Source organism: Hippoglossus stenolepis, chromosome 8, assembly GCF_022539355.2.
Source record: "Hippoglossus stenolepis isolate QCI-W04-F060 chromosome 8, HSTE1.2, whole genome shotgun sequence".
Lineage (NCBI taxonomy): Eukaryota > Metazoa > Chordata > Actinopteri > Pleuronectiformes > Pleuronectidae > Hippoglossus > Hippoglossus stenolepis.
The window spans coordinates 4,118,728-4,262,906 of record NC_061490.1 but is presented as its reverse complement, the minus strand read 5'-3'; the positions used below and the strand labels follow the sequence as shown (position 1 = coordinate 4,262,906).

Sequence of the window (144,179 nt, the reverse complement as noted above, 5' to 3'; positions counted from 1 at the left end):
TCACGCATATGTTAGCGGTGATCACACGCAGCCTGACATGAGCCTCGTCTTTCCATGAAAGTGCTCTCTCACCAAGTATTCTATTTTAACAGCAGTCGTGTATCATCCTCCTCCAGTCCGGTCTGCACCTTTTCACCCCCAATCAAGTTGCAAGCATCTGCAATCTGCGTTTGTCACATCTTGATCATATTTATTGTTGGTATAGCAGAGGCATCCTGACTGATTGTATTGGGTAATGTCCTCTCACGCTTGCATACTGACATGTTTTTGGCTCTGGCATCTAATTTGGTCAGATTGTCAGGTTTTCTGAATAATTTATATTTAAAAAACCACTAATTCCACAGCCTTGCTAGCAGTTCTGTGAGGCTGTTCTTATGGTGCGTTCTCACATATGGATACAAAGGAGATAGCAGTGTGGCCCCTCATGAATTTTGTTGTGTGCATAATAAGTGTTTCTTGTTTTGAATACATCAGTTTTCTTTTGCATGTCCCCTTTTATGTTTTAAAGACAGATCATGAAGCATTTTTGTTTCAAGTGAAAAACATGTTTCTTAGTGTAGTGGAGTTGAATAGTAGAAGAACCAAGGCCAAGTTCAGACCTGGTGCGTCTTGGCTGATCTGATCACCAGTGATCAAGTTCAAGTGTGAATGTGCCCGAGAGACATTGGGGGCACAATGGAGATCCGATCACATTCAGAAGTGGTCTGGGAAGAATGTGTCCGCATTCTTTGAGATGTGTGAATGCAGACGTATCTTGGACCAGATTGAAGGACCGCCCACTCATCTGATATTCTCTGACCCACTACACGTTTATAATGAACAATATCTTTCCTTTTTTTTAGTGATGACCGTACAAACTACTAACATTGACCACCACATATTGATTACCTTTTTTTTAAATCAGTGACATTTTATAGTCGAGCTGTGCACAGTGCATCAATTCACCCACACCTCCCCAGGTCCACTCTCTCTTTCTGACATCAAGACACAGACACCAACACATTGACAACAACGTCACCTGGTCTTTTTGAACAGAAATGACCTACATGTTTATTTGAGTATTGTTGTGAATGATGTGGGAGAATGTATAGATTTAACAGAAGTTGTCCCAGAATCGACCCATGAGGGACACCACAGGTCAAGGGCATGTGTACTGACTTGTAATTACCAATGGAGACAGCCTTCTAGAGGGGGACTTGAATGTCTGTATCAAAATGAATTGCTACCATCCAACAGTTGTATAGACATTTAGCTGAAATCCACAAATGTTGACCTCATTGTGGCACTAGAGGAACATTGCTCGTCCTGAAGGGCCATGAACATCTGAGCAAAATGTCCTGGCACTCCATCAGATAGCTGTGGAGATTCAGACTGGACCACAGTGGGTGAACTGACAGAAAGATGTTGTAATAGAGTCCTGATCTCTCGTTGATTTTATAGATAATATTGTCAAATTGAACCCTATAGTTCTAATACATTCTGTAATGTGGACAATGTTTTGTAAATTAATATATATAAATTACTGACACCTACTTCTTGTTTAACTGTAGATTTATCCCAAACCCTCCAAGGCTCCCTGAGAGTCCCCATACCCTTTTTTCAACACCACTGACTTCGAGAATGACCTGACATTATTGCAGTGCATCTGCAATCCACTCTCCAAGTCTTCATTTATGTAGTTCATCTCTCATTGACAGAGAACAGCTACTATTTATGGTGCTTGAGAGTCAACAACTGTCTCGGCTGCCTCTCCTTACACACACACCCATTCACTCCTCTCTATGCCTCTCTGTGTTGTCGGTGATGTTTGTGTGCTAGAGATGGATGCAGCCCTCTTTATTAGATAGCATCAGTCTTTTGTCAGACGACTAGAATTGCACAGTGGTGGCTGTCTGCGCCGCTGCACTGGCTTTCGCTTCAGCCCTCTGAGTCCGGTCGCTCAGACGCTTTTTTGTTTAACCTGTGATGGGGCCCACTTGGCCTCGTCATCCCCAGCATAAAAGGCGTCTGTGTCGGGGCCTTCTTCTCAGACCTAACGGCTGTCCAAGCCGCATTGACTTTCTGTCAGCGCCTGCCCACTTATTGTTTGTGAGTTTGATTAAAAAAGAAAAAAAAAGAGAAGAAGAAGACGGAAGACGAAAAATGCAATTACTCAAGTTGGAGGAAACCGAATGTAGACCTCATAGAGATAATCACAGACTAATGTGACATTCCTCCATCACCACAGCAACCAGAGAGAAGCCTATGAGTAGCAGAAAAGTGGTATAGAAGACAAAAAAGAGAAAACACTGCTGTGCTGTACAGGCACAGATTCCACATCTTCTGTAAAGTGTTTTTTGGATGTCCTTCGCTGTTGCAGAAGTGTAATGGCTTGTGCACAAATGGATTTTTATGAAGCATCACAGCTGCATCTGTTTCACTTTGCATCCATTAAACTAGCTGAAGCTACAATGCTACACTACATCTGGACACCGAGAAGAGCAAATGCCACATGACGGATGGTCACACAAAGAGTGCAGCTCCCCCTCCCTAATGAGAAACGCAATAAAATCTGAATCATGCAGCTTTGTTTTTGGAATATGCAAATATACGGAAGACACACCAACATGGGCATGAAGAAAGAAAAAAAGAAGACAAAAAAACCAAAACATGTGTTACTGACGCTGACATACACTCACTTACACTCCAAGTTAGTGACTGCGGGTGGTATATCTGTGCGTGGTGCGTCTCTTAATTTCTGCAGAGTAAACAGCTTCCAGATGCAAGAGTTTACTGCTGGCTCCACCCAGTCCAGATGCCCAGTCTGCCAGCGGATCCGCCTCAAATTGTGCACATTCGAGCAATCATTTAGTTCCCATCTTCCTGAAGGGGGGAACTTTTATTAATAAAGCCCTTTTCATCTCTGTATCTTTGATTAGGATGGGTGGCGCTGGGGGTGGAGGGGGTGAGAGGGGATAATGGCTTAGTCATGTGAAAAGCAGGTTGTGGGGGGATCACTGTATTAAGGGAGATGATGCGTTGGGGGGGGTTGTTGTTTTTGAACGTGTGTTACAGTGCAGCGGGAGGAAACCGGTGATAGCAAAGAAAAAGGACATCCTCTGATGTAAGTGGTTCCAGGTTATCCGACCCCCATACTTACTCGAGCATGTTGCCCTCAGCCACAAACTCAAGAAACCCCTACGATGCTTTAAATCACTCGTACACCACCGCCTCTTATCTCAGGCTGGAGCTTTCTAATTATATTTTTTGGCGGTTTTGTAAATAAGGCCGAAGGGATGAAATAGAGATGTCACACTGTGTGCGTCTGTTTCCATAATCCAACTCAAAGCCAATTACATGCTCATTAAGTCCAGTTATGTGGCAGCGATAAATTGTAAGTAAACTTAGATGTTTGGTTGTTGAACAGAAGGCGAATAACCACCAATGTGAGAAATATTGTGTCAGGAACAGCAATGATTGTCAGGTCTCCTCAGAAGATCATTTTTAAAAAAGTCAGTGCTTTGTAGTTTCAATTTGTGTTGTGGTGTCCATTCAGAAATATGCAATATTATATTTATATACATTGTCACTAATTTAAGTCTAAATGGTAAATTGACCCAAACATACAAACCAGCTCTGTATGACGGTGTATTAGGATCATGTTGGGCCAAGTCGTAATATAAGAATAAAGTTGTAATGTTACGACAAAAAAGTTTTAATTTTACAAAAACCTAAGTGGTAATATGTCGAGTATAAGTCGTAATATTATGAGACTCAAGTAGAAAAAAACAACAAAAGCTTTTTTAGGAAATAAGCAGGAAGGAGAACCCGTGTTCATCCTCTGGATCCAAAATCTTGAACCAATTTCATACAGGAACTACAAAACCCCTTTGATTATATACACAGATGTAACCAACGATAACCTCACAGTCGCCCACTGCCAAACATGTCCTGCTCCACAAAAGAGACAGTTTCCTTCAAGTCTGTGTGATTTCTGAATAGACTTTCATCTTTTCAAAGTCCTGATAAATATCAATATAGATAATGTGGCTCTGTTGTGACAAAGCATTTCACCATTTGTGAAACTTATAGGAAGGTTTAACTGAACAAGATGCTCCACATTCCTCATTTTAAAGACAGAAAACTATTATTTGGTATTTTGTGCTGAAATGGAGTACAATTTAAAAAGTAGCTCTCTCTGTTGCTCGTAGCTTTGTAATTTGAGTGAGCCAATCCTTTAATGTTACAAACCCTTTGTGAGGCTTCATCCATACCTTTGGGTTTTAGTTTGAAAACTTAACAGCGAATGTGATAGAAGGATGAAAAATCTGCAAAGGCTACGTCTTAACCAAAAACACCCTTCTGATTGTAAGTGTGTACGTCATTGTTTCCAAACAACTGATTCTGCCCGTCCAGACTAAAATGCAGCCCCAAACTGAAACGGGGCCACCAGTGTTTCCGAGCTTCTACGTTTTAGCGGCTCTCAAACCTCACAACAGTGTGGACGCCAGGCGTACCTTGATGGGTTTTCAAACTAAAACATAATTGTAAAAAGTCACTAAATGAGAGGATAGAGGTTTTTAGCTGCTTGATGTTGGATGACAGCGAATCCCAGCCCTGGCTAACTGCGGGTCAGCCACACAGATGGTCGCCTGATTCCCATTTCAGCATCTCTGTCCTCCTCCTCAGCCGCGACCTGCCGTCACTTTCCATTTGGGCCCGCCGTGAAACGCTGACATGCTCAAAGACATATAGGATTCCATTATTTTCACTCATATTAGAGTGCCACACTTGATTCTAGCAGAGCTGTCATGGCCAACCAGGAGGCCCCCGTGCACACATGTGCATACATACACAAACACACACACACTTTCCCATCAACCTGCTCACCTTGAAACCCTTTGATTCGCGACAATGAAAACGAACTAATTCTGACGTGAGCGTATGATCCCTCTCCATTTAGCCAATGAAATGTTTTATGCAATCGCAGACTTACCTCCTCGGTCTCTATAAAGCAGCCGAGAGCAAGGCGGCTCATAACGCTGCCACTGTAAATCAGAAAGGTTTCATTTCAGAGGGTTATCCATCAATAATTAAAAGGATGTGTTTATGACTTACAAAGATCATAATTAATCTGCTCCGGGGAGAGTGAGGTTTTACACAGATTATATCCATCATGTTCTGTTTTGCTCCTTACAGGCCACGGCACGGCAGAGGGGAACATTGATTAAGATGTGCTTAGTGGATTATAAGCTGCTGTTCCTCGGGCAAGTCATAAAGAATAAAAGCAATCTTTTACCTTTCTGCTAAAGCCCATACAGTTTTAACAGGCTATGATTCATAAGCAGGGTGGTGAAAATGGATGTGGGAGATTAGTTTATGATTCGCCTCACATTTAACTCATTGGATATTAGATGGACACACACACACATCTTGTGTTCTATGTGCTTCTATATTTTCCTTTCGGTTCTTTCTTTTTCTTTGACTCTATAAACCCTGATTTCCTTTTACTCATGTTAACACATTTTCTTGCAGACTGTACATAAAAAAAATCCTTTTTTTTCTCAGAAGAATGTCTTTTAGTCATTGAAACTTTAATCAAGTGGATCTGGTCAATTGTTCTTGAGCCAAACAGCAGCCAAACTTGGCAATCTTTATAAATACACTGAACTTGTTTCATGGTGAGTTGACAAGGGAAAAGCACATCAGCAGTTACCAGTCAAACAGAAAATGGAGAGTGTCAAGCAGTACACCAAATCAAGACAGATCCTTCAGCGAAATGTGTTTAGGCATTGTACCGATTTCACTTTTCCCGTCTCGCTTCTTTTCCTGCTCCCTGGGCCGGGCGGGGGGGGAGGGGGGAATTAGCCATTATGATGGCTCCTAGCCCCTGCACCTCGGCTGATGGGCAGGCAAGTCTGGCCCCGTTTTCGTCACCTGTCTCAGCTTCTGGGATTTAACATGGCTGGGTGTCTGGCGGCAGACAGGGCGAGGCGGTGCAGGGCGAGCCGGCTGCGGGTGTGTGGGCGGAGGGACACGTGTGGGGAGGCAAAAACAAACAAACCCAAAGAGAAATGCAACATGCTTGTGAACAAAAAGAATTAGATGTATGGACATGGAGAGATTGCTTTCTGTGCCGGGGTCAGTTGATTTGACAAGCAGCGTTTTGCTTGGTACATATTATATAGACGTATGTACAGGCGGCTCCTATAGCCGGTGCAACTTTAGTATGCAGGGAATAGTGAAGCAGAATGAAAAACACAGGAGGAGGTGTTGGATTGATTTTTTTCCACTCCTCGGTATGAAAAGGTCACTTTGATCAATGCTGCATAATTGGGACTGCATTAGGATCATATCGGGTCATTTTACTGTTTAATGATGAAATATTAAATATTGGGTAGGTAAGATTGCACTCATTAGAGGCCTCTTTCATTTATAGCCCTTTAATTAATTTGAACCTGACCCCGAGTCCAATACTTTGGAGTGTTCAGACTTAAAGGCACTCTCTGCTGAAACCACAAGCTCTTAGCCAATTGGATCCACTTACCTATACACATACCTCACTTTGTTAATGGACATGAGAGAATAGTATTAGCACTTTAGTAAATAATATGACTCGACTAATAGTATACTTGGAAGCCACAAAGGAAATGATGCTAACGATGTGGCGTTTAACCCCTGATTTTTAACATTCGGTACATGAACTCAAACAATATGTTGAAGCTTACGCACAAGAACTTTGGAATTTAGTCTGCAGCTCGACTGAAGCCTGATTTCCTTTCCTTATATGTGGAGGAGTCGCGAGGCATTATAATCAAATCACCGGCCGACGCAGTTCATCAAATCATAGAATAGCCCGGGTTCAACTATGAGGAAATACTTTATCACTGTCAAACTTGACTCCATATTTCCCCCCAGACTTTCATTTATTCATTTCCTTCCTTCTAAAGCTCGTCATTATTAACCATGATTGGACATAAAGACAATATGTGAGGAGTCGTGCCGCCGCGTGGATGAGTGCTCTTTCTGTAAATGACCAGCAGTGGGCTGGTGAAGCAGAGAGTGCATCGGGCCAAAGGGAGGACAGTACAGACGACTAAAAGCACTTTAATGACATGGCTGGACTCGTGTTTCCTAATGATGCAGGCCAGATTAATTATGCTCTGTGTATGGGTCATAATTATACCAGCACTGATCCTCTCCACTGGCTGTGCTCGGCCACTCTCCGTCCATGCCTTGAGTTTCAGATAATCCATCAACGCGTTCACATACTCCCTTTCATTATATGTGTGTCACTTATTTATTATGGTTATGTATTTATATCTTTGTGTTTGACGTTACGGAAATAGAAGCAGATATTAGATCCTGCGGAGTGATCGCATTTCACCCCCGACAATAAAGTCAATTTTTTTTTAAATATAACAAGCAATTTGCCAATTACTTGTTTTAATGCAGTTTTTTTTAAGCATTCTTTGTGCATTGTTTTTTATAAATAAAGTGGAGTAGTCAGCTCAGATTGTCATTGATTTGCACTGATTTTGAGAAAAACTGTCAGACTTAGTGACATTTTAAGATGACCACCTCTGTCCGTGTCGTTTGTTAATCCTTTTAAATAACTACAAATGGATTTAAAGAGATACTGCACACCCAAATCTGTTATTGAGCATACATTATATGACTCTTCGTTGATGAAATACATCAATGTTGGCTTTAATATCACATTTTTTACCAATATATAAAAGATCAATCTACATTTATGGGTTGAACGCCCCCTAATCAAAAGTGGGCGACCGCTCATGTTTCAGCCCCGCCTCCCAGCGCTGTGTTCTAAAGGCATTTTTTGAGCTTCCAGGGAGACGCACTGCAGCCAAAACTGAGGATAAAGGTTACATACACTTTGAATGATTCATTTAGTCATTTTGATCCACAGGGATGAAACTAGTCAAATAATACTGGAACAAACAGATTAAATGGATTTAAACTTGAATCTAATGACTGAAACTTGTCCAAAAGAAGAGCTGTTTTCTTAAGAAGCTGAATGATGACTTCTTGGCACCTTGATGACCATGAGCTGGGTGACAAACAGTTTTAAGCATTACTGGTAGTGACAGCTCCTCTGCATTTGCTCCAACAATCTGTCACAAGACACCAAGCAGTGACTTTGAAAGTTTTTATAAGATTTAGAAGGTTTTAGGAAGGAGAGGAGGATGCAGAACCTGTTCGAGTTGTTTAAAACTTGGCAAACAGCGACTGGACAGACGTGCAGTGGCCACATCAATGCGTCTGTAAAACCACCAAGAGTCTATTTTCAAACGTGTCCTTGTAGTTAACTTGGCAGAAAGAATAATCACCAAACAGGTGTCATTGATGACCCAGTCATGATAAATTGTATGTATAATATCAATTTCCTTTCAATCTGTAATTCCCCCAATACATCAGAGACTGCACTGACCTATTGTAACCTTCAAATCCCAACGCAAAACTAACCTCTTCCCCACTGCTTTCAATGTATAATGATGTTATGTTTTTATCTTTAGCATGTCTTTCTTTTAATGTCTATGCAAAGGGTCTTCTTCTTTTTCTTGAAAGGTACTATACACATAAAATGTATTATCATTATTATTATATACACCGTATTATTGACTTTAACATTTGCTTTTAAATTTAATTATTTTGTCTACAATGATTAGGACACATATACAAGTTATATTGGCATTTAGTGTCATTCTCTTTTAAATGCACACTGTATATGTATATGAACTGCTCTGTTCTGTGAGATTTTGTAAATATGGATGACGTGTTGTTTCGTATGAAACATATAAAGTCCTTCCAGTTATCTGGAGAAACCCTATCGATTCAGTATGTGAACATTTAATTTTTTCCTTAAATTGTTCCTTTTTTCCCCCAGGTTTTGTATCAGTAATACCAGAAGAGCATATATATATGTTTGGAAATTAGGGTTGTCTTGTAATCCCAAGTAATGTATGTATGTTTGTATGTATGTATTATTGTATGTATTATTGTATGTATATGTATACTGTCATATGAGCAATGCACTGATAAGAAACACTGGATACAGTAGGATTACAGTTTTGATATAAAACAATAGCTCTACTGTCTCTTTATTTGTATTTAGGGAATAGTGTATGTACTGTACACCAGTAGATACATTCCTAATATTGTCAGTTTTCTGTCATGTTGTTAACATTTACTAATAGTTAGTGGATTTTCTTGAAGAACACAAAAGTGATCTTCAGGCTTATGCAGAGACCTCAGAGGCCAGAGGAAGGAACAGGAGGCAATTTACTTTGAGGTAAGTAGAGGCAGTGCTTGATTTAATAAATCTCTATGAGATGCTCCCATCGAGCATCCTGAGAGAACAGAGCAGGGGGGCGGGTGTGTGTGTGTGTGTGTGTGTGTGTGTGTGTGTGTGTTGGGGAAAGGGATGATAGGGTAACAGAGATGTCTTAATTCCTTGACATAAACATACACACAGATTAATGAAGCCTTGGGAGATTGTGAAGAAGGGGAAAGATTGCTTATCGATCCATATCAAAATTTTCATGCTAATCCCGGCCAGGAGACAGGGTGTCTGGTATCAGAGTTAATAATCTGATTTCTAGGCTGTCCGGGACAATTCCAGCCAGCGTGAAGGCCTAATCACAGCGCCGTCTTCCCATCCGAGAGCAGCTGCCTTTGGCCCCGCAGCACGTCCCCCCACACCATGTACCCCCCCATCCCGCAGTCACTCCTCCCACCCCCCGACGGGCCTCTGGCCCCTGCCACTGGCTCGGACAGTGATGGAGCATATGATAGAAACATGTTGACAAATTAAATTTTTTAAATTTCAGAGGAGATTTGCGGTGGAGAAATTGGTCGGTGACGGCGGAGGCTCACTAAGTGCTGGCGGAGCAGAGCTGACCTTCCTCTGTGAGCGGGCTCGAGGGATTCCTCTGCATGCTCCCTCCTTGTGTTGTTTGACCTCCGCAGCAGTTGTTGGTGACAAATCAAGAGCTTGGAGTTTCAAGCTTGTGTGGGTGGAAAGCACTTTGAGACACTGAGCATAAAAAAAACAGAGGCCATTTCAATATAATCGATCTGATCATTTTTTATTTAAATGCAACCCTGATCATCATTGAATGCATTCTGTGTAACTGCTTCTCTCACACACCTTTTTGCTTTAGAGAACACAATGCAGCCAAAAACAGATGGCGGGAAAAAAACATATAGGTGCTTATTTTACTGAACTATTTTCACATATGTATATTACATGATCCAATTATGGTCATTTCCTTTGTTTCAGAAATTGTTCGTAAATATAATTTTACGATACATATCTTTAATGGATTTTTTTATATAGTCCTGAGCAATATGAAAGAAAGAAAGAAAGAAAGAAAGAAAGAAAAGAAAAATTGTCCCTTTAATACATGTTAGACACAAGGGATTTCTTTTTTTTCTTCTCCAGAAAATGAGTTTGCTGAAGCAACATCTGTGTTTGTGCGTCCTGGTTGTAGTGGTCTCCTGCTGCAACAGGGGGATGCAAGGAGATGGGGCGGGGCACCCTGAGGACAGCCAGCTGATGTGTCTTAGTTAGGCTAATATCCTCGCCTCACATTTTTCTCTATTAAATCTTAATCACAGACTTGTCGAGTGTCACTTGACATTTGCATTTTGCCAGGCGGAGCCGCGATGCACGCGGCGCTCGGAGGTTCGACAGCTTCCTTCCACTGAGCACTTTGTTCAGTCACCAGCTCTCGTCTTCAGCAGGGTCGTGGCAAAGCAGATTGCCGATGATCAGGTAAATACTTATCTGGGTGTCCTGGGTGGAGACAGTAGAGACTGGCGAGTGCATCAATATCAAACCAACAAACCACTAAAGGACATGAAGGAAATTTGTAAAATGCACAAGTTTAGCTTTGCATCTATACATCTAATACTGGTAATTAGAAAATAGCAAGATATAGAAATATGTTTTTGGGTTTCTTCTAAGAAAGGAGAAAATGTCTTGTGAAGCACTTCAGCAGAGAGAGAGGACAAGGACATGTGACAAAGGAGCGGTCGACACTGCCTCAACTTCTCTCAATAATCAATCGTCTCATCTTGATGTTTACAAAAAGGAGTCAATATGTGAAGAGGGAGCTTTGTGATTGGCTTTGATTTCTAGCTCAAGTCTAAATCAGACTTCATTGTCTCTGTCCCTGTCTCGTTCTCTCCCTCTTGTTATGACATTAATAATGGCAGACATAACGCTTTAATGTGAAATTCACACCAGTATGTTGGTGGAGCCAAATGGTCGCATGTGTGTTATTAAAATTGAGGATTAAGTTGTACATTTTTGGACCCAGGCCAATTTTTCCAAAGTTTTGATCCCTACATGTACAATCAGAAAGCCTGTTGTTGACAACGACACATCTTGAAGCAGTAGTAGTTGTAGTAGTAGTAGTAGTAGTAGTAGAAGTAGAAGAACAACAACTTCTTCCTCTATCTGGTCTGATATGAAGTTTATTTGTCAACTTATTTAACATATTTATCTTCAGCCATTTCTCACATTTATTTTAGTCTTTAAAAGGATATGATGTTGCTGACTTGAAACAACAGGCAACCCAACTCCTGTTGAAGGAAATGAATGAATGCACACACCAAGATTGTTCAGAAACGGGACCTCCGTAAAATTTATATTCAAAAAAACTATAATCTTGTAGCTGGTTGTTCCATCAGTTCTTCAAACTGTCCGAATGACATTCTTACATATGTCCTGAAGCTGCTTTGGTACAGTTTAAACTCCTGAACCAAGGTGTGAAACTCAAAGTTCTCCTCTCCATCAATATTTTACCCAGGTATTTCTTTTTTTTCTAACTAAAAGGAGCAGATTATCATCGCTTGACGTTGATTCCATCTCTCTTTTCCCGTGGCTTGATTTAATTGTACCCTTCTAATTTATTTGCGCGTTGTAATTCGCCTCTGAATCAATCAATCAAATTTAATTTTTGTAGCCCATATTCACAAATCACAATTTGTCTCATAGGGCTTAAATACAAAATGGACAGGGGGGAAACATAACCTCCTTGATAAAGGTTAGCGCCTTGAAGTACTTATCATTATCTTTAGACATAGGTAATTGAGCCACTGCTGGGACTTGAACCCATACAGTTTGTCACTGAAGGGCAGGGAATCATGGGACAGGTTAGACCGATGGAGCCTCAGTTGGTCAGGGGACGAAATACTGAATTGTGTCTGGCTAAGGTGTTGACTGGTGGGGATTCAAACTTTTGTGCCACTTATTTGTGTAGCTGTGAAACAAAATCTGCTCACCAGCACCTCTGAAGCTGACTAGTCAGTACATTACATTATGTTTGTTAAACTTGAAAAAATAAAGTGTATGTCGTGATCCATTTGTTAAATTGTTTAGCTTTGGTAATCCCAATCTAGTAACTAAGCCAACTGAGTCCTGGCAAGAAAGCTAATATGTGAAATGTTGATCTGTTCCTTTAAATGTCTAATTACGTACAGAGCAAAGATCTTACTGACCATAATGTGTCTATATGGTAAATGGTGTGTATTTATACAGTGCTTTTCTCGTCTATGAGGAGGGGCAATTTGGGGTTCAGTATCTTGCCCAAGGACACTTTGGCATGCGGAGTGGGAAGACCGGGATTGAACCGCCAACCTTCTGGTGAGAGAACAACCACTCTAACCCCTGAGCCACAGACGCTGTGTTTCAAAGTCCTCAGCCAGCTTCAGTAAATTTTGACTGTAGATCTGATTTTATTATGTGTGTGTACATGGATGTGTGTTTGCATAACTGTGCAGAGATTAGTGTGTGTGTGTGAGTGTGTGTGTGTCTGTGTGCCTGTGGTGTGAATAGCCTCTTGCAGTGCCTGCCAGTAACAGCAATAATTTGACAGTAATGTTGCCAATAAACAAACCAAACCCGTCCTCGCTCATAATCTGTATCTGTTTGGGAGAGCATAATGATGTGTTAGCGTGGCCTGCTTTTCCATTGTGCTGCAGCCTTGTCATGGTGGCTCAGGGGAAGACTTATCCATATGAGAGGCTTAGGGAAGCCTGTTCAGATCCGCCAGGATTAGGCCCAGGCTAATACACTGGGTCAACAGCATGGTTCTTCTAATGAGACAGGTGTACAGTACTTACGACTGTCTCTCCACGATGCAGAGGCTCAAACAAAAGCTGATATCATCCCTCACGGCTTAGCCCGACTCATATGATATCCCCCTGTAGTAAATACAGTCGCTGTATCAACCTTAATGCAGACGTCCAACAAGCTCGGAGGTGATCAGGGCTGAAAATGAGAAATCAAATATTTTGAGGGGATTGAAAATGCCTTTGTCTCCGTCTCTGTCCAAGCCAGTTTCACAGAATATCCCACAATTACAGCTGTAGGTGGAGAATCAGGTACAATAGGCCACATTGTGTGGTACTCCAATACAGTGCTTGGATGAAGCATCTTTGCTTATGGGAATTACAGACTGCACAATGTGAAAATACTTGTTTACAAAGTAAAAAGTCACATCAAGTCATATAAGTATATCAAGATATGTCAAAAATAAAAGTAAGACATAATGTGTCAACTTAAAAAATATAGACCATCAGTATTGATGTATTTATATACAATATAGACTAAGTAGCATTTTACTGTTGTAGCTGTTTTCGTCCAGTGGTTCCCAAAGTATGAGTCAAGCCCCTCTAATCACAAGGATGTGGACATTTTTGTGTTTTTTACTTTTAGGTCTCAAACTGGTCATTTAATGGAACCACTGGAAGTTTAGAGCAACAACGACTCATATGGAAGGGAGGGGCATGAGCTAGGAGAGAACCTGTGCAATTTTCGCACAAATCCGCGTAAGGGGCAGATCCGGATATTTTCACCAATTTTCCAGGGAATAATTCATGGATCTCGATGAAAAGAATCTGGTATATTTAGGGAACTGATGGTATGAGTGTGTGCAATGTGTTGCTACTTTATGGAATTTAAAGGGACTGTTGGGCCTTAGTAGAGGTTTGAGCTCAAGTGCCTTTCTATGGGAGAATAACATGAAAACAGTACTATAATACATATATTTTTTTACTATCCAGCACTGTTAGAATAACATAAATGTATTTGTTTATTGCAGATTACAAACTAAATGTATAACTGGTTTTGTCATTCACGGAAAGTAACAAAATTGTCAGTTGAGCATTTGAGCCAATACTGCCTCGATCAAAACACTGCTTATTCTAAAGTGCGTGGTTCTAATTTTGATTTGATCATTATTGATTTGGGCTAATTAATCTGCAATCATAGGATTTACTTTGTTTATGGTTGCTTAGATACAAAACAAGGCTCATCTTGTGCCCCCACCGCCGGAACGCCTCCTCCTCCACCCCCCCCCTGACGACAAATCCTCTGCCATGCTGTGATTTGTGCAGCGAACACCATGCGCATAAAACATGCAGACCCAAAACTGTTGTGGCGTGTTTCACTATACGTCCAGGTATTTGATCCCCCCTGAGCTGCATTTCCCACTTTTCTTTACCTAACCCTTTCCATGGCCCCTGTTCACAACCCATGAATCAAGAATCACCCACCCCCACCACCCCACACCCCCAGCCCCGTCAACACCCTTCCACTGCCCCCCGCCCCCTTGCATCACCCTCTGCCCCTCCTCCCGCCCGCTGCTTGTCAAAACATTTGTGAAATCCTATTTTCCTTTAATAAAGTATAGTTCTGTCCTGCAGATGTATGCTTAGATAACATGTCATACTCTGTCTTTGTTGAGAATGGCGCCCCGCTGATGTTCTTAGGCAGTGAGAAAATTGCCTTATTGAAACACGTTGCTTGGAGTGACTATAATGCCACACTGAGGGCCGGCATTATGCACATGACATATTCAAGACCTTGGAGTGGAAAAACTATGAATATAAAGTAATCACTGAAGGCACCTACATGTTTCTCTACCATGATAGCTTTTCTTTTCCTCTAACCTTTGTCAAATATGATGATTTCATGATTTTAGACGAAGCATTTGGGTTTGCAACCACAACCATTGTGCAACCACAATGAATTATTTCTTGCATCTATTTAAGTCTTTCTCCCTCTCCCCATGCCTCTCTCTCTCTCTCTCACACACACACACACACAGTATTTGTGGCCATGTGTGTAGACATGATGACAATTATCAAGATTATTTGATACACCCCTCATAAATCAATATATTCCTAATTATTAGAAACATCAACTTTCGCAAAAAAAATGTATCCCATGAAAATGGGCCAGAAAATAATGCAGAAAATAATGCAGCTACAATGCAGTCACTACAAGCACTTTGAGTTAATGGGCCAGGCTCCATGTGCGCGCGTGTGTGTGTGTGTTTGTTTTTTCTGTGCATGTGTGTGTGTGTGTGAGAGAGACAGAATGTTCTGGGGGAGCTGTGTAAACAGAAATACTAAGCTACCCCAAGAGTGCACTTTCTCTCTGAAGTTAAGAGCTGGGTACACATGTTTATTACAATTTCAAACAAAATGCAAATGCCATTAAACAAATGGGGATGAGGCAAATTAGCGAGGAATTTAATATTCGCCGGGTCTATGATATAGGACATCTTGTTACGAGACAGTGGTCTGAAGTATCAGTCGCGAGCCGAGCCTTTCATCCAGCTGGCTCTCTTGAGGATATTTGTAATTAGCATCATTTGCCTAATACTTCAGGTTAATTAGAATATTTAATTGAATAGCTCTAATCTTCGGAGATGACTATATTATAATCAAATTAGCACCACCACTAGGCTGGCTATTGAACGTGGCAGACTGCCTGGCTCCTGGTCTCTTATCTGCTCCATCTCCATAGAGCATTCTCACATACTTAATGGTCCATTTGAACTATGCTATCAACATTTGATTATTCCTGAACAACAAAGGCAGCCACACAACCAGTAGGCATAAAAAAGAAGAGATGATAAAGAAAAGTGCTATGGCTCCCATATGGCAGGTTGGGGAGAGCGCTCGCGCTGCGCGAAGCAGCCGAGCCAGGCAGCCGGGCCTGCGAGGCCATCAGGGAGAGGAGTCGACTCAACTCTTACTTTCCTCCATCCGCCCCTCATCCACCGCGCCAAGTGTTTGCCAAGATAAGCAGATGAGGAGACATATGCTTGAGAGGCTTCTGGAGAACTATTGAAAGAGTTTTAGTATGAGAGCCAGATGAAAAGAGGCCCGTAACACTATAGTGTTCACGCTGCTGCTTACAGTAACTGTGTGTTTCCTCAACGTTTACCTCTATTTGACATGGATGGGATGCAGAAGTGCATCAATTACCTTGAAATGCGTTATGGGATTCTTCGGTTTTTCGAATAATCCATCCCCACACATGACTAATGCTCTCAAAGCTCCATTATCAAATGAGATCAGTCATCCTGGGTTTATTGAACTCAAACTGTCGTGCACTCATACACAATGATCTGTCTCACTGAGAGAAAAACAAACTAATGAAAAGCTAAATATTACAGTGCGTTCAATTGCAACAAACAGATGGCAGCTAAATTAAAAGAAATTACATATACATTATCTTCGCTTTATGGCTCCGGTCTAATTGAGACGATTATAACTCCTACCTTTCTACTCTATAATGAAGTGATTTAATTCATTTAGGCTGGAACGTGTTGGAATTGTACTTGCCAGTATTTTGTGTTTAGCGTCTCAAGTGATAATTTTTGACAGTGCCATATGTTTCGCAGGCAATATTTCTTCTTGGTTGAGTTTTATTACATAATTTTATTTGTCCCTACACTGATTTCTTTATATATCTGCAAATGAACTCTTGTTGCAAATAGGTAGCCATATGCCACGAGGATGCAGAATAGAGGGAAAAAAATATTCCTTAGGCTTTGTGCTAATTTGTTTTCTCGGCTCTGTCTTGCTGTATTGCAGCTGATTGTGCATTGTGGCTATATTAAAATGATAATGAATAAATGTATCATTAATCCAACCCCACCTTCAATGGATTCATTGAACATTGCCACTAGGGGGAATGAAAACATAATTGTGTCCTCAGCCCCTTTTTAGCTCCACACGCTGTAGCGAAATGGCAAAAAAAGCAATACAGCAGGTCATCATGACACCTTTTGTATGGGAGGAATTTCAAACAAGACACCGTTGTTTCTTGGCAATCAGAGAACTAACTTCTTTAAATTTACTTTTCCAGACTTGCAACTATGTGATGATGTTTATTAGCCTTTTTATAGTTTACTTTTCTTTGTGCAGTACTCTACACCCGCCTTAAAAACATGTTTCATGGCACTTTCACTGTTGTTATTGTCATTATCAGCATTAATATTAAAATTATTGTTTTTCAAAGGGACCGATGTCCTCTTGTTTCCGTCTGCCTCTGCTCCACTGGAAAATCTCACTCAATTAATCCACACTCGCATTGTCTGTCACCCACTCGCATTGACTGTCACCCTTATTGTTGAATATGGGATAAAGACTAATTAGGTGTCATGTTGGGGGTGGGGGTAGTGTTGCTGACATCGCCCCCTGTGGTGGCAGAGGACAGCCTGATGCGTCAATGGGACCGAAAACGGTTTCAGCTCGGTAAAGAAGCGTCCAACATTTCTTTGCTGCAGCTTCTGCCTTGGACCCCCGGGGCTTTAAATTGCCATATAAACGGATGCAGCATTGAGAGGTAAATGTTGTCTAAGCGCCACTCACACATTTCAACCCATAGCGTTGTCATTTTGCAAACAATGGCACCATGACTGAGACACCTCCTCAGCCACGGAGGGGACAGCACAGCTCAGCACAGCGGTGGAAGCAGCCAGTTAAATCCCAGTGCTCCACGAAAGTGTTTGTAACAGTCAGATTTTTAGCATTCATGTTATATTTTTGTGTGTTTTTTTCCGAAAAAAGCAAACAAATCTTATTAGTAAGTGAAAAAGAGCAGCAATGCCTCTCGTGGCTCACAGTGCTGTTGGCATTGTAAAGCTCCTCGTGCACTGTCTGACAAATTTTCACAACCTTTTATTCCCCCCTCCAGGCAGAAATGAAACACACACACACACACACGCAGATGCTGAGTGTACTTCCTTAACTATACTAGATAATTAGAAGGTTCAACATGTTTGTCCAAGGCTTTCAGGGTTGTGATCATTCCCACAAAAATCCCTTTTTCTCATAAACATTTCAATTTTAGAATATATTTGGGTGATTAAAGATGATTAAAGTCAATCCAATTATATGAAATACTTAATTATGTTTAACAGTTTTATATCGGAAGTGCGGTATGGTTGAGATGCTCGGATTAAAAGCAGTTCAAAGCATGAAAATCTTGATGCCACATGTTTTGATAATAAATACTACATGGTACTACAAGTGTGGAACATTTGACTAGGTCCTTTAAAACTAAATTGCTACACCCAAAATACTTTTTAAATATTAGATAAAATGTTAAGTGCTTGTGTACAGTGAACAGATGCAAAAAAGTGCAATAAAAGGACATCATTTGTACTTTCCACATAACTCCCGTGCAACAAAAGTAAGTGCACATGCGTCAATGTATATATAAATAAATAGCTTGAGACTTCTTCGGAGAATGCATCTAAAACCCCTGAAACTCTACCAGGAGAAGCAGTGGGGTAGAAACCTCTGTGATCTATATTAGGATTGTTTAAAAAAGCCTGTGCCGGCCTACTCCATGATGTCCAAAGCAGTCAGGCCCCAGTGTATGGTCAGAGGCGGTTTGATGCTGGGTTTGATGGAGTATGTCAGTCCAATCAGCCCAGCTTCCAGAGTCTGATTGGGTCTGCCAGGCGGAGAGGCAGCCCCGATATTAGCTCTACAGCCAGCTGACAGCCGGCATAGAGAGCGGCTCATACGGCACACAACAACAGAGCCGGCACACTGCAGGGCCACACTTTGTCTGGTTGAGTGTAAAAGATAGTAGAAGAAATGTAAAAGAGGAGAATGTGGTTTTCAAGCGGAGCTGCAGCGACCAGAGAGAAACTCTTAGATTGCTCCTTTGTGCTGTGACAGTGGCCTTGTTGTACACTATATTTCCATAGCTATAACACTGTAAAACATAAAACTTCTTATTATATGAATGTCATAAATCAACTTGACTCACATGCTTGGAAGCTTGTCAGACATTATCTAAACAAATGTTGCTTTTGTGATTGTTAGAAAAGATTAACCTGTATGTTTGTTTTTCTGAGAGTGAAAAATACAAAATAAAACCCCAGTAAAAAATATTGTAAAAAAAAGCAAACAATATTCTGTTTCTGTTTCCTTTGACCTAATTAAAACCCAAAAGTATTAAAGTGGCACAATCTGGACATCAGTGACCATAAAGAATTGCATTTCTAATTTCACTTAAAAAAAAAAAAGCATAAGGTATCTACTTTGTGAAAACTCCAGAACCCTTAGTCCAAATAGATGTATCTTTGGAGGAGTAGAGCTCTGTCCACAGTACACTCAACATTAATCATGCATGTCAAGCCAAGTAAATGTATTTGTAAAGCATAAAAACTCATAAATAAAAGTCTCAACCTGTTTTAAAAGGGTTAGAAAAGGTTAAAAAGAATAAAAATGGGTTTTCAGGTGCATGAGTTTTAAAAGTGTCCAGAGCTGGTGTGAGGTGTTGATGAGCAGGGGCAGACTGCTCAAATGTTGATTGTATTCAAATTCGTTGTATTTAAACATGTTTTACAACTGTAACCATTAAAGAATGCCCATGGTCTTAATGTTCACGGATATGCATATTAAATGATGTTTCAGGGATTCTGGCTTGGCTGAAGCAGGCTAAGGCCTGAAACATGAAGCAGAGTTTGGTCTGTGTAAAGCATCTCTCACAGGCATGTGGGAGACTTAAAGGCTTTAGAAAAGTTCTGGGGGAAATTTTCTCTAAGGTTTATGAGCCATAGCAGATGGGTAGATGACCCAAGTTAATTATTATTGAATTTGTTTTCCCTGCTCCACTGATAGTTACCTCTATACTGATGCAACAATGACAGTGGGTGCTCTCGTTAAAGGGAAGGATGTAGCTTGTCCGAGAAAATCGTTGTGAAAATTTTACCGTCACTATAAACACGTTAATCTTCACTGTTTATTGTGGTTCACATAAAAATGTTATGCATCATCATCAATATTAATAATAACATTTAAAAACATGTTTAAGAGAAAAAGTAATACTGCCTTGCTTATACATGAGCCTTTCAAACTTATATTTTAATTAATCCATTAATCCAATATTAATGCACTTTTTCCCTCACATACAACTATCGAAAAAAAGTTCACGGCCATTTCAGGGGTGAATGAATATCTTTGCAGTTATTTCATAAATGTTTGACATTAAAAAAGACTTACATGTTTGCTTTTAATGGAGAGGGCTAGGTGGCCTCACCTTCCCTAATGTATTTGCATGACACAGCAATGTGCTGCTGGGCTTTGAGTTGACAACAAACAAGGTTGATGGTACTATCGCTAACTGATAGCTGGGTGGAATGATTCTTTGCTTTACTTGACAACAATGTCAAAAAGTAATAAAGTCAGTCATGAAGTGATACCAAGATGTACTTATTTATTTGATGGGACATAAAAAACACTAATCTGAACAAAGTAAAGTTTACTAATTACTTAGGTTATGTGTGATTTAAAGGAGACATATGCGTTTTCAGGTTTTTCTTTCCTTTAGTATGTTATATTTGTTTTTGTGTATGTGGAGGATCTGAAGTTGAACAGTCTGAAACACCTCATCCGGGCGTTTCGTGATGTAACATCATGACATTTACGTAGTCTCTCATGCCCCCTTATAAATCCAGGTAAAGTGCAGACCTTCAGTCAGGAGGGGGCAATAAAGAGACAGAAGCTAAAACCAAGTGTTTCAGACAGAGGCTGAAAAGAGGAGCTGCAGCAATGGACAGAATGAGGAAAGTGATGCATTTTCTGAACATTATGAGCATAATGTCTCCTTCAAGACCTTATTGAGAGACCTCAAAAGACCTTTTGTCAGATCAGGAATGTTTCAGGAAAATGCACGGAGACCACTTCCTTGTTAGTGTGACATTTGCAGAGTAATAATACAATGCAGAGAACACCTTTAGGGTTTAGGACAAAAAGGTGTAGTGTTTATTCACAGTTCAATTGATCATACAGAAGAAGTCAGAGCATCCAAGGCAACCAAACATAGGCAGGACGCAGGCAAACATCTAAAGTGCCAAAAACAAAAGCACAAGTAAAACACAGAGAAGAAGCACTTGGACAAACACTAGACACTTACACACAAGGGTCACAAGACAATCTGTCAAAGCACAATGGGAAGTTACAGGAATCAGGAACTGCAAAGACAGGAAATATTAGTGATGTACAAAATAATACAGAAAGTGGAATATGCAGAAACGTAACAGGATGTTACAGTTTGAGTCTGGCCTGTGATTTCTCTGCACATTTTCAAGACTGTAGAATTTGAAGATTTTAATGAATGTAGCACTGATTCATTATTTAATTAGGTCAGGTCAATGGATTTGATAACAATCACAACTTTTCATTTCCCATTTCAAACACAGTCAATGTAGCTTTTTTTTATCCGTGACAGTTCCACCGTCTTAGTATTTTTTACAGTAACTTTAATGACATAATCGAGCAGTTTTTATGCATAACCCTAACCAAACAGTGCCAGTTCCACAACCTTCACCGTGTGTTTATTATGGTCAGCACGACGACGAAGGTCTGCTACGTCTGATGCTTGTAAGCTGTTGTGTGAGATGGAGGAGGACCTGGTGTCATGACATGAGCTAAACATTAGTTCCTGTTGGTGACAGGGGCCCATGGCTTGTACAGCCACTCCCAGACAAAGAGTGAGAAATAACTAATATGAGCTTTTAATGTGAAGCTGCAGTTGTATCCTGTCAAGAATGGCACTCAGTATAGTATATACAGTACCTGTGTCAAAGCCCAACAGTCCCCTTTTGAAACCACATTTAAATTCACTAGATCCAGTTTTTCATGTCACTCACAACTATCCCTCCCCATATACATCCCCGTCTTTTTTCATCTAGATCCGCGAATATTCTCTTAGAAATCAGAGAAAATGTAAAAAAAATCGAAATCCTTTTAGGTTAAAGAAAGTGATTTTCCTTGATCAGCCCCTTTTTCCATTTGCCGCCGAAATTCAATGGCTTCCTTCTTGGCCAATTTCATATCCTTCTACCAAGTTTCAATAATTTCAATTCCAATTTGTTCAGTAGTTCATCTCCGCCGTGTCTCACAAATGACATAGCCTCAATGGTGGAGAATAATCTAAATAAAAATTGTGCTACTTTGACATGATTTAGTCCTATTTGTGACAAGGTGAAGAAACAGGAAATATAGCCACCCTGGCAGAAAAGGAGGACAGAGCATCATATTCACTGAGCAACAATACATCACTGCCATTAAAGTCTAAAATAAGCCCAAAGGAGTGAGTCTCAGAAGAGTTGAGACTTCATTTCACCTCGGTCATCATGGCAAAACTACATATAACGAAATGACTGAAAAAAAAGCCCAACCATCAAACCTAGTCTGGATGGGCTGGTTCTCCTGTAACATACAACACGCTTAGACATGACAAATAAACCACTGTTGGACTGGCTCAACCTAGATGAGCAAGTGAGAGCAGGAAGAGTAGAGATGTCCACAGTCTTCTCAGGAATCCATTTGAAGTTCTGTTGTTTGCTGTTGCCGGAGAAAACTGACTGTAATAGTGTAATAGTGGATGTTTTTGTTTCGCAGCCTTTGTAGAAATCAATTAGTTCATCCTGGCTAAATGTGGACAGGACGTATACACATGCAAAATTTAAACATGATAAGGTTAAAGCAAGACTGAGTAACAGATATCTCACATCCAAACATTGTTTTTCCGTACCCCGTCTTTGCTCTGAGACAATATGTAGCAGCGTTTGTCATCGGTTATCAGGGGATGATATATAGTCTAGCCTGCAGAGAAACATGTGTTGTGCTTTAATCTAGAGTGCATAGGCCAGTATTCATGGCCAGCAGCTGGAGAAAATCACAGGAGACGAAGAGTCCACCGTGGAGAGAGGAGACATACGGCCTGCCTGCCTGGCAGATGCTGGTTCTTGTTATCAGCCCTCTCTCCACCTTATTTATGTGGTGACTTACAACCCGACACCCTCTTCTTCCCCTTGTGCACTGCTACATCGCCCACACAGACACATTTTCATATGAATAAACGTGTGCTTTGTTGCGCTTGCTGCCGATGGATACAGCACGTTCTGGTGCAGACATACTCAGGTGGAACTTTCCTGAAGGTTTAGGTCATCCTGAAAGGGGCTATATGAATGTATAGGAATGTTTTGGCTGTTGATACATAGACAACAGAGCTTTAATAGTTGTTACCAATCGAGCAGAATCCTGAGTTCAGCATCACACTTCATTTCTTGAATCGCCAAGAGCTGTAGTAAGTCTTGTTTTGCTTTCATTTCTCTCACATACGCTAGTTAGCCTTAGCAAGCCAGCATGTACCGTCGCGTTCCAATAGCAAAGTGACTGTAGCAATCCAATCTCAGGGTGTCTATGTCTTTTAAACACAACAATGACCCGAAGCTCTTGGTAAATGCCCGTCGCCACCACCCTCTCCCAGCACGACACCATGTTCAGTGGCAGAGAGAACTTACATAAAGAATCTTAAAAAAGAAGGTCACCATTTAAATTTAGCCTGTTAGTAAGCTAAGATTAACACTAAGCACACACGTATCATACATGTAGGTAAACCATGTTGATACGTGCTAAAAGATGTTGGAGGAGAAGCTGCATATCCAACATAATGTTACAAAGCATAAGGTTATTTCAATGTTATTATTATTTCATTTCCTGCTGTTTCAGGTACATGGTACAATTCCAATATCTCTCAGCTCCTTATTGTCTCAGAAGCAGTGAAACACCTGCACAAGCTTTTCATCTCCTCTCTGCCTCATATCCATATATTAGTTTCTGTTTTACACCCCAGTTTCACACTGCTGCTCTCTTATTGACAAGCCCCTACTGTGATATTTATGTCACATATTTAATATGGACATGGGAATGATTATCAAATCCATAGTTGCCAAGAGAGTCCGATCGGCCTTAAATAATGGATGAGCAAGGATGCGACTCAATTTGTGAGGCCGCGCAGAAAGACAGGGCAAGTGCAGCCATCGACCCCTCCGCCCACCCCCTCCGCTTTCTCTCCTCTCCGGAACGTCATTATTCTGGTCGATCTTTTCTCCCCTCGCTTGACATCATTCAATGTAATCATCCTTCAATAAAAAACCTGCTTGTAATAAAAGGAACAACCCGGGTCAATACACAGAATATGGAGAAGGATGACCCTGTGCTAGGAGACAGCGTATAAATGGCCCTCTTTATCAAAGCGGATAGCCGCCTGGTGCCTTAACAGGAATTCGACCGTGGCCGGAGTTATCATTACTGTTACCTTTTGTATCATCAGTGTTTGTGCTCTGTGAATATGAGGAAGAATGATGGCTACATTAATGAATCAATGGGCTAATGAAGCAGCCATTGTGTTGGTTTATTGAAATACACTCAGGAAAATTGAAGACTTCCGCAGCATCTCTGTGCAGAATGTTCCGCTGTCATATCATGGATTGCCTCACTCCGGCACAACAAAAGGGAGACAGGATATCAACATAGTGGTTGGCGTCTACCACGCAACACATGCACAGAAAGCAACATCATGTGCAGGGGAAGAAGTGCTGGAGAGAAGGAAAGTGCAAAAAGAAAAACAAAGGTCACAGCATTGTGACATGCTGTGCTACCACCATGCAGCAGCCAATCTAACGGACCAAAGAGCCCTGTCTGGACCGAGGATGGTTCGAGGGTCAAATTAGCTGACAGGGTAATTTTGCAAAGACAACATGCAGAGCTGCTGATTATCCCTGTGCTTGCATCATTTTTGTTTATCAAAAAATGTTAATTGCCTGTTTTTACGAGTGGGAAAAGATTAAAAGTTAATAGGAGAGACTAAATAAACACAATGCAATTGCATGAGGGTGTAGAAGATGGTAATTAATTTGTGGCCACCCCTGAGCTAATTAGCTAATATAAAGCAGGAAAAAAGAAGTTAATGAGCCTTAATGTAACTGATACACTGAAAAGTTTAGACTAATGAATTTATGAATGCGTGAGGAAATCCACTTCATGCCCGCTTCAACTTTCATGTTGCGAGGCACCTCCTGGAGATGGAAAACTTAGTTGTTCTCTTACTTGATCACCTTCAGTGTGCAACATAAGTCTTTAGGACTATAAAAAATTTCATAGCTCTGGTAGGTTCAGCGTGTGAGGGCAGAATCAGAAGTGCCGCATCCATGCCGAGCGAGAGATGGTGGACCATGGGAGGGCCCATATACCGGCCCAGCGGTTAGTTTGTTTTGTCGCTCTTTAGGTTGGAGCCGGTCTGAGGATACAGGAGCTTTTATATCGGGAGGTCTGAGGAGGTCAGTTTGCTCGAAGGAAGGGAGGTAAAGAGAATAATAATCTGCTGTGAGCTTCCCGTGGGGCTCGTGGTGTGGATGGTCAAGGGGGCTATGTCACTATCTCAGCTGCTGCATGCCGATCCCAGCGTACACCGGCGTCTAAACTACACTTTTCATATCTTCCGCTGGGTTCTGAGTGATTGGTTTGTCACTTCTTAGCATGTTCATACCTGTAATATCTGTCTGTCTCGCTCCTTTCACCTCTGGATGTTCATTTTAAGAAACAGCTTATTATTTCAGTTACTACTGTGCTGACCGCAGAGGACATTACTTACACTCAATAGGGTCACAATGGCATTTAGTGTTGACACTGCGCACCAAGGTTCATGGGTAATTTGAATGAAATTATAGGGCCGTGATGAATCCTGCTAGTGAGTGGGAGCCAGAGCAGCGAGGTAATCAGGTAATTGCAGCTTTCATAAATGTAATTTATCAGGAAGGTATAGTCCAGCGGTGGTAGCTGAGAAGCGAGCACGATTCGCCGTCGCTTCAGATTGACCTGCCCAGCTCTGACATAGTGACATGTGTCTTTATGAGCTACAGGGATGCATACTGGGGGCTAAGGCAGAAATACCCCTATCAGAGCGTCCCCATCATATGACATGAATCAGTGCTGGAAGAGAACTTCTTCCCACACAGTTTGCTTTTCTTTTTCCGTGGTTTACAGCAGGTAATTTGTCAATCAGACAGTCACACGCTGCAGCACAGATGCTCTTGATGACATTCATATAATAGGTTTCTAAAAGAGTCAGAGACTGTACTGCAGATGGGAATGTGATGGGAGAGCTGGTGTGTCATGTAATCTGTACAGTACATAATCAGCAGTTGAAGGAAGCATATTGGGGTTTATACTTCTGATTACTAAGAAAGAAATGTGGCATCACAGTCTCCGACACCCAGATTGTACTGTTATTATGTCGATGTTGCCATGGGATAAAGTAGGTAGCTGAGGAATATATTTTCTTGCTTGCCATGAGTCCAATAAGAAAATTAAGAGCATTGTCATTTCTGTACATTAAATATGAGGGTAATTTTAGTAGCTGTTTGGCTCAGCGTAAAGACTGGACACCACTGGTCTGGCTTTGTCAAAATGTTTTATTCAAATCGATTCACCAGCACATAAAGCTCACAAGCAACACATCTCATTGTTCGTCAATTTCTACAATACTATCAAAGTACTGATTTTAATGCTGTTTTCACACCAAACCTGAATAAATAATTTTGTCTAATGAGATAACAAACAATTGTCAATGCGGGTTGTGAATAAATACATAATTCATGCGAGGAAATGCTGCGACATGATAGACGGGGAGATGCAATTTCATGTTTTTCACCGACGACAGGTGCTGACACTAGCAGGTCATCAGGTCTTGTGGGAACCAAACTAGAGCGAGTGATGCAACACACAAAACTTGCTTTGCATTCAGAGTTTCACTCTTTAGTTACAATAAAAATTATTTAAAAGAAAATCTAAATATAAAAAGTCAATTTCAATCGGCTTAGAGTCAATAAAAGTGTATAACTGTACATGCATACAGTGTGTATACTATGACATATACCATCAAGCCTTCATGCAACAGTCAGACCCATTTCAAAGGGATTCAGGTGGTGTTGTCATCGCATCTTTTGTGTTGGAAAACTGCAGCAGCATCAGAGTGCTCTTCATCACCGGCGTCACGGCTCGGCTCAGATCTATATGAAACTCCGGCACCCAACCTGTTGAGAGGCATGTCGAAAGCTCGGCCACAACAATTTGTCCCCTAATTCGAAACCCTACAGATACACTCAAGGCCGATCCACACATAGTCAGACGGAAAAGCAGGTACACATCATCATCAGAAAAAAAAGGAGGACAAAATGAAATGAGTGGAGGCTCAATGTGTTGGTGTAACGACCTCTGTAATAGTCTTTACTGGACAAGTCAGAGCATGGGAAAAAAAGCAGGGGGATGACAAAGGCTTTGTTTATGGGTCAAATACTCATTTCATAAAACCTCCTTCAGAAAACTGAAACATGATAGGTCAAGCACAGGTCTAAATGCCTTTTCCAGTTTTCCTATTTTCCAATTTCAACATATCCGTCTGGTGTCCGTGCTCTCTCGCCTCTGTAATGGAAAACTATTGCGGAGGCATTTCTCCGTCAGCCGGGGTCAAAGGGTCATCACTGATGTCACTCTCAAAGTAACCAGTGGCAAATAGGTCCTGACATGTGCTCTCCAATGAGAGAATGAGACCGGACAGCTCCTCTGGCTCTCCGACTGATAAGCCATAGAAAAGAATATGTGACGCTCGGAGCATCACGGCCGCTGCCTCTGCCTTTTTGAACGACTAACACCAGCTGCTGAATTAAGGCACAAATAACAACTGGGTGACCTGAAAGGTGATGCTTTATTCCCTCTGTCTTATCTTTTTTTTTTTCTCCCACAATGCACCATCAATTTGACAAATTCAGAATGTGGCTGTTGGTCCTTTGACTGCATTTTGTATCATGTTACTAATACTTTTTTTATCTAACTTGTGCATCTAACATCAAAGGACGTCTATGACAAGAGACATGTCATTTCACATCTCCGATTTGTGTTTCGCGACACGCAAGTGACACTCTTCCTCCCCTCCCACCTCCTTCCCATCTTTGTCTCAAGTGTTAGAGCGAAACAAATTCCTCTTGTTCCCTGTCAGATGCATGTCGTGTAGTGTGTGATTTGCTATGCACATCCCCGCAGTACAGATTCCTACGCCTGTTTGTTCGGTGCAAGCGTGCAAGTGCATCGCTATGCAGCATGACCGCTCACTCTCCCCGCTCTGGCTCCCGCATCTTCACATCTCATCTCTCAGCGGAGAATAAACGCTACAAATAACATTAAGTGCAAAAAGGAAAAAAAAAGAGGAAGAGATCAAATAAAAAGTAAATCTCTTCATATCTCACTGATATGTTGATTACAGCCTCAGTTTTCATTCCTTTTCCCCCCATCTCTCTCTCCCGTCCTCTCACTGTCTGTGTCTTGACTCTCCACTTCGCCAGTCAGGAGCGGATGACTGAATGAGCAGGAGACTGGCGTTTTCTGATAGAGTCACACCACACAAATGGAGTCAATCAAGGGGCGGCTGAAATAAAAAAAATTCATTTTCTGACAGACGTGTCAGCGAGCTCGTCGGGCCTCCATGACAACAAATCCATATCACTAAAAAGAAGGGGAAAAAAAAAAGGAGAGAGAGTTGAGGAAAAGCAGGAACCCTGACACAAAGTGTAAAACAGGAATCCTCGGAGCGGATTCTAAGTCAATCAGAGCACTTACCTTTCAGCTGTCCATAACGCTATTTCATACCAATTATTACCCCCACTGAGCAGGTGACAGGCTTGTGAGCCCGCGGCGGCACCGCGCAAACTCCCGGTAATCCCGAAAATGACGGATTGGGAGGGAAGCCTTGCAGTGATTTGTGACAAAGTAACTGAACGTAGACTTCTGTACTTAGAAACGTGAGAGCAGTTTGTCTTCATGCTTATGGTAACACTCTCCACTTTGATTTGATGCATGGCTTTTAGCTCGCCTCACCAATATACTCGGCTTATGGTGGAGGGCATCACCATTCAAGGTCTAAATTGAAAAATCACTGTAGGGTGTCCATCCGCTGTTTACTGTGTATAAATCGATGAATTAGGTGTTTTTGTGTATATGACATATCCCTTTATATCAGCAATTGATAATAGCATCACTCATTTGCCTTTGTGTCATCTTTGAATCCTTCTTTTGTTTTCTTGCACTTTTATTTTCAGGCATCAAACTCCCCCAAACGTTGCCGAGCTGAAGCAGACATATACACAGACAGACCATAAAGGTGGTCGCTTTGTTTGACTGTTACCCATAAAACCCCCAAACCCCTCTTGCTTGTAATTTTTTTTCCCCCTCTGCCAAACCCTTAAGTCTTAAAGCTTCCCTGCCTGTTATATTTCCTCCACATCAATATGTCACCTAGTTCCGCTACGGCAGGATGTCAACTTAATGCAACTCTAAGGTTAAGAAAACACCATCTTCTCCCGCTGACTGATCGCCTGTCACCGCTCAAACAAAAAAAGTTTAGAAATTTGATCCACCTGTCATCTCGCCTGGTGATTATGAATCTCTTCCTTCCAGCTGCTCCGAGGCCCATTCAGACGCAGTCTAGCTTGGCCTCGCTGTGCATTAGCTCCATGGACGAGCGAGCAGACTTCAAATCCCTCCCGAGTGGGTGAGAGAGTGAAGGAATCCAGCTCATCTTAATGTAAACACTCGGGCCCACCAAAATAGACACCACAGCAGAGGGACTGTATCTCTATTTTGAGAAAATCTTGTAATCTGATTTAACTTATAGGAGTCATACATCACGAATTGAGCCACCTGGATGATTCCTTTCATAATATCCACATTTCCTTCACATAAAAACAGAGGACAAGTTGAACAAATTAACACTAAAGTTAAGATCTTGACAATGTTAACACCGCCCCCCCCCCCCACCTTTGTGCGTTTCCCCTTCCCGTGCCCGAAGACGAGAAGGCAAACACAAAGAGAGAATTCGTGTGTGTGTCTTTATCTCTAACCTCACGCTGAACTGCAAATGACCTTCTGAGTCAACTGCATTAGCTTGGGGTGGTCAGACTAAAGAGTGTGTATGTGTGTGTGAGTGTGTTTGGGGGGGTGCGAGACAAGAGGGAAAGAGAGAGAGCGGGGATTTTTCATGCTCTCCATTACAGTTGTTTAGGTTAGAGGGGTTAACTCAATGAGGCTAAGTAAGTTTGAACTGTGAATCACATCAACAGACTTGCGCATTCACTTATGCACAACTGCAAATGTTCAACCCAGAGGTAATCACATTACCTCTGCTTTCGCCTTTATATAAATTACAGGGCTGAGGCATTCAGCAGAGGTCCCTGAAGTTATCATGCTCTTTTTGTTAACCTTTATTATGGGGTTATCTTTAGGTATCTTCAGGAACCAACAGTATTGCTAATGGATGGACTTTGAACTAGCAACCCTGCCATCTCAAATGTATCCACCCTGCTTTCTTCAACCTGCTTAGGAAAAAATTCCTTGGTTTCACTTTTCAGACAGCGATTTTCCTCGACTGAGCCCCCTTCTTCTTTTCCCAGATAGGGCCCGAGACTGATTTATTATAGATTTTCTGTGTTTTGATTGTTTTGCTGAGAAGCAAGATGGGAAGATGGGACTTCCAGCTGCTCTGGATGCTTGGGAGTCCTGGGAGTCCTGGCCCGACTGCCCTCCCGGCTGGCCCGGCCAAGTGGGCATGCGCTGTTATGGGCCACAACGGGGGGCTGATGGGGCTGCAGAGGCTGGGCCAGAGAGGCCACAGATGCCTTAAGTGACTTGGCAATGATGGGATGGCGAAGGGTTAGGAGCACGGCTTGTAAGTATATCCAAACAGTTTGTCAGTGATATGTGAAAAAAAAAACAACCAAACAAAGAAATTGTGTGAACTTTTTATTCACGGTGCCTGTCAATTTTGTAATTAACGTCAGTTGAATACAAGGTCAAGGCTTTTGAACTTAAGTATTTTCTTAAATAATGACACTGTGTATTCAATTAGTCAAAGTTTAGATTATTTTTAAATGTCACAGATATAAATTCTCCATATCCCCAATTACACTGGTGCTGAAAGCAGAATTATCCTTTGTCCTTTCTCTGCACACCTTTGAACCAGGATGATCTTGGCTGTGTCTCAAACAAAGACGCCTCAGGAAGGGCTTTCCAACCTGCACCAGAATCTCGCACCCATGATACCAGACCAACAGAAGGACCCCCCATTAGATAGTAATTCATGTGGACGCTGTGGGACCCAGATATCATTATCAAGCAACAGAACTGCCAGCTTTTTGTTTTGCCACAGTCTGGTGTGATGTGCATTCCTTGATGCTCAGGGAAACAAATGCATAATGTTAATGTTGGGAAAGGATTTTTTTTTTGTTCTTTTCAATGTTAAGTATGTTGACCAAAACAAAATACGTTCTTTGTATGAAAAAAGAGTTGCATATTATAGTCAATTCCTTTTAGGAGTCATTTACTTCCCCCATCCTTAACATCCTAATCACGTCTTTTTTGATATGCAACACTAATCCATCAAGTTTTGTGGTAATCATTTCAAACCACAATCACTCCCACTTGCTCCCATTTAGTTCTTACTGCAGCTTGCACATGTGGCATTAATATATTTTGTTCTCAACAGTGCCTTTGTATCAGTCTGCATAAGTGGGTTGACTTAACATCATTTTTATTCTCAAACATCAAACTGTAAATAGTGGTGTGTTCACGTACATTAATCAAAAAACAGATCACCTGTACATTACAGAAAAGAGATATAGACCATTTTTGACTTTCTGTACACCCCTCCAGTTTGAAACCCTCTCCTGTGACAGCACTCAAGGAAAGCTGCTCACACTGTGAAATGCAGAAAAAAATGGAGGTGATCAGGTGGGACCCGGGGAGAGAGAGAAAAAGAGAGAGAGAAGGGGGGGGAGAAAAGCCAAACTAGTCCCTTTAACTTTTTAAAGACTTTTCAGCATTTGTTCTGCACACTTACCTACGCAAACTCCAAGGGGCCACAGTGACTGGGGTCCCATTTCAGGCCCAGCGTGGAGCCGGAGAGCTCCTCAGCTGTAAAATGAGAGCGCCGGAGCGCAGTGTGAAAATGGATTAGCCTCGCTGAGATAAGGGAAGCCCTCAGCGAGCCATGCACGCCTTCAATGGGGAAAAGAACTGCTGTACAAATTGTTTTTGGTACATTAAGTACCTGTTACTTTATTTCACAGATGGAAAACAATAACACAGGCTCCGGGGTTGGAACTAGCGCTGCATTGAGGAATCTGAGAGGTTGGGTCCACCTTGCAACCACAGAGTTTGCCCTTTTTTCTTAATACGCAAAGTGATTTTCATAAAGGGCTTTCGACTGAACGAATTCAACAGACCAACGTAACATATGATGATAAATGACAAAGTGCCAGGGCGGCAGCCGACAGGAGACTGTGGGAAATCATACAGAATATCCATGTTAATATAAAAAATAAAATAAAATAGAAAAAAGGCTGAACGTTCCCACTCAGCAACCAGGGCAGGGATTTTTCATTAATAGGCCCGCTGCCGCACCAGGGCCCCCCAAATTAAATGAGTGTGTCAGATCCTGGATGATTTATACATTTGGACTGATCTAACAGCTCCGTGGAACAGCTATGACACCCTGACAAGCCAACAATGGATATGAAAAATGAGCCAATACCGCCGCACTAAATCTGAGACTTTCAAAGGCAAACGCACGCATAGAATCGAAACCTCTAACATACTCACAAGTATAATGAAAATAAAGTGGGGGAAAAAAATCCCCATAAGATTTTCTGCACAATTTTAGCTAAATCATTCAGTGTTTATATGAATGGAGTGATGGAGACAAATTGGTCCGAGTGGAGTGTGGCAGTACTTTGCCTTTCTGATGTCTTTCTGTGGCTGTGCACAGAGCACATCACTTTACAGCTAAATGAGATATCAGGCCTATTGCTGAGCTTTGACTCAATAGGAATATGTCAAATCAAGTTAGAGACAAGGTCCTTTTTCCCGAACACCTCACCTCTCCTTCTGTTCCCATCAAATTTAAAATACATATGCAATTTATTGTTTCTTTTTCTTCATGGTAACTTTACTTAAAAAAGAAAAGAATGTTTGGGTTTCAGTCGCAGCAGAAGCCAACGTCAACCTTCCTCCATGCAGTGGCAAAAGCCATGTTTATAATTACATTGTGTGGAAGGCTAGTGGCCTTACTCTCTTGTTAGATGAAGTGATAAAAACCAGCATGATGGACTAAAGCATTTTTGCTTTTCTTAGTATTGTCCTTTTACCCTCTCATTCTCTGTCTGATGAAAAACTGCACTTGGTGTTCCTCAGAGCTCAGCAGATTTAGAGGAAACAATTACCAGTCCGGTGATCTCTGCTTCTCCAGTCCCGCCGATAAACACCCAGCGCCCTGAGGTATGGTCAGAAAATGATACAGTTTTAAACGGGTTAAATTTCATTGTTTCCTTTACACACCCTCTCTCCCTCTCATTTCACTCCTCTCCTCCACTCTCTCTCCCTCTGAGGTTTTATTTCACAAAAGTGCAAACGCATTTTTTTGTCGATGGGGGCAAAAAAAAAAAAAAAACAACAGAGGAGAGAAACGATAAAGAATATGAAAAGCCCATCTTCACAGAACATTAGACATCGCAAAACAACCCAAAGCTATGATCGGATATATCAAAACTGACAAGTAAAAGTTGATTGCTGAGTGTCCATTGATTGAGCAATATTTCACTGGGAGAGCACAGCCTCATAGTTGTCTGCACCAAACCCGGCCGCAGAGCCACATTTAATGGAGACAGTCGGTGTAAATAGTCTGCACAGATAAAGGTGTTAACTTTTGTTATTACACAACACATATGATACGACAACATCAGGTGCAGGTTTTGATGCTCAAAAGGTCTTCAGTTGTATACATGTACTGTAAACCTTGTTTGCATGATGGCAGTGCAATGCAGAATCAAATGTAGCTGATGTGTGTTCATGTGTTTCCACATCAATCTGTCCATGCATTGTGTAGGAGGCCAGTGTTTGACCAAAGTGAGGTATTGAGAATGGAGTAAGTTTGTGTTATAATTCCCTCTAATAGCAGCCAGAGCATTCCGTTGTAAAGGTCTAGGATATTCAAGATTTTCATGAAAAGAAGAAAATATAGGCCTACAGTGTACTGCACTGTAAAACATAAAATACCATGTAAGTATGGAATTAATATTGAATTTAAGACACCTTTTAAACAATGTCATGCAAGCTTAATACCAAAAAGCAATCTAACCAAAAACTAGTTCTAATAGTAGTACCATATAATTACACTTTGTAGCTCTTCAAAGGAATTGTTACGGTATTTTACGTGTTTCTTTTCCTTTGACACTTATTTAAATTTTTTTTTCCAAAAGTCAGACGAGTAGATTGCCATACATAAAAATAATTAAATAAATATAGTAAACATGAAGTGATACTGCCATTAGCTGATTAGCTTATCTTAGCAACTAGTCGTAGAAATCTGCTTACAAATACCTCTAGACCTTCCCAATTAACACATGATATCTTGTTTATAGAAAAACTGAAGGATAAAAAAGGTTCAGCTTCTATTCTCACAATGACGACCGAATAATATGTGTCAATTATTGACCTTATGGAATTTGGACTGAGGCTGGCCAGCTTTTACCAGCTGCTAAGTGAACTGTCATTTAACTGTTTCATAGCACAATATTCTGCGCACTGATTTGACAGTTGTATCAATCTTCTTATCTAATTCTTACCAATAAAAAGGATGAATTTTCCAAAATGTCACAATATTGCTTTTAACATTTAGAGTTAAGGTTGTAACCTATAATAAACCTCTAATATGAAATATAAGAACATGAAGATTGAGGATTTTAGTTTTCATATTCAGGAAAGAGGGACCCACAGATAATGACTGAAGCTTCTGTGGTGGTAAAAGGTTAAAAGGTAGAGCAGTGATGATTTATGGGTAGTAAAAGCCAACTTAAGGCGAGGAGGTCATGGGAAAGGTTGTGAGACTTGGGAGGTGAGAACAGGCAGAAATACACCTTTTCCATATTCTATTTGACCGTGTCACATTTAGTTATGGCGGGCGTGCAATGATATGATCATCTGTAAATTGTGCCTTTATCCCTCCTATGCGAAAGAAAGAGACAGGGAAAAGAAGGGGATGAAAAATAGGAGAGATGCTTGACAGGGAGTGAAACACTTGAGCTGTAGAGAAGGCCAAGAGTGCCGAGCACAGAGCAGCCCAGGAGTGATTGAATGATCCCATTCTGGGCTCTTTGTTAGACACTAGGCAGCGATGTATGAAGATTGATACACAAGTGCTCGACTCGGTTTGCTGGATCATCAAACCGATTGATATTATACTCCAGCCAAGGATGAAGACAAAGTAAGTGTTATCATACTCAATACTGGGGCTTGTCAGAAGCAGGAAATCATCCCATGTCACTGGTTATGGAAGCGTTTCGCTGACTGTCATGAGAATTTATCTCGGAGATGTGGCGCTCTATGGCAGTGTGCAGCTGACGGCAGAGGCCGCACCGTAAAGATCTTAGCTAAAGATTGAATTACAGCATTGTGCTTCGGACTGCATTTATTTCACCACTATCATGTTCATCACCAAAGATACTGTAAATCCCCGGTCTTCTTATCAAGGAGCCATTTTTTGTCACTCAAATAACATTATTCATGGTGTTATCATTATTCAGATAACATACACATTACATCAGATGATTTGTTTATCTGTTGTACAGCGAGGGCGTCCCACATTACCCCTGAGGTTTCTCCAGCCTCCTCATTATTCCTCGGCCCTGGGAGCAGTCAGTGCAAAGTGAACGTAATATCTGTCTGGTGGCTCCATCGAGAGGGTGACGTGCAGTTTCTGAACTACATGAAATGATTACTCCTTTTACAAACCGAGAGCACGGCACTGCATCTGCAACATGGCTGGCTTTCCGCAGCTGCTCGAAATCGCAGGTGGTGGAATTAGTCATATAGACCTGTTGTAAAAATGTCTTCGAGAATGCTCCTTTTTAAAATATCGAGCAGAGACACCTTGTAAGAAGAAGCAAATGTGGTTTCACATTGAGAAACAAGGCAACATACACATTGCACAGAGATTTAATTTCATTATTATATTAATATAATTCAGTTCAGAGTAAGAGTTCATAAAACACATCTTTTACACTGGCATTTTCACTAATTACGTAACTGCTTCATTACATCATGTCTTAAACTCTCTCATGTTGCTGCTTAGAGAAATGCTGATCCCACACATGTTCCCTGGAGGTGCCTCTCGCTCTTCTACAGTTAAAATCATGTCTTGCCATCAGGGACAGTAATGAAAACAAAGCTTTATTTCAAGTTTCTTTCAAAAGGCTGCAGTTTTATATTCTTAATTCAAACATGCCAAAAATATCTGTTGTTAGTTACTTTATCATATTGGCTATCATAAATAAATATGTTTTATTAACATGCACTTCAATTTAATTTCGGAAAAAAATTAAAAAATATAAACAAATAAATTTATATATAATTCATTTGTATTTTGCCAATTGGGATTGTTTAAATTGGTCCAACAATTTTCTGTTTTAAGTGTAGTTATAAATTAAGCTATAGTTTCCGTGCACCTGATTAACTGGAGCACAGACTGTATGAGTGACAGTGTTGGCTCCGCACAGAAACATCCCTTCTATTTATTTGCAGAATGATTCAAAGCAGCAGTGCAACCATTTATTGTTGTCCAGTCCAGTAGCCTATTCCACCTCCTAAAACTCTTCTCTGTTCCTCAAAATTACATATTTTAAATGTTAAACATGAAAGAAATCCCCTTCTCCCTGTCTCCCCACCCTTAAAGCGCCACCTGCAGTTAAGGAGCTACTGAGCCCCACCCACAAGTTGACAGGACTGGTTTCTTGGGTTTGTGACATCACAGATCCTGGCTGTCTGAATTTTCTGATTGGCATTTGTTTACTGGTGCATTGAGGTGGAAACACTCAGCCATGGCATTGACTGCTTATTTCCCTCAAAATATGTTGTATCATACAAAAGGCACAAGAGGGACATGTTAACATGTTAAGAAAATTTCACCGGAGTGGGACCCATGAAGAGATTGCCATAGTTCGACTAAAAATGCTGTGGTATCAGGCAAAGGTCCATGCCATATATTTATCCCTGTAAAAATAAACACGAGTCGTAGCAAGACAAATAAAAGTAATAAAGAATGAAAATAAAAAATGTAGGTACCTCCAAATCCTACTCAAGTACAGTGATTGAATAATTACAGTTAGTTACTTTGCTTCACTGTTCATTTGCAACACATCAGACTATATGTCATGGTGATATTACATGAATGCTTAGGAAGACATGTTAATGTTAAAGGTAGGATGGGTAAGTTGTTTCACTTTGTCTTATTTGTTGAAATCTTCTTCACGTCCGGACAGCCATCAATCATGTGTTTTCTGTCATGAGGCTCTTGCCAGCTTTTCCAGGATTGCCAACCCTAGCTTTAAATCACAAGTTTAAAATGAAGATCACTAAATCCAAATAGAAAAACTTTTGATCTCTAACATGCTCAAATCATTGTGTAATTCGTTTTTATCAGCTATTCTGTAATGTACTGTTTCACTATGTGAGTCACTGACTGCAGTGGGCTCATACTAACACCAGAAGCTTCCTGGTGCTGTTTAAAGATCCAGAGACGCAGTCGATATAAGTACGTGCCTCCCTCTATGGAGTGGTTTTATGCACACTGTAAAGCTGTCATTTATGTCTGTGCATACAGGGCCCTCACCATGTCGACTCTGTAAAAGCCATGTATGGGAAACACTGCAGGCCGCGGCACTTACGGCTATTTCTCCTTACATTCATCATTTAAACATGTGCTCGCAGGAAGCAGAGGGCTGTCAAAAAGACTTACTGCTTTTCATCTTCATATTGAAATTTCCGAGGAGGTAGTTGTCCTGCTGCTTCTATTATATCAGTTCTATTCTTATGGGATAAAGTTGTAATACAGTCGCCCCAGCTATACACAAAGGGAGACACAGACACACATTCACACACGCCTTGTCCAAGTGGGATGCTTGAGCCAAGAGGTGCTTGCTATGATTTGGCCTTGTTAAGCTGTTGAGCCTGAAGAGAGAGAGAATTACCTCTGTTGGGAGGCAGACATATGTGTGTGTGCGGTGTGTGTGCTATATACGAATGTCTAGTGGTGATGGGAACAGGAGGGGGGGGGTGCACTAGCTTTGAGTTAAGGGCTCTATCAAGGGACAAACTTCTCTGGCACCACAAAGCCACATGATCCATCTCCCTTTTTAGCTGGTGTCAGGACCATTTTATGTGATGATGATTTGATGCTTGGGCACTGGGCCTCCTTCTCCCCCGCTCAGATTGAGCTATGATAGTCAGAGCTGGGATCACTGGGATCACTGAGCGGCTGGGCTTCAGCCATCGGGAAGCGGCGATGTGTCCCTCAGCTGTTAAACTAGAGCGGTTTGAGTCCGGTTAAAAATGAGCAGGAAGTTATAGTGAAGTTATCGAGGAAGAACTCAAAATAATGGACAAGGCCTTTTTCATGGAGGATATTTGACCTTCACAATAGAAAAAGTTTCTGATTGTGCATGTCGTCAGTATTGATGTATCAATATATAATTAGCATTTAACTGTTGGAAGTACAACTTGTTTAAGTCCAGCGGTTCCCAATGTAGGCATCGGATCCCCTCTGAAGAATCTCAAGATTAATCAAGAGATGATAAATTCTCACAAATGTTTTTCATACCTTTCTCTAATTTTTGATTTTTTTTTTAGCTTAGAGCAGAAATATCTTCAGATAAACTAACGACGAGTTGGTTTATCTGTAGATACTGCCTTATTAATTCATCATGTGATTTTTTTTATGTAAAATCTGAATCTAAAAATTTTAGATTCAGATTTTGAATGTAACTTGTAGCAATCACTGTGAAATAAATGCACTGGACAAACTGCAATATTTACTGTATCTCGGCCAAGGAGTTTAAGCTTCCATTGCTGTTTGTCAGTTTGTTTCTGGATCTGTCTTCTTAGCAGGATTACACAAATACTACTGAACCAATTTGTTTTTAAGGAGAGGACATGGGCCAAGGAAGAACTCATTGAATCTTGGCACAGATCAGGATGAAGGGGTGGGTCGAGAATTGTTTTTTATTACCTCCTTTAACAAGTCCAGATTTTTTGTTTTGTGACATTTTCACTGAAATAAAAATCTCCATCAAGTGGATTTAAATGTTTTTAAGAGGTATGTGCTCTACTGAGAGTTATTAATGATGTTTAACATGTGACACCTGCACTTTGATAAGTCAAAAGGTCTGCTGATATAAAGCCTTTAACATCAGCTTTACCTTTTAGGGGGTTAAGGCATCCGTACAGACTAATATGTATTTAAGTGAACTAATTCACAGTGTGACATTTGCATTATACTATATAGAGGAAAGCTCTAATAAGAAACCACAGTGGAATTTTTTTGAAAGTTTACTTACTTTATATACTTTCTGCTAACAATCCCACAATGCAATTCCTCGTAATTGATACATTCAAAGATAAGGATCATTCATCAATGTCTGAAATCTCAATTCCCTGCTCAGTGCAGAGTAAACTACTGTCTGTCTCTTATATAGATCAGTGAGTGATTTCATCCACAGTTCTACAGGCACCGTCCCATTGCTCTGAAAACCATGTGTCACAAAATGTAGAGGTTTTCAGGAGAAACTGAAGGACCAAGTGTTCGATAGGTTAGGAAATTTCCTCTTCATCTAAAGTAAAAAATATATGAATAAATTAAACATCCATTGAATTATCTGAAACACATGATTTGATGCAGAGCTTTTCAGCCCTGGGTGTCTTTTCTATGTGCATGAAGAATTGATGTTCTGGAGATTTTCACAGGACAGCAGAGATAAGTGAATGAGTGTCAGTGGGATACGGGTATGGTGTGACATAAAAAACCCTCCCCATAACAAACCTTATCAAAAAAGATCTAATCTTTATATAGAGCAGACGTCACAGCTGGAACAGTGTGTCACTTGATTTTTATGGGTCGCTTCCCCCAAATAACAAGCAAATTATATTTTCACTATTACCCCTGGTGGTACTCTGATCTGAGTCTAGCTATGCACATTATTCAAAGTTACATTTCAGTATATTTAGTTAAACCTTTCAATGATGTGACTATTAAAAACCAAAATTGACCAAATGGTAAATGGTCTTTATTTATATGGCGCCTTTCTAGTCTTGATGACCACTCTAAGTGCTTCACAGTACAGTTTTGCCATTCACCCGTTCACAAACACATTCATCCAGCACTATTTGAGAAGGGGCAATTTTGGGGTGACACTTTTTAAGACATATGTCTGAAGATCTGGACGGTAAAAGCAGAACTATCTGATTGACGAGATATTACATGGAGGAAAAAACAACAAAGCCAAATTTTTAGTTTTATTTATTATAATGGATTATTATATTTTTGCTGAAATGCCCCTTTAGGTACTGCAGTTTCCATCTAATGCGCATCCCCACTAGTACCACCTGCTCAGAGTACTGCCGATAAACAAACTCCTCGCTATTATGATCATAAGCGTTATAAATCCACTGTATTGTCCAATTCCGTGTAGCTTTTAAACAGTGTCAGTGTGTTGTGTTTGTGATCGGCTGCGTAATAGTGTAATAACTCTGTCCGCTGTACGACGGCCGGGGAGGCTGTGTGTAAATGAGACGGTTCTGCTACATTAGCTTCATAACACCATAATCCTCTCTCCATAAACCATTACATGGGCCGCAACATTTCTGATTTATGGGGGGTGGAGGATCAATGGGAAAAAATTAATGCTCGCAAAACGTCCCAGGGACAGTATTGAGCAGATTTTAATTGTGATTTCGTTCAAGTGGCTGTTAGGCGGATGATGAATGGGAGCTAACCTTCCACTCTGCCAAGCACTGGAGAGAGTCTTTAATATGACAATTAAGTGTCTGTCTTTTAGATTTTATTGTATCTTTCTCTCTCTATCTTAGGGGGGCACTCTGTCCTCCCTCCTCCTTTTCTTTTTTCTTGCCTCCTGCGCACTCTGCCTTCTTTCTCTTTCTCTCTCTCTTCACATCACTTCATCTGTACAGTGAAGCTCTTGCGCAGATTAAATTGAGACTCCAGTTTTCTCCATCTCGGAGCACTTACTTATGTTTTATGACACGCGCTAAATCAATTTTATGTTGTTATTGATTTTTTCCACCCTTCCTCGTCCTATTACCCTCTTGCTTAAATCGACACATTTTGCCTTTTGCTCCCTGATTCTTCCCACTCGTGTCTCGTGGTGACCTTACATGTATGACTGCGATACAGAAAAACATCCATGGGGTGGCTTGATTATGGGTGTGCCGGAGAAGAATCAGGAACTGTTGTAAAGCGTAAAGGTCAGAAGGTGGCAGGTTAAACTTGGCAGTGACAGTAATCAAACAACAGCTGTTTTCAGACATGAACTCCGGAGGATGTCCGCATGATTGGGTCCGGACATTCTCCAGAGTTCGCTTATCACACATGAACAACACAGCAGAAGATTCTGCGCTCAGACTCGTTCACAACAGCAAAGGAGCGTTCAGGTGAGGGGTGGTGCAAGATGGGACGTAACTTCGATTCTGCTGTGGATATCACGTGTTTTTGTTCACAGCCCGTCAACACCAAAAGCTTTCTTGATATCTTCGTCTGTATCCTCTACGCATGTGGCACCTTTTTTTCATCCGTGGATATTTGTATGTTTATATATTTTTTTGTCTGTTGCATATTAAAAACGCCATCAACATCCTCATTCGCTTGCAGTGATTCCTGTGGAGGATCTCCTGCGTCCTGTGTGTTCTCACATCAGCTCATTCGGACATTCTCCAGCGTTTTTACAAGGGGACTGGTCAGAGAAAGTCCAGAGCTTGTCACTCACATTTGCATTTTCACATACAGCCCCTCCAGAGATTCTCCGGAGTTCAGTGCATGTCTCAAAGCAGCTAATTTCTTGCAGTTAAAGATTTAAACTCACAGACTTTTTTCCCTCTGTGACATCATTAAAAGTGTTTTTCTCTTATTTCCAATACACCTGGAAAGATAAAGGCCATCTTGACAAAAGCCATATATTTTAGTGAAGGTGAAGCACGTCACAGCCCAATCTGAGTTCCCCCTAAAGGAAAAAATAAACCTTTCCCTTCAATCATAAGACACAGTGCCGGCTCCAACTTTCATAGAAAATAATTGTCTTTGTGAGCTGTTTTCATTAAGTTGTTCAAGTAAAATAAAACATGTTTTGGGGGGATTTTTAATTTCACCTTCATCACTAAGAGTGACAATGCCTGTGGCACAATGCGAGCAGTTATTCAGAAGTGTCTCGGTGAACTGAGCCAAAAAGACCGAAGGCCAAAAATTTCAATGATTGTGCTCGGCATTACAGGATAAAATGGGTCTGAATAGAAATGGAAAAAAGTAAAAAGGTAGGGGGAAATAATCAGTAAACAATAGAAATTTGAATTAAAATAATGACACAGAAAATATAACCGGGCCCTGTTTTTCCAAGCCTGTTTTAGCAGCTCTGTTTAGCTTTCCTTTGCAGTTTACTAATTCATTGCTTTAAGCAGAACTAACTGGTAAGTGCAGGAGGTTAAATGCAATAAGAGCTGGCTTGATCTCAGTCAATTTGTCCCTGTCTGTTGGCAGGTGCCCAGGCTTCGCTGTGTCCCAGTCCCCAGTGTTGGCTCCATCAGGACTCGCAGCAAAGAGCTAAGCGGCAGCATCAATGTGACCATTTAGAGTGTGATGTGTGCAGATGCAGGAGGAGGAAGGTCAGGCCATTGTGCGACCCTCCTCCCTCTTGCCTTTCACTTCACTCTCTAGGACGCTGTCCACATCAAAGTTGTTATTGAGGCCCCTCAATCGGAAATCCCGGTTTGGCAGGGAAGCGAGGGCTTTAAGAAAAGAATGAGGGCCTTGACCCAACATGGGCGACTAAATCAGCCGGCCGACAGCCAAGAGGAAGATTAATACTCATAGAGGCCTCTTTACTCCTGGTGTTAATGAACATCTCATATCTGTACTTATAGTCTAGATTGTGTTTACTTCTAACCTTAAATTAGCATATTGTAGCTGTAATATATATTTATTATAACTGCTTATGAATAGGATTTTGAGCCAAAGACATGTATAAAAAAATGTCATTGCAGAAAATGACATTTTATTCTTTAAAGGATGGTTTGGTTTGCATGGAGTTTGCGTGTTGGCCACGTGTATATGCAGGTTTTCTTCAGGCACTGTCTTCCTCCCACAGTCCAACAACATGCAGATCTGCACATGACTCTGTGGAAAATAAACACATGTATTTGTTCATGCATAACTCATCTACTCTAAGTATTTCCTATTCTACACATGAATAAAATTCTGAGATACTCGTTTACTTTTCCAAGAAAAAAATGTGTACTTTTTACATAATAATATATAATAATAAATAATAATAATAGTTTACTCACTGTTAAACAACAAAAAGTATATGAAGCAGGTAAAATGAGAATTTTAATCATTTTAACTGCTTTTCACAGATGAATGCACAACTTTTAACAATATTAAACTGTAATATCCACATGGAGGAGTCTGCATAATGAGCACTTTTCATTTTTATTCTCTAATTACATGTCGTTGCCATTATTTATGAACTTTACTTTACTGTACTTTACGCATTTAGAATGCAAGACTAACTTGGAGCTTTTGCAACTTTTGGTGTAAGTGTAGCATGCAACATATACAAGATGAAATATTTCCTGTTATAACTTTACTTTATTGTCAAGTCTTTTTTTTTTGGCACCTTCATCAAATGTTCAGCACCACTTTGTGGCAAAGAGAAGTGAAACACCTCCAGTATTTTTCTACATATTAGGTTTCAAAGTCATGGTAAATAAGTTAAAGTATTTTGCAATTACAGTCATTTACACAATAAGGGTCTGTGGGTCTAAACAATAAACTAAATGGCTAAAAAAGAATCAGCATTAGTGACTTTGTTGATGACATGTTTCTGAACTAGGAAAAAAAGCTCAAGTTAAAAAAGGTAACTTCTGCTCATCAACAAACTAACTAACTCTTCCTGTCTTCCCACATCCCCGGAAGTTATTACACACATATATGTCTGTACAGTATGATGAACACATCCATAAGGGGGTGATTGCATTTTCTAAATGTCTTGTGTACATTTACATTGATGCACTCTTTATCTGATTATAGTCCCATCACCAAAGTCAATTAACGCATACATGGTTTCCTATGTGAAAAAGAGGAGGATGCTACATTATCTCAGTCCTGAGCAGCAGGGAGGAGGAGAAGTGAGACGGAGGAGAGGAGGGAGATGGAAGGCAGATGGAGGAGGTTGCAGATAGTGGGATGCATGACTTCTTCCCTCCTTCTCTTTTTCGTCTGTTTCAGCTCATGTGGAAAAGCTTTTCAAATTATGATGTGGATTGACGTGGAGCAGCTGTCTCCTCTCCTGGGTCCTGTCCGTCACCTCGCCGGTCACCGCTGACAGCACTATGATGGATTAGGAATTGTCATCCAGGACGCTTGTCACTTGTTTACAAGTCGGCCATCCCTCATCTCTCACCACAGGCCTTATAATCTGGCCGACACTCCTCCGAACCCCGCCCCTCCGCTGCCAGACACGCTATACAAGACAACACCATACATTACAACAGCTTTATTTTTCTTCTTCTTCCTCTTCCCCCTAACCTTTTTTCTCTCTCTCGCTTCCTCCTACATCCCTGGGCTGAACACAGTCAACACATTTAATGCATTAATATATGTGTTGTGTTCGCCAATCTCCCAGGGACCAGGGTGATGTCTTCTCCTGTCAACCTCTACCCCTGAGAACTGACTGGGTTTTATACAAACATCCCAGTGGGGGAGGGAGGGACGCTCGGATCTAACCTGCATTCTGTTTGAACAATGGAGCGTTTAAATCTGTTGCTCAAAACTATGAACAATATGTTCTCCATCACTGAGATGGTAAATAAAAATCTGATGTAATCCACAGCCTGTAGCTGCATAATCAGGTCATTATGAACAAAGAATAGAACCAGCTCTTGGTTTCCTTTTTAGAGTTAAACAATTAATAGTTATCTGATTTTTTTAGCGTGAGAATTATTAATATATATTAAATTATTACTTATTTATCTATCAACATTTTTACAAAAAATAGCATCTTCTTAGCATTATCTTATGTAATGTGTATTCAATATGTAAATATATTTTGTGTTTTATATTTATCTTACATTAAGTCTTATGTCTGTAAAGCATGTTTTTGAAAAGTTGTATGTAAATAAAGCTAATTAATTCATTTATTTATGAATTTTATATCAAACCTAACAGCATTGAATTGACGGACAAAACAAGCAACTTTCAGATATGACCTTGCAACACTTGTTAAGGGCATTTTCAGTATTTTATGACATTCAATTAACTAAATAAATTATTCAGTAAAAATGATCTTTATTAATAAGAAATTGCGTTATAACGAAACTCTTTTTTACTCAATCAATATTGTGTTGTGTACTTGAACTAGTTTTCAGAGTTTGAAGCAAAACACGTTGAAAACAAGCTGAAAACCACTTTCCGAAAGCTTTCAGACCCAATGATCTGATGAGCCATGTGTCTCAGAAATGTCAAGGAAGAATTCCCGCCGAGTGGACTCTGATCTCTCTTTACAGCATCTCTCAGTCTGTGGCCTGCTGTGGGAATGTGTGAGTTTATGCTCCCTCTGCAGGCACAGTCCAAACTGGAAGACGAGCTAACCAGCCTTCCTCTCTCGCTCGGCCCAGCCAGCTGTGATCCTGCGGAGAGGATGAGTGGATGCCTTCCACCCTGCACTGCTGAGAGCCTCCCTGTGCTCCCAGCGTGGCCCTTGAGAGAGGTCATAATCTTCTCCTATCTGCCTTAATGGTCCCCTCTGTGGATGCCGAGATGGCAGGCCGGGGGAGTGGGGGCGGCGCGCCGAAACCTACCACGAGCATATTGTCATTAAATTAAAAATTTCTGAACACTCCCTTGCTCGTGGCATAACCGTCGCCGTGAGAGCGATCATAATTGGCTCTGAAAACATGCGTAATTGCCTTCAGCTGGCGTTCTTTTACAGTTGACATTGTTGAGGCGGCGGCGGGCCGATCGGTGAATTGAATATGCAGCTTGTTTCACAATGGCAGTCGTAATTGAAATATGGTACGAGTGAGTGGAAGATTACATTAAAGCTCCTAGATAATCACCTGACAGGGGAGTCATTGAATTGACAATCTGCTGCAGTTTTTTTGGGGAGCGGGCCAGGGAGAACAGGCCAAGGGAGGGAGGGAGTTGGGTGGGTGAGTGGGGTGGGGGGGTGGGGTAAAAGAAGGGATTGGGCAGAAGTAGAGGAAGAAAAAAAGGTCTTGGCTGGCTCACTTATTCAGAGCAGTCCTTGATTGCCAGCCTGGCATTCCTGGGTGCTTTCTATCACCACATTTACCCAGCCTCCCCCCCCCACCCTCCCTATTCTCTCTCAGACACTCACCCCTCCGCTGCTTTGAGGAGACCACTTCCCCTTTAAGAGCTAACAGATGGCCTCCACTGCTGTTGGATTTAACCTCATTTTCATTCATATTTTTATTGCTTTTCCTCTCATCGTAGCAAAATGGTACCTTTCCTAGTAAACACTGGCACTTCACACAGCCTGCGGTCTGCTGAAACGAAAAGGAAATCTTTTGTTACCAAAGAAAAGAAGCATGTGATAGTAAAATGCCATCATTCCGCTCGCATGTTAATCTTTTGATTTCTCCTAACCTCCCTCGAATATTTCACCCCACAGTCCTTTCACTTCCTCACCCAAAAGGACAGCAGGGAGGGAAGTATCGTCTCACAAATATTTCAAAACAACCCAGGGACAGTGTTTATGCCCATTACTGGAAACTGATGCATAAAAAAAGACAAGAGGGGTCACATTCATGTCGACCTCCTCCCCCATGCTGTAAAGTATCAGTGCTGTTGTTGTTGCCACTAAGGTAAAATACTAAAAAACTTGCAGGTGCCTCCTCTCTTTAATCTACTTCACCCCTCACCATTATCTTATATTTGGGTATAAACACACAGACTGTGCAACCCGATAATATGCAATTAAAAACAAAGATCATTAAAAAGTTATTGGTGTCTGCCTAATTACTATAACTTTACCCCCCTTATAATGAGCGTGCATGGGTATTGATTCGAAGCAAATCTCCCTTTCCTCCTGGAAAAAAGCAGGTAGTTACTTTGTGTTAAATCATTAATATAGTAATGATTTTTCCAGAACACTCTCAATTAAGACCAGAGCAGAAAATGACCCAGGGGAGCTGAAGCTCACGCTCTTAAAAGTGTGATGTTCCAAATATATCCTGGCCTCTCTCACCAGAGAATATGGATAGGGCCGAGCCGTGTTTCTGAATAATTTAAAGTGGGGCTTGTTGATTAGGTTGTGTGTAAATGTGTTTCTGTGTTAAAGGTCTGCACCTTTAATGTAATACAATGTGTACTAATACACTACTGCATATGTGGTATGAGTAGGAAGTACTGCAGCACTGAGGTTTGACCTCATGTAGGATCATAATGAAGAAAAATAAATCTACCAGGATGAAATAAGAATTGAAAAAACATTCATATAAAAATAATGGAAAGAAAAAACATTCTTTTTAAAATGAAGCATAATCCTAAAATTATCCTTAATTGGAAATGTCAGCATGCTAACGTGCTACTAGTGATTTGAAAAGTTTTGATTCCATTTTTCCCTTCATGATACCGAGTCTGATACCTAGACTTTGTGTATCGGCCGACACTGAGTACCGAACCAATACCAGTACAATTTAAAAATAGCAACTTATCTTGCTGTCATTAATGTACGGCCTATAGCTGAAGCATACAATACATGTTGCAGTTTTACTAATGGGACTACCAAGCATGAGTTGCCAAATTGCTGACATTTTAGCAAGTTCTGGCTCAGGCCACACACGGGAAAACAACTCTCCTTTGCCGTTCCAAAAAAGTACAGTGGAAACCACTCATAGTGATCACAGATATAGCAGTCGACCGTTTATATGGATCAAAAAGCTTGGGACAGAATCGTTCCCAAACAAATGCTGTTTAAATAATTTGGTTATAGTGATCAAGTAATCCGCCTACTGTGTTCACTTTGTCTTTTCATACATGTTTGGACCGTCAAAAAGTTATGTATTACAGTTATTACCGGCTCTGTCAGTAATTTACTGCTCCTCTCTGTGTCTCTATCATTTAAGCTGCGCACTGCCGACCGAATCCAGCCAAACCGGGCACGTCGCTATCTCCTCCGGCTCTCCATACATTGTCTAAGCTCAAATTCTGTTGTTTTTACCCAGTCTGACTTTACACAGGTGTCCGATGACACTGTTTGTGTGTGTCAGTGCGTGTGTGTCAGCACAAGAAAGAGAGAGAGGAAGAGAGCGAGCGGAACGGGCAGATGAATGCGCAGCTATGAAGTGTTTAAACTTTTGCGGATCAGCTGAGTCTGTGTGTGAGAGAGTGAGAGAGAGAGAGAGAGAGAGAGAGAAGAGAGCAGCAAAGTCAGTGTGTGTGTGTGTGTGGGGGGGTGCCAATACATTTTAAAGGGGAGCGGAGGTCATGAGAATCTGCCTCTTGGCACCATATCTATACCAAATTTCAAAGAAATCTTTATTTTTAGAATTAAAAAAAGTTCACCAAAACTCTAAAATACAACTGAGCATCGTCCAGTACGCTGCCTTCTTCACACAGTGGAGTATAAGTTGCTTGTCATCTCTGAACCTCCATCCCCACCCAATTGAACACCACCCCCACCCCCCACCCCCGCTACACTCTTCCCAAACATGCTCCAACAATTAGATCACTTGTCGGCCTATTGTCTTAACACCTGCAAGAAAATCTGTCTCAATTTTCCCCTCTGCTTCTGATCTACTCTTTCTCCCGTCTTCCCCTGTGGCCCCGCAGAGACGCTGGTCTCGGCCCCAACTAGCAGCTTCTGTCCCTGTCAGGGGGCTTCTGGTTACTGCCATCCCACCATGCATTGTGCCCTTGCCAAGAGCATGTGCCAGTTCACACCCCTATAGCACCAAATAGTTGTTGTGATCCTGCCTTTTCTTTTCCTTGCGGTCTTTTGAGGCCCCTGTGCCAAACACACACAGAGCTCAAGTAGGGACACACACACACACACACACACACACACACACACACACACACACACACACACACACACACACACACACACACACACAAAATAAAAACATCTCACTCTCCTTCCTTTCACTCAGACCCATAATATTCACTTAGTGAGGACCAAGAGGGGTCGGAACAAAGAGACCTTCAGTGTTGGCCAGTGATTTGTTAGAGTCTCCGTAACCACAGTTTACAACAGCTTTCTTTTGAAATGCTTGACATTTTGCTTCCTATTCCTTAGATATAGTCGGTGGGTACAGTGTGTCATCTTTGTTTGACTTCATCACACGTAAAGAGCTGTTTTCACTGGGTTTAATGTCATCGCCAAGGTAACCAGCAGGTTTCTGGCAACAACGCAGAAACAGCCAATTTGTCAATGGAATGTGTGTCAATATAAATCTATCAAATCCCTCTCAGAGCCATTCAGGGCTTAATTTTTCGTATCTTTTTTCTTGTTTTTTGTGGCCCATAAGCCAGGTGCAGACCTTCAACATGTAGTGAGTAGTTTGAGTGTTTCAGGTTAGTATTAGGTGTTGACTGCAGAACACACTAAGTAATTCATTGTTTCTGTTTACATGATATGTTGTCTGTATCAAGTGGAAATGAAAGAAATATGCCATCCAAAACATTCAGCTGCAGGCTACATCCAGCTAATATCTTATGAAGTCAAGAGCTGGTTTTATCACCTAAGTGTGATAATTACAATAATGCAATGTGTTTTCTTTTTACTGGTACTTATCACTATCATCCTACATATTTGCCAGCTTGCCAAATACTTAAATTAATAACATAACCTCACAATGTTTATAACAAACACAATCTGATCCCAATTATGTTTCGTACCAAACATATTTGCTGTGGCATTTAATTGCACAGAGACATAATTTTTTGACAACAGAGATTAACTTGATATATAGTTTTGAAGTAGACGTAACAACGAATATACAGGAGGACAGCATTCTTGTTTTCAGAAGCTAATTAATTGTATCGGCCTACAATGAAAGCATGAGCTCACAGTGACACCAGGAGCCTTGATCAGCCATTACAGATATTATTAAAAAGTCCAGAACATATAAATAACAGATGATTTAACTGCTGTGTGGGGATACTATGGTTCATTAAGTCCCTGGAGACATACAACTTGAGATGGAAGTATGACAGTTGTCAAAAATGCTTAATGCCAAAGTTTATTTGTATAGCAAATTTCAACAAGGCAATTCAAAGTAAATGGTAAATGGTTTGTATTTATATAGGGCTTTTCTAGTCTTGATGACCACACAAAGCGCTTTACATTACAGTTTGACATTCACCCATTCACACACACATTCATGCTGTGCATCTATTAGCAGCACTTTTTGGGGGTTCAGCATCTTGCCCAAGGACACTTCGGCATGCAGATGGGGAAGACTGGGATCGAACTGCCGACCTTCTGGTTGGAGGACGACCGCTGTACCCCACAGCCGCGTGCTTTACATAAAATAAAAAAGACATCACAACAAACTGTAAAAACACCAGAACACAAGACAAAATAGAAGCATTTAAAAAGAAATTAAACGAGTTACATGAAGAATAAAGGCAAGATGGCGGACGTCAAACTAAATCAGAGATTTAAAAAGCTATTGATAGCAAAATTATTGTGGAAGATGAACTAAACTTTTTTCATTGCTAAAATGACATTATCTTACTGGCTGTTAATCACTTCAGATTGGAATGGATTGAAAGTTCCAAAAAATGACTCTTTGAACTCTGCCCAAGCTCCAGTCAACGCTGTGGCGAACGAAGGGACACGAAAAGACGCAAATAACGTTAAAAGCAGCTTGAATCTACTTCAGGACGTTGGTGAAAATGTACCTTGCTTTGTGTCTCACTACTTGGACGAGCAAGTCGCATGTGTCTGAGCTGGTATAACTACTGTATTACCTCCAATAGAAGTCGGGTTATGTACTCGACTAAATGGCAGGACACTGTGGTATGAAGCCATGCATCTTCCGGTCCTGCAATAACAATCAAAGGTCAGTCAACAGAAACGCTGAGTGCTATTACTTTGAAACAGGTACACAAAGTCTTGCAAATAAGAATGTTTGTGACATATTCAACAGATAAACATTGAAACTGTGCTGAAAGTTAACGTGGGCGCCAAAATGAAAAGCAAGTCGTTCCGCAGTGTGGCCTGAGCGTTAGTCAGCAACAGAGCAAATCTGGTTCTGTCACTGAGCTCCAGCCAAAAAGGATCAGAAGAAAAATGTATAAATGATAATTTGCAGATATTCGTAATGAATGACAGCAGTCAGTGATTTGAATGAGCCGTCCTGTGTTTCAGTAACAATTTAAATAATAACTTAGCAGAGTTCTTTTGCGCCTGCAGGAGAGTAACCATTAACATTGAGGCTGATATCAATCATATAAAAAGATAATCAGTAACTCTGGATCACACACAATGGAATGCTATAATTACAATACAATAATTACAGAATAAAAATGCCCTAAATAGCTATATTCATGAGGATAAAGTGTAGGCAGTAAAAATCTAAACACATCCAACAACAAAGATCTTACCTCCCTGAGTCCTCGGGATAAAGTCAAATAAGGGTTCATGACCTGTAATGATTTTTTACTCTGGAGTCCGTGACATGAAAATGTTTGAGCTCCTCTGCTGTACATACGTACAATGTCTAAAGGACGGTATGTCACAGTATGGCCTTTATGTTCATGTGACATTATCAAAACGCTCATATGACAGCACACCAATTATGAATCCTGACGAGTCGACACCGGAAAACATCTCACACTTCCACTCTCATTGACATGACCTTTCACTATGATCCTGCGCTCTCTCGATAGATGTCCCCTCCTGTGATGCCCTGTCTTTTTTCCTTTTTCTATTCATAGCTTCTTCTGCATCATCCCAAGGTAAATCCTATTGGATGGATGTTTTGGTCGTGGAAGCTCGTGAATGTTTTTGCCGCAGCTGCTGTTATTTATTGGCCACTGACAGGGCCATGAATTCCGGGGCCAAAGCGAAACTCATATTGTTATCAAAAGCATAAAATTCCTATCACTTTAGGTGTCAGAGCAGAGACAAGAAAATGAAACAGGTACTCATAAAGGCAGCGGGTGTTATAAATCAGCCAAAGGGGCCAGAGCAAGGAGAAGCTTGATTAAATAAGGGGAATTAGGTATTTTTGCAAAAGCGGGATATAACATTGATCTATGCTCCTGTCAGTGGCCACGCTTGACACTATTGTGTATTGTTTATTTTTCTTGTTCATGTATACTATATCAATTTGATATGACTGAGAGAAAACCCTGCCTCCTGTGGCCGCCATGTGCTCTGTTCCTGGAAAACTGGGGACGGACTCACCCAGGATCAGTTTGCCTGCGCCAGTTCCCTCGGCGATTTAAACACCAATCATATGCTGCAGCTTTGTTTACCAGGACACATGTGAAATGACCCCATGGAATATACTGTTTTTCCTACAACGCCATGGGCCTCAAGAGGCAATTTAAGGTCAGTCAGGGGTGAGACACTTCACTAGTTTATACCAGGGTGCAATACAATTTCATTGCTTTTTAAGGAAAATTACCTTTTGCCAAATCATTTCTATTTTTCTACTCCGTGCCAGATATCTATTTAATAATAAGTTGTCCTGTTATTTGGAAAACACAATAAATCCTCACACTTTACCTGAACAATTCGGACATAACAAACAATCTTTTACTTGTGTTAACTGTTTCATTGCTATTTTGAGTAAACGCTGCCGAATCCCAAGAGTTTGAAACTCCTGCCATGAAACCAGGTAAACAAAAGTACAAGATGATTTGATAAGTACTTTGAAATCTAAAAGTAAATACTTTATGAATGATATGTATATTGCCTGTGACACGTCTCCGTGAAACCAAATTTTGCACTGTGACACATCCCTGTTCCATGTTTTCTCTTCCCCAAACATATGATTTCCGCCACGCCCCCCTCTGCTATGATTTGGGGGTGTCCGCACGGCTGATGGGATCTGTGAACTCTGAAGAGTGGGGTGACGACCTTCCACCTCATCCATCACCCGGTGATGGACATGGGAAGCCGGTGCCTGACAGGTTGGGGTGGGGGGGTGAGTGGGGGTGCGGAGGGTACAAATGGGGTTAAGGATAGGACTGAAGAGGGATCTCTGCTACCACAGCATGGTGGCTGGAAGAACAGAGCAGGGGGGGTAGAGAAGTGTGGCCAGGATTGAGGTCAGGGACGTATCAATGGGGTATTAGATGGACCACAGTTAGCCCGGCTAAATGTTTGTGTGACAGACAAAGATTATCTGACTGGTTTTGCATGTGACAAATAAACAAAAAGTGTATTATCTTGTTCTATTTGTGCCACAATGTTTCTCGCCTTCAGCGGGGGGGTTTTCAGCCGAAGTCATGAAATCACATAGCTGGCGTTCGGTACAGTTCTCCAGCTGACATTTGTGAAAGAGCAACCAGGTCCAATTCAAAGGATAAATCTGGTAGTCAGGAGCGGTGTCACTCCATTCTCCAAATCTCACCGAGGTATAATGAGCCTCTGAGGGCCACTTGTTCCTTACAGCCGCAGAAACTGGGAGCAACGTCATCAATCTTCAGAGCGCTGCTGAAGTGAAGTCGACTCCGGTTCTGAAGGTGCTCCTCTCTGTTGATTTCCTCTCAGTGGGAAAGCCCACGCTCCCATCACACGCCAAGAGAGCGTGCACACGGCTGCAAGCAGGGCGTGGTCACACACTGTGCGGACGATGAGAAGCAAACCTCCAACCGACACAACCAGTATTGAGCGACACCACGCCGTGAAGCGCACACCCACACACAGACACACACACACACACAGAAATGTTAGTGTGGAATGGGTTCAGTGACGTTTGACCCTGGCCAACCACACGCCTGTCAACACCATACACTGTTGTTTTTTTTTTCTTTGTGCATGACTGTGTGTGATCATACGTTTTCCTCTGTCTGACCTAAATGCAATCATGTCTAGACACTTCTTTCTTTCCTTCTGCTGCTGCATTGCTCATATTGTGCACATCATGTCAAAAGTTTGCTTTTTCAGGAAGTTAAAAAGACTCCTTCCCCCTCAGTGTCAGACAGGAGCTTCACGCTCGGCATAGTGAAACCAGGAACAGGCCACGGATGAGCTGCCCGCTTCACTCTCACTCGTGTATCTGTGGTTTCACTGTTTATTCTTTGTATGCTGGTTTTGATTTCATGTCATTAACGCTTGTTTTCTTGTTTTTTTCTACATATGTGTTGTTTTTCCAAGACTGATGTCTTTGCATAACATGAAGCAGGAGCCTATCTTGTCTTAGAGTGCAAATCAGATTAGATCTTATTCTGTGAATAAGGATAAGCTATTTTTACAACAGGGGGAAACAACAGGGATTGACACAGATACTGTACATTATAATCTCCAAGACGATTTACTCTGATTGATCCTGTTGTTTCTGTCTTTCTTCTGTTCATCAAAATATTTGTGCAAATGACTACATATGTCTTTATTGTGTTTGTAGGTGTTGGAGCTGTTGTTACCAGTTCTGGATGATCTCCAGTACACACACACACACACACACACACACACACAAAATACACGTGTTGTGTGTGGATCGGGTGAAACAACAAGCTGCCCTTGCTTGTCTTCTGCTGGCCGGGGCCCTCGGTGGGATGGGCAGTTTGTGAAATGACAGGACATGCCAACAAATTGCATCACTTCTGGCTCTGTGGCCGAGGACAATGGGCCACCATATGCCGAAGTGGGGGGAAATGAATGGAGCTCATTTGTGCTGGCACCCCGAGCCCCCGCTCCCCCCTTCCCGACCCTGCTGGGGCTGAGGCCGACACAGACAGACGAGCCCACCCTCTGCTGCGGTGCTGTCCGCCACACCATCTCATAAGAACAACACAGACAAACATACTATTGAATTTGTTGTGTGGAAATGAAATAAAGATAACTGAGTTAATGTGGTGACACTTCACTGAGCAGTGCTGAGAGGGCAGGTTGTATAGTTATAAACTTTAAAATAACTTGAATTACTCTGTAACTGCAGGATTATTGTTTCCAGAGGTAAGTCCGATTGTTTGGAGGACAAGTGATATTAATAACATGCAGTGCATCATATAGTCATTTACATATATACACATGTTTTTCCATACATGTGAATGTGTCATTGAGAGCAGACGTGTGTGCTAGTTTGTGTTTATCTGTCTTTATTTGTGTGTGTGTGTGTGTGTGTGTGTGTGTGAGCTTGTGTCCGCGTCGGCCTGGGATGATAGCAGATGATTAAGGAGTGGCTGCTCTGTTGACATGAGATACTAATGAGGATGAAATGAGAAGGTCAGGGCTCGTCTCCAGGAGGGGGACACCAAACCCCCCCTCCTCCTCCTCCTGCACCACCACCACCATCACCCCCCCTCTCTTCTCTCCCTGAACCCCTCTGGTTGCCTCCCTCCTCAGGATGGTGGGCTAATTCTCCTCTTAATCAGTACAGGCCAGCACACACACAAACACACACGTATACATTCGGGCCCTTTGATCAGGCACTCTGCATCCTCACAATAGATACAATTAGCAGCTCAACAAGCTCAGCATTATGATTAGCGCCTCTTTTTGGATGCACTTTAAATCTGACCTGGCCGGCCCCTGCTGTCAATCCATTCTGCTAATGCTGGCAATAAAGCTGATGTCAAAAAGTTTACACATTAGTTAACACACTCATTCCAGTGCAGACTTGAATATTCTTAAATAGAAGTTATTTTTTGTCATTTGAAGCCACTGGGGACTTTGAGGAAGAGAAAAGCACCTGAAAAACTGATGTTGACAGAAAATGAAAACACCCAAAAGCCCAATGCAAGGCCACATGCAATAATGAGTAATGGTCACATGTGTTTATACCATTCAAAAGTCTTGAGCATGTTGAAAAAGTTGGGTAACGTGTTGGAACAGGTTATTTTCCAGGATAAAACGTTAACGTGTAAAATTACTTGACACGGGTCTTTCCCACAGGAAGTATAAACATGCATGAAAGATTTTAGATGGAGAATCAAAATGACAGAAAAAATGAAACACAATCATCTCTGGACAGATATTTACAGAATAATTACACAGGTCGTGGATTCACTGTTCGACTTCTACTGGTGCAGGCCACCTACACAAACTAGAACCAGCTGTCAGTCATCACCCACCCCCTCCTAGAAGAAAAGACTGACTTATGCAGGGATGGAGGAATGCAATGATGGAACATCCAGACAAAGGTAGGAGTGATGGTCGCCCAGCGATGCAGCAAGGCGACCTGTGTGAGTGCAGGAGAGCTCTTATTAATGGAGGTGTGAGGGTCTCTATCAGCATAGTGAACTGTTGACCCTGACAAGGGGAAGGAAGTGCTCGGCCAGCTGCACGCCATTTTTCATCTCTCTGATAGACCTCTCTCCCTCAGAGAGAGGGAGGCAGAGAGAAGGGAGGGGGGGGATAAAAGAGAGGGAGAGAGGGGGCGTGTCCGATAATACGAAGAAGTTGGTCCTGTGAAGTGTGGCGAAGTGTTAGATGGAGGCCTCTTAAGCCGTGACCCCTGTGATTTTAAAGAGCACCCAGCTCACCTCGTTAATCAAAGGCTGATGCGTATCACAGTGCCCCCCCCTGCCCGCCCCCCACACTCCTCCTTACACAACCTTAAACCCCACCCCAGCCACGGCCGTGTTGCACTTTGTCATTTTTCACAGGAGGTTGATGGGAAGATAAGGATCCTCGGGTCATCCAGCCAGTTCAGGACACCATTTGTAGGGAAAGGAGTATGTTTGACTCCTGGGTGTGTGCATGTTCATGTTAATGAAAGGAGCAGACGGGGGTCAAGGTCATTGTCCATAAAAAATGGTGGTTTTGGAACCCGTTCGTGTGCAGGTATATGTCACATGAAACTCACTGATGCATTATATCAGCACCCATTAAAGAGGAACACCTTTTTTACACATCAGTCTGTTTATAGGTAATGGGAGCATTACTGCAAAAGTGTAAAAGATGGTATTCAGTCTATAAAAGTAGATGTTTAAAATCTGATAAACTGCCCTAAGTGATGTCACTTGACTTGTGTTATTTGATACTGGAGTGTAAAAAGTATGACGAAGCAGAGAAGGATTCACACAGAACAATAAAAGATTCAGTCTGGATTTCAAATGTGTATATTTCATTTATAGCAGGGCTGTACAGACAGTGAAACAAGTGCAAATGATTCGGTCCATGTTGAACTTCACTCAGTACAGAATTAACATAAAAAAGAACATGAAAAAATGAAAATATGGGATGTGGAGTGAAAAACAAAGTGATATTAACACACCTCTGTAGGCCGCTTGATGCCATATTAGCCACATGAGCAACAGCATAACACAAGCAAATCACCAACTGAACTGTTGCATTGTGGGCAATGTAGGCACCAGGTTTTGACAAAGAAAAACACACCACTTCTGGCTTGGTTGCTAAGTCTCATTTATCACATACTGTATATCTATATTGAGCTCTGCTGTAATGCATGAGTTAGCATCATGTGTCAGTATCAAGGCCTATGAGGCCCAAATATACTACAGATCTGATATGTAATAAACCATAAATCTATAAATCTGCCATGTTGCAATTTCTATGTATAAATTCCTGTGTAAATTCCCCCCCACATTTCTCAGCAACAGGAGACCTAATAATAGAACTCACGTGCAAATTGAACTTGAGGATTAATGTGTTTTTGGCATGCCACTTCTTTTCCTCCCAGGCATCCGACTTCCCCCTTCCTCCTGAAATGAACAATAGAGGCAGTTGTGGATTTGTTGTATATAGAGAAAAAGTTTTAAAAGCATTTTCAACAACTTTTGTTTTATTTAATCTAAGTGACAAATTGCTACAATTACAACATGAGGGTTTTTTTTTTTTACTTTCACACATTAAAGTGTTCCAAAGTTTTATATCTGCTTACTTCAAATAAAACTCAATTAAAACATATATTCCCACTGAATTAAATATGTTGTCAGTGTAGAATGTCATAAACCTGCTATGTATTAAGTCTAGTGTGATCGCTCTGCGCTGTTCGGCCGAGAGTAAGGGGAAGAGAGAGAGGGAAGGAGAGGAAAAATGAGCCTGCCAGTGGTTAATTGAGCATACAGATTCCTAATGTGTCAGGCGGTGGCCTCGCAGATGAGGGATGGCACTTTTTTTTTCACGACGCATCTTCCTTTGTTTCCTCTTTAAGGCTAATGAAGTCGGCCTTCCAGTCGCCACCTGGGCCGGACGCTCAGACACCAGAGAGACTCTCACATCCCCATTCGCGGAGTCTAACAGCGAGTCATCATCTTCGACACCACCCGCCCCACCCGCCCCACCCGCCCCCAATCCCTGCCAACGCTCCGCCGCCACCCTCAGCCAGCTCAAAGACAAACACACACACACACACATGCAAATGACACGACAGACTCACGCACAAGCTGAAATGCCGGCACGCTCGCACGCATACTGTACACTGAGAATACATGCACACACACACGTCGGGTTATTAGCGAGACGTTTGTGATGAACTCACACTCTGAGCCGAAGTTTACAGCATATTTATTACCAAAGCCGCAGACCTGTTTATTTTTACTATCTCAAAACAGCAAGCATCCATTATACAAAGATTTTTTTTTTTGGTTTCTCGCTTGTCTTTTTTTCCGACATGCCTTTAGGTCACCCACTAATGAGCTTAGCACTGAGGAAACGTGGAAGCGATTAGACGAGGCTTGGCTGTTTGAACAACAGGGTGATGATATTGCACCTTATGATTGCACACATTTATAACAACAGAAACAGGGGAGGAGGAGAGGCGAGCCCGAACGTCTGCGGAGGCCCACGTCTCTGTCTCGCCAGGCGACTTCACATGGCTTTACCTGTGTACGGGAAACCAGTGACTGATGATGGCCGCTGTTGGCAGCCTCACACTCCCTCCTTATCCTTGCTCTGCTTTAGCAAGGTGGCTCTGAACCTCCTTCAGTGCCCCTGTCTCTTTTGCTGTAGCAGCGCAGGCCAAGTAGTTGTGGTCACCCAAACATGTTCAAGGTGCTCCGTGACCATATGTTTGCTCATTGGGGAGCGGAGCAGGGAAGGGCTGGACTCCATGACCTTCACCCGGGTTGAGCAATGAATACTCCAGGCTCCGCTCGCTTGGGTTCATGCCAGGTGAACACAGTATTCGAGCAACCCAGACATGAAACGGGAGCGCACAGAGCATTTGACTACTGAAGGTGGAGAACGAGAGCGTGAAGGTGGGGAGTTAGTCAACTTTCTGGCAGAAAAGCTAACATGCTTTTTGGTCTGTGATGAGCAAGTTTGTTCAAACCAGAGTGTCGTGGGTGGCAGGATTTCATAAACCTGCAGAGGGCCGTCAGACATCCTCCAGTTGATGAGAGCAACTTTGGATACAACTACTATTTCTCACCTGACACACATTTACATTTCCTTTAAATCGGAATCCAACTTCCATTTTTCACTGGTTTCATTATTGTCGATTCCTTCTTTTAGAAATATTCTGCTATGACAATTTCCGACAGCAGTTCAGCAGAACTGCCCTAAATAGTAGCTGCAGTTCCTTGTTTTAGTTGTGTTAGTTGTAGGTAAAAGTGATGTGTGTTTTACGAGCGCTTACTATCAGGATTATAATTATTCACTGTTTCAGTTTCAATTTTAGCACTTAACAGGGTCAAAATATAAACATTTACATTTAAACATGGAATAATGCATTTGTTACCTAATATAATATAGTGTAATGTTAATATATTCAATATTTCTTCACAATATTTCTTGAAAATCTTAGAAACAAGATTATTGCGAGTAATATTTACAATTTTTATATTTCTAATAAAATATACTGGCTATGTATAGATAGAGTTAAATAATAGTTCTATAATTGCAGGTACGCTTATTAATTATATTTTCACTGAGAAGCTGTAAAACTGTTTTCCCTCATATTTACTTTATTTAATTGTATTATCTTTTAACTTCTTTATTTTCCTGAATGGAGTTTGATAACATGACATATATTCATTATTTAACTAAATTGATACCTTGTTTTGTCTGTTTTGTTTTCACCTCTTTTAACATTCTCCTTCTCAAATGATATCATCTGCATTGGTGCAAATTAAACTGTGGTAAAGATTAAACCTGCGCTGATAACTCAAAATGTCGGCGACGTGGAGTCAACAAGGGATCTTTATGGGGAGGGAAAGGACTGAAGGAAAATACCATTACTCTCAAGATCATTTAAACATGTGCTGGCATTTATCTTGGTGGTCCATGTCCGAACACTAATGACAAACTGTTGTTATTAGTGGACTGAATCAAAGCCAAAGGCATGCCCACCCAAAACTTGAATCCACTAATACCACCCCACCAACGCTCTTATGTGGTATTACAAAAATAATACACGAGATGCAAAAGTACAGTGGTCCTTCAAAATAGTGTAAATTAAGAGTAACACAACATGTGTGCTTTTTTTATACCTCTCTCTCTCTCTCTCTCTCTCTCTCTCTCTCTCTCTCTCTCTCTCTCCTTCCCGTTCTCCTTTTCAGTCCTCCACCATCAACTTTATTTTCGTGGGAAGATTAAATATTTCTGCTTGAGAACCCCCTTTAAACTATGAAATGACTGCTGTCACTGACACACAGACCCCCCCCTGTACACACACACATATACACACACACACCACGCTCCCCTGATTTTGGATGGATAGATGGGTCGGGAGGAGGAGGGGGAGGGATGAGGGGAGGGGGCTGAAATATATAATCTCCTGAAAAGAATGAGGCCCTCTGGGATTTTCTCAAAGTGGCCCCTCTCTGCACTGAGGCCGGGGGAAGAGTGGGCTAGTGGCTGGTGCTGGTGGTATGGTGTAGTGTGTGTGCGTGCGTGTGCATGTGTGTGTGTGCGTGGGACGAGGGGGGTAGGTGGGGGGGGGGACTAAAACACGTCCACTCCACACTGTAACCTGAGTCAGAAGGGGGCCAATCTGTCAAATAATTAGCTGTTGCCCGGCACAAAGGTTTTATTTGCAGGAATTTCATCGCGGCAGGATTGAATAATATGTCTGTGCATTGTGCGGGGTCATGGGAACATCATCTCTTACTGGTGGCCCATAAAAGACGGCTAAATGATAATGAGAAAAGGCTCCGGTAATTCAATTCCTCAAGCTTTGGTTTCCATCTTTCTCCTTCCCTACTCCCTCTGTCCCCCCCACCCCCCTCAGTCTTTCTGTCCTTTTCTCTCCGCTCAGCTAATTGCGGAACTTCATGTTGATGCTGAAGTGGCTTTATTCAGCTTGCAGAAAAACACACGCTGTAGTATGAAAAAAAAAAAAAAACGTTCACGTCTTATTTCTCTTGCTTGTTATTGGCCGGTCTGTTATGTATGTAATTCACGAATGAACAGTTACCGTCTTAAGGTGTGATGCTTTATTTTACAATGTTAAAATACCATCAAGAGATGGCAAGTAATAAATGGATGATTAAATTGAGTGTGAATGAATAAACAAGGAGACACACAAAGAGATAAATACTTAACAGATGATATCAAAGAGTTTATTTTTCATGCCTTTGATATTCTGCTGGCATAAACATAAGTGAATAGATAATCAGCAGCATGTGCCTCCCACTCCCAAACCCACCGGCTCAGTTGTCTTTTTGTACATTGACCTCTGACCTCTGAGAGCAGCCAAGCAGGAAGTGGATAGTGTTAAAAGGGATTGATTGGTTTGTGGTCTATAGATGATTGTTTATATCATTCCATACTGGAGGTTTGACCCTTGGCGACCCCTCTGTGGACCAATCCGCTGAGAGCCATGACCTGCATCCATTTGCAACAGCGCTAATTAGCTTTGACGGGCCCCGTGTTTGCGTCCGGGTTGTAAACTGAAGCCCTGCAGTGCCCTGATTGAAGAAAGACGTGGCGCGGCTACTCCTACCTCATGCCCACCATTTCCCCCCGCCGAATGTCAAACACATTAAACTTAATGTACCAGCAAATCTTACTCAATTATTTGTATGTTGTTGAGTTGCGTGCACATGTGTGTTTATGTGCGTGTCTGGTGGCCCTAAATGGCTGTTCATACGTCAGTGTATGTTCAGCTGTCTGAGCACACTCAAGCATGCTGGTGTTTACATGTAAGAGGGGCAGAGACGACCGGGAGGGAGACGGCCTGAGTTTTGCCGTTCTCACTGGCATGTCCATGTGGGATGAGGTTACACATCCTGCAACACATTGTGGAGCGATGAGGAAACTTGCTTGTAAGTAAAATAATTGGATTATTGCGTCCTGTGATCTCGCTAATTATAATGAAAGCAAGTTTACAATTTTCCAATTATTATTCTATGCCTATTCTGTTCCCCTCTAATAAAGAGGAGCACTGATGCAAAACAAAATGCTAGGACTCCATTTCCTGCCCGTGCCTTAGAGCTATTCAGAGATGAGGGATGTACACACCCTCCAAATATCAGCCCCAGTGCCCCACATAACATATTCAACTGCAGAACACACACAGATCCCACAGGGACACATAAATCGTGCCATTTACAGTATTTTTTTTTTCTCTGAATAAAATGTACATATGTTTTAAATGAGGGAAACTTTGGTTTTAAAATAAATCCTCTGATGTGAGAAATAAATAAAGGACAGTACAGTTTAGTTTATGTGATTTATTCTTCACGGTGTCCTTGGTTACCAGGCATCAAATCGACATGAGTCACTCACTATGCCTCTGACAAATCATTGTATTAAATCTCCTCCCCTCGCAATACCGTCCACTCTGTCTCTACTCCTCCTCCGAGCACACACACACACACGCACCCACGCACACACACACGCACGCACGCACGCACGCGCACGCACACACACACACTCACTTGTGTGCTCAGTATCCGTCACTCATACGTCTCTCTGCCCTGCCTGTCAGTCTTACACCAAATTCCCCGGATCACACTACATCTGACAGTATTTCATCTTGGATTTGAGGATAAGTGAGAGGATTTCAGTTCAAGCTGCAGAGCTTAGCATGAAAACGCTGCTCTCTGTGAAAAGCTGAGGGTTTACACGATGTGGGATCCCCTCACCCTCACCCCAACCTTTTTTTCCCCCTTTCTATGTCATCGCCTTGCCGTCTCTCTCTTTCTTTTTCCCTCTTTGCAGGGTTTTGTTGATTTAGCTGCCTGACACACCGACACTGGTTAACTCCTAAAGGAGCTAAACGCAGCTAACCCCACACTGCATAGTTATTCTATCACCGGACTCCGAGGGGAACACAAAAAGGATGTATTTTAATTAAGCAAAGCCCAAGGGCTTCAGTATTACTATAATCACATGGAGGTGGAGACAGTGAGATGAGGAAAAGAAAGAGCTGGGGTCAGCGTGGATGCAGAGAAATTGTAACGTTTGAAGTCATACTGCATGATGCTATTACAATAATCAAAAATAATGCATATTTGACTCACACAATTTGTTAGATTTTCATTTTTGTTTGATTATAATTATGCCAGAAAAAGGTATTTTTCCTTGTGGTGTAAAGTCTGACTCACAAAGTCCCTGAATATAAGTTATATTGTGGTCATGTCTCATTAACATCTGGTATAATCAATTAAACCAATGTGCATTATAAATATATGAGATTGGCTGCTCGTGGGACAGCCACTTGTGCATTAGCGTGCACTGTTTCATCTTGAATTTTGACATGTGACATTAAATAATACAACTAGAAAAATTATGCTACTACAACTGCCATGAAATTGCCGACACCAACAATGAACTGATCCGTAAAACATGTATTTTCAATGTGACCAAAGCCTGATTCATTATTTCTTCATTTCCAAAATCTTTACGCTCACTGACATGCTATTTGGTTAGTATGAAAATGCTTCTATAGTTCCTTTTGACTCAATCACACATGTATCATTCTGCTGCTGCAAAGTAAATACAATCAAATTTGTTTCACAATAACTCATCTTCCTCACATACTAAATCCCAGCTTGAAAACAAGGTTTTATTCAGGTTCCTCTCTCTCTCTCTCTCTCTCTCTCTCTCTCTCTCTCTCTCTCTCTCTCTCTCTCTCTCCATTTGGCATAATAAGGTTCTCCTCTAGTGACAGTGAAACAAGCTGTTTTTGCATCAAAGTTGCTTTCAGCCTTTAATTTCTGGGCCCTGTTTACTCTCCAGCGTAAAACAATCCAGTAGATTCCCTGCCAAAATCAACTCGATCTAAAATAAAACACAGCGGCTGATATAAACTGCCAATCTTCTTGGTCATAATATCATACAATTACATACAATGTAATTATAGTAATTAAACTAATGTGTTCAGATTTCTGTGGTATGATTCAGTTAGCATGGACTGATAGTGGATTGACCCCGTGTGTCTCTTTGTGTGTGTGTAGCACATTTTGCAGCGACATACGTGTCTGACAGACTCTAATAACAGGTGAAGGGTGAGAGTGAACCCCCTCATCCCCCACCTCAACAAACACACACACACACACACACACACACACACACACTCACACACTCACGCAGAAACACACGCGTACATCTGCAGCCTAGGTTAACCCTGGAAATAAAGAAATAAAGGCATTACATGGAGAACATGAGGAGAATCCTGAATGCCAGTTGCTGGTAGGAAAGATGGATTGCCTGAATTGTCCACCAATCACCAAACAACACATTGGCTGCAGCATTGATTGATGAAGTATTTAAGTCGTCAATCTCACATCACCTGCTTTTCTTCTCTCTCTTTCGGCCCAATGGCCGCAGAAAAGCTATGCTGTGTCTGCAGATCGGATGAACCCTGACCGACGGGGAAAACTTTGCAGATTTTCAGCCTTTGGGATCAAAATGAGGGTTGATGGTGGACGCTGAATCTAGTCACAAAATTTAGCCAAAGGTTGCTGACAGATTTCAACTCTTATAAGCAGGTTGGGTTTTTTAATTTGTTTCAGCCATTTCACCACAGATAGGAGAGGTTACAACCTTTTTGGGCGACACACGGCTTCAAAACACAGGTCACTGTGTGTGTCCTCTGTCAAAACAGGCATTTCACAAAACCGCCAGTCACACCTCCAACTCCACCAGCCTTGCACTATAGGCCTCGGTGTGTGTATGTATAACTCAGCCCAATATTATTGATCACAAATCATGATTAACAATGATAATACTGATGAAAATGGAACATTAGCCCTCACCTCTGACCTTATTTGCAGACCTCTTTGTACTCTATGATGTATTCAATATCATAATCATGCTTGAGTACACTTGGTTTGAGAAAGTGGGGGTTGTGGGATCAATGGGACTCATGCGCTCATAAGCAGAGAGAAAACATCACACCTGCAGATATTGTGTTGACAGTGCATCGGAGAGCAAACACAGAGCCCCTGTCTGGTCCACCCAAGCTGAAGAGGGCCATTGATCCACCAGTTAACCTATTCTCCTGCATCAGTACAGCAGCAAACCCTCGGAGGAAAGCGTCCCCCGTCCCCAAGCCTGGCCATTGTTTCCCTCCACTAATATGATACCCCCCGAAGGTTCTCCACAGACCTCATTTCTAATCAATGCATGTGGTTGGTGGGATCATCCTGTCTCTGCAAATTAATGACTTCACTTTTTTCTGTGGTTTCATTCCATCGATTTGTTTTATTAGCCCATTGATCTCCATGCACCACCCCCCCCACCTCCTAACCCCACCTTCTACCTCGCCAGGTCCGACCAATGTGCTTCCTCTTTGCTTATCAATATGAGAGCTGAGGGCATCAATGCAATCAGCTGATGCCTTGGTAAAAAGACGTGGGAGTAGTGTGTACAGATGGGTGAGACTTACTGTGGTTAAGCTGGACATGCACTGGGCAACTTTAGTGATGCTGTTGTTAAATTCCACCTCACACTGTGAGAGCAAATCGTCTGAGATGTGAAGCCAAAGCTCCCGATCTATGTGCTCACACTGTACAGAAACGTGCTGCCTTGGTTGTATGTACCATTCTGTGATAACTTTACCTCATAATAACAACTTTATTCATACAGCACATTTTGAAACAGCACTTGCAAAGTAAAAAGAGTACAAATATAAACAAGAATACTTCAAATCAATGACAAGAAGCAAAATAATACAATGTCATTTACAATCAAAGATGACAAATTATAATAGACTATACAAAATCTAAAAGGAAAGACAGCAGATACAATGATACATATTTTAAAGGTAATTCCAAAAGAAAAGGATCAAAGAAACATAAGTAATAGTAAAAACAATTATAATATGTACCGAAACATAAAAAAAACGAGGTGTCTGCATTTTGGTTTGGCTTATTTTGAAGAAAGAAAGAAAGTTACGCTGGATGCAACTATATTCTACATTGATCACTACTTGATTATTGCACTTAAAATTCACATGTCCGGACCACCTGTTGGATTGTCGGGAACATTTGACTAAAAGTCGCACATCTCAGAATTTGGGTCAAAAACGGGTTTAAATCTCATAGTGTGCGCTCAGTTTTAATGGTTTCGATTTATGTTGTTTTGTGTCTGATTTCTATTGTTAAATTTTCCTTGAAATTAGCTCCACAGTTAAAGTAAAACATAAATTTGCTTATTTGAGGAGGGTTTATACCTCAAAGATGTAACACGAACAAATGTTCATTATCTTTAATGTTCTCAGAGAGTCAAAATTATAGATATCCAGGTTAAAGGAATGTGATTTTTTACTAGTTTAATAGAACTGCCATGGTCTAAATCACTCTGACGTTCATCTGGTCAGGGCTCGCTGGTCTTATTAACAGCCATATCTAACTCTATCCCCTATAATTCCCTCTGAGATCCGAACAAAAGGATAGGAAGTGCTTTACTCCGACAAGTCAGACTTCACTTCACAGGAGGAATTACAGCTTTTCATTTTCTGTCACTGGAGCGTTTTAGTGAGGTGCCCCACCAGCATAACGACGCTCTTTCTCTCTTGTTTTATGACTTGAGCCAAGCACAAAGAGTTGATTCACAGTAATTACATATGAAAACGCAGATGCCGACGAGCATATCTGAAGTTTGAAAGCACTGAGACAGCTGCAAAAGTACACACACTAAATATTCCAATGCTGAAAGAAATATGGAGTCAGAGCCTTTACACCCTCAAGTGAAAAAAAAAAAACACACAAAAGTTCTTAAAGGGAACAAAATTCAAATGTGAGGTAGCTGAAGTGAGCCCCGTGTCCCTCAATGCTTCTGTCTGAATCCATCAGGGAAAACACAGTTTGCATTCTCTGGACAAGATTCTCCTCAGAGCCTCTGCCATGCTATAAGCAAAACAAAAAAAAGCTGACGTAATACTAAAGGCTGTAAAATGTCTCCACCCATCCTCTCTCCCTCTATCTCAGTCCTGTATCTTCCAATCTATTTGTTCTCTGTATTTTGTGATCGCTTTTCAGCCTTTACTGTGATAAGAGTATTTCATTTAAGATATTGTGTCAAACTGCAGCAACAAGCATTCTGCTGTACACACAACTTCTCAGAAATGGCAAGTCAGTTTAACATCACACCAAGCAAGTGCACAATTTATAGAAATAAATCCACAATATAAGTGCTGTGTCACATGTGGGCTGAAGAAGTTAAAATATAACAATATCAAAATACTGACATGCACACTGAAGAAAAAATGTTCTAATCTGCATCTTGTCCCACGGTGGTGGTAGGTGTACGCACGTATCCTCCTCTGCAGGACAGTGCTTTTCTGTGGTGAGAAATAACAATATCTTGAGAGTGTCCATGTTCAAAGATGAGAAAGAGACTATCAAGCGCCCCGCTCCCCCGCCAAAACTGTATGTTTATCCAGCTTGTGGGAATTCCTGTTCCTCAGGACGGATCCGGAGTTGTCCTGATTGGCGAGATTCCCGTCCCACCCTCTGCTCTGTCGGGCCCTCTCAGGGAAATCACATCCCACACAGATAGACGATTACTCACTGTCCCTCCACTAAGACGTTACTCTGCTGACCTGGCAGCCGGAGAGATGGCGATGGTGTGTTTGTAAATAACAGGGATGTGAACGCTCTTGAAAATATATGTACATGCAGATGCACACATGCAAAGGCGTAGAAACTTTAGAATTTACAGTAAGACTTACAGTGACTAAGGCCTGCACATGCACACAATTTAAGGTTTTCACTCCACTAAGGTAAGACTTAGTTAAAACAAGTCAAGATTACTTATCTGAGTAATAGCTCCCGAGTTCCCAAAATGTGAAAAAAATAACCCCAATGAGGTCGTCAGGGTCATCGCTGTTTGAGACTTTCTTTTCTTTTTTTTTAAAGCGTATTAGGGAATAGAAGTCAGGACATTCCCGGCCTTTATTCCGTTTTTTTTTATTATTGTCCTTTTTGTATCTTCTGTCTTTTATCTTTTGTATCTATCTAGTGTACAAACAAAAGAAATCACATGCAAAATAGTGAAGCGGGTTTGGATTTTGAACCTTTTCTCTGGGGATGAAAGTGACATGTTCTCCCAGCGTTTCAAAACCCTATTTTTGTTCTCCGGACTTTTTACTATTTCCTGTTGCATTTCTGTCTGTCGTCTCTCTGAACATTATTCTCCTGCTGTCGGGAACATCTGTCCTGATAAAAATGTTGAACATGAATGAATTTTGTTTTGTTCCCCTTCTCTGAAAAACAACAAACAAAATCAACTACCATGATCTTACATAATATATTTCTATATACAATCAAAGATATGCCGTCGTGTGTATGAATAAATTAATAATAGAAGTCTGTGGTCATCCCAGGCTGTATGAACAAACGATGTACTTCCTCAAACATTTCACCTTTACAGACCTGAAACCTCCGTCATCTTGATACTATTATCAGTAATTTATACCTAGGATTCAGGTCATAAAGATTTATCTGGGCAATTAAACATGGTACAGTGTTCAGCACATAAAGAGGTAGGTAACTTATGTTTTGGTGCGTTAAGTCACCACTACATGCTTACACCTCTCTCCTGTCTTTGTATAAATCCTTTCAGGGCTTCTGGCAGCGGTTTCCTGCTCTTTCATCTGGCTCCCTTGTGGTAGGACTATTAGCCCAGCCTGTATACCTGCAAGTGTTTGGGAGGCAGCTGGCTCTGGACGCTCAGTGCCTGCACGGGCCTAGGGGCTGCTGGGACCTGGGAACACTGGCACCAAATACCAATGGGTAATTAGACCTTCATTCAAGAGCGAATGTGGCAAGCATTAGACACAAGGCTCTTTCCGGTTCAATTCTTATCTCCATCCTGCCTTCTTTTCCCCTCCCAACAACCATGCTTCATCCACACTTTTTTTTTTCCTTTTCTCATGATTTTTCTTTTCCGGTGTTGGACAATCCATAATCTCAAGAAGAACATCTGGCGTGTAAGGCCCTGCCATTAACATCTGTCTCGAGGGATGGAATCACAAGTGGACAGTTCTGAGCACAGGTGTGAACGCGCCCAAGACATATTGAGGATGCATTTGAGATGTGATTGCTCAGATCCCATTCGGAAGTGGTCTGGGCTGCATGTGGCCACACTCTTTTAGATGTGTTAATGCAAATGGGTCCTGGGCCACACTGAGGGACCGCTTCTCAACTGACGAACCCCGGACCCGCTTCGGTTTCATAATGGACACAAAATATTAACCCTAATTCTCAGTGTTTAACGTTCACAGATTTATTGTGGGCCACCACTATATTAAAATTGTAACAGACCAGCCATGAAAGACATGAGCCCCACCTTTCCCTTAACTAAGTGTTGCTAAAGTGCAGTTTAACAACTTTCCCACTTAAAAAACAGGTAAGAAAAATAAGATTTATGTTTTCATATATTTCACAGTTTTGCCACAGATGCAGATACTGAAGTGTCAGATATGAAGTTAATTTATTTATGTGTCTCTCTTATGTACCACTTCTTTTTGTCAGTTGTGAGAAACATGACAGCAGTTGTTTCTCATGTAGGAGGAAATCTATGAGAGGCCCCTTTTCGCTATGTGGTGAAAGGTGACATAACCCATAATTCCACTCAAACCACAATGTTCTTTTATCAGATGTTCCTCCCTTGCACTGCGACGGGGGGTTCACGTGACACAAGCGCTCACAAATGACAGTAACAAATTGCTGTAAATAGACGGAAGCATGGAAGCACAAGGTCCACCCTCACAGCATCCAGGGCTCAGCACTGCCCAAGAGGATTTTCATTGGGTTAAAGGATAAAATACAAACCACAATATTTCCCCCTGTAACAGAACGATAGTTTGTGCAGCAAGACCAATATTTAGTGCTGACACAGCACTGTGAAGATACATATAAAGTTTCCAATTGGGAAAACTTAAAACAAATGTTAATGGGATTTTGTCAAATGTTACTTTTGGCATTTTCAATTTACATGTCCATCTCTCAACCATGCTTTTTAGCCAATGCAAATGTTTTTTTCTGATTGACATGTATGTTTTAACTGATTTACATGCTTGTTGTTATGTAAATATTGGGGAGACGTGTCAAAGTGTTGTTTAAATGCTCTAAATGAATTTAGTTTTCAACATTCCAACAAGTACAAGAACACACTGAAGTCGGAACAACGACTTCCCAACTCGGGGACTGGTACCTTCTGTGGAGCACGTGAATGCACAGTACACACACAGGGGTCCAGCAAACAGGAGCTAACACATTAGCAAGCTAGCAGTTGGTGAGCAGATGACTGGCAGAAAGGTGAAGGGTCAGAGATTGCTGACAAGTCATTGGAAAAATGTGATTTAAACAGACCTATGGAAATATTTGAATGAAATGTGGATATAAACATACAAGGAGAGAAAGTAAATTTTTAGCTCATTATAGAATTTTGATTTAAATTATTTTATATAAACTAATTTATTTATTTTGATATTGAACTTAAAGCTAAAAAAAGCTACATTCTACAGATCATAATGAGAAATAATTAATTCCCACATTTAATCCTTGTGTCACAGGTAAGGGAGGTGTGAACCGGCTGACAGACTTGGTAGCTCTGCAGTGAATTGAATCCAAGGCTGGGGAGGATGCTGCTTTTAGCGGTCAGAGGAAAACACTGGGTCCAAATTAGCATAAACAGGAACACAAAAGGAAAAAGGGGAGAGGAACGAAACAGAAAATAGTGTTGTCAACAGGACCCCCCAGTGAGGAATTTCAATTTCATATATCTAATTATCCCTGTCAGATGGAAACAAGTGCCAAAAAGCTGTCTTTGTTCTCCCTCTTTATCCCCCGCATCTCTCTCAATTAATTTCGGCACACGAATATGACTAATTGTCTCTCTGCAGCGTTGCAGCCACATAAATAATAATTGTGGCCCGTGTTGCAGGGCGGGGGCTGTGGGGGTACTCATGCATCCGTTTATGAAATTTGAACACAATGGTTTGTGCATAATTCAGGTGATCGCGTTAGCAGGCCGATGCAACCTCTCTGCAGACATCACCCTCTGCCCCACTGTCTTGTAGCTGCATAATACCTCTATACTTTCCCTCCTTTGTACAAGCAGAGCGTCATGTCTCTCATTTCTGTCATTGGGATTGTTTCTTTGTTTAGAGTGCTGATATTAGCATCATAATCAGCCAGAAAGAAAGAGGCGGCAGTGATGACTGATTTATGCGTGGTTTGTGCACAGAGGCCCGACAAAACCAGTTAGCGTCTACTCTCCATTTTCACCAGACATGTGCACTTTATTATTCACGCGCTCACACACTAAGTAACTTGAAAAATCAAATTTTCACCAACGTACAGTACTTCAGCGATGAAAACCTTTTCAGCGGGTTTGGTTTATTTTTTCTGAATCTGGTGCTTTAATAAAAGGTTCTTCTATTTCAATCTAAATGAAAGTGGCAAAGAAACACTCAAACTACTCTAAACAAGTGTTTTCAGCCTTCATACATATTGCTTTCATAGGAGTATTGCACTCCAGTTTACATTTAACTCACATTGCAAGGTTTGTGACTTTGACAATGATTGTATAATTAATTGCTGTCCTATTCACTCCGAACGACCTCGTGTTTTCCGGTGTTTCAAAAAAAGAGAAAAAAAAAGTAAAGAGGAAGGCCAAAAATATGCACTCCTGAAAAGATGTTTTATCACTTGTTGGGAATGGCATAAAAAGCCCTTGAAGGATACAACTAAAGTGATGACATTTGTTTGTTCAATCAAATCCTTCTCAAAAACAATCAGCAAAACCTAAACATAATGAGCCAAACATCCAAAACTCGTCTAAACAAAGCTGCAGTCGAGCCCCGGCACTCCAACCATAAAACATACCCACTCATTCACTCACACACAGAGAGAGGAGGGAGGGGGAGGAGTTATTGTTACATTTCATTAGACACATTCCTTCTCTGTGGACTCTTGACCAGTTGCCATGGCATTTTAGCTGACCACGTTTCATATCAACCTCTCTCACTCACTCTCTCTCTTTGTTCTCTCAGTCAGTAAACTTAAACATGACTGGGATGACATGACTGTATTTACCACACAAATTTACAACTTAGACGAAACAATGCAACAGGTAGTAAAAAGTTTTCACTCTTCATGTGTTCGCTGTTTATATTTATAGAAGCTCCACCTATAAATGTTTGTTAATTTGCTTTAATATGTTTTCTTGAAGGATTAACAGGCTATCTTGCATAAACTAGCTGCAGGCTAATAGGGCCTGATTTAAATTACTTATGGTATCTTAAAACATATATATAATATTAACAAACAACTTTACTTTACATTAACTTTTGTCCTTTTGGTTTATCATGGCCTTGATATTATTGATCTGCCATGTGTTTTTGTGTCCGTATTGTTTATTACTTTTTTCTCCTTATCTGTTCTTGCTTGTATTTATTTTGGAGGTTTTTTTTCTGTTTCTTTAGTTTCATACTATTTCATCTGTAAAACAAAACCAGTGACACATCAGATGAGGCTGGTCAGAAATGCAGATTCATAAAGTTACAGATAAATAATATTGAATGTAAACTATGGTTAGGTATTCTTACGTTTACGTAGCTAAAACAATTAATTGAGTTTAGGCCAAGATGGTGGTTATGTTTGGTAAAAAGGTAAATGTAAATTGGAGGCACATGACAGAACACAAACTCCTATCTTCATACAGAAAACTCAGAAAAGCTCTATGACTAGTCACTGCAATCACTGAGTATTAGGGTCCCTAGAATAAAAAATAAATATAGAGAATAAATTCTCTTTTTAAAATTGTTGTAAAGAAAATTATAATTTTTTGAATAAGTAAAACTTAACAAGGTGCTCCACAGTCCTTATCTTAAAGTTGTAAAATTACGACCTTATGCGCATAAATATTCCACTCTAAAGTCACGTTTTTTCTCCATTCTCATAATATTAAAATCACGACTTTATCCCTGTAATATTCACACTTTTAAATTCCAACTTTTTCTTTTTTTCAATAAGATACGCCGTTGAAGGTCACTTTTCCAAACCGCGAATATCCTTACTTTCTGCCTGCATACTGTACAGGCCAAGCTAATTCCTATATTGAAACTGAGTGTTGGCACAGTGCATAAATCATGAGATGCACAATCGTTTAATATAGACATAACTCATTGGGATATTGGATTGTGTTGTCAGCCGCAGATATGCCTATTAGGGTGATGGCACCAGCTGACACTACGCTAAACCTCTTTGGTTATACTTTGCACTGGAACACATTACAAAGACTCAAGCCTGCCTGCACATTCTGTGCTAGCATGAGAAGGAGGAACCAGTCAATAGTGTGTGTTCACACTTCACAGGAGAATGCAAGACGACAACATCTGCTTGACTTGCAGGTATCACTGTCAGCTCATTGTCTTTTGTTTGAGGAAGGACGAGGTGTTAAAGAACAAGAAGAAAATGCAAATAGCTGATTGGCCAGAAGAACAACCACTTAACTCACCTTTGTTTTCTCTTAGGCTACATCCATACTACTACATACTACTACAACTAAAAGGATCTCCATCCACTTGAGCAATTTAGCTCTGTATCAGTTTTAATCCCTGTCCATGTGAACATGCCTGAAAATGCATATCACATGACCACTCACGTACACTGGGCATGCGCATGCTGGTGTACACAGGATGCTTTTGGTTGTGAGTTGCAGACAGAGCTAGGTTACAAAATAGAAGCAGCAATGATGGAAAGTAAAATGCAGATTTAGCTGCACAAAAGCTGTTAACCAAGACAACAGGGTCAGCAACGCTTGTAATTAATTATCCATAATGTGTTCTACACGGGTAGCTGAGGCCAATGCTGGTTGTTTTCTTCCAGAAGAGGGTCATGTGATCGGAGCCCAGCGTTGCCAGATGGGAATTGTTGAAGTATCGTACCAGAAGCTTATAATTATCGTATTTTGGGGGGAATATTATCGTACGCAACCAGAGTAGGGATGGGACGCTGCTGGAACAAACTGATCTGAGCGCTGTCATCGCACTCGCAAGTCTCTGGAGTAGTGTGGATGTAGCCTTAGTCACTGCCTACACCACCACTTCAACATTGGGATTTGGCTAAATGGTCATAAGGGAAAGTCCGTACCACTGGTTACCAATGGCAACTTGGCCTTAAGTGTTATTGTAGGTTTTTTACCAGGGTTGACAGTGCTTGGTAAAGGTCATTACACGACACCTGTTGTATGAGCAGAAAATAGCATTCAGTTGCCGTTAGTGAGACTGAATGACCGCATCATATCAACAAAATGCAACCTGTCACTCAAATCCCGCTGTTTAATTCTTTCACAAAAGTTTCCCTTCTCACATTAATTTGCATTTTTCCATCAACAGTCAAGTGTGTGCAAAAAAAGACGATAACAAAAAGAGAAAAAAAATGATTTGCATTCAGTGTATAAATAGTTCCAGGGACAAGGGCTGTTAAGTTTGAAATTAACATGTAAACAGTTGGAAAGTCTCTCCCCCACCACCACCCCCCCCCATCCCCTTCTCCTTAACCCCCGCCCCTGGCTCCCTTTTAGCGCCTTGATAAATAAACATAAAGCCTCGCACAAAGACCGCCTTGTTCCTTTAAATGGGCTACTTTTTAATGGAGACATATATTTCCAGGATTATATCAGCATTCAGTTGCAAATTTTGAGTTTTAATACTCCAATCGGGGCAGTCTATGAATAAGAGTATCATTTGAATGCAGGGAACACCTGGTGCTGAGGGCTGGGCTGTGAGGGGGCTTCGAGCTGACCTGGTGTCAGTGCCAAGGCTTCCCTTGTTCCCAGCCGCTCCATTCAGATTCTCACAGCCTCAGTCCTACTGATGACTGTAGTTCATGATCTGAGTATGTGACGTGAAGAATCAGAATCAATCAAGTGCATTTCCTGATATAATGCGAGACAGATAAAAGGTCTAGAATTACACTAGAATTGTTTAAAAATTCAAAGTCATATCCTGTCACATCAGCCTGTAGTTTGTGATGGGGGAGGAACTTACATGTTAATTGAAAGAAAATCATCTTATTCTATCAGATCTTTTTTTTTTTTTACCAAGTTTACATTGTCCCGTTGAAATGGAGATGAGAGCTCCAAATTCTCTCCTGTAACAAGAATGACAATAAAATTGAATATTTTGTTTGTTTTTTTACTTACTTGGCAGCTCGAGAAGAGATGGGGGTAGGGGTTGGGTGGTACTCTTTGGAGGAGGAGAGAGGAAGGGGTTCCAGGGTCTATTCGTATGCACCCCGCATCCACTCAACACACAATCAGGCCTGTATTGCGTTTTGCAAATTTATACCCAGGATGTTGGTTGAGAGTGTTTCCCTGAAAAAGAGAGGGAGAGAGAGAGGATTTTTTTTTCAAGTAAGTGTCTGCTTTCATGAGCAAGAGTGATTGAGGCACACAAACAAACCTTTGTTTCCCAGCTCACAGATGCAAGGACCAAGCTCTGATTTATGCCCCACCCCGAGACACATTTGCACTTTTTTAATACTTTGAGACTAAGACTGTATGAAAACAGTACTAATTCTACTGAAAGCCAAATGTCTTTGGTGGTTGCCGCAACACAGATTGTCAAATAAAAGTGTTGCCCCAGTGAGAGACATATTCTACGCTGGCCTTTACATCCACTAGCTATTCAGAGCAGCCTCTCGTCTTCCTCAAAATATTTGCACAGCCTTACTTTTGCAGTGGGCTGGAGAGCTGTACTCATGACAAGCCGATCTATAACCAGACACCAACTGTCAAAGTCAAAGGCAAGAAACACTGAAGCTAACGGACATTGACCCGCCTTTGCCTTGTTTGAGATTCATTTGCATTCTGTTTTGCTGATTTTCTGAAAATTTAGTAAAAACAAAGAAAAAAAACATTGAAACTTGGCCCCTGACAATAGAAGCACAGAGGACATGTACTTTACCATAGAACAGTGGACCATTGTGTGCAGAGCATACAATTACCTCAAGGCAGTTTGTGTGATTTGTAATTACTGTACTGTACTAATGTGTGTTTGGTACGTTCCAGTCAGAAGCAGGCACAGTAGACCAGTATCGTATATTACATCAAATATCATAGGGTGCACAGACACATGTATAAAATAATTAACATTAAAAATTTTAACATTTAAGTTAATGGTATATTCATAAAGGTTTACTGTTCAATGTAGTTGAATCTGTTTCTAAGGTGGCTTCATGTTGTTTTACCTAAATAAAAGATGTGAAAGTTCCCTCAGACCGTGGCCAAAATTTTGTTTGAGGTGGTGTAGGTCCAGATCAACCAAATCACCAATCAGATTGATAGCAGTATGCAAATCAATCAGCATCAAGCATAGATAGACGCAGCCCATGTTATGACAACAGGACGTTTGTATGTCATACAAAAAGTCTTTGGTTTGCTCCCTAAATCGCAACATGAAACCAAAACTAACCAATCAAATGTGAACAATGTAGCAAAGACATCAATCTCATTTTGGACCATGACTCATCTTTTCAGGTGTGAAAACATAAAAAAAAAAACTAAAGCAGTATAGGGACGCTCCTTAACTGTTATTTCTCTCATCAGTTATCCAAAAGATTTTTTAGAAGTCCAACTTTCTGTGTGAGGTTTATTTCCTGCATTGAATCAGTTAAAGTTTATTATATAAGTATATCTAAGTGATGGGTTTGTCATACCTGCACTACATTGGGTCAGAGCGTTGCATCTGCTGAGCTGAGAGCCCAGTCAAGTTTGAAGGCTGCTGACAACTTGTTTACGTCAGTCCCAATTAATAATTAGTTTAATGATTTGAGCGCTTGACATGTGCCCCGGACAAATGCAGGCAGGAAAATGCACACACAGTGCTGTTTGCATAAATCTGCCATTTCAGCGCGGGTTGAAGGGGAAGAGAGCGAGAGCGAGAGAGGTGGGGGAATTATAGGACTCAGATGTGTGTGATTGGCGGTTCCCTTGGCTCCCGGGGTTAGAGAGTTCAGAGAGAAGCCGATTATTGTTCTCCCTCAGGTCAAGCCTTCATAAATAAACAAGGGAGAGCCTGCGGCACCGTGTTTTAGTATGATTAGCATATCATACAGCCTATCGACAAGGCACTTATCATATTACAGGACGGCCGTCCTCTGAGCACACGGAGGTTACATGTACAGGGTTGCTGAGCATACATCTCTGTTCATTAGAGGGGTCCTCGGGGGAGAGAATAAATCATATCAGCACGTGGTTATGGCAGTGCAGTCGTTTGATTTCGCCATACAGCGGATGTTAACCAGGGGCTTCAGTAATTCAGAGAGGAACAGGCAGTTAGCTCTACACTGAGGAGGGGAGATGATCCAGAGGATTCATAGAGAGAGAGTTGGTCGACTAGCAGACAGAGCTGTAGTAATTGAGACTAATTTCTGGTTAATGTTGCAGGGTTAGAAACAGCAACCATTGGAGTTCTATGATTTGATCAGGGTTGGGGTTAGAACCAGGGGGTTATGGGGTTGAAAAAAAAAGAGGGCATTTCCCTCCCAAGGGGTGAACTGTTTCTCTATTAAACATGACCATTAAACAAATGCTGTGTGCTTAAACATTAGCATACAAACCAATCACTGAGCTCATGATTATTCACTATCACAGATGGATGAGAGTGATGAAGTGATTTACAGAGTGATTTCCAAATGTACGGAAGCTTGGTGGGCTAATCTCAACCCTCTATGTAAAATTGGGTGGGTTTAATATGATGACCAAAACAGGAGCGCACCAACTGGAGGGCCACTCAGGGTTTTTCATAAACAACCAAGATGGCTACTGGATATTTAGTAGAGAGGTCTATTGAATTCACTATGGAATAAAAAAAACTGGATGGAACTTGTTTTATCTAATAGAAGAACAAATGGGGTAATATGTATCCAGCGAGTTAAAAACTGAGGCCCAGGGAAGCATCCGACATGTTGACCTTTTTTCAAGGCAAAACCAAGATGAAAACTAAATAAAAGTATTTTCTGAAAAGGAAATTGAAAATATATACATTTTGTCTTAATAAAAACAACAGAGTAAAGTGAGAAATGGATAAATTGACAAATAAACTAATCACTGTTTTAATGCAAAGTCAAAGGTGAGCTGCATTTATCTGCAGAATCACACACTCCAGTTTAGCCCTAGTATATTTAACAGTATCATCCCCACTGCCCCAAAACCTCCCTTGGTCAGGAGTTGATTTAGAGACTTCATCTGTTGTAGTACCAATAGTAAGAATGGTCTTGTATTCAGTAATGTTCTGTCTCTGTCAGTAATGTGGTGTTGTTGAAAGAAACAGATTTATGGACATATTGCTACTACAAATTTATGGACTAAATTGACCTGCAATCCACTAAAAGAAGCAGCAGCTACAAACAAACATGCCAACCAGTTTTGTGCATGTAACGTTAGCATATTTTTTTTCAATGATGTTGTTGCTGTCAGAAACTACGGAGATGATGTCATCAGACTAAATCTGTCTTCATGGGATCGCACAGAAGTATCACATCATTCTCCGAACCAGTTTCTCTTCTCAAACTAAACTCGTTCAGTCAGCAGTATTTTCGTAAACAAGTGAGAACAGTTGTTACCAGTAATGCTAAGTGACGACAGAAAGAGTGATTCTCCTCACGCAGCTAGACTGAGGACTAGTTTTAAAACTAAACCATATTCAGATGTCAAAATCAATGCTGCACTACCACCATTTTCCAATTTGACTTCTATCTTGGCCGTGACTTTTAGTTCCACTCAGAACTTGTCAGTCGAAGTCTCAGCTCCCAGCGAGGATGATCCAGTGAACAGCAAAATGGAATAAAATAAGAGGATAGGATGATGGAGTGCACCCAACAGACAAACCAATGTTTCTATGGATGATGAAATTAGCCCAGGAGGAATTATGACTGCAGCCATGATGGAGTGGAAGTCGAACCGACTCTCAGACACGCTACTCAGATTTCAATTTAGGCAAGTCTTTTCTCCTCAGCTACACAAGCTCAACTCACAGACCAGGGGCCACAATTAGCAGCTAGCTGCTCTGACCAGGGAGAAAGACCAAATGACATCCGCACCTAAGCCCTCCTAAGCCTGGGGAGCCGCGGCCACGGAGCGGCCTCACTGCTCTCCACCTTCCAGTCAAGCATGGCCTCTTTAGATGATCCACACACTGGGAAGGGATGTTATATTTTTTACTGGAATTAGCGCTCTTTAGCATCCCTCTTGAAGAGGCAGGGGTGCCGACGACGTCCAGCTGGGTGGATCTACAGTGGGCTATGAGAGGTTACAAATCAAAAGTTGAAATATTGGATGTGTGTCTTTCATGTCTAGGCTTCACGGTGGAGGCACAAAGCTGGGATCAGTCTGGGTGCCATGTTTACCTGGCTAATCACATTAACAACACTGTCATGGAGACACAGCAGACATCAGGACCAGACATTAAGTTTCAAGTCTCATATTTCCAAACAGACGTTATGAAAATGCCTAAAATATAAACCTAAACCTAATGAAAGTTTTAGTTTGATTCTCCGCAGCTGGTGGCCTATATTTTTGGGCCATAAACAAAGGGGGAGCAGTGGTCCATATTCTCAAATCACCTCAGTGCATTTCTATACACATTGAGCATGTGCGTGTACTAGTGTGTGCATGTGTGCTTAAGTTATGCCATCCCCACACGACCCACCCCTCAAATTCTCCCCCACCCATGCAAATTAGAACTTCACACACGCCGCGGCAAGCTGCCGGGTGCTCTGTGATTTCACACGACCAATTAAGGCCCTCTTGGCAGTTGTGTGAACAGTTTCATTAGAGGAGATAATATTGCAAAGTGAAATGATAAGCAATCATTATGATTAATGCCTAGACATTACATTGCTTGTTAATGAGGTGTAAATGATCTCATTATTTTTTGAAAGAGTACAGATTAGATTAAAGTGGAGTGGACAGCGCTCCTCAGTGTTCAGACAAGTTAGTGTTAATTAGGCCCAATCTCCAGGAGCAAATGAGCCGCAACCCTTTGGTAAACAATTAGGCTTCCATAGCCTCGGGCTAGATGGACAAGGATAGGCAACTGAATGGATAGATCGCTGGAGAGATGGATGTTGAGGGAGTGTTCAAATCTGAATTGGACACATTGTTATATCCGGGCGAAATTAGACAATTGTGTTGAACAGAAAAGAACGGCCAACTCAGTATTTGAGTTGATATTGGGCTTTTATGAGATTTCTGATCCGACTGTTGATTCCACTATATCATTCATTGTGTGTTTTATTGACTCAAACAACCATTTTTAGATAACAAGTTTGTAAGGCAAAAAAAACCCCAAAGGTTTTTGTTTTTAGCGTAAGTTATAAAGTTTATTCCTTCAACATTACCCAGTTATTATTGACATTATTTTTCTATACTGCATTGTTAACAGAGCAAAAGCATTTCAGAGTTATAATAATATACATATCTTCTTCTTCTTGAAATAGGAACAGAATCACTTTCACTGAGCTTAACGTCCCAAAGGTGAGAGCAGTGTCCCTGTATCTCCTCTGAAGACGGCCCAGCACCAGTCACAGAGGGAAACGTCTGCCTCTGACAACATTGATTTTACCATCCACTTCCTTTGTCTAAAAAGATATGTTTAGATTATGACAAGAAAAGCGATGCAGTAATCCCCCTGCCATAGAAGTTATGTTTTAGAGTCATCAGACCCCTTATCGCTGATTGATAACGCTTAACTCAAAAACATATAGAAGCCTTAGGAACGTCAATATTTTGCCAGCGACTGAAGGTGACCCCTGTGTTCCTGATGTTTGCAGTGTGTGCGCGGAGGGCTTTGATGGTAAATTTGTAAGGGTGGTTATGTGGGGAGGCTATTATGGATTTGCTATCTTGGCCTGAAGTGTTTGCTGCTGATTATGTGATTAAATCAATAATAATTTCTGTTTGGGCTCCTTTGCTCCTCTGCTTCATCTTCTTTTTCTTGTGTAGTTGAGCGGAACGGTGGGCGGGGGACTGGTGTACACAAGTGTGAATAGAGGAAGCACACACACACACACACACACCCATACAACCATTAACAACACACAGCAGAACAACTGTGCAGCAGATGGCATTGGGGGCACAAACCAGGGTGAAAAAAGTGTACAGGAATTCGTAAGAAGAGAAACTCACATGAAATGGAAAAAAATAAACAATTTTCCTTTGGGGAAGGCCGAAATGCAAATTTAACACAATAAGACACCCAGGAGAATATAATTTTCAGCAAAATATCAAACATTCCTAACTTTTACCTTATCTCAATGAGCTGTCATATTAATGCAAAGCTCAAATCAGACTAAAGAACCCCTCCTCCACTTGGTCACTGTTCATTCAACTACACCTCAGACCCTGGTCTGTTGGCGACTTGTGCCAGCCACTCCGTAGCAACGGCATGCGCTCCCCTCACTGGTTCTGCCAGGTTTGTTGTTATGTCTAGACTGCAGGAAATGCAAGATTACATTTGTTTACAACCAACAGGAACTAGAACCAGAAGCTGTTACGTGATTAAAGAGTGCAACCCAGAGAGTGTGTGTGTGGCTCAACCCCCTGGGTTTGGCACCGATCGCCTCGATATAGGCAAACCAAGATGGAGAAAGAGAGCAGAGCCGCTGTCCGCGTCAGTTAGATGAACAGATCGCACTCAACGCAGCGCTCTCACTAAGACTCCAGGTTCTGAAAGTAAGTTCGAAGGTGCCAAGTTTATGTGTTTGTGTCTGTTTTGTGTGTGCACTGTATTTATTTGTGCATGTGTCTACGTGTAGTATGCATTTAGTGTGTCTGTGGCTGCGTGTGTGTGTGTGATTATGTGTGGCTGAGTTCCCTCAGCACCCTCTTAAATCTATACCCAATAAAAATCAGCGCCTTCTCGAAAAAACAAAACCCAGGGAAACATCTGTAAAACATCGATTTTGCAGATTGCAAACCAACTGCATGGCTAATGAGAAAAGAAATCATTTTTGATTAATTAACGCAAAAATTGGAGAATCTAAGCTGCCACCAGGGAGATGACAAGTGCTGCAGGCCTGATCACACAGGAGGGGGGGGGTGGGACATGCAGAGGAGCTGCCTCCAGCTCAGGCTGCAGGTCGGGAAGGGAAGAAGGAGAGAGGCTATGTTGGTGAAGTTGAGGTATGGCTCCCATTACTGAGCCAAAATCACCAAGAGTCTTGGTGGTGATCAAATGGAGTGAAATACTTTCCACTCAGTCATCGTGCACGTTTATTCATGAAGGGAAAAAAGCTTGGTAGCTATCAGCATAGGTGGAGTTTACAGCTTTTACAGTACTACTTTAGTCTCTGGCATTGTATTTAAAGGATTGATTCACCCAAATTACACCAACACACACGGACACCAACATCGTTTCTCACTTCAATCTGTGGATATTTAACCTTTCAGACAGTTATAGTTTGTTTTATATGCAGAGGCTATTTCTGCTGCCACCCCACTACAAGGGAGGTGAATGGAAATTTTGTGGGAATAAAAGTATTGGAAAAACATTGACACTCTGTCGCTTCACACACTATCAGCAGTTTACTTTGTTAAACCTCCAAACACTATTTTAAATTCTGTGATGTGCTGTATGCATCATCAATAAAATTCTATTTCCCTTTAGGCTTTTGAAACTTAAGCAATGTTTATCATAATTAGTTCATAATTCTTTAGGTAAGTTAGGGCTCGCTAGAATAAAAACTAATCAATCATTATCTGAATTATTTCAGACGCTTAAAAAGGAAAAAATATAACAGTAATTGTTTTTACCTCCTATTTTCAGCCTGTTTGTTTTTTTGCGAGCAAGAATACGCATAAACTATTGGACGGACTATCACAAAACCTAGTTGAAGGATGTAGTGTGCACCGAGGAACAAAGCCAACAAATGCTGGTTTAGATCTGAAGCAGAGGGTAGATGTGTTCTTGAACATTGTGAGATAGGGTGTTTTCAACATTTCCCCTCATTTCTCAGAGAATAATTCCTGGATCTTGATGAAAAAAATCAGACACGTTAAAGGGACTGATATCTATGAGTGTGTTCAGATTTGATGCAGATCTAAATAAAGATTCAGTTCTAGAGAATTAAAATGTGGTTTCATTGGAGGCCAATTGGGCCTTGAGGCATGTGAATGCCTTTCTAGTTTCTTTCTTTTTATTCTGCTACTTTACTGTTAAATGACTGAAGACCTTCAATTTATTGCGCGACCCCTCAGGAACCAGCTGCACTACAGAGGTATATTTTGTAGTTTGGTTGAAGTGAGCTTTTAATATTGATTTTGAATAATGTTAAATTCATGATTAAACAACCTCATGGAAGAGCAGCTTCTTTCCACTCATTATCACACCCATCAATATTTACAGCTTCAACACTAAATCAGACGTAATCTATATCATTTGTATTACAGTGTCATATAAATGTGGTGTAATACCCTGTAAAATATATCATCCTAAATAGCCTCTTCACACAAAACTCAAAATATATATATATATATATATATATATATATGCAGAAGGACATATGGAAACATACAGGGTTTCTGCTTGGTCTTAAAAAGACGTAAATGTAAGAATCAGAATTTTAGGCCTAAAATCCATTAAAATATTAAATATTAAAGGTCTTAACTATGTTAACATTCGTTTAATGCTACTTCTGTCACGCTTACATTTTTTTACAAGAAATATTTCGGTGGCATGCATAGATTGTGATGGTTCTGTGTGTTGTAGTTCATTCTCAATTATGTAGATATAATTATTATTAGCATGCTATAATAAAACTAAAAAAGAGACCAACATGAATCTGTTAACTGATCTTCTACAAACACCCTGGTCAGAATTTAATACTAATACTGTACACTCAACGTCTCTGGCTGTAGTTTGAGAGATAACATTTAGAGGGTTATAACATTTAGAGGGTTATTCTCCACAAGGCTATTTCACCTTATCTTCAATTATGGGGCAGTGTGCATGATTCTGGGACTCGGACATTCTTACTTATCTATCATGCTAAATGAAATCTAATTTATTATGAGCTTAAAAAGTCTCAAATCTAACTTGTTGAAACTGGCAGGAACCCTGACATATCATTCAGTACAGTATCCAGCATTCTTCTCACTGACAGTGACTCATCACATGTGTCAGTCTCTGAAGATTTCACTCCTGGTTGGTTTAGTGACACTGTAATAATCTGGATTAATACATCAGGTCTAAGAATTCTGTGGGCAGCACAAGAAACTTTGGCTTTGATAAAGAGGTCAGGCAATAGTTGGCCTTTTCCCATCATATTGTGAGCAACTGTGATCTGAATTTAGGCTGCACATGGTGAGAGTCTCCAAACAGCAGGGCACAGTGGAAGGAGTTGCCTCGCTGAGATGTTGGAGGTGTGACTGTACCATTACTCACTGCTATATTACAAACTAATCCGCTTGTCAGACAACACCAAGAATGTCTGGATTTGCTGACACATTTTTGATGAATTATAGCAGTTAATGCAATTTCTTCTGACTAAGTCGTAATAACAGTAAACTCATGTTTTACTAGTTGAATGCTTTTAATGTGAAGCTGCAGCAGTAGGAAATGCTCCGTTTGCCTTAGGAGCAACTTAACGTAGCATTTTGACACCCTGTCTATATAATACTGCAAATATATAAATATTGCAATACTTTCAGTATTAGGCCATTAACTCAATCACCGCTGTTTTACCTCATTTCGTGATAGACATTGTCTGAACAGATATTTATGTATGTAACTGTATTGTCCTGTACGTGTGATCTCAGGGACTCTCTGCTACTCATTCACACATCACACACACACACACACAGTAGAATTGAGTGAGGGTGCAGACAGCCAAGTTGAGCTGCTGCACTCACAACACAGCTGGTTCTCCAAGGTCAATAAGAAACTTGGAGTGTTTATTTGTCCACGTGCTTTATTTGCTTTCTAATACAGCTCTGATTTGACAGATCTACTTGAAAAGAATCATAGCGCTTTAATGTCCAAAGAGCGTGGGAAATTTCCACTCACCAAACAAGTTTTTCTCTCTCTCCTCTTCCTCTTTTTTCATCCTATTAGTTTTTCATAATTCATTACCATCCCATCTATTTTCCTCTGGTGTCTTCATTTTTTCTCCCCAAAGAAAGCATAATGCTCAGTAGAGTTGCACTAACAACCTCCTACCCTTTAATGGCGAGACAGTAGGCCATTGTGAAGCTGAATCGCCATGGATTTATAGCTATAGTCCTGGGTTCCCAGAATGCAATGTCACTCTGTCACGGCGTCATCAATCTGCTGTCTCTGACCAAAGAGGGGAAAAAATCACTGCAGAAAAAGAAGCACAACAGCAAGAGCGATACTTCTTTATGCATGATGTCATTTTTATCAGCTGCCTGTCTGTCATAGGTAAAATGTGTGGGCACAAAGAGCTCTATTTACTCAATAAAAGCCTGCGAGTGGCCACGTCAGACATCATCTACTTGCTCCAGATTACACAATTAACAAGGGGCTGGTTGAGTGCCAAATGTGGCCATTGTAGCAAATGAATACACCTTTTGACGCCAAAGCTTTTCCAAGACATTTAATCTTCATTAAGCTGTAAAACCTGCAGCATGGCAGCCCTTTTCACACATTAATATCCACTCATGACACAGCATAAGCCTTTTATTATGAAAAAATATAGCCAGAATTCTACCAATGTACTTGTACAATAATCCCTTATATGCTGTGAGATTTAATTTCCAGCATTTCTCCACTTCAGATTCAAATATCTTTTTCACGGTCACAACATTGATATTTTCTACTGAAACACAAACTAAACTTTGAAAAAACAGCAGATAAAGTCCACTGACACCGACGGTATGTCCCCTCGCTCATAAACCGTTACCTTTCAGAGTCATTTCCCATGATCTACACGCACAGATATTGAACATCATAAATCAGCTTCATAAAGGTTGTCTGAGAGAGGCTGTGTCTTTTTGAAAAAAGGTGGGGGGAAGAATAAAATAAAAAGAGAAAGGATCTAAATCCTCATGATTAATGTGCTTCCCAAACCCTCTCAGAGCCATGGTAACCAGGGCAGTTTGCCACGCCATTTAGACGATCCAGGAGCTGACATAAAAGAAGCATTTTTCCAAGTCTCTGACTGATGCAGCTCCTCAGTTCAAAGCAGCCAAAGTCTCAAAGAAATGTCTGCGCTCTTGTTTCAGGCAGAACAACTAAACAATAATCTACTGAAGGCAAATGTTGTCACATTATATAATAAAGAGCCAACGTCTTTAGGGTGTGGACAACTTGAGACTGGTCACACATATCTTCACAGTGTCCGTTCAAATCCATTAAATCCTCCGTCATACACAGACCAGATTCTTATCCCTCTCCTTAGATGCTATTAAGACACTTTTTTCAAAATCTTCCAGTGAATAATTGAAATAGAAGACTTTGCATAATTACGACCAAATGGACCAAATTGAAGGGAAACCAATGTTGAGATTTCCAGAACGATTTCCAATAATATTATGCAAATTAGGTTGGAATTTAATGAGAAAAGGAAGCCATAATATTGCGAGAGAAAATAAATTGTAGAAAACCAGCAAGGAGAACCAATGTTCCACTCCTGGATCCTGAATCCTAAAATTATTACTTAATTCTTGTAATATTATGACTTGTTTTTTTTATATTACCACATTTTTCAATTGTATTATGGGTTTTTTTAAATTTTAAACAACTTTTTTTTCTCGAAATGTCAGATTTTCTTTCCCCCTTTAAGTGGTTCAAATACTCCGTCGTACATAAATATACAGTCACAACTGAAAAGAGAAAGACATCAGTATAGGATTTAAATCGCATGCATATAAGAGTAAGGCTCAGGCAAGACAAATGCCTTCACATGGCCAAACTGAGCTGAGGTTATAAAGTGAAATAAGACACTTTTTACTTTCCTGGATTATGCCAAAGGCCTCAATAAAGTGTCATTGTTTCTCACAAAACTTATCTTGAGGAAATGGGGCACAAGATAGAGAAAGAAAATAAATACACGTCAATAAAAAATGTTTCCTGAAAAAACTAATTGCAATAATCATGCTTCACAAAATTAGATCCTAAAACATCTCGAAATGAATTCAGAAAAATGTACCCAATAAAATCGAATATATATCCCCAACAAATGCAAGCGTTCAGGTAAATAGGAGGATTTTATAGGCTCACAATAAAGAAGGACATCCTTTTTTTTAGATGTATATAAAATAGAATGGTGACGGAAATTACTGAGCATAGAGGCAGACGTAAATGAGAAGTATGGACGTAAAAAAAAAGAGAGAAACTCACCCACTACGATTGAGGTGCGATTATAAGTTTGCTGTCGATGCCTCAGATCTGTCAGCTACCTGATGTGAGCCTCCTTTAATTTACTGTGTCAATAACGCTGCTGTGGAAATGCAGCCAACATGATGGATGGAGACATTTTGCATTGAAGTGGCAATTCTTGAAAATAAAACGATGAGAGAGAAAAAAGAAAATAAAAAAAGTGCCATTTCTAAACCACTTTACATACCTTTGGTTGTTCCTTCTTTAGGGAGCCGGTGTTCAGTTTGAGTACTTTCTATTTACAAGGCATCAACATTCTCCTCAAGTAATTAGTCAGCACAGTCACAAGTGGATGTAAATGCTGTTTGTTTTGTGCTGTACCGACATAATTCTGTAGACTGGGTACAACACATTCAATTGACGATCAATCTTTAAACTCGAGAATTTAGTGCAAAATCTACACGTTTCTTTGGAAACTTCATTAGACAAAAGAGCTGTAGAAGTAAAAAATGCATTTATGAGTAATTAATGTTTTTTCAGCAAACAAATGCCTATAAAAAAAGAGAAATGCTGTGGATTCCAGCATTAACAGGTTTAACACAGTTTAACAGGAAGGAATTTGTTGTGACAGAAAGTAGTTTGAAAAAGTTTGATTAACCTTCATTACAGCTAAGGACTTGACTGTTCTCTCAGACAAAAGGTCTTGACAGGAGGCCGCAAAGTTCAATTAAAGGAAGAGTGGAGAGGTGAGCATTGATTTAGCAGACAGTATTTCAAACTGCACCCCAGAGTACACGGCAGGGCTCTCACACTGATGACACTAATTCTTCAGGGAAATTCATGTTAGTTGGTGTCTAGACGTTTTATTACTTGGCCAAAGCACCAAAGTGTGGCTATGTTCCCATTCCGAAGACCAGGACCCCGACTGAGAGGCAAAAAAGTTTGTGCATTTATCAATGACAGCAACTTTGTTTTTTTGATTAGATCAGTTTGACTTACACAAGCTTATTGACAATCCAAAGTATCCAAGAAAAACAAGATCAGGTCCCTAAAATAATATCATCGGTATAATACCAACATACCATCAGCACTGCAGTGACATATATTGGGCTCCGAGATACACCATAGCTCCAATTTATATTTGTATGTTAACACTCCCCGTAGGTTCCCTGCTGTTTTCTCTGTGGATTTACAGTGAGCGGATTGGATCTGAAGCTACAGGCACTTCTTGCTGTTTCGTATAATGCAGAGGCTACCAGACAATGTTTAGTCAAAAGGCTGAATCTGATTTTCTGTCCTGTCTAGAGACACAGACACACACACACTCAAGGAGGCAAAGAGGAATAAACTCATAGAAGCATGTTAGAGTAGACAGCCATCAATAAAAATAATTATATTATAAATATATAATTGTATACAGGAATGAAAAATAATTATATTCATTATATTCTGAAGTGCACTGTGATAAACATCTGGTTGTTCTACATCACATTAAACTGTGACAGGAGAAGGGTAAGAATATGTAATTTACTTAAACAATGAAAAAGTGTGTAAAACTAATTTTAAAATATGAAATGTATGCATTGTCCTCATCTCTGCACACAGATCCTGTTTTATTAAAGCTATTTTCCATCTCTTTACTAGAGTGGAAACTTCAGTGACAAAAAGATGTGTCTTCAGAGGAATTGGAATTTGGCTTAATCGTAGGGAGATAATAGGTCTGAAGTATAGGGAGGGGCCAGCCCATGTCTGGCTTTAAAAGTAATTAAAACTATTTTACAATCAATCCTAAAACAGGGGTGATATGGTAATTTTTTGGGGATTGTGTAAAAACCTGAGCGGCAGCATTCTGGACTAACTGTAGATGGTGGATTGAGTTCTGAGTACTCAAAGACAAGAGGAAGTGAGGGCGTGAGTTTCTTGAATGATAAAAACATGATTGCACAACTTTATTAATGTGGGGTTCGAAGCTCAGGTTTTGGTCAAAGACCACACCTAGACTTCTGGCTGAGGACTTGGTAAATGGTGCTAGTTCACCGAGGTTTGCCGTGATATTATCCATGCTGGAGATGGGACCAAAGACAATTACATTGTATTTTGAGAGGTTTAGTTGGAGAAAGCTATGTGCCATCCAGTGTTTTTTTGGAGAGTTGCAATATTTGATTGGTCATCAGGACTTATTGGAATGTATAGCTGTGTGTCATCATCATAGCAGTGAAAGTGGACATAGTACTTGCGGATGATGTTGCCAAAGGGGAGCATATAGATGGAAAATAGAATGGGACCTAGTATTGAACCCTGCGGGACACCATACGGCACGTTTAAGGGGGATGAGACTGAGCCGGCCATAGTCACTAAGAAACTTTGTTTGGAAAAGTATGACCTGAACCAGTTAAAGGACATGTGGGTGATTCCTACCCAGTTCTCCAGTCTGTCGATGAGTATGTGGTGGTCTACAGTATCGAAAGCAGCACTGAGAAAATAACCAAGATGGAGGATTTACCAGCATCTTCATCAATGCAGACTTTCAGAAGAATGGTTTCTGTACTGTGGAGGGACCGAAAACCTATTGTTTACTTGTGTACCATTTAATAATAGGAATATATGACCCCTTGTCATAGAGGATATTTCTATGTCCCAAGTTCTCCAACCTATGACCATATTGGACATTAGTCCCTGAACAATTCATAGTGACATTCCCTGAACAAATCCCCTAATGTAACCAAGAAATATGCCATACATTTCAATGGCGTATTAGGGTCATATTGGAAAAAAAAGATTTGGAGTAATTGAGAATAAAGTTGTAATATTATGTGAAAAAAAGGTCATAATATTGCGAGAATAAACAGTTCCACCTCCTCTCTCTATCTTATGATAATGATTTTAATGAAGGTGAAAGGCTGATCTTTTTATGTTCCCCATTTAACATGGAACATGGCCAAAAATTACTACTTGATGGTTGTCATATTACGCCTTATTTTCTTAAAATCACGACTTTATTCTTGAAATCTCCTAATAATCCCTTTTGAAAAAAAAAAAAATAAAGGTTTGGTGAGATTTAGGTGCAAATAGAACTGGGTTAGGTTTAAGCAAGGATCACAGTGAGGGTTTAAATAACTATTTAGTTAAGGATTGAATATCTTTGCCACCATGGTTACAATAATAAAAACATGGTTAAGGTTAGAAATCAATTGTGGTCACTGTGATATGAAAAACTGATCAGTTTGAAAAAGAAAAAAAACTGTGGTCTCCATTGTTAAAGTCCATTGTTTAGGTGTCACTTCCAGACACCCCGCCCTCCTACTAAAGTGGGCGATGCAGCTAACAATGTCTCACAACGCAGTTCTTTGCTCCCGTCAAAATCAGTTCTGCCACTAGGGTGATGACTGGGTGTCAAAGCACATGGTGCCTTTCTTCAAACTGTTTGTTGTGGCATTTTCAAAGAAAGTTCTGCTGAGGCTGTATTTTATAATTCCAAAAGTATAATTGCTGTGTTACATATATATCCCTCTGCCAACACCTTTGTTTAATGGTAATACTGTTGCAGGTGTGACTTTTGCCGGACCTACTGCAATTACATGTTAAATCTCCAGTTATACATTTTTAAATGTGTTCCATTTAAACTACTGTTTGTTAGAAACTTGAAACACAAAGCAGAGGATGTTGTTTTTCTTTCTTAAGAATATTTAGAAAAGCAAAAGTACTTATGTCTACTATTAGTTGAATCAGTGTTGTTTATCAGCTAAGAACTAAGAATGAAGAAGGTTATTTAAGACCCTATTCACAGGATTTTGCTTTAAACAAAGAAATTGCACCACACGAAGTATGTTTTATCATCCATTTTTTATATAGTACAAAGACGCAGACTCCAAAACACACACACACACACACACAAGTTTATTAGCAGGGCTCCTGTGATTGTGTGTCACGTTTTAGTGGAAAATTACACCTCTTTCAACAATTCCTCAGTCGGAATCCCATTCTAAAGTGGATTTTATCTGCAAATCACAATTATTTTGTTCATGCTCCGTTTTAATGGGCACACCCGCTGGGCTGAAGAAGACACTTCTCTATTCATAAATGTATTACTGCTGGGGAATCATTAACTTATTGTTAGCAGCGCGACTGATGGCTTATTGACACGACAACATTCAACCAACCCTTTTGTCTTGAAGCCGTACATCCATATCACTGAAAACAATGTCATCCACCCTGTTTCCACCACTCCCCTCGTGTGTCTGAGCTTAGTGGATGGCTTCTCACTGACCAGGGGGAAGAGAAGTTCCCAGCGAGAGATAAGTGTGGCGTGGGTTCATTGGAGACACAGAGGAGGTTTTCTTTATGACAAGGAATAAGAAAAACAAAAGCACCAGATGCCACAGCCAAACAGGAACATAAGGGTATGACATGATGTTAGACAAAAACCACTGTTTGCTGAAAACGATGAAGTGCTTCTGTTCGTGTTAAATTTAAGAGAACAGTGATAAAAGCCCAATAGTGGCACAAAAAAAAGAGCGGAGAGGATAAAGTGCGATCTGAGAGGCAAAGCTCCATCTGATATTTATGGCTGGAGATGCAGCAGTCATAGAGTCAGACAGTTTGCACAGATGGTGGCCATCCTTGGTCAACATTCAAATAAAAACGGAATGAGGGTCTCCCTCTGTGTCCGGCTATTCCTCTCTCAGTGAATGCAGACACAGAGAAAAGAACGGGGTGTAAAAGTGTTTAAGTAGGCAGAAGTTGTAAAGAAGGAGAAAAAAGCAGAATCGCTATTCACTGCTTGTGCAATCCTTTCTGCCTTGTTGAACTTTATTAAATTCTGTCGTTCTCTTCTTCCCGTCTGGCTCGCTTTGTCAGCTTCTTCTCATGCGTAACTCAGATTTTTTTTTTTTTTAAACAAAGGTGTTGTGGAGGGCATTCAGCCTGAGGGAATGTGTTGGTGATAATCATACCACAGGGTACCAATAAGAATCCCACTGAGATGAATCACGTTTTTTAAAAGCTGGAGTGGAGTGGGGTATGTGAGTGTCGACTGCTTATTGTTCAGGAAATGTCTGAGTTAGTGATGATTTCTGTGTGTTGGAACGTGACGCAGGCTGTGGTCATACTACAGGCCTTTATGTTTAGTCCAAGTTTGACTTTTGGAGCGTGTATGCCCATGTGGTATACATGTTCTGTTTATGCAGTGTTTAATGCCAAAATAAAATCTCAACAGGCTCAAAAGGACAAATAACTATATAAAATCATTCTTCTCATCAGGTTTTTTCACAACATTGTTTTCATCATATTTTCATTGTATCTGTTCAAGTTTTAAGTTCAGTTCAGTTTTATTTGTCATATGTAAGTTAACACAGGGTCAGCAGTACAATGAAAAGTTTTGGACAAGAAGTACCGGTCAGGTTAGCAATGCAATAAGTGTTATAATACATTTTTTCACAAAATAAAGTGAAAAGAGCTTAATATAAAAAAGTCAGATAAAACACTATAATAATATATAGATTAGAGGATGCAAGAGGAAAACCATTACAATTACCTTGAGTGATTGTGTGATCACAACTTGAATAATTAATGCTATTTTGGAAGATAACATTAACCAGAAATTCAATGGAAAGGTTTAGGCTACCCCAGATTTATCTTGCGATCTCTGGCTGGTGCCCAATTCCCAAGGTTGAGAACTGCTGCTCATCCAAATTTAAAAAGTACAATAAATCTAGATATGTGGTTTCCTGTTTCTGAAACAGCACTGGTCAGACAAGCTTGCATGATGCCAAGTCAAAGAAACGTCTGCCTCTGCACTGGCAGCAGCAGCCAGTGGACGGTGACATTAGGTTTTTGGGTTGTCTGTCTACCCTTCCCATTCTTATGATCAGGATATCTCAATAACACTTTGGGAGAAATTTGTCAAATTATGGACAATTGTTCAGTCAAACTTAAGGATGAGATAATTTGATTTTGGTTGCCAAAGGTCAAGAGTGAAGGTTACGGTAACTCCCCTCACAAAGCACATTTTCCCTTGTGAACACAATCATTCAAGAACACCTTCAGGGAATTTCTTCTAATTTAGTGCAAATGTTCACTTAGATTCAAGGATGAACAGATTTGATTTTGGTGGATGAAGGTCAAAGTCCAAGGTCATGGTGACCTCATGTTCACATGAACGTGATCAGGAATCAGGAAAAGGAATTTCTTTACATCTTGCACAAACATCAATGCGACCTACAAATTAAGAAGAGAGAGAATCCTTTCAAATTGACACTCACAGATTAACTGATTACAGTTGTGTTTCCAAAGGTCAATATCATGGTGGCCTCTCAAAACATGTTTCTGGCTTCTTGGACATGAAATTAAAATCTGTCTTAAGGGTATTTTTTCAAATTTGATCAGTTATCACTTGGACTCAAAGATTAAATCATTATACTTTAGTAGTATTTCTAGTTAACCATGTATTAGCTGAACAAATACAACTGCAATCTACCTGCAGCTTACAATGAAAGAATTATGTGAAGGAAGGAAACATATTCTCTGCATCCTAAAATAATAACTAAAATGTCACTATATTCAATGATTTCCTGTGGAATCTATCTTTACTTACTCATGAATGCATAAAATGTCTACACAGCGAAATCTTTGCAGATGGAAATGGGGAATAATTTGCTTCTTATCTCAGACAAGTTCATATCATGGCCTCCCCATGATAGAAGCACAAGCTTTAGTCCTCTACACTGAGATAATAGTGAAGCACTTTGCAGTGAAATAAATTACAGTGTAAATAAACAATTCTTTGTGTTGCCTGGGATTCAAGGAGGCCTCCAGACTCCACAATAGGAGGTTCAGGATACCTGTGTGAATCACATCAGCTCTGTCTGAGAGATAAGTTCGGTCTCAAAGTATGTCTTTAGTCTGCCCCTTCATTACAGCACCTCTGAAAGCCAGGCTAATGGATATGAAAGTCTGATCAATTGTCCAGGAAAGGGAGATTAGTGAGGGATGAGTCACAATATTCCTCCTTCTTGACAACCATGTCATGCTTTCGCAGCCTCTCAGGAGACGTGGCTGATTGATGCGTATCTTTCATCAGTCCAGCTTTAATCTGACATTCCTCGCGCTTCATAATCATATCAGCAGAAAATCTATATCACATCATCTTCTCTTTTTGCTGCTCCCCACCTGTGGAGCAGGACATACTTATGCTTTCATAGACGGGGGAGGGAAACTGACAAAGCTGACAGTAGTGAGAGGCACGTCTCTATCTATTGATCATATTGTGCGAAAAAAAAAAAAAAGATTGAGAGGCGATGGAGACGAAGGGTAGGGAAAAGGCTGTTCCGTAAAACAAACAGTGATTGTGAAGTGACATTCTGGGAAGAAGTGGCAGACTCTCTCCTGGTGCCGGCCAAACAAACAAACAGAGGAGTGCAGCCACTGACCTTTGTTCAAAGAAGCCATCTAATCTGTTTCCACTTTACTTAATTAGAAAAAGCAGAGGGATTTTTAATGTGCACAGTGTTAATGGGAAACAGCTCACAGGTGCTAATTAAAAAAGAAAAAAACGGATCTCTTTTGTAACTTTGAGTCCATTAATCTATATATTCATCCATCACAAACTTGGCAAACTTCTCTGATTATATGTAAGCTATTTTTAAAGCTCAGGCCCAAATAGTACAAAATTTCACTTGTACCAACGTTAAACTTCTCATACACAAATAAATGTTTATTTCCCAAACATACACAAACTGACGACACTGAATTACAGGGTCTGGCCTTTGTCGAACTGGAGAGCTCGGTAATTTAAACTCTTTCTCTACGTTGCTGGTGGATTTTTTCCCCTTCTGAAGGCTGCATCTTTATGCAGACAGTGATTAACCACTGCTTTACAGGTTCCACAGAGGTACCATGTGTGCCCTTGAGGTGGCAAATACATTCATTTCCTCTTTGACTTTGCCCGTTAAAAGGAGCCGAAGCTGCGCTGCCAGAACAGCGTTTCCTGTCGTGTGCTCCAGTGAGTGTTTGACGGACGGGAGGTGGTGGCCGCCTTTAATATCAACAACATATCATGAAAATGACACTTTTATGATATCACAGAACTAAAATATGTGTTGACAGTCAATGAAAGTCAAACCTGCTTTGGAAACAGTTAATATTTGAATGTGCACATGTACACACACACGCACCTTATGTTTCATGCATAATATCATGTAAAACTATTGTGAGTCTGTTAAAAAAATGACTTTAACACATTTGTATTATTCCCATTCTGGTAAAATGAAAGTAAGAGTTGCTTTGATAATAGGTTTGAAAAGACAGCATTTAGTTAGTGATTTATAAGGAGGGAATGTACAATAAATTTAGTACATTTGCTCAAATGTGTTTACTTATACTTATTAATAGTTTTTTACAGTGTTTGTACTTTTCTCCTATTTAGTGCTTTTAACACACCTCTTGTTATTTTGGGTTAAAAAATGTATTTATCTTACTGTTCTCACAATATTTATGAGTTAAATTTATAGTTGGTTGTGAATACAAGATTTTACATTGACTCATTTGCTTACATATTAATTCTTTAGTAAAATATAATCTCATATTTTGATATAAATAATGTAAAACCTGGCAGGGGCTGTTTTTCATAATGAATAATTTTACTGTCAGAGGAACATTCTGCTGATAATACTTAATAAAAACTATGAAAATATGTTTTTTGAATCAGTGTGTTACTGTCAGTGATCAACACAATTACTTTGTCTCAAAATTGTATTTATTTTATATATTTCTCTCTTTTGTTTTGTCCTTGCCCTTTTTTTTCTTTCTAATTTAATTCGACAGGAATGTCAATGTTTTAATTTAATTAAAGGAAATATATATATATATATATATATACAGACATTTGCTGTATTTCATCCTGCTCTGTAAAGTTTGGGCTTAACAAATCAAATGTTTACGAGAATTTCAATCTGATAATGTTGAAGTTGTGGCATTTTAATGGGAAGTTTGTGTCCGTCTTTACTTTACTGTCATGCAGTCACCCCAAACTCCTTTGCTCTTTGTGTGTCCTATGGTTGTATTCAAAATTTCCTATTTAAAATATAGTTGGCAAGTTTGTTTCTTCTATCTTTACCGTTTTCTTATTGCTTTTTGTTTCAGTGTTTTCACTTCCAGACCAGATTTACCCGAGCCTGTGATTTAGAGCCCCGGCTAATCTTATTAGATCATTTGAGTTGATATTAGGTTTACTGAGATCTGCTCTTCTCTGGGAAGATCTCGATTTAAGATTTGTTAATGTTTGTGTTCGGGCACAGTGTGGACAGCACTTGTCCAGGAGGACCAGGTGCTGCTCTAGTCCTTGATACTTGGAAGACAACAACACCAGATCATCAGCATAGAGTGAGAGTGTTTTTTTTAAAGTGAATTCAGTGTTACCAAGTAGTCCAAGCAGTACTGCTAAGCCATTAATAAATGTGTTGTATAAAGACAAGCTGTATAAAGATCTGTTGATTTGCTAACCATTCAAAATCCACATTTATTTCTGACATTAATTTATTCACATCATAAAGTTACCACCCTACACTGATTTGGAGAATAGTACAATATAATTTATCTTCTTAATAGAAGCCTTTTTTTTTTAAATCAACAAGCATCATTTGGAAAAGTCTTTTTGTTCATGGGATGATTGATTAGCATGAGCAGAGTGTAAATATACTGCTGTGATTTTGTAAAAAGACACTTTGCCCTTAACTCGAGTTCCACTATCCAGTCATTGATGATGCGCCAAAAAACTTTCCCCTGGATTATTACTCACACAAATGCCTCTGTATTGTTGTTGCAACTTGGTCTCGGGTCTGTGTTTGGTCCTAATTTGCGTCTGACATGTTTTGGGGTCTCTGTTGTGTCGTATCTGTCAAAGATGCAGAGCTGTTCTTAACTGTTCAGGATGGACAGCCTATAGCCTGCATTTAATTGGTTTGGTTGAAACTACACAGACAGAAATGACATGGTTCAGTGACCAGGTGTAATGTTCTGGCTCTGGAACCAATCAGGATTCAAATCAGAACCTGGAAAACCTAGGATTTTGGTCACTGTTGCATAAATCTGATGAAATCACAGCCACATGTTTTAAATATTTTTCTAGCACTGGGTCAAGTTTTTCATATTGATATGCAGTGCATTGTATTAAATGTATAACCTTAAAGACAAAAACAATAAAGCCTATACTTATGCAGCTTCAAGTTGTCCTGATAAGTCACAACAGTGTCTTACCCATCTGTACTATTATATTTTTACAAATTTGTTTTCTTGCCTTTGTAAGAAGATAGTTAGAAACAATAACAGAGAGATTTTTTGCTTCCTACGTGAAACAGAAACCAGTAGCTGATGAGCTCAACCCCATGCTATGCACCCCACACCACATTAAAGCCCCTCTTGTATGGGCAGTGTGTGGTCGGCCTCTCAGGGACAGCAGGGGGACACAGGAAACAAATTAGCTTTCTTGACCTTGGCCCAAGTTTCCTTTGCAACCTTCACCCCTCCTCCTCCTCCCCCGCCCTTCGTCTGGCCACTTCAAGGGGTCAGCTGGACGACAACACGCCTCTGTTTTCCTCCACAGTGGGGATATATGCAGATGAGAAGCTCATATAGGTTCTGACGTGCATCGTGGGAAATGAGGTTTATGAGATCATTTTACACATGAGGTCAACTGGATGTGGTCAGAGTAATTACCAGGCATACGAGCATCATGTTTATGTGGAGCAACTTTGAGATGAATATACGGGAAAGCAGTAAAAACAGAGGTGTGTCGTGCAGTTTGGGGCTAAGCAAGCTCAAGGAAGGGTTAACATGAAGCGCTGAATGAAGACGACAGCGCGGCCTTAAACGAAATCGCTCGAAGAAAGAATATTTCCTGACAACGGGAAGCAGCCACACGCAGCCTTTTCTACTCTGGCTCTCAAGGTCAAGATTGCTGTCACACACAGACACACACACACACACAGACACATGCACACACACTGTTGCCACCATGAGTAGGTTTTCCTAACATGTTAATAAGTTTAAAAGCCCAAAAAGAAATGCAATTTTCATCGCCGTGGCGCCCCGAAAATGAGACCTTTGGCTATAGGAGTGAAAAGAATCCTTTCAATGATAGATATTGGATTGTAACACCAACAGGCAAATCTAATTCCCCCAGTTCACACGAAAGCACGTCCATGTGCATCAGTGTTCAGCCCGAGAGCAAAGATAACCTGGGGTGTCCAGAGGGGGAGAGGAGCAGCACTATATTAATGCTCATACTCTTCATTGATCTATGAGGAGTCCTTAATCTTGTGGGCAGATTCCTTCTAGGTATATTTCATAATGTGATACATTAGGCATCGATAACACTTGTGAGGGCCTGTACTTTCTCATGCTGGCACACAGCATTTATTGATCCCACGGTGAAGTAAACATGTCTTTAACACATGGGCCTGTCACTCCTCGCAGATATGGCAAAATTGCCCAGGCAAGGTCCTCGTTATTAGACGCCCTGATGACAGGAATCAATGGTTAACATGAAGAGATATCATCTGAAAAGTTTTTACCTTCTAGATGGAAAACGAGGAGGTCAAAAATAAGGCATCTCTGTATTGTTGAAGCGACGCAAACACATGCTCGAGACACATGTTCATTGCTCACCAACTTTAACTCTCGGCGCTCTGGGGATTATTTGTTTTGCTGTATGATTCAACTGGTGTTCTGGGAAGGGTTGACAAAAAATACATACAGTAAAGTGACTCAGGGGCAAGGCTTTGGCAGGGTACCAAATTGACCATATTCTTATGACTAAACGCCAGCTTAAGCCAGAGCAATTTCCTCTTTCTGCAGGCAGCCAAGTAAAAAATGATTATAGGTGGTAGCTTCTGTGTGTAAGGTTCAAAATATGCCTTTTCTTTTTTTCCTCCTTTTTCCCCCTTCTTTTCACCACTAGTGGAATTTTTTGTCTTTGTTTTTTCTTTTTTTTAATCTAATATTCAGTATTTATATATATGATCAAATTCAGCATGGATTTGAGACCTGCACTGTTATTTTTTTAGATTTGATATTCTGTTACATTTGAGCTTCCTTTGTTGATAGAAGTATTTATTTTTAATTCTTTTATATATCCTTATTTATTCTTTTTTTAATTTTCTATTTATATTCAATGTATTTTGTCATGTATTTTTGGCACATGCTTGTGTGTTAGTGTCCCCCTCCAGCGCCTCATTGAAGGACTCTAGTCGTCTATATTGTTGATGCCTGAAGTGCACTACCAGGAGTGTATCAGACCTCTCTTGAAAAAAACATGGCAAAATGTTTAAAATATATTTTAAAATAATTTAAAGAAAATCTCTCTAGAGCAGGAGAAAACGCATCTTTATACAAAAAAATTATTGCGAACATCAGATAGTTACAGAAATATAAGTCCTGTAAGTTGGCAGACCAACGGATGACTCTGACTGATTCATACAAACTGGTGGCTAAATCTGACAAGCGTGTGTGTGTGTGCGTGTGTGTGAGTGTGTGTGTGTGTGTGTGTGTGTGTGTGTGTGTGTGTGTGTGTGTGTGTGTGTGTGTGTGTGTGTGTGTGTGTGTGTGTGTGAGAGTGAGAGAGAGAGATGTAGATAAAGTGAGATCACATGGCTGCTAGTCTGAGACCAGACAGTAGGAAGTGAAAGTGCCACTCCAGCCACAACACACAGGTCAGATCTCAAACACGGTTTTCCACTGTACAGAGCAATCACTCTTCTCGTTTTCCTCACAAAATTGCGTGAGACAGTTGAAGGACAGAGGACGTGCCCCACTTTAAAAGATGTAACCAGAAGACGACGGCAGCAATTAGAAATTGTGAACATGTGTTATTTGGGTCAAGATCTGTCTCGAGGAATGACAACAAGAAAAAGGAGGATCCCAATAATATAAAATAAAATGTTTTACGTAGTTATCTTTCAAGCAATACTTTAGATGTAGATTTATCAATGCATTTCTACAAAGAAAATGTTATTAGATACAGTAATGAAACCGATGTTGAAGTGTCAGTGTTTGTTAAGAAACAAAGTGAAGCTTGTTCTCGTATGTTGAGCGTAATTGTGTTATCAAAACACAAGAGCTTGACGCTGAGCTCACTATTGCATTAGAAGCCCTAATTATTTTTTCAGCAGTTTAATGAACTGAACCTTGGAAGTGTTTTGAGGGAGAGAAAAAAAGAACAGAGAGAAACACACTGCGGGGTTACTCAGTTTGATTTTATTTTGTCATTGTGTCTGACATCAAGGGAGGGAGAGAAGGGCAAACTTGTGAGGTTTGACAAAGACGGCGGCAGATGTGGAAGTGTGAAAAATAAAACGAGAGCGTGGATAGCTATTTGCGTGCAATGAAGAAAGACATAAAAAAACTGCCTCACACTAAGATAGTTGCTCCAAATGAAATACCTGGAGATTGCATGTTGCTTTGCATTTGCAGGGGTATTCAATTTTAATTAGGGTTTTGTAGACATCTTTTATCAGACTGTCACTAATCTCTCTCTTCCTCCCACCCCTTGAACCCCCCCCTCTCTTTCTCTTTCTCCCTCTCTCACACAAACACACACACATACACGCACACACACCCTCTCATCTTAACGTTCTGAAATGCAAATACACAGCTACAAAAAAAATAGACGAAAAAATTACGATTTTAGGGAATTGTTATAACAATTTGTCTGATGCACACATTATCAAAAAAGAAGCAATGAATTGGGGACAAAATCATTGTCACGTTTCATTTTGGAGGGAAAAAAAAAACATTACCTTTTAATTGCATTTTCTGTGGGGCAAAGGTGATAATTAATTTTGCTCTGGGAGACAGACATGAACCATTGACAAGAACATACAAAAATGTTAAATAGTATTCTTGCCTTCAGTCCTGGATTTAAATTCTAATAGTGCGACTCTATGAAAGCACATTGTGGGACAGAGAAAGAAGCACATGACACATCATACTCTGCTCCACTGTTCAAAGACAAAAAGCTGTTATTAGTAAAGAACAATGTACATATATTACACAGCATATTTTCCCATCATTTTCAAATAATACTGAATAGGATCATTAATTATAAATTTCATCCCACAAATAAAAAGCAGGTCCAGAATTGTTTATCCTCCTCTATATCCCTCAGGATCCTGACAACAATTTGAAGAAAATAACATAATTATTAAATACAAACAAGTAAAAATAACAGCGATCATCACACACTTAGGTGCATACTTTTTCAAAACAGTATCTTTCAACGCAACGGTTAAAAGGTAAAGGCAACTTCTGGCCATAGCGCGTCCTTTTTTCCTGCCTTGTTTCTATCTGCGTGTGGTGTGGTGGTTAGCCTGTCTCCCTCTCTTCATTCCTGGCCCTCTTCCATTGTTAGTCACCTTGTTTATTGGCTGGAGCAGCCGTGCCGTACTGGACATCATCTGAAACTACAAACGACAGGATGCAATAAGCTGGAGAATAGCAGCAATCTGAGGAAAGTTCTCCATTCACCAGAGCTCCCTAACTCTCTGTCTTCTTATCCTGGGCAGAAAATAAAAAAATCAATACGGGCTCACAGGGCTTGATAAAAGTGCTGGACAGGGAGAGAAGCAACACTGGATATAGTAAATTAGAGTGATCAAAATTTTCCAGTTGACTCAGCCCACAGCCTACATAAACTAACAACCCTGTCTCCGCAACTGTCCGTCATCCTCCTCAGCCCACCGTCTTCATTCTCACCTTCAATTTCTTTTCAGTCTTTCCATTTCACTGTTTTCATTGCTTTCCTCGCATTTTGATGCTTTATCTTTCAACTGTAGAGAACTTAGCCTGTATGAGTTTCAATTTTCTTTTTTCCTCCTTACAACCTTAACTGATGATCATTGCTTGAGCAAACAACTCAACAAATTGCTGCATATGGAGATCCAATAGTTAACCTTGCTCACTGACTTAGACAAAGGTAAAGATGGTTTTAACTCACAATTACAATACCTCCGCCAATAGACTCAAGCCACCTACACACATCTAACACATTATCCACTTGTATATCATGCACAAATTCACAAAAACATTCCTATTTACAAATTCCACAGAGAAGGTAGCATTAACACTGAGTCGGCATCATTAAATGGTCAAACTTGTGCCTGTACATCAAATATTCACACTCCTTTTGGCTCTGTTTTGGTCTCCACCAATTATTTAAAGGTACAGTGTGTCGAGTTTAGTGAGATCTAATGATGAAGTTGCATGTTGCAGCTGAATACCCCTCACCTCACCCTTCCAAACATAAAAGAGAACCTGTGGAAAAACTCAAAAGGTGTTTAGTTTGTCCAGTTTGGACACTGTAAAAAACCTCTGTAGAGAGAACCCACTCCCAATGTTAATATAATGTATTTAAATGTAAAGGGCCCATTCTAGGGTAAAGAAAACAACAATTTGTACAATTGAGATGATTACATCACAAGGAATATATTATATTCAAGAGATCCCTTTCACCTAAATCTTACACACTAAACCTTTAGGGAAATATTGAGCTCTTTAGCTGCTGAATGCTTCACAATCATTTCTTTCTAGTTTGGTGCTGAGCAGTAATTGGTTTAGAATGGGGCTGGGGCCTCAATTTTCTGTCCAAACCCAGGACTAAACTAACAGAGTCTGACCCTAACCTGACAGGCATTCAGTTTTTTGTGTCCAACCCCAGCCAGAGTCTGCTGTTCTCCTTGATTACAGGCGTATACAGTGTAAAAAATCAAGTAGAGAGCCCAGAACCCAAATACCATTAAAAAAAATGTGTATAGTGTGTATACCAGACCTGAGCCCATCAGGACCCGTTGGGTCAAAGTTCTCACTCCAGGTTAGTTTATCAAGCTTTGAGACTAAAAACAACTTCCCTCTGCTGGAAGCTGATGAGAGCACGAGACTCAACCAAAACAATACAATTGCAACAATGAGCTGAAGCTATATAAAAAAATACACAAAACTAAGGGGAACTACTGAGTTGATGATAATTCTCATGACTTTGTCATTACAAGCTCTGCTATAACAGGTCATCTTGTTTTTTTAAGTTGTTGATATATTTATTCAATAGAGCAACTTAAATTGAAAGCTAAGTGTAATATAACTTGGTAGCCAAGACAATTGGTAGCTTCACTCTCACACCAGTGATATTGCTAATGGTTGAGCGCCTCAAAATTAAAGCCATAAATCCTGTTGGCTCTCATGAAAATTAGTGTGCTGCCTTTCCATCCTCCTCTCTTCATGACAGGAGTAAAGATGTTGGGTCTTTATTCAATCCACCGTACAATTTAAGTTGTATTGTTGCTCCTTAGCACTGTAAGGCAACACAGCAGATTGTACATCAGACCTGACCCAGTAGCACGCAATGTGCAGTGGAAATCCTCATGTGTTTATGTTAACCATGCTTGTAATCCCTCAAAAGTGATGTTGTAATCAAACAATATACAGCCAGTAGTAAAGTAAAGTAAGAATGCCTTTGCATGCTGCTAAGAAGAAGAGTTTAAACTCACAAGAAAGATTATGACGTTATTGTGCTGCAATACAAGCCTTCCCCTCCTCTGTTGTGCCGACCAAACATACACTAATTTAATTACAGTAATGCTGGTAGCAGCTGACTCACCCTGCTAACACCTCATGCCAGCCTTGCACAGGGCCCCCTTGGCACCTTGTCCACCTAACAGTAAGAAGGGATTATTAGGGATTGGCCAATCCAGGCCAGTCCCATGGTGTGTGAGCTTTACCACAGAGCTAAGCTGATATGCCAGCTCAACACTGATAACCGCAAGTTGATGGTTGTTTGTACTGAGTGAGAAAATGCTTCCTTTCCTTATCGGGGCCTTCTTATTTTACTTATGTATCATGAGTTTTATGTTAGTTTGGCCATTACAAGGGATTTCTGCTGGTATTTTTCAGACAGTCTTCATTATTGCCTCTCTATTGTTGTAACTGGAGCATCAACCACATCGACATCTGTCTTCCTGTCCGTGCCAATGTGACAGTCAGTGTGTTTGTGTGTGTGTGTGTGTCGGGGATCATCTTAAAAGAAACACAGGCCGCTCGGGCCAGCACTTGCCCTGGCATAATATCCTGTTGACCGGGGTTAGACAGCAGACAGCCTTGAGACGCATAGATCCAGCCGTAACCCTGAGCAACACGCACATGTCCTATTAGCTCACATCACAGCTTGACTTTCCAGGGACCATGCAGGGACCCGCCATAGCCTTCAGCCAAAAGCCTGCCCTTCACTCACCTCTTAAATGGTGCATATGGTGCAACATAATACGAATGTAAAAACCACATAAGAAACGGTGTGGGACAAGGTTTCCTGACATTCAAGAACAGCACAGGAAGCAGACGTGAAGTGGCATCTTCATCAGCTTCCATTTCATACTGTGTGTGATTACTAATAGTATAGTTATTTCAAGTTTAAGATGCAAGTCGAATGTACCAGTTCAAAGGAGGATTAACACAGAATCCTGTTTATCAATGTGTCTTGTTAATCTTGTGTTGGCCGCAAGCATTCTGTTTGTTTCTATATTTATCTATTTTAATCTCTTTATATAGCAAAAGGATTCCAAATACAAATGCCACAAGACTCAATCCAATTGAAAAAACAGTTGGTCGTAGAGTGTTTAATACTTAAAACATTAAGAAAAGATTACAGATAGGCCATCGCGTGCATATTTGAGTTGCAATGACTTAAATGCATCACTCTCAAAGTATTGGCCTAAGTGCTTCTGTCAGACTTCCACAACAGCCAATTAATTGCAGGTCTCGACTGTATGCTGCAGAGAAGTTCAAGGAATCAGCTATAATCCCGCCAAAGCCAAACGGACAGTGCATGTCAGAAACCTGCAACCATGCAGGAGTGTGAAGATTAGGATTAGCACATTTAGGATTGAAACAAATAGACAGTGTAACACAATCCATTGCTGTTGCTAACTAACCTACAGCAGTTGGCAATTCCTCGACAAATCCAAAAAAGCTCTTTAAGATCAACATGAGTATGAGAATATATCAATATGAGTATGAGAATATATCAATATTCACTAAAATATTTCTTACTTGTAATCCAACACATGGTGTAAATCTGGGATCTTATTAATGCAGTTTGCAGCAGGTGCTACTGAAGCTTAGTTTATCCCTCTACAAAGCATGATCGATGAGTACGTCACCATGTAAACACACATCCTTACCTCCCCTATGCACTGCACACACACACACACACACACACACACACACACACACACACACACACACACACACACACACACACACACACAGACACACAGACACACCAAGCTTGATTTTGAAGGGTCCTTAATCACAACTGAACAATTGACTGATCAATGACAGATATGAGGAACAACTGTGGAATGCTAAGAGGGACACATTGGCTTTTATCAGTTTCTTTATTTTAGCCCGTTTTTATCACAGATTATATTTCTCTCAGTGTTAACAGGCTCCAAGCCCGGCTGAGGTATTAATTAAAATCTAAATACTAAATATTGATTGATACGTTATCAGGGCATAGCAGTTGGTCTGCAGGCTATTGATCCTGCCTGTGATTTATTATCATATTTAAGAAAAATCATTTTGCCTGACTACACAGGGTAATGGATTTTTAGCAAAGGGTGTAATTTTTTTTTTGTATCACCTTTGTTATGTGGAAGGTGGAGCAGATTTCTCAATTGCATTCGGAGATCACTGATATCCTCGGCGCTGCACCAACATACGAGCACCTCCAGCCCTGCCTGGCCTGTGAGGGGGCTAAAGCTTGTGCAAGAGAACGATCCCCCCGCTCTTGTCATTGGGAATAATGGGTATTGGGATTACCTCTTTAATCACAACAAAGATTAACAGATGGTATGAGAACAGTTATTAGCAAACATCTTGCACTCATCAAATCAATAAGATGATTTGTAATCAGGCTGTCGGTGCGAGTGAAAAGGGAGCCGGGGCCGTTCTCAGTGAAAGACCCTGGCAATCAGAGGCTACTGTGTAGCAATTACCTCTCCGCAAAATAGGTGTTCTTCCTCCTCTGGCTGGCAGTCCTCCAAAACACAAGGCAGACTGATAGCAACATAGGGCATTAACACGGCAAAACACGAAACACTGCATGGGTAACTGTGTATTTGATCAGGTGTTACGTCGCTCCGAGATTTCATTTCACTTTGTGCCTTTTAATTTGGTGGATCTCACCGTGTACTTCGGGGGTGGGGGGGGGATCTAAATGTTTACACACGCTGTCTCTCACTACAAAAGACTGTATAGCTCATTAGCGGGTTACCATAAATAAGTCAGAGTGGGGACAAAGGACGAAGAGCATAGAAACTATAGTGTGGAGGGTTCCCTGTGCAAATATCTCTCCCTGGAGACGGGGACAGAGAGGAAAAGAGCGGAGGAGTGCAGACACGCCGGTGTATCCACTATACTGTAAATGGAGGAACATAAAATCTGTGTACAGCTCAAACTCCTCTCCACAGCTATCAAGGCCTTTGTTTCTTCATCTTTTATAAGCTTTTTTTTATGGTGATGTTGTTCCTACACTAATTCCATTTAATCCTGAAATGTCTTCACACACAATCACCTGGAGTGCACTTTCTGTGTGTTTGAGTCATTTCCACACAAGGATTTGAAAAAGAAAGACCTATTTGAGTTTGAGTTTTTTTCTCTCTCAAGTTATTTTATTATTACATTTTACATCCCATTTTTATGCTCTTAACCTCTCTCACTCATTGTAGCTTGTGTTCTTCCATTTTGTTTTGCTTATTGAGTCAAAACTGTATCATAAAACAACAAGTCACCTTTTTCAGTTTTAATTGCTCAAGAAAAGTCTGAATTTTACAGCTCAGTTTCAATACTGATTCTCGACAGCAGCGATCAGTTTGACTCTGCTGCCTTCAAAGTCTCTTACAATCGATCTCACCTTGTTCATATTGTGTGAGCTGTTGTCATGGGAACATTGGGATCAAACTGATGCTCGCGAAGATAGTGGGGCCTCAAAAGGGGTGAATCATTTCAGAGGGAAACACACATTTCTGACCTCAGATAGATTTGTGGTGTTAATTATAACTTGACTAGCTTCAAATGTTTGAGGAACTTTGCTAACACGACATAGGCTATAATTCTGTCTACCTTTTGTTTTCTGCTCTCGTTCTAGTTTTGTGATGGCATTAAGCAAACACAAACACACACACACACTCTCATACTCCTACAGACCTGCACTCATGTGCTTTTGCTTGCTCACACACAGTTTTAATAGCAGTCCAGTCACTACAGAGGATGTGCAACAGTAGCTGCTTAACATACATTTACCAGTAAAATGATTTTAAAAAAGCCTTGAATCATAATGCAACATATGCATATCTATATATATGCTCTTCTTTTGGACACACACATGGAAACACACACTGTCAGTAGGACAGTGTAGATCTGCACTTACCAGGATTAAGCAAGGCAAATGGTGCCAAAACAATGACAATATGAAGTAACTGATGCTGTTTAAAAATTCAAAGGCCTCTATTGAACAGACATTGTGGCACACACATCACTGGGCCACAGATCCCTGCAGCCCACTAGTCTGGCTGCTGGCTGCTCTCATGCACATGCATACTCTCTCTCACTTCCCTCCTACAGCAACACATTGGAGCGCTACACATCCATGCAAATGTAACCGACAGTTACATCGGTAGAGGAGATCATACTTAAAAAAACCTGCAACTGCACATTTGGCCACCGACACATATAATGTGACACAGAGAGACAAACACATACACACAGAGGAGCATACAATCACCTAACTGCAGCCCTCCCTTCACACCCCCACGCACACACACACACACACACACACACACACACACACACACACACACAGTCACTTGTCGAGTGACTAATATCTTTGCAAGGTCAAACCTGACAAGGAATTCCAATGAGATTAAGTGTCATCAGTGCGGCTTTAGCCCTTTTCTGCTCATTGTTCTTGGAAATGTCATTAGAGCCACAGATGACCACGGCCTTGGAGCAGTAAAATCTCATCCCTTCCTGTGTGGTGGGCCAAGTTGATATGATGCAGGGCCCCCGATCCAAACATCAAAATATAACAACCTACTTATGTTTCTGTATCTATATCTATATATCCATATCCATATCAAGGATAGTTAGGCAGGTATGTTGCGCTTCAAATGTTCTATAGGTTTTATTCAATGTCAGATATCTGTATTTTATTTGATCTGTCAAATATGTAAATTATTAATTTAATTCAATACATTATTATATTTATTACATTCATGACTTTATCTGCTGTGTATTGAGCGGCTCATCTTTTATTCAGGAATTGCTAAAGCTATCAGTTTCACTTGGAGTTTTATGGCTCCAGTAAAATCTTCATTTTGGAAAACAAAATGAATAAGCTAAATTTGATTGTCCTGTAGTTACAGTAAACATTCTGATTTCAATGCTGTACATACAGTACACATCTCCATTTATTTCCCTTTTTGCGGCAGTGTTTTCAGTCTGGCAGAGGATCTGAACAAGTTGTGTTTGTCGACTCCACCAGCAAAGCACCAGCCTTGTCGCTGTGTCAGCCAACATTTGGTGTGCTGCCGCTCACAATGAATTTGACACATAGTCCTTTGGTGGCAGCAATGAGCATTTTGTCATCTCCTCTCGAGTGCCAACTCGATGTCCAATTACACCCGAGCTACTAATTTAATTACAGTAGCAGAAGAAATGGGTTGATTCAATTCATTTCAATTAGGCCTGATTGGACCAGTCAGATCAAATTTCACTCATCTCAGGTACAAGCCGCCTGTCACTTTTTATCTCAGCCCGCCTCATCTGGAGCCAGATAAGCAGGTCGTCATATGATAACTGAGAATGTATGGTTGAGCTCACTGATGTAAAAACAGTCTGCGGATCAGATGGATTCAAACGCCTCCATGATCCCTGACTGTGTGATAACCGTGAGAGGAAAACACACATTTTCAGGGCAGGATCACAGCCAGTTCCCACTTAGTAGAGTCCCAACTACAATAGTCATTATTTATGCATGATGTCCACTATTATCAATCTGTGTGTGTGTGTGTGTGTGTGTGTGTGTGTGTGTGTGTGTGTGTGTGTGTGTGTGTGTGTGTGTGTGTGTGTGTGTGTGTGTGTGTGTGTGTGTGTGTGTGTGTGTGCCCAACTAATGGATGTGTAGTGTGGAGCGAAGTTAGAACACATGTAAAAAGAACATGAAAACACTGTCACAGCATGTCATTCAGACAAGCAGCTGCTAGTTTGACTCAGTGTTTAGGATTACACACATTTAGAGTGACACACACAGACCAGACCTTACTGACAACACCCACAACAAGTAGACAGATTCTAACCTCAGTCTATAACTCTTTAGATATTATTTTACTTCTGAAAGGAGAATTCTTCTTCTATCAAATATGCAAAATCACGAGAAGAATGAAGCCTATAAAAGAAAATCATAATAATAGACCAAAACAAAATAATAAGGAGGAAATGTGATCGATCTAAACTCAAAACTTCACAACTCCTAAATGACACAAGTATCGTATGCCTCCTAAATCTGGATGAAACTGTTAATAAGAACGACTATGACACAGGATAATCCCTCACAGTCACTGATAGAATACAAATACATATTAATGACATATCATAATATTTAATACCACGGCAGAAAAATAGCACATGCCTTCATTGAAATCTCAATTATTGCAAATACCATTGTGGTGCTACAACCAATGTTTAAATAATCCAAGTTCTATGTGACGTTTATTATTATTACATATGTCACTGAAAACTCAAACAATTGGCCTGTGGTTTATAAGTCTCACATGAAAAAATGATATGGATTTAAAAATAACTGCGTGGACATTAAAAAGTACCACACAGCGCATGGCTGTGGAATTACAGAGCCACACGCAGGAGATAAAACAATGTAAATAAGCGCAAAAACGCACATTTGACTCGTGCCTGCGTCCTTACAGGAACATGTTAGTATCATTACGGTTAATCTTCACCTCGACTGTCTTCCAATAGCAGAAATAAAAAAAAAAGTTACATCTCGTCTCTGATTGGTGCAGATGAAATCCTCACAAGTGTGCCATAGGCTGCTACAGTAGCCTGCGGTGTCTCTGTGTGTGTGTGTAAATGCGTCTTGGCACCAGTTGCGGCGGCGCAAAGACGTCTGATTGGACACTGACGCTACGGACGCAATATATCAGACTGCGCTACAGTTCGGCCGGTCTAATCACATGGCTCACTGTCAACACAACACAACATGCACGTGAATGCACTCGATCATCAAGATATCCAATGCGTAACCTTACGGCCGCCGCGCTTCTTTACGCGCAGCGAAAACTGATAGTCATAATAACGGTAACAATCGTACTGCGAGCGTCGTTTACCTCTTGGTGTCTTCCTCCCGGCCCGGCCTCCCCTCCTCCTCCGTGTCCCTCCGCAGCGGCGAGACACCGACTGAGAGCTGAGTGTGAGAGAGAGGAGCAGAGGAGTTCTTACAGCACGTCAGGATGCACAGAGGGCCAGTGTGGAAGCCAAGTAGCCCCTTTTTTCCTTACCTTGCCACACAGATCCAGAGGGGGTAAAATGGGTTAAAAAAAAAAAAAAGGTTGTTTGGGTGATTATACGTTTCTTCTCTCCCTCCTTTCCCACCCTCCCTCCCTCCCTCCTTCCTCCCCTCCTAACACCCTCGCCTCCTACACCGGCTGTGCTCTCCCCTCTCCTCTCTTGGTGAATAGAGTAGCCTCTGTGCATGGGGGCTCCGGCTCTGCAGCAAAATCAGCCCCCGTCCTCTCAGGTTAAAAGATACATCTGCAGGCGCATCCGGTAGCGGCTGTATCATAAAGCACACAATCCTTTCTCTCAATACTCCACCTCAATTATATTGGTGATATATGACATTTAGTTTGCCATATTAATAGTAATTGAATGATTCCATAGGTAGTGCACCTTAGATATGGAAATATATGTGATGGATGGGGGCAGAATTACAGGTTGAGTTTTACTTGAATCAGAAAGGAAAACTGTTATTTCGGTTGATCAAAAAAAATGAATTCACACTAAATTAATAATTGTCCCAGAAGTCAAAGCTCCCTGACAACCCTGAGTCTTCCTCTCTCATGTCTCCCACCTCCTGTGTGTGTGTGTGTGTGTGAGTGTGAGTGTGGTGTGAGTTGTGTGTGTGTGTGTGTGTGTGTGTGTGTGTGTGTGTGTGTGTGTGTGTGTGTGTGTCTGTGGTGTATACCGGATTAAATGGCACACCTCGTCTTAAATGGCACCTTGCCTCGTTTCCTCTCTCCTTTCATCATCAGCAAAATAAAGATTAGGCCTACAGAGAAGATTGTAAAGGCTCGCCGCCTTTAGAGGCGCACGGATCTTCATTCCTGCGCCTTTGTGATGATATTGATGATGATGATGGCCAAGTGGACAGTTTGATTTTTGTGTGGCGAGCTAGTTATAAAGAATCAATATTATATCAAGGGGGTAACTTTGGTGATAGAGGACTCCGGCCACTCCGGCTATTCATCATAAGTCTGTAGCAAGCAGATAGGTCAAAAGAAATTATATTGCTCTAAAGAGTGTGTCTCCTTATCTCCCAGTACCAGGGGAGTGGAGGACACGCCGATCGATACAGTAGCTGCCGTATACTCCTTGCAATTATCAATAGCTGATTTTGTCTTCCTGGGGGCTGCATCTATTAATACCAGATAATAACAGCCTTTTGGACATAACTTCTAAGGGGGATGATAGAGGGAGAGGGAGAAGAAGAGGAAGAGAAAGGGGGGGGTAAAAAGAAAGTTTGCGCACAGGACGACCTTGATGTCAACAGATTTGTCTCTCATATGAGGTGGACGCTGGGGAATAGACAAGTCAAACAGACAAGAGGGAGAGGGAGGGGGAGGGAGGGAGAGGAGGGAGCTTCCTCCCCCCAGTTGGAAAAAAAAGCCTTGGATCCATCAGTAAAAAATGCGATGTAGAAATAAATTAATCAGTTCCATGCGTTTGGTACAAACATAAAACCATGACATAATTTTTCAGCTTTATTTTTTTTCTCTCACATGGAGGTATAATATTACAACCAATATGAAAATATATATTTTACGATCACTCCTGATATTCGTAATAAAAGCACAGAGCTATCTTTACGTTGTCCCATAAATCATTTTGTATCACTAAAAACAAATATTATATTATTATAATATACGCACGTTCTCCCCTCGTATTATTTACATGGCTCTTGGCCTCGCACAACTTAATCCTCTCAGAAACCCCCCTCCCCTTTCCTCCAACCCCCACCATTGTGACCCCATGCATCTACACATTTTAATGCAAACAACAATGTCGCAAAGTAAAGGGTTAATGTGTTCATTCAGCGCGACAATGAGGTGCCAGCAGTGCGCAACGTCGTTTTCTCCTCTCGCCTCTCTGCGATTAGTAATAAAACAGTTTCACTAAGTATAAAAATTGAATTGCTTTTTGTAAAATGTTTTTGTATCGTCTTAAATAGACCATACTATCTTACCTATTTGTTTCATTATTTATCATTCACACTAAATCACCGGTATGTGAATATTAAATACATTTGTGGATGGCACCGTGCGTAAAATGTTCATACATTGGAAATAAAGTTAATGAAAAATGGGATGTTGTGGCGCAAAGTCTCCGGTGTGACCACAAAATGTCCACTCGCTTAACAAAAATATCAAATATCAAACCTCTGACATTGATATGACAGTGTGTCACTAACAGGCGGTGACTGCGCGGTGAGAGCCGTGAGATATTGTATGATGGGAGGTCAAATGTGGGTGCTCGCTGTGGGGTCTGAGGACGAGCCATTGAACAGTAACGTGGTGGTACATCCTAGCGGTGGCTGAAAGCAATGGGCTGAACCTCTGCTTGCGGGTTAACTCACACACACACACACACACACACACACGGCAGCGCAGTCCCTCTCTCACACACACACGCGGAGCGCCGAGAGACCGACACTGCTGTAGCAGCCTGTCAGAAGATAACTCCAAAACTTATTGGTCTCGCAAGTCGAGCAAAAGCAGGACACCGAGTGAAGCTTCGAGTTGGGGAAAAAAAAACAAGCGGCGTCCGCGTGTTTGGTCACCGAGTATCCAGAGAAGAAAAGCCACTTTTTTGGAGCGAGCGCACCGAGGCGAAGGCGCACGACCGGGAGCTAAAACCTGCACGGCGGAGGAGGAGGAGAGGGAGGAGGAGGAGGAGAACTTCATCGTGACAACGAGGCGCTTTTTCTCTTCTACGGGACAGATGAGTGTCTGATCACATTGACAGTCGTGTTGTCGCTGAGAGGAGGACTCTCTGCCAAACGTGGCACCGCTTTCTCGGAAGACGCGCGTCAAAGTTTGGAGAGCGGAGCTGCGCCATTAGAGAAGGAAAAAACCCGCCTAGTAACACTTTATTGTTACTGTCAAGAACTTTTCTCTTCGCACACTTTCTGTTTGTGTGTGTGTGTCCACACACCGAGTCAAACTGCGGCTATTTCCACGAAGAGGAAACTTGGAAAGCCCGAAACGTCCCAGAGACTGTAAACACCGCTTCTTATTGAGAAGGAGGTGCACACGACAAGAAAAAAAAAAAGTTACCAAGAGAGACCGTGCGCTGGAGAAGTGAGCCTGGATCTCGAGATAAACACAAGAAGACGCTTTCTGAACTCATAGAAGTTGGATGATAAAGGCCAGAGTGATGAAGACTAGAGAGACACTCGGTGAAGAAATCCTCAGCGCCTGAGAGTCGGTGCGCTCCGTGACAGGAGAGGGGGGCAACGTTCCCTGTTGGAGACCCCCCCTGTGCGCTGGCCATAACAAGAGATTTGGTGCGTTGTGTTGTTGGGGGGAGGCTGATAGTAAAGAGACGGATAAAGTCTGAGAGAGAAGCGGCTAATTGCTTAGTCCGTCCCTCATTACCATATCCAATGCGCGTCCGCTGGACTCCAGCCAATCCTCCCCACCTTCACACGGTGCCATTAATCGCGAGGCATTATTCACTATCATAATTATTATACCGACATGCGCAATCCAACGCACAGCAGCGGCGGCACCAGCAGCAGCAGCACAACCACCACCGGCTAATTTCACTTTTCCCCCTTCTCTCTCTCTCTCTCTCTCTCTCTCTTTGCTGTACCAGACTGTTTGCGAACTTTTTTTTATGAGTGTTGATTCATTCGCTCTTCGCTGATGTATCTGCAAAACGCAGAGACATCCCGGAGCGCAAAAGCAGCAGCATCAGGAGCATCAGGAGCGACGCCAGCACCGACGCCAGCAGCAGCAGCAGCAGGAGCAGCAGCAGCAGCAGCAGCATGTCCCGACGCAAGCAAGCCAAGCCGCAGCACCTCAAGTCGGAAGAGGACCCCGCGCTAGCAGGGGTGATCTCCGAGCACGGTGAGTGGATGTGGGTGTTCTGATCCCGGACAGCTCCCAGCTCTCCAACACACAACTTCTCCCTCCTCTCACACTGCTGCCGCCTCTTCTCCACTTTGATTTTAAACTCCCTCTTTGAGTTCAGGGCTTTGGATTCATTGGGACTGCTGCATCCATGAATACATAGATGCGATAATTTGCAATGAATCTATTGTGGTGCGATTTATAAGTTAAAAGCCCGAAGTGGACAAGGCAGTCCTCTGTGGAGAAGTGGGGACTTTTTTTATTCCCAGAAATGTGTGAGCCCAGGATATAACCTGGCGTGTCACACACACACAGCCTGCACCACATCACCGTCTACTACCTGACAGATGACTTTAAAGATTAAAGAAACTAAAGCCCATAATAATTTAACACGGTTTGCACTGACACTATTTCCACGATGTGCTGGAGGCCTTTTTCTAAGAGGCCTGTTTTCAAACAGAATTGATTTGATACTTTAATATGATCTGTGAAATATCGGAGCTGTGTTCTTTTTAAAATCTCGACTTTGTGTGTTCGTGCGCGCGAGATAATACACGCGCGCACACGTGCACACCCTCACACACAAAATTTGATCAATTAGAAAATATTTGACTTTCTCTCTGTATTTAAAAATATTATTTTGAAAAATATTATTTTTAAATAACTATAGTAGCTGATGTATAATTATTTTTATTACAGAAATAATTTCAATCAATTTTTATTTCTTATTAAATTTTTTTAATTATGAAGCTTTTTTATTGGTGGCTTTTTGTCCCTCAGCGCCTGTCTGGGAGCAAAAATGCGAATTTCTGTTGCAGGTCGAAGCCTTGTTTTGTTATGGAAATAGTTTCTTTTTTTCGTACCCCCCCCCCCCTCACATAAATTTAGCACACTTGATTTGTTCCCTTTTGCTCACAATGTTGACACGACCGCTTGACAGAGCTCGTCCTCGCCATGTGGAGAAATAAAAGGGCTCATTCATCTTTTATTCTCCACTCTGCTTTTTTGTCCGCGATTAAACGATCATCACAGAGCTGAAGTCAAACCTGAAGCAAGAAGCTGAGATGCTGCACGAATTATAGAACTAACTGTCGCTAAATTGTGTTCCATATACGTTTTAGTGCTAAAATCACATTGCATGTTGAATTCATTAATTGCACATTTCTGCTTTGATTTTATAAAATGTGGGAGAATCTTGTTTTACAAGTGGAGTTATGAGAATTTTATGTAATTGAATTAGACAATAATTTACATTATAAATCCGATTTTTTTGTTTTTTCAATTTCTCACTATAAGAATCAGTGTTTCTCACCGCCATTGTTTATACCTTCCTTGCCTGGCCCATGTTACACACACACACACACACACACACACACACACACACACACACACACACACACACACACACACACACACACACACACACACACACACACACACTTTGCAGAGCTTCTTTAGAATAGAAATGCCTGATGTAATCTCCTGGGAGCAGTTCTCTTTGCATGGAGGAAATGTTTGGTGCGAGGTTGGAATCACACGTTTGCAGCACCGTGGATTTTCTGTCATTTGTGGGCAGTTCACTGTCGAACACAAACATCGTCTGTGTGCTCCTCCGTTGAGACAACCCCTCTCAGATTTTGGTCGGAGATACCAAACATCCATCAGGTTGCTCTCCTGTAGGATCGTGGAATGAAATGTAAACTTCCTTTCTGCTGTTGTGAAATCTGAGATCGTGGATGATTTAAGTAGAATTTAATTTAAAAATCACAATTACATTTTTTTAAGAGAGAGAGTGCATTGAAGGCTGGTCTAACATTATGTGAAATTAGTGTTGAAGAAAATCTATCCTGGATTCGTCTATGGATACAAGAAAGTGCATCTTTAGTTTTAGAGTAAAATCATGCCCACACTGACTTCTTGGTGACCTATTGTATCCATGTCATTGTGTGTAAGACTGGAAGTGGCCGTGGAATGTTTTTGCCAGCCCTCGCTGGAGCACTATACTGGCTTGCTTGTTTTCAGGACAGACATCGCAGTGAAACAATCCCAAGTCTTTGGCCGTGCACACTGAGCCCATACACACTTAAACAAACCTAATAATACCATGTCTCATCCAAAGCAACCTTGCACGATGAACGACAGATGTCACACTGCTAGTGTATCATCGCAGCATGATCAGATTCTTCGCTGCCCATGTTGCCGTGGTGCAGCTCGTGGCGACACTATCGATCGTTGGCCTTGACGTATCGTTGCATATAATGTCAAAGGAATTCAGAAGTTCCAGGCGTCAGTCGCTGCTTGATTTAGACTTAAAATCTATCGGCTGTGTGCTGGGCAAGAGGTGAGGAGAAAGTCAAGCGTTCGGGTGACGTTCAAATTCGGCTCAAGGACACACAATCTGTCTGTAGCGCATTACACCAGCATAGCCACCGACTAGGAAAATATCCACAAGGTATGGTCTATCAGGAAGTTTGATATAAATGTCTTCTTGTGTGTTCAGGTTTTTTATTTCACAATTTTTCAGTGTGATCTGACCTCTTTTATCTGTGACTTTATCCTCGGATGTCCACTGCAGCTCAGTGAGCGGCTCTTTAATGTGCTGCATCCAGGAAAACATGAAAAACTAAAATCAAGTGCCAACAAGCCCTTGTCTGACATACCATCTCCCCCTCAGGCCTTCCGGACACTTGCCCCCCTGGGGGCAGGGGGGGTTGTGTGCGTGTGTGTCTGTGTGTGTGTTAGGATGAGGAAAGCAGGGGGAGGGTGGGAAGGGGGTGTCTGCTTAGGAGTGCTTTTATAAAGCTTGCTGACTTAACCTTTGTCTAGGCCCGGCCAGCCAGGTCCTGCCGCTTGGTGTCAACCACCTTGTACAGTTGGAACATGTGTGTGCCGGTGACCTTGGCAGCACAGCTTACTCGTGTCCTAGAAAGAGTGAACAACGACGGGCTTTTTAATCTCACCACCGCTTCCTCTGCATCTAGTGTCTTTGACTGTGTGCATGGAGAATGTATAGAGGGGGCGGTGGCGTGCATATTACACATAAACACTCCTGTGCTTGTTCCTACTGGGGGGCATTTACCAAAGACAAATTCTCCAAGCTAAGGACCGAAATGTACACGATCAAATCCTTCCGATAAAAGTAGCCTACATTTTCTAAATATTACTGAACTGCAAAAATTTGATTAAACGCCTCAGGAAAGACACGTAGGTCATGCTTTCACTGACCGATTACAAATGTATTTACAGTTTTTATTTATCGGGGTTTCATTCACAGATACGGCAGAATCTTTATTGAGTTTTCAAACTATCCACTTTTTCTACCAGATGTTCCAGCAGGAATAAGGAATGAATGATCATATATTTAAAAAATCCTCCCTGACAGTGACAACACGGTTTGTTGCCTACTTCCCCTGCAGTGGGGCTTTGTTTGGCTTTTGTTTTAATCCCCTCTCACCAATGGGTGCAGGCCTGTGGACCACCCACACAGTTGTGCCAGAGAAGACACCGAAATATGACTGCGTCTTAATTACTACTCAGCACAGAAAACACACATGAACAAGCAAGGTCCTGATAGAGAGGAAGGCCTAGACGGGAGACTTATTTAATTTTAGCCCAAACAGCAGACTGTGGGGGATTTAAGAGGAAGCTAAAAAGCCATTAAGTGAAGAGGTACGTTTGGTTCTTGTTGGGTTTTCCTACGATGGTTTTGGCTCCGCTTGTTTTGACGATTGTAGCGACAACTTGGTCGGGAAGCAGGATCGTGGACAGACAGCTGAGATCTGTCCATCTCTGTACAATTGCAGGTGTAAAAAAGTGAGATACATTTTTTGCATTATTTTTAAAAATTAGAATCTAACCATATTCATTTTATATACAGTGAACCAAGGATCGCCGTGTGAAAAAAAGAACATCATTTATTAATTATCTCCTATGGCCTGCTGAAGACGAGTGTCCACTAAAGCCTAATGTCTCCTCCTCCTCCCGAGCCCTCCTGTAAATCCGTAGCGAGAGAGCCATCTTGACGAGTGACACAGTTATCTGGACAGCGTGCCGTCACTGAATACTGTATCGCAAATGCTTACACAAACAAATCGTTAATGTTTTGGCTGCTCCACATCTGCAGGCAATGACAAAGGCCTCTCTGTTGGTGCAGATATGACTGTACCATTCTGCAGTGGGGCTGACCAGGCCGATGACACACACACACACACACACACACACACACACACACACACACACACGCTTGCACACACAGAGCGGGTGTGAGGATACATTGGATCATTCGAGGGGGTATTTTATGTGTCGACGGCCACAGAGGCAACAGTCCAGGGAGTGTGGAACAGCACAAACAACAGAAAACATCTTTTTTCATTCATTTAAAAATACATGTAAATAATGAAAGTGGCATGAATGTAATGTTTTAACTATGTCACATAGTTATTGATTTATTCATTTAAAACATCTCTGTCCTTACTGATCCTTTGCTGACGGAAAAAAAATACAAAATGAAAATACAGCAAAGGCGACATAATATATGATTAAAACATCTTCATTATTTAACTTTGGAGGAGGATTCACTTAAATAATTCCTGGAGATCAGATTAGTGGAGGTACGATATAAAAAAAAACAATGGAAAAAAAACCTAATTGGGCCAAGAATTCCAGCATTGCTGAACCCAGCAGGCCTCCTTTTGTGCCCCCACCCCCTCTCCCAACCTGGGCTGGACCTACAGTGATGCATCGCTCTGTGAGGGTCCCAAGCCATCCTCACATGCTTGAGAAGAATGCATGTAAAAGGAGCAGAAGGGGGGGGGGGCGGTTCCAGGAGGGCTGTGAGTGAAGGCTCTTATAGCACCTTGCTTTATGTGAATGACATTTGAAACATCATATATTGACTAAGACGTTTTAAGCTGCAACATGTTAAAACGAGGGATATAATACACTTGAATTGACCATTTTCTAAAATGAGGTAGCAATGACTTGACCTTAACGTATAGTAAATGTTACCAGTGTCATTGTCTGCGTGTGTGTTCATTAAGTGAATCTGGAAATTGTTAAGAATGGGAGAATCAGTAATTGCCTAATGCTTCGCTCAATGCCCGCCTCTGTGGCTTTCACAGAATCGGTGGAAAGCATGAATACCTCATCTGATATAATATGTCAGATTAGCGGTTTCAGTTAGCATGCCAGAGATTGCTGAGTGAGATAGCGGACACACAGATTCAACGTCTACAATCCCCCTATTGAGTGCGTGCAGCTTAATATTTGCATCTGAGTAAATGAAGACTCTTAAAAGCATGAAAAACGGATGGGATGTTTTTTTTCTCCTTCTCTTATGCTATAGGAAAATCAATACAACACACACACAAACATGTTTAGCACACACTTACAGTCTTACAATTGTAATAAAATAACCATACCGTTGATGAATTGTAACCATATTCACACTGACAGAAACTAAAGCAATTCCCAGGTCTTATTAATTATGTTAAATCTTTTTGAAAGTGTATACTTTAAAATAAGCCTCTATTATATATCTATTAAACAAAATGTTCTTTCTACAATTTTTTTTTAAACTTAAAAAAGGTAATTTAAAAACAAAGAGGTTTGGAGTGTTAGAAAAAATAGCAATTAAGATTTTTTTATGTCTGGAAAATATAGATCTTCACGTGGATAATTAACCAAGATGTAGGCTTCTGAAAACACACACACACAAACACACACACACATATAAACACTTTGTAAGTATTATCCATTGTGTGTATGTGTGTATATGTGACACATTTTTTAGGTGTGAATCTCTTTAGAAAGGCCCATAAAGTGTGTATGTTCTTTGTCTGTCTACAAATGTGTGAGAAAACGTGTTGATGTGTGCCCGTTGGTGTGTGTGTGTGTGTCTGTGTGTGTGTGTGCAGGTCAGTGGCATACAAAGGCCCCCACTTGTAATTGTATGAATGAATAAAAGAGATTGACAGTAATACCATTCTAATAACTAATCAGCTCAACACAATGCCTACTCATTTGTGTTGACCTTTCAACCCTCAATTATGGAAATGAGTCCTGCTGTCCGCTGCCGGGCTAAGGAGATTTCCAGCCTGCTGTCACATGTCACTGATGTTTTCACTCACTTTCTCCTTCTTACTTGTCGATTTTTTTGCTGTGCACACAAGCATTTTTTAGTGATGGTTTATTATAGAAACTTGGAAAATTATAATTTTTTCCTTGCTGGGATTTTTGAGTTTGCACTTGTGTGGTGGCAAAGTAAAGGGAGAGGCGTTATTAATATTGCAAAATAAATGTGCACATCACAAATTGAAATTGTGCAGGATTTTACATTTTATTTTAATTGAATTGCTTAACCTGTGTTCTCAATTTATCTTGGCAATACATGATTAAGTAAAAAAATATCTTGTTCTGTCAGCCCTGCCCCCAGAGAGGATGAGAACACGGAGCCCGTCCAAAGCCTCTCTGTTGATAATTAATGAATTTACAGACACCAGACCCTGATAGCTCATGCCCCCTTCGGAGGAGTGATGAATTTCTTTACTAATGAGTCACGGTAATTGCCGCAAATGCTTCATGTCTGCTTCACCATGGCTCGCTCCTTTTTAACCTTTGAAATGAGCGCAGGCACTGTATGAATCTCATGGTTACTCACTCACACAGCACAGTAAGGCCTTTAACGTGAGGTAAACCTGAAGTGTTTCAAGTAAAGCCTGCACGCCTGCCTGTAGTTAAATTTACATTCAAGTAAATTACCTCTCAACTTTATTTATCTGTGTGTGTTTGTGCTTTTGGGCCATGCAATCACATACATACTGTACAAAAGATTTATACATTTTCATATCTTTTAGTAGCTATTGGCCCTTTTTTAACAGTTACACACTCGCCTCAGAATTATTAACTCAACCTTGTTTAATGGCAGCTTTATTTTAGTGACAATCATTTCATGAAAGAAATCACTTTTATTCGCAGTAAAAGCCCATGAAAAGGTGTGAAGATTTTTTGTTATAGTGTAAAGTGTATATAAAATAGTTTGATTTGTGGTTGTACGTTCTGTCTTTGAGTGTAAACTGAACAGGAGACTGAAATACAGTCCATGCAGGATGCTGTGGCGGTGATTGAGCACACTTCCTACTCGTAATGAACGACACACACACCCACACCGGGCTCGGACACAAAAAATAAACACACAAGGGAGGCCATTTTTACATGGTTTGGATCAGGTGTGAATTACGTCCACGTTCGGCGCTTGCGTCTGCTTGTTTGACTCACTGATGGTTGCGTGAGGAAAAGGAAGTGGCTTCTTACCACTGTGATTAAACATGTGTAACTAATCAGAGACTTTGCTGCCATGGCACTAGCATGTAATTTGGGAGAGGGGGAGAGAGAGAGAGAGAGAGCAAGGGTAGAGAGAGATGGAGAATAACACTGAATGTCTTGACTGACCAAGAATATATTTCATTTTAAAACATTTCAAAAACATTTAAAAGTGGTCAAAACTTTAAATCATCGTATTAGTTGCACAAAATTTGAATGGTTCAATTGAACTATTCACTTATTCACTCCTTTTCACCGTGCAGGCCGCTTGCTTAGAGTCAGGGCTAAAGTATTACCTTTGCAATGCTAAATGAAAAGGCTGAGGCGTTTGAAATTCAGGTGGAAATGACTGGTCTTGATAGCAGAGGGGAATCCTAATGGGGCCATCAAAGTCCTGATTTGTACCCAACAGATGAGGCAGCTGTGAATTGTATGAAATATTGGAAATCAATAGGTTCTATGGAATTTCATTAAGCGGCAGTATCCACAATTGATAGGCCCTCATAATTTGATGGATTGCACAAAGAATATTATTAGCTGGCTCTATGGAGAGGGTGCAAATTCACAAAACTGGGTCTGGAGGATTGGTGAACTAGGGCAATTTGTTCAGAGTAAAAAAATAAAAAGATTATTGATTGTGGTTATGTTAAAAGAGAGAGGGAAAAAAATCAAAGGTTAAATCTGTGCAGCAGTGCAGTACAAAATATGTGTGGATTCCTTATTGATTATTTATTCATTAATTTTCCTTTTTTTGCTTCCCTCTCCCTCTTTTCCTATCCACTCCCCTGAACCCCTCCACTCCTGTAGCCCGAGGTGATGTGCTGGAGGATGCCGACAGCGGGAATGAGAGCCGCAGCGGCAGTGAGGAGACCCATGTATGTGAGAAGTGTTGCGCTGAGTTCTTCAAGTGGTCAGACTTCTGTGAACATTTAAAGAGCTGCACCAAGAACCCCCTGGTGCTCATAGTGAATGACAATGAGGACACACCAATCCCCTCCCAGGAGTACCCTACAGAGCCCTCCCCTGTACCCAGCTGCCCTAGTGAGCAGGCTGACAGCGAGGACCCCAGGGAGGGCAACCACAGTCCTGCTGGTGAGGGGGATGATGTCCCAGAGACAGCAACCTTAAATGGGGTTAATGTCCTAGAAAAGGAGGATGAGCAGATGGAGTTGGAGCTTTCTCCTGAAAAAATTATGGATACTGAAGAGAGAGATTTGACATCCCCTGAGCCAGATGCCACCCTACCTCAGCTCAACGATGTCGTCCCCTCCACTGTTACAAACTATGCCATGCCAAGCACCAATGTTACCTTGGAGACTCTTCATGGCACCCGGGTTGCAGTGGCCCAATTTTCACAAAGTGTAAGGGCAGCAGCAGGCACTGGGGTCTCCACCATGGCTATCCCCATGATCCTGGACCAGCTGATGGCCCTCCAACAGCAGCAGATACACCAGCTGCAGCTGATAGAGCAAATACGCAGTCAGGTGGCTCTGATGAACAGACAGTCTGCCTCACAGCCCGCTCTCAATCACCATCACAGCAATGCTGCTGGAAACCAGGGGCCTTTATCCTCTTGTGTCCCCCCTGTCGCTAGTCAACTTCAACTACACAACTTCATCACCCCTCCTGTCCATCAGCTGCCTGTTAGGTTGCCAGCCACTCTCAATGGTCAAGGGTCTTCACCCTTGACCTCAGCAATAGATGGGCCTCTCTCTCAGACACCACATAGTGGCAGTCAGCAGTCTAACTCTTCAATCCCTAACACATCCTCAAATAATTCAGCATATCCCCAGCCCAGTGGCACTGGTTTGTCATCTCTAATTTCCTCCTGCTCATCCTCCATCGCAAACAACAATATTAGCACTAGCAGTAGTCTAACAGGAGGTGGTGGCATTAGCAGCAGCTCAGCTCTTTCCAGGAACTCCACCAGCCCTCCCTCACTCAGCCACAGTAGCCTCATGAGCTCGGCCTCCAATCTACCACTGATACCTCACAGCTCATCCAGCAGTGTTATCTTCCCCAACCCCCTGGCCAGCATAGCAGCCACAGCCAATGCGCTTGACCCCCTCGCTGCTCTGATGAAGCACCGCAAGGGGAAGCCTCCAAATGTGTCTGTGTTTGACACTAAGCCCAGCTCTGAGGACCCCTTCTTCAAGCATAAGTGTCGGTTCTGCGCCAAGGTGTTTGGCAGTGACAGCGCCCTACAGATCCACCTGCGTTCCCACACTGGAGAGAGGCCCTTCAAGTGCAACATATGTGGCAACCGTTTCTCCACCAAGGGGAATCTGAAAGTCCACTTCCAGAGGCACAAAGAGAAATACCCACATATTCAGATGAACCCCTACCCTGTGCCAGAGTATCTGGACAATGTACCCACAAGCTCAGGCATCCCATATGGCATGTCTTTGCCCCCAGAAAAACCTGTAACCACATGGCTAGACAGCAAACCTGTCCTCTCTACTTGTCCCACCTCAGTCGGACTCCAGTTGCCTCCCACACTGCCGAGTATGATGGGAGGTTTTAGTGAATGTCTGAGCCTCACTCCACTCAACAGGTCCCCTCAGAGGCCATCTCCACCCTCAAGCGAGTGTGCATCTTTGTCCCCTAATATCATCACTGACTCTGGCATGACCACTACTTCACCCTCCCCAAAACCCAGCATAGGGAGTGATGCACCCCCTCTCTTGAAACCTGAAGGTGTTCTCTTGCCCCCAAGCTGCTCCTCTAGGCCAGGAGAGAACACCTCTACCACAACTTCAGTAACTCAAGTGGTTCTTTCTGCTACTGTCACTTCCACAACTTCATCCAACAGTGGCCAGATCACTGAACCAATCACTAGCCCAAACTCTGTTTCAAACTCTGTCTGCCACCCTGTCCTTCCCATGCTTTCAGACCAATTTAAGGCCAAGTTTCCTTTTGGCGGACTCCTAGACTCTATGCAAACCTCCGAGACATCGAAGTTACAGCAGCTTGTTGAAAATATTGACAAGAAGATGACTGACCCAAATCAGTGTGTCATCTGTCATCGTGTTTTGAGTTGCCAGAGTGCACTCAAGATGCACTACCGTATCCACACTGGTGAGAGGCCTTTCAAATGCAAGATTTGTGGGCGTGCATTCACCACCAAAGGAAATCTAAAAACACACTTTGGTGTCCATAGGTCCAAACCCCCACTTCGGGTTCAGCACTCCTGCCCTATATGTCAGAAAAAGTTCACCAATGCTGTCGTGCTACAGCAGCACATCCGTATGCACATGGGAGGACAAATCCCCAACACCCCGCTTCCTGAAAGCCTCCAGGATATGGAGACTGACCTCTCCTTTGACGAGAAGAGCTTAGATGCGATGAGTAGTTATGACGATGATCTTCTGGATGAAATGGAGCAGGCCATGGATGATGAAGTTGACTTGAGAGAGGGAGAAATGGACCCATCAAAACCGTATTCACCTGGGAGCTCCCCACCACCTTCCATCATCTCCAGCATTGCTGCAATGGAGAACCAGATGAAGATGATCGACTCCACTGCCAATATGAGCCGTTCGTTCAGTCTAAGGCCTACGCAGAACGGCAGCAGCTTTGGAGGAGAGACTGATTGTTTTACTACTGATTCCCTGTCTGCAGTGGGAGATGCTGAAGGTCAAAGCTTGGGGAGCCCTGCTTTGTCAGAGTCCTCTGGCTCAATGCAGCATTTGTCCCCAGCTCACAGCCACTTTGAGAGCCAGCGATCCAAGTCCCCAACTACACTCAACAATAATAACAACGGCAGTGCCATGACAGCAGAGGAGGGCCAGGAGAACAATACAGCAGGCTTGGCAACAGTGAAGTCAGAAAAATCAGAGACCCCATCTCCTCTTTCTGCTACTGAAGGCACCGGGGCCCTTGACCTGACTGCCACTCAACATGGCAGGCACTTTATCAAGGAGGAGAGCCACTTCAACATGCTGTTTCTAAATAGGGATCGAGGTATGTGTGTTCAAAATCTACTACAACTTAATGCATCATATCGAATTCAATTTCTTCACAGATTTTATGTGGTGGCTAAAATTGCAATATCTATCCAATTTAATCTTACACATAGATATACATGAGTGGAAAATGTGATTTGATAAGATATAACATATTCATAGGAGAGCGAGCAAATATTGCTGAAAATATTAGACACACACTTCTTAAAATAAATAAATAAACAAACACGTTTCTCAGTTTAATTAATGCAATAGGAGTTTACCCTGTGTATTCTAATATTTATTTCACTTCTCAATTTTCAGGGCTGAGCACTCCTAGTTTAGCCAGCACTGCATCAAACATGGTCAAAATGGAAATGAACGGACACGGGAAGACAGTGTCTCTGAGTGACAACTCTCACCTACCCATGAGCATCCAGGTTCCCGCTGCAGCACCACAGACCACCATGAGCCCCAGCATCAACCCCATGTTGGCTCCGCCGCCTCCCCGACGCACTCCTAAGCAGCACAACTGTCACTCGTGTGGGAAGAATTTTTCTTCAGCCAGTGCTCTGCAGATCCATGAGCGCACACACACTGGGGAGAAACCTTTCGCCTGCTCCATTTGTGGAAGGGCTTTCACCACCAAGGGCAACCTGAAGGTATGAGACAGTTTAATATAACATCCATAAGAATTTTATATGAATGGGGTCATTTTGGCTACAGACCTTTGGTTATCTGTGTGTCCCCCTGGCCCCTTGCCACCACTTTTTATCTCTCCTCACTGTTTACTCTATAAAGCAGAATTTTAACCAACATTAAAGTCAGTAAAGTAAACGTATGGTTACCTTGCATGGGTTAAATGTATCATGAAATTACAGTCACAAAACTTAATGGTTTTGATATTCTGCACATTTTCTGTTGATTTCCAACCATTTCTAAAGGTGTTCTAAGATATGTATGAATGTTTGCTTTTACATGACATTTTTGGATTTTTTCCCATCTATTCCCATCCATAAAAATGTTTGTTTGGACATAGTATTTTCCTTGGATGTGGTATTTCTGTCTTGCAATGACACTTTCTTGATGTTTCTTTTTATTTTCTTGCTAATTTTAGGTTCACATGGGAACACACATGTGGAACAACGCTCCAGCTCGAAGGGGTCGGCGACTGTCTGTAGAGAATCCCATGGCCCTGCTGGGCGGGGATGCCATGAAGTTCAGTGAGATGTTCCAGAAGGATCTGGCGGCCCGGGCCATGAATGTCGACCCGGGTTTTTGGAACCAGTACGCAGCCGCCATCACCAATGGGCTGGCCATGAAAAACAATGAGATCTCTGTGATCCAAAATGGGAGCATCACCCAGCTGCCCGTGAGCCTCGGCGGTACGGGCATGACTTCGTTGGGAGGCATGCATGGAGGAATGGACCGTGTTCACACGGGGGGCAGCCCTTCAATGGCAGGAATGGAGAAGGCTGGTCTGGAAGTTGGGGCTAACCGCCCCTTTTCAAGATTTATGGAGGAGAACAAAGAAATCGGGATCAATTAAAAACCTGTATTATTCCCAGGTAGGCATTTGGCAAAGACTAAGAGTCTGACGGCAAGGAAAGAAACTGCTGATCCAGTCTTAACTCATGTGTGTTATATTGTGTACAGATTAAATATTTTTTGTTTGGTTTTGGAAATACAGTATTTAGTATTGATTAGAGGTCTTTGCCTTTCACTCATTGCGTCCTCACTTGATATTTCGCCTATACGAAGAATACTTTGTTTCTCGTTTGAGAATATGTCGTCTTGCAAGATTTGCATGGTACTTATTGGTTTTTATTAGTATGTTTGACTGCTTTTATGAATTTCTTTGAAAACCAGGATCCTGCCTCATTAACAATGGGCAAGCATCTGATATGGACAGGACTAAAACTGAAAAGAACATGGGTTTGTTTAAAGACAGTTTTGCCTTTGCCTGGGACCCTTGTCATGGATAGACTGAAGAAAAGACTCAAGTATAGTGTTTCTGTGCTCGCCTGATGTTTTTTTTCTCATGAACTAGAAAACTTGAAAAAAATAATGTTTGAACTATTTCAATCTTTACATTTAGTCCCCCAGCATTGTCTTATAATATTGTCCTGTGTCTTTAGTATTTATGATATTGACAAAAAAGCGGGTATACAAAAATATATTTAATGGCCCAAGCATTTTATTGATCCATTTTTTTTCTAAACTGCAGGCTTCACTGGTGAATATCTCTTTCAATAAAGACAATATGTCGTCTTGAGTTGATCAACAGAGAAACATGGTAGGTTTTATTTGGATATCTGTTGAGACTATCTGTATCTGGTTACATGGTAAAGAGGCTAGAGATATCCGAAGCTGCTATGAACACAACCCTGCTTTTAACCTTTGTAAAAAGAAAAAAGAAGTGATCCTTTTGAAGAAATATCTATGTATAGAAATACAGACAAATCTAAAACAGGTATGCATATTTTGTATCACATAAAAATAGACATCATGAGTTGAGAGTATTTGTCATGTTTGTGAATGCACTTTTTAAAAACAAGACGTTTTGTCTGTGATTTACCGTTAACCTTTTGACTGAGCTATCTATCACGTGCTGTTTTCATTGTTTTCAGCGTACCACTCCTACAATTTGCAGAGTCGTTTCTCTGTTATTGCATCTGTGCGACTCGTCAGAGTGCAAAGTCATCACTCAATCAAAACCTTCTTAAATAAAAAAAGAGAACAGGTGTGTGTTTGAATTGTTTCCTTATCAGCACCATGTTAGTCTTTCTTTGTCACCCTTTTATTTCCATAACTCAAAATTGAAATACCAGATTAATACGTGATCATTTTCTTAATTATCATTCATATTTTTATTTAAATCTCTTCCAAACTCCTTTTCTAATGTATTTATTTTATTGTTATTTTGAAGCTGAAAAGATAAAAGCATGACAGGAGATTCAGCACCTTGCTTCAAATTGTCACATTGACTTTAGAAAAATCTAAAGTGAAATCAAGTAGCATTTTTATGTGAAGTATTTAAAAATCCTAATGCATTGAACAACTTTTGTATATATATATATATGACTATCAATACATAGGAATAATTTTCAAAAATAATTTAAAAATTATGTCTATAAAAATGAATTGATATGTGACCAAGAAATGTGCCTTCTCTTTTGGGACACATTGGTATTTTACAGTAAACACAGTTTACAGATATTTTACAGTGGCTTGGGTAAATAAAAGAAAATTAAAAGATGTGGATTTTTTTTCTTCAAATGTTGTTGCTCTGCATTGACTTCTTTTAATTGTATGAACTTACTTTGAATTGTGTGTGTGTGTGTGTGTGTGTGTTCTCAGTAGAGATCAATCACACACACATTTGCACACAATCACACACACTTACACACACATGCACACATATTGAAAATCCAGTAACCTTAATATCTAACTTTACATACCAGGACATTGAAATTTATCAAACACAAAAATACTACAATATATATTCATAACAATGCACAAAATGTATATAAAATAATAATTGTGTCCCTGTTTTACACAGATGAAATAGTAACAACAAAAGAACAAGCTGATTTTCATTTCAGAACACTACCAATAATTAACTATGAAACTGACACATGGTAACTCTTAATGAAATGAAAAAAAAAAAAGACATAATCCTAATTACCAGTGTTATGTAGTACAACAGTAGGTCAAGAAATAATTTATGTATAAGACAAAGCATAGCAGTGCTCCAAGCCTTTCACTTCATACTGTACATAAGGCGCCTATGTGTGCTGCTCCGGCAGGGGAGTCTGGGTAGTGCCGTATGCCCTGTGGGATTCAGTGAAGTCATGCCATTCTGTGTGTGTGTGTGTGTGTGTGTGTGTGTGTGTGTGTGTGTGTGTGTGTGTGTGTGTGCGTGTGTGTGTGTGTGTGGTGGCATCCTCTCAGCATTCAGTCCTGCTGGTGCAGTACAATTGACACATGGTCCACATGTGTGCGAACACACGCACAAATGGCACTCTCCCCCACAAATACCCATGTTCTCACTTTCTCCGATATAAAACAGAATAACATTAAATATTCTTACTTGTGGAGGAAAAACAAAACATCCCTGCTGTGAACCACAGTCAACTATCAGGTGCAAGATGAAAGTTGTTGCTAACTTTAATCTCTGAGAGCAAAAGAGTTTTTTAGGACTTTTCTGTGACCTGGCAGATGTGATGCTGAATTCTTCACCATATATAGTCAAATATTGATGGACTGATTTTAATGTCAGGCTTCAGAATGCAGTTGTTAATCATTCATAAAAAGATAAGTAGCAGAGACTGGTCAACATCAATGAATCTGGTTATAATATAAAAAAAAAGATCATAATTTCACGAGTTCTTCGAAACCCTCAAAGCAGCAAAATGTTAACAACGTTCATCAAGCGAAAGATGCTTTGCGGTGCATTCGTGGACTGCACAACTCCTGCTGTAAAACCAGTGAGCCAATCAGCACATTATCCAGTGCAGCTGAAGTGATGATTGGTCTGTCAGAGTCCAGCTTACATCAGCTTTCATTAACAAGCCATACGTGTTTATTTTTCTGTTATTTTTCCCTCGACTTACACACACATATTAGTTTTCATGGTGATGAATCTGAGTGGAGTCTTCCCTCGGGAGCTCTTGGGGCTGATTCGGTAATGCGTGCTGCTGTTTGAAAGCCCATTGTTTGACACTGCACTGTCAGCTGATCGCACAGGCTTAGTCAGTGGAATTGTCAAGTAATGAAGAAATTTCATACTGACTGTTTTTCTCCGTGAAGCCACTCATTTTGCTCATATCGCTAAATACATTCCACTCATTCTCCGACTCATGCGCTCACATTCAGCAGATGATTTCGCAAACAGCCAGTATATGTGCAAGACTGTTGTTTGTGACTCTAAATGAAGATTCTCGCCAAATTTATTATATAATTCAATTGGCCGTTGCTGCAGCTTCATATAAACACTGTGAGACGAAGAGCTGCTTCACCTCAAGTGATTTCAATTATGACACATTTCCTGCTCAACATGGGGTTAAATGAGGTTATTATTGTTGACAGTGTAGGATTGTTATTCCCGTGACAAAACTTTACCAAGTAACGCACATATTTGACAATTTTTTCGATTATGTAAAACAATGCAATCGTATGTCCAACATGTGAAGTGCAATTTCATTTTACGGTTTAAAAACAGAACCTTTATGAGCCACCAGGGGAACGCAGACAAGGAATTATCTAAGGTGTGTCCATTTAAGAGGACTTTAACAAGTATAATTCTAGAGTGGGTTACAAGGCTAATTATCTAAAACTAAATGTAACGTGCCTTTCCATTTCTCCCGGACATTTTTTTTCTTCTCTTGGAAATGTGGCAGCTTTTCCTTTGTTCAGTACACAGAGCAAATTGCTTGGTGTTTTTTTTCTTCTGTTTTATCTGCACTTTACTTGTGTGTTTGTGTGCTACCTGTTTGAAGTGAATGTGTGTGACATTTGGGCATGGCACAGTGTGAACAGACAGGCCATCATTGGGACAGGGCTGTCGGCTGTTTGTTTAATGCCCTGCCTACTGTGAAAGGCTCCCTGAAACAGGCGCAGTAAATATCCCCATTGATCCAGAGGCAGGGGGCCCTATGATGATGTAGTGGCGAAGAGGCACAGGAGTAAATCTAACCGACAGTAATCCAATCTCATTCTCAAGGCTCTGGGATCTGAGATAGGTGCTTTAAATCCAAAAGTGTGCCTTTTTGCACAATTTCTCTGCCTTTGTTGGTGCAGCGTCTTCTGTTTTTTACTTCCACCTCTCAGCTCTGGAGACATCCACAGTCTGCTGAGGCATAGCCGTCCTTTATATTTGTTTAAATTCAAAGTCCCATAACGACGTCGCAAATTTAGCAGCATGCTCATTCACTTTCACCTCCGCACTTTCCTTTGCTTGTCTAAAGCATGTGCATCCACACTCTCTTCACTCCAAAGGTGGGAGAGTGTGAAAGGTGTGTGTGCACTTGTGTGTGTGTGTGATCACACTCCTCAGGTAATCGGTGCTCTCTGCGGATGGTCGAGGTGTACACTGGAAACTCTGAAACCCCATTAGGCTGGAATTTCTCTTTGATGGCTAAAGGCTGCCTACCTAAAGCGCTTGACTGGTTGCTTGGCCGCTCCGATAAGTGTTAGTTTTCATGCAGGCTCTCAAGATGACAACGTTACGCACTCCAGATCCCCTGGAATAGGGTTGTGTGGTTTACAAATTCAAATTCTTTCCTGTATGGATTGTTGAGAGTTGCTGAAGCGCGGCGCACTTTAGCCTGGTGAGCCTTTCGAAACATTAACAGTTTGGTACAGCGAGGGATCAGCAGCGTTGCTCACCAAAAGAGATGCTTGAGCTTGTTAGCGCACATCCAAAAATTATTTTTAATTGATTTCACTGCATGCACACAACAGTAATCAGTGATTACAACCTTTGCAAACATTCAATCCCACTCACCACATGGTGCAAAGAGACTAAGAGGAAAGAACACACATTCTGATGGTTATTACAGTAGAAGTTTCATGCTCATGTAAGATAGAAAGAAGACGTGTGTAATAAGTGTGTTTGTGTATTTTGGTCCAACCTTCTACTAGCAGCTCCATTTCTTGTTTGAGGAGTGTGAGCAAAGAAAAGCCCTGGTCTTTTGCTCACTTCTTATTAAATGACTTAGGCCTCCATACCAACAAAGTCACATTGTAATCTCCTGAAATTATCCAGAGGGGCTGCATGTGAGAACACAAATGTTGCTGCGGACATTCTCCGGAGTACGTCTTGCCAGCCCCCTAGTAAAAACTATTGATAATGTCCAAGTGAGCCCATGTGCCCTGTGAAAACACAGCAGGGTGTGACAGAGTGTGCATGTTGATGAAGTTTCAAACATGCGCCAGACGCAAAACTTAAAAAGAATACAAGTCTCTCAGGATGAAAAACAGCAGCCATGCACGTAGAAGACGCCGACGAAGATGTAGATTTGGAAAGACAGTGAGATTTGAGAGCTTTTGGTGATTAGAGCTAAGGCCAGTGTGTAACCGGTAAATCTCCTGCTGTGTTCTTAAAACTCTGGAGAAGTCCAAACCCCCATTGTGCGAGGGCTCAGGTCTGAAAATGACTTCTGAAAGTCTTACTGGCCGGTCTGAGGCAGGTTAAAGGACACTCCTCTTGCCATGTTTTTAAGGTCTAGTCAAGGTTTATCTTGTGTGGTTTGGTGCCTAAAGAAAGCAGTAAAAAGAAGCTTGGGGAAAAGGTGGGGGTGTTTTGGAAAATCAATGAATGCGTGGAACATAGTGGTGGTCCACCTGAAAGGGAACACGTCATCAATTAAACAAACTTGGCGAACAGGGCCAATTCATCAGAGTGCGGCGTGGATCAGCTATTGGGTTCAGCTTCGACGTGACAAATGCCGGACCTCCTCTGTGTGCCCAAGGTTGCCGATCGATAGAGATCATCATTGTGATGTGGCCTTTTATCTCACAGCCCGCTCCCTCAAGCCTTATATTATTCCCAACACAGAGATCTCAAAGGAGGAGGAGGGGTGAGAAGGGCATGAGCCTGATTGTATCTTTTATTCTCAGAACGTATGGGCATTATTTTTTTCAGTTTTTTTTTTAAAATGGGGTTTGATGATCATCCTTGTCCTCCAGCAGGAAAGTTTCCGAGGGTCCTTATTGGGTTTCGTACATGCTGCTGCAGGTTGTTTTCGTATCGTGATTATTCCTCCATAGATGAATATCGTTCTGGTTAACATGTCGTTGCTCGCTGAGGGATTGAATCCTCTCAACGCATGCATGCTCCCCCTCAGCGGCACTTATTCAAATGTGTCAAATCCGGCTGAAGAGGAAAGCCTCCTGGGCTGCTATTGATTTGTGCCATTATGGAATTCCATGCCAATAAAGTGTCATGACTTACTGTAACAGTCCAATGATTATGTTCTAGTTGAGTCACATGGCCAGAGTGAACTTCCTCATTATCAGAGGCCATTATGAGAAAATGGAGTTTTGCAATTGAGTTATGCAATGATAAATATTGACTTATTTCAGCTTTAATCGGCCGCTTTAACTGCGTGTATTGGTGTATGGGCCTATAGAGTTGCCAGTAATTGCAGCGTTATTGTTTTCTGCATCATGATCCACTGTCGTGACTTATATTTCAACCCTCCTTAATGTAAAGCCATATCATACATGCACTTTTAGGCCCTGTCCATGCTGAAGTGGCTAAACAAACTTTTCCCTCTACTTTTGATCCTGGCGTCAGTACCACAGTGCAGATTTTCAAAAACTCTGGGTGTCTGTGTATCTGTGTGAACATTTTAAACTTAGTGTTATGGGAACTACGACATCACGGCTCACTTCATGTGTGCCCCTTTGTTTTGTGCCATTAGCATGCACCAGAAACAACAACAAACAAACCGGCGGCTACATCAAAGTCGCCTATATACCGGTTTCTCTAGGTTTGGTTAGCACTGCTCGGTTTAATGACTTTAAGCACTCCACCACATCCAGCATTCACAGACGTCTGTCTTTGCCCAATATCAGACCACAGCATTCTTCTCTGGTGTTTGACGTATCATCAATATCTATCATCAGTAGACTTTATTGCAACCTACTGGTCGGGCATGCTTGTTTGATCGTTTTCAGTCACTTTTGTGTTCTCATCTGGACGGAGATATTTTGTTAAACAAAGGTTATGTGGATTGACATTTTGATTTAATAACGTAGGGGAAATACGTGTTGAAAAAGAAACCGCAGTAGTGTAGACACATTGGATTCTGCTGCAACAAAGTTTACCCCTGAGACTCCAGAAGTGTTTTATGGACTAAAAGACGTCACCCACTCCTCCATCGGCATAGGGGTGTGTAGATAATTAGTGAATGTATTCTTTTCTGAAAAAATGTCTTAAGCAGAACTGATACTGGTAAATATACTATATCCATACAAGGTGCAAAGATTTCGCAAACCCGACCTTCAGAGCGTCTTTGTGTATAACCTCGTTGCAGTTTTGGTCTATGGGCTCTTTTATTACACTTCACTGTCTTTGTCAAATCTGTTCAGTGCCTCACAAGTGCTGAAACCATACACCTGAGCTGTCGTGTAAAATATGCATGCGGACACTATCAGTTACATGCTTATATCCTGCTCCAGCTGGGAGAAATTGAAGATATTACAACTCAGTCTGTGTCTGACCCGCCAGCCCCAGTTTCCTAACACTGATTTGAACCAGTCTCTCCTATCTGAGGCTCAGATGAGATTCCAGGCAAGACTGCTCCAACAGTAGCGCTCAACAAATATGGCAGGGTGGGCTCTTGTTCCACTCCAACTGGAACGAAATGAAAATTTGAAACTTAAAGTACAGCTGGTTTTATTTTAACGACTCAATTAAATGCTACTCTGAGATTTCAACCACATGCCAAACTTTAGGTCTTGATTCATAGTTATACTGATCAATAGAGGAATACATTTTTTTTTAATTTAGACTATTCCCTGTTAATAAAGTTTGTTGAATGCATCCTAACCTAATTGATCACATTACACATAGTGATGGAAAAAAGTATTGGCTGCCATCATGGCGTCTATAAGCAGCAGAGAAGAATGAATGGTGCAGAGCACTGAATTAGCCGCGGGCCTTGATCAACAGTGTACATTAAAATATAAGAAACCCCGCCTCAGCACATCCTGCAACACCCTCTTGACTCATACAGTTTTTTGATGCAGCCAGATTGTGAACGCAACTTGCTGATGTATGGAATTTGAAGAGTTCAGAGTTGTCACTGTCAGTGATTGACATGATGAGAGGATCAATGTAAAAGCCTCCCTGCCAAGCAATAATCCATCCAAACTGATCACGCTTAAAATTGCCTGAGGGTATTGATTGCATGTGCAGGCCCAGAAAACACCGTAAGCACAGTGCAATAACAATCAAGTTGGCTAAGGAGGCTGATGTTTTTTCTCCTCTGCTCTTTGGTAATGCTCATTCTCTGCATTTCATATACACCGCTCACTAAGCGCTTTTAAACAACACGGCTCAGCTGGTATCTTTGCTCAGGTAAAGAACAACTGTCAAAGAAAACCATACCATAAAAGTCAATGCTCACACTTTAGGATGCAGGATAAGTAAATGAAATAAATCAGTATCAGCACTGAGAAGACAAAACAGTAATGTTGGTGCACATCATTTTTTATTGTGAAGAAAACATGATATATTCGGATGTCTATTTATTCATTTGGAATAAAATATAAATGTTAAATGGTAATGGACTTATCAACCACTAATAGCGTTCATACAGCCCAATTATCTGCGCTTCTTCTGTCACACACAGCAGAACAGCCGCCAGGGGAAAAAACTGAGTCCTGCATGGGTCCATTTTTGAAACCCTGCACCCGCATAGCTCCATACCAGACCAGGCCCGTTACCAGCTATTATCTAAGTTAAATCTGGACCTGCCCAAACTCATTAACATATGACCTACGACCCAACCTGTCACCCACGATTAAACACGCATGCTACATCAGTCACCCACATCAACTGGATTATGGCCTCCTTGTTCTCCTGTTATGTTGGTTGAGTTGCGTTCTTGGAAAGTATCTGTCAAGTGTAGATATTAAAAATACTGCAAACTGCAGAAGAAAATGAAATAACAGGTTACACAAACTAGGTGGGACTCGAGTTCCCATTTAAATACACTTAATTTGCTTGTATTAGCATTCAAATGGGGAAAAAAACTGTTTACCGAAGATGCTGAGAAGTTTTGAGCATATATTTGACTTATTCTAACCAGTCATGTGATGATTATTCTGACTAAAGTCCAAATACGTTAAAAAAGATAGGGATATGATTTTGGCAGCAGGTTGCCACCTTAGCAGCCTGCAATACAGCTCGTAGGACAAAGCTGTCCATGATCACAGTAAACCATTGCATTACACCTTATCATTTCCTCAGGAGCTGAAACTCAAACTGAGACTCATCAATAATGCACCTATGATCTCCCATTCAGAAGATCTCAATGGCAGATCAAGCTACTGTAGTATCTCCTCTCCTGTCTCCAACTCCACTGCATCCGCATGCCTTCTTTAAACCAGCGTCCATACATGTAAATTCACTTTACTGACCACAATCTCCTCACTAATGACTTCAAATGTCCAGGACCCTCATTTGGGAGTTCAGTTTTCCTCATAGATTTTGCCATTAGTCAACCAAGATTCATGCAGTCCTTTTTTATTAAAACGCACACAAATGGATGTCTCCATAATGAGTTTTTTTTTTTTCTTCTGTTGGCTGGAGCAATAAAACGTCAGCTGTTGTCTCTGGACACAATGATATTCTGGTCTATATTGGGTGAGAGATGCTCCTCTATTCAGCTCTCTTACTCTCTAACTAAATTATTAAATGCAGAGAATCTGGTTAAGCAGTGTACATTTTCCTAAAGGTCAGAAAGTTCATTAACTATGGACTGTCATTGATTGCATCCTTGCTTATCTCTCAGCTTGGTGTAGGTTTTAGAGCCTGGTTATTGACTATGTATAACTGCAACAAGACCTCTGCAACTAAACCTTTCACAACATATAAATGCAGCTCAAATGCACCGTTCAAGCGACACAACGCAAGCTTTGTTCTCGGCTCCCCCTACAGGGTGGATATATAATTCCTTGTTGTAAATGCGAGTGTCGTCCGAGCCTCCCTATGCCTACTGCTGCACAGACGAGCATTTGTTGACAAACTGACGGAGCGGAAACCAGAAACCTCAGAAGCGAAAGAAACATGTTGTTGGAGAAGGTAGAGATTTAACACAAATATGACGGGTTAGGTTTATTTGTGTTAAAAAAAACGCGAGAAAAAAGATAGTGTTTTAGTTTTGCTAAAACACAGCAAGCAAGTAGCCGAAGAGATTATTAATGTCCGAGCATGTGCATTAAATCACATTGAAATGTTTGGCTAATTTACTAAACCTGATTCTGATAATAGACAACTTCACTTCCACAGCCCAATGTCAAGCAAGCAGATCAGCACAAGACATAGCAAACAAGCAAAAGTTAATACTACTGTCCCATAACAACAACGCGAGCTTGGCATCTGTTCTGCATCCTTTGGCCTCATTTATCTGTCCCCAATGAGTGAAATATTCTCAGATTTTCACTCTTGTTTGGTTTCTTACTTCGTCACTTTCTCTTTTGGTTCCTCCACAAGATCCTCTTTGGTTTCATCGGTGGCTCTGTGTGATGTCCACACTGCGAATGGCCACCTAGTCGTCTCTTATAGCTAGATTTAGCTCTTGTAGCTAGCTGTTAGCTCCGGCTCTGGTTGTTGGTGTGTGACGTATGCCGTAAAAGGACATAATGTTTGGTACACCAGAGTTACATAGTGTCGTGGCGTCCAAACAGCGCTGTGGCAAAAACAGACATGCTATTCTCCATAAGTTTGTGTAACATTAAAATTATTTTAAAAGTATTTATTTTAAGGAATAAAAACGACCTAGTCTTGCTTTAAAGACATTATATTATACATATATGATGATTAAAAGCAGGTTTTATCAGCTCTTCTGATTTCAGATTTAACATTACGTAAGAATTTAAGGTAACAGTTCAAAAGGTTGGACTTCTTCCCTGAGTCGATTTGAGCCAGGTTGGCTGGCTCAGGAGTCTTTCAGTGTGAGGCCACATGCTTTTTCTCCCCCACCCACCCCCACTTGGCTGTATCTTTAAACCGAAAAATCCATAATGACTATGACAGCCGCGGTATCTGTTTCACAACAGTCCGCTCACGTCAATCAGCATGATGCCGATAAAGATCTGTATTTTGATTGAATGTGTGCAAAACTACTCATACTTTACACAAGCCACTTTGATGTTCGCCCATTTGAAATCATATCAGATGCTGCACGCCGAAAGAACACCCCAATCAGCAGAGATGATTTCATAAAGGGGGCTCTTGGGTTTCAGCGTCATAAATAACTCATGGTAATCCCATATTTCTCTGACTGTTCTCATTTTAGCCGGGGATGGAAAGAGGGCAGTTGTGACAAACATTGTTAGCGCGGCTGCCAAGCCATTCTGACCTGGCTTTATATGTCTTGGCTACTCTGGTTTCTCTGCGCACAGACCTATGAGGTGATGTCCCGAGTTATCCATATCCTTACCTTTTGTAATACATTACACACTCTGCATGCAGATAAAAAACACACTTAGTTTGAACCCTATTTTGAATACAATCATGAGTATGTGTTCTGCTTTTTGAATTAGGTAAAGTAACGCTAACAGTTTACCCTTAAGGGAAAGCATGAATTTTCTATAATCTCCTCGCTCTTTCATGCCCTAAGTAATGTTGCTGTTCTTGGCTGCCATTTTAACAATGATAATCATGATAATGATGTGTGAGGGTGTGTGCGTGTGAGCGTGCACGTACTGCTTTGTAAGGATTTTTGAAAGCGGCCCGATTCATAAGTCATGGTACCCCTGCTGAGACCTCTTCCTACACGTGCAATTTTCCGAAGCCAGCCACTAGCCAAGCAATAATTATGCTGAAGTTTTCAATTACACTGCTTCCATTTCATTAACAAAAAATGTTTGGCTATTGTATAATTAGATATATGAGCTTACCACCTACATTTAACATACCCACTACACAGCAGCTTGATGGAAAACAGAGAAGAGTTTTAACATGTGTGCATTTACGGTGGTTTAGTAGACTACTATAAAGTAGAATCAGCGAGACGTTGTGCAGCAGCCTTCCCCCTCCTTTTTTTCCGTCATTTTCAAAGCACCTCTAATCTCCAGGACGTACACAGACCTATAATTGAGTATCATGAGATGTTTGATGAAGTATGGGAGGTTCTGTTAACATGTAAAGTACACATGTACACTTGCTACATATAATCAGTTGCTGAAGCCCATGCATTTATACTTTACAAGATCAGACATCTGAACTATGTGTGTGGGTGAAAGGTTATTAGTTACCTTTGCCACTGGTATTGAATTAAACAGGGAAACAGATCTAGTATCATCCAAACTATGTTGTGTTTCTCTATTAAACAAATCTATTGGAGGTTTTACACTTGGAAACTTAAACTCTTGTCTTCCCTCTCCCCCTGTTGTGGAGTATGACCCGTTGATGATATTATATAAAAAATTTAACTGTCCATCATCGTGGCTATCTTGCCATCTTAAGTGGCTGTACCCTGTTACCACACAGGCTTGAGTTTCAGGGCAATGCAATCCAATACAAGCCACAGAAACTCTCCACAGTCCTGTCATTTTGGCTGTTCCCTTTCACATCCCTCGCAACAGGTTTCCGCCAAGATTGTTCTCAGTATAGAGGTATGTGTTGCTGCTCGGAAAAACCACAGAGCTTATTGTCAATGAAAGGAAGTCAAACCTTTAGATTGATGTCCGGAGCAGGTATTTTTAAAGGCTCGCCGGTGTATAATAGGCAAATCAAACAGAAATAGTTTTTCTAAATTTGTTTATGAAGTTATTGTTCACTTTGAGAGGGGGCTGACCTTGTTGCTTTACATCTGCACATCGCTGAGGGACAGCAGTGCCTTCAGGTATGTCAAAAAACTGACCGAGACCATGCTGGAGACCAAGGAAAGAAAGGAGGTAAGAGTTATCTGACGACGCAGAGATAAAGTCAGCAGGGGACAGAGTTTCAATGAGGCTGGCCTCTCATTGGAGAGATGTTCTGTTGAGCTGGGCTGTAAAGGGATCTCCGCCTGATATTCCCCGGCCCTGTGACAGAATTATTAAAAGCTCATCCTGTTAATGCAGCATCCACAGTGTCACCTTTCACAGGTCCTCAGAGACACTTGCCCGGTAGGACTGCCCTTTTTCTTTCCACAGGTAAATTGGCATAGAGCAGACAAGCACCCAATCCAACGTCAGCGTGTGCGAGTGGTGACGGTAAATTGAACCCTCTCACCACAACTTGGTGCACGACTTGCTTTCAGCCAAACTTAATGCTCTCTTCTATCTGTCAAAGTTAGACCTAAGTATTATGTATATGAGCCCTAATCCCCTGTCATTAGTGATACTAATTGCATTATGGCGGTCATCAGTTGCAAAAATGATCTCAAAGTGGTGTCCATTTTTAAGGCAATTTTGATACTAAATGGATTTTGCCTCTTTGAGCGTAGGCGCAAGTCCCCTCAAGCCTGTACTAATTACATCCATAATCAAATGCGTTCTGTGTCTCCTTGTTAATGACATTGATCTTTTGGAATATCCGAGCCTATATTCTGTGAGATTATTGGATAAAGTGCAGGGTGAGGTCTGTGTGACCCCGGGAGGAAGACGTCGTTGCAGACATAAGTGGGTATTAAATGGATATAATTGACAGTGACCCTTCCTGGCACTCTGCGCTGCTGAAGAAGCTGGCCCATGGATCATACAGCAGAGGGGATGAATTAGCATGGGTTAGGAATGGGGAAAATGAAAATTAAGAAAAAGGGAGATGGGCTGAGGGATGGATCAATGTTGAGCCAGTGGGCTTATCAGCTGATAGGGGCTGCAGACGCAGTGGTCAGTCTTCAATGAGAGAGCAAAACCCTGTGATTTAGAAACTTTGGCTCTTAATTTCACACCAAACTTTATCAAGAGCTTCCTCAGATACGTTGAATTAATGTTCTTTCTCTTGCACCAGCGATCACATATGCATCCTGGGTGGGCACCTATGTTTGCTTATTGATCATTCAAAGGTCGTGACCTCCCGGCTCTAATCCATTGTGATGATGTAGACAGATGATTTAGAGTGAGAATCCAACCCTGCAACATGCAATCAACATTTCCCTCTTCACAATATAAAGGCCAATCGAGTCGTGTACTGTGTGTGTGTGTTTGTAAATGCATATAATTGTAGAGCTGAGTATTTCAATTTCTACGACACACTGACCTCTGTCTGGCAGTCGCTGTTCCCTGCACAGGTGGATCCCATTGTGGTGTGTGTGTGTGTGTGTGTGTGTGTGTATGCTGTTTTTTTTTTTTTTTTTTGCTGTACTGTTGGCATGATGAGGGTAATTGGAGTGTTGGTCTGGTGAATCAGTGCCAGCCTGGGTGGGCAGATTGCATATGATGATCATGTTCTGACCAGATGGTTAGCTGGCACAAGGGCCTGGATTGGCGGGGTGTGTTTATGTATATTCGTTTGTGAGCATGTGTGTGTGTGTGTGTGTGTGTGTTCTGGGAAGGAAGTGGCTGGAAATAGCAATTTATGATGACTGCTCATTTGTATATATATTGCACTGTATGTGGATTCTCAGAGACAATGGACTTGTAGAAATATATTTGTATCTAATGTGGTACATAAAACTGATTTAAGAGAATTTGTGGCATGTTTGTCCACATGAGCAAAAATACCGTTGAGATCAACTAAAATAAGGATAAAAAAAAGAATAACAAAAAAAAAAGAAATTCCCTAGAATACGAGTATATTTTACCTAAACGGGACTTTTCCTGGTTAAATAAAGGTTCAATAAAAAAGAAAAATAGCAAATACTGTTGAACTCTTTTTAAATCTATTAATCTATTTAATATTCATATTATATCACATTTATCGAGGCATGAAAAAGAGAAGGTCAACAACATCACCTTCTGTAGCCTATAATATTTTAACACCCATATCCGTGACGGTCACAACCTGTGACCACTTTAGCAGGACATTTTTTATGTATAATTTCAAACTACTCCGTCTCTATTTCTGCCACGGCACAGTGCTGCTCTGAAATTGCTTTCATATTTTCCGGGTAATTCATTCAGGTCCCATTAAGTAACTACTGTCACTGCTTACTGTAATTAGTTTTCTCATGCTGGTTTGGAGTTTCAGCTCCGCGGCAGGAAGATTTACATTTTACTCTTGGATAACATTTATATGAATGAACTTTGCCCACAACCATGACGGAGTATAAGGGCCATGTTAATAAACAAATGAACTTGTAGTATTACATGAATGATGTTGTAGTATAAAGAGAAGAAAGTCATAATTCTAAAGAAACTCTTAATATTACGAGACAAAAATGAATCATAATTTTACAAGAATAAAAAAATATTTGGGAAATAAGCGAGAAGAACCTATGCTCGTCAGAGTTTCACTTCCAACACCTTGAACCAATCTCATTGTGAAGTTATTTCCTTGAAATATATCACTGATGTAACTAACAATACACAGTCGACCACTACCAAACAAGTCTGTTTGCTTCTTTCTTCTGAATAGACACAGTTTCTTCCACAATCTTTACAAAGTCCTGCTACTTGTGATAATGTGGTGCTGATTAGCCAAAATAGTATTATATTATTT

At 41.1% G+C, this 144,179-nt stretch overlaps 1 protein-coding gene and 1 long non-coding RNA gene across 3 annotated transcripts; one reads left to right on the top strand and one right to left on the bottom strand.

Moving 5' to 3' along the window:
• Positions 1-43,347: 43,347 nt before the first annotated feature.
• Positions 43,348-111,822, bottom strand: LOC118113973. 2 transcript variants are annotated; one of them, XR_004697401.2, is made up of 5 exons: positions 111,738-111,822; positions 111,567-111,643; positions 75,990-76,160; positions 58,065-58,144; positions 43,348-43,450 (listed from the first exon to the last, which is right to left on the bottom strand). It is a non-coding gene; the product is annotated as an uncharacterized LOC118113973 (long non-coding RNA). The 2 variants fall into 2 exon arrangements; XR_004697400.1 differs by lacking the exon at positions 43,348-43,450 and having other exon boundaries at positions 57,601-58,144.
• A 2,297-nt stretch (positions 111,823-114,119) lies between these two features.
• On the top strand, positions 114,120-129,597 carry sall3a (spalt-like transcription factor 3a). The gene is made up of 4 exons (XM_035164788.2): positions 114,120-115,586; positions 123,717-126,872; positions 127,178-127,515; positions 127,971-129,597. The coding sequence occupies exons 1-4, from the start codon at positions 115,505-115,507 to the stop codon at positions 128,400-128,402; spliced, it is 4,008 nt and encodes a 1,335-aa protein (XP_035020679.2). The 5' UTR covers positions 114,120-115,504; the 3' UTR covers positions 128,403-129,597.
• The last annotated feature ends 14,582 nt before the right edge of the window (positions 129,598-144,179 follow it).

Coding starts and splice junctions, on each gene's coding strand:
- sall3a (XM_035164788.2), top strand. CDS start 115,505: ATGTCCCGACGCAAGCAAGCCAAGCCGCAGCACCTCAAGTCGGAAGAG. Junction 126,873..127,177: donor GTTTCTAAATAGGGATCGAG/GTATGTGTGTTC, acceptor CTCAATTTTCAG/GGCTGAGCACTCCTAGTTTA. Junction 127,516..127,970: donor CCACCAAGGGCAACCTGAAG/GTATGAGACAGT, acceptor TGCTAATTTTAG/GTTCACATGGGAACACACAT.